At 46.3% G+C, this 144,179-nt stretch overlaps 1 protein-coding gene across 5 annotated transcripts in view; it reads right to left on the bottom strand.

The window, feature by feature from the left end:
• Positions 1-141,107: 141,107 nt before the first annotated feature.
• The window catches only part of LOC106562455 (insulin gene enhancer protein ISL-3), a 4,952-nt gene continuing 1,880 nt past the window's right edge, over positions 141,108-144,179 (bottom strand). For 2 of the 5 annotated variants that reach the window (XM_045689326.1, XM_045689330.1), the window contains 3 exons: positions 142,981-143,276; positions 142,160-142,327; positions 141,108-141,865 (listed from right to left, as the gene is read on the bottom strand). In XM_045689326.1, coding sequence (XP_045545282.1) covers positions 141,749-141,865; positions 142,160-142,327; positions 142,981-143,276 — 581 coding nt within the window. In that variant the 3' untranslated portion in view covers positions 141,108-141,748. The remainder of the gene's footprint in view (positions 141,866-142,159; positions 142,328-142,980; positions 143,277-144,179) is intronic. The other 3 variants (XM_045689328.1, XM_045689329.1, XM_045689327.1) reach the window with 3 other exon arrangements.

The following is a 144,179-nucleotide window of genomic DNA, read 5'->3' as shown; positions in this document are numbered from 1 at the left end:
GTCACACACCCCACAGCCCACACAGAGAGCTGACCAGACACACTAACATGTTACACACCTCACAGCCTCACACAGAGAGCTGACCAGACACACTAACATGTCACACACCCCACAGCCCACACAGAGAGCTGACCAGACACACTAACATGTTACACACCTCACAGCCCACACAGAGAGCTGACCAGACACACTAACATGTCACACACCCCACAGCCCACACAGAGATCTGACCAGACACACTAACATGTCACACAGCTCACAGCCCACACAGAGAGCTGACCAGACACACTAAGATGTTACACACCTCACAGCCCATACAGAGAGCTGACCAGACACACTAACATGTCACACACCTCACAGCCCACACAGAGAGCTGACCAGACACACTAACTTGTCACACACCCCACAGCCCACACAGAGAGCTGACCAGACACACTAACATGTTACACACCTCACAGCCCACACAGAGAGCTGACCAGACACACTAACATGTCACACACCTCACAGCCCACACAGAGAGCTGACCAGACACACTAACATGTCACACACCTCACAGCCCACACAGAGAGCTGACCAGACACACTAACATGTCACACACCTCACAGCCCACACAGAGAGCTGACCAGACACACTAACAAGTCACACACCTCACAGCCCACACAGAGAGCTGACCAGACACACTAACATGTTACACACCTCACAGCCCACACAGAGAGCTGACCAGACACACTAACATGTTACACACCTCATAGCCCACACAGAGAGCTGACCAGACACACTAACATGTCACACACCTCACAGCCCACACAGAGAGCTGACCAGACACACTAACATGTTGCACACTTCACAGCCCACACAGATAGCTGACCAGACACACTAACATGTTACACACCTCACAGCCCACACAGAGAGCTGACCAGACACACTAACATGTCACACACCTCACAGCCCACACAGTGAGCTGACCAGACACACTAACATGTTACACACCTCACAGCCCACACAGAGAGCTGACCAGACACACTAACAACTCACACACCTCCCAGCCCACACAGATAGCTGACCAGACACACTAACATGTTGCACACCTCACAGCCCACACAGAGAGCTGACCAGAAACACTAACATGTCGCACACCTCACAGCCCACACAGAGAGCTGACCAGACACACTAACATGTTACACACCTCACAGCCCACACAGAGAGCTGACCAGACACACTAACATGTCACACACCTCACAGCCCACACAGAGAGCTGACCAGACACACTAACATGTCGCACACCTCACAGCCCACACAGAGAGCTGACCAGACACACTGACATGTCGCACACCTCACAGCCCACACAGAGAGCTGACCAGACACACTAACATGTCGCACACCTCACAGCCCACACAGAGAGCTGACCAGACACACTAACATGTCAAACACCCCACAGCCCACACAGAGAGCTAACCAGACACACTAACATGTTACACACCTCACAGCCCACACAGAGAGCTGACCAGACACACTAACATGTTACACACCTCACAGCCCACACAGAGAGCTGACCAGACACACTAACATGTCACACACCCCACAGCCCACACAGAGAGCTGACCAGACACACTAACATGTTACACACCTCACAGCCCACACAGAGAGCTGACCAGACACACTAACATGTCACACACCTCACAGCCCACGCAGAGAGCTGACCAGACACACTAACATGTTACACACCTCACAGCCCACACAGAGAGCTGACCAGACACACTAACATGTCACACACCTCACAGCACACACAGTGAGCTGACCAGACACACTAACATGTTACACACCTCACAGCCCACACAGAGAGATGACCAGACACACTAACAACTCACACACCTCACAGCCCACACAGATAGCTGACCAGACACACTAACATGTTGCACACCTCACAGCCCACACAGAGAGCTGACCAGAAACACTAACATGTCACACACCTCACAGCCCACACAGAGAGCTGACCAGACACACTAACATGTTACACACCTCACAGCCCACACAGAGAGCTGACCAGACACATTAACATGTCACACAGCTCACAGCCCACACAGAGAGCTGACCAGACACACTAAGATGTTACACACCTCACAGCCCATACAGAGAGCTGACCAGACACACTAACATGTTACACACCTCACAGCCCACACAGAGAGCTGACCAGACACACTAACATGTTACACACCTCACAGCCCACACAGAGAGCTGACCAGACACAATTACATTTCACACACCTCACAGCCCACACAGAGAGCTGACCAGACACACTAACATGTTACACACCTCACAGCCCACACAGAGAGCTGACCAGACACACTAACATGTCACACACCTCACATCCCACACAGAGAGCTGACCAGACACACTAACATGTTGCACACTTCACAGCCCACACAGATAGCTGACCAGACACACTAACATGTTACACACCTCACAGCCCACACAGAGAGCTGACCAGACACACTAACATGTCACAGACCTCACAGCCCACACAGTGAGCTGACCAGACACACTAACATGTTACACACCTCACAGCCCACACAGAGAGCTGACCAGACACACTAACAACTCACACACCTCACAGCCCACACAGATAGCTGACCAGACACACTAACATGTTGCACACCTCACAGCCCACACAGAGAGCTGACCAGAAACACTAACATGTCGCACACCTCACAGCCCACACAGAGAGCTGACCAGACACACTAACATGTTACACACCTCACAGCCCACACAGAGAGCTGACCAGACACACTAACATGTCACACACCTCACAGCACACACAGTGAGCTGACCAGACACACTAACATGTTACACACCTCACAGCCCACACAGAGAGATGACCAGACACACTAACAACTCACACACCTCACAGCCCACACAGATAGCTGACCAGACACACTAACATGTTGCACACCTCACAGCCCACACAGAGAGCTGACCAGAAACACTAACATGTCACACACCTCACAGCCCACACAGAGAGCTGACCAGACACACTAACATGTTACACACCTCACAGCCCACACAGAGAGCTGACCAGACACATTAACATGTCACACAGCTCACAGCCCACACAGAGAGCTGACCAGACACACTAAGATGTTACACACCTCACAGCCCATACAGAGAGCTGACCAGACACACTAACATGTTACACACCTCACAGCCCACACAGAGAGCTGACCAGACACACTAACATGTTACACACCTCACAGCCCACACAGAGAGCTGACCAGACACACTAACATGTCACACACCTCACAGCCCACACAGAGAGCTGACCAGACACACTAACATGTTACACACCTCACAGCCCACACAGAGAGCTGACCAGACACACTAACATGTCACACACCTCACATCCCACACAGAGAGCTGACCAGACACACTAACATGTTGCACACTTCACAGCCCACACAGATAGCTGACCAGACACACTAACATGTTACACACCTCACAGCCCACACAGAGAGCTGACCAGACACACTAACATGTCACAGACCTCACAGCCCACACAGTGAGCTGACCAGACACACTAACATGTTACACACCTCACAGCCCACACAGAGAGCTGACCAGACACACTAACAACTCACACACCTCACAGCCCACACAGATAGCTGACCAGACACACTAACATGTTGCACACCTCACAGCCCACACAGAGAGCTGACCAGAAACACTAACATGTCGCACACCTCACAGCCCACACAGAGAGCTGACCAGACACACTAACATGTTACACACCTCACAGCCCACACAGAGAGCTGACCAGACACACTAACATGTCACACACCTCACAGCCCACACAGAGAGCTGACCAGACACACTAACATGTTACACACCTCACAGCCCACACAGAGAGCTGACCAGACACACTAACATGTTACACACCTCACAGCCCACACAGTGAGCTGACCAGACACACTAACATGTTACACACCTCACAGCCCACACAGAGAGCTGACCAGACACACTAACATGTTACACACCTCACAGCCCACACAGAGAGCTGACCAGACACACTAACATGTCACAGACCTCACAGCCCACACAGTGAGCTGACCAGACACACTAACATGTTACACACCTCACAGCCCACACAGATAGCTGACCAGACACACTAACATGTTACACACCTCACAGCCCACACAGAGAGCTGACCAGACACACTAACATGTCACAGACCTCACAGCCCACACAGTGAGCTGACCAGACACACTAACATGTTACACACCTCACAGCCCACACAGAGAGCTGACCAGACACACTAACAACTCACACACCTCACAGCCCACACAGATAGCTGACCAGACACACTAACATGTTGCACACCTCACAGCCCACACAGAGAGCTGACCAGAAACACTAACATGTCGCACACCTCACAGCCCACACAGAGAGCTGACCAGACACACTAACATGTTACACACCTCACAGCCCACACAGAGAGCTGACCAGACACACTAACATGTCACACACCTCACAGCCCACACAGAGAGCTGACCAGACACACTAACATGTTACACACCTCACAGCCCACACAGAGAGCTGACCAGACACACTAACATGTTACACACCTCACAGCCCACACAGTGAGCTGACCAGACACACTAACATGTTACACACCTCACAGCCCACACAGAGAGCTGACCAGACACACTAACAACTCACACACCTCCCAGCCCACACAGATAGCTGACCAGACACACTAACATGTTGCACACCTCACAGCCCACACAGAGAGCTGACCAGAAACACTAACATGTCGCACACCTCACAGCCCACACAGAGAGCTGACCAGACACACTAACATGTTACACACCTCACAGCCCACACAGAGAGCTGACCAGACACACTAACATGTCACACACCTCACAGCACACACAGTGAGCTGACCAGACACACTAACATGTTACACACCTCACAGCCCACACAGAGAGATGACCAGACACACTAACAACTCACACACCTCACAGCCCACACAGATAGCTGACCAGACACACTAACATGTTGCACACCTCACAGCCCACACAGAGAGCTGACCAGAAACACTAACATGTCACACACCTCACAGCCCACACAGAGAGCTGACCAGACACACTAACATGTTACACACCTCACAGCCCACACAGAGAGCTGACCAGACACATTAACATGTCACACAGCTCACAGCCCACACAGAGAGCTGACCAGACACACTAAGATGTTACACACCTCACAGCCCATACAGAGAGCTGACCAGACACACTAACATGTTACACACCTCACAGCCCACACAGAGAGCTGACCAGACACACTAACATGTTACACACCTCACAGCCCACACAGAGAGCTGACCAGACACACTAACATGTCACACACCTCACAGCCCACACAGAGAGCTGACCAGACACACTAACATGTTACACACCTCACAGCCCACACAGAGAGCTGACCAGACACACTAACATGTCACACACCTCACATCCCACACAGAGAGCTGACCAGACACACTAACATGTTGCACACTTCACAGCCCACACAGATAGCTGACCAGACACACTAACATGTTACACACCTCACAGCCCACACAGAGAGCTGACCAGACACACTAACATGTCACAGACCTCACAGCCCACACAGTGAGCTGACCAGACACACTAACATGTTACACACCTCACAGCCCACACAGAGAGCTGACCAGACACACTAACAACTCACACACCTCACAGCCCACACAGATAGCTGACCAGACACACTAACATGTTGCACACCTCACAGCCCACACAGAGAGCTGACCAGAAACACTAACATGTCGCACACCTCACAGCCCACACAGAGAGCTGACCAGACACACTAACATGTTACACACCTCACAGCCCACACAGAGAGCTGACCAGACACACTAACATGTCACACACCTCACAGCCCACACAGAGAGCTGACCAGACACACTAACATGTTACACACCTCACAGCCCACACAGAGAGCTGACCAGACACACTAACATGTTACACACCTCACAGCCCACACAGTGAGCTGACCAGACACACTAACATGTTACACACCTCACAGCCCACACAGAGAGCTGACCAGACACACTAACAACTCACACACCTCCCAGCCCACACAGATAGCTGACCAGACACACTAACATGTTGCACACCTCACAGCCCACACAGAGAGCTGACCAGAAACACTAACATGTCGCACACCTCACAGCCCACACAGAGAGCTGACCAGACACACTAACATGTTACACACCTCACAGCCCACACAGAGAGCTGACCAGACACACTAACATGTCACACACCTCACAGCCCACACAGAGAGCTGACCAGACACAGTAACATGTCGCACACCCCACAGCCCACACAGAGAGCTGACCAGACACACTAACATGTCACACACCCCACAGCCCACACAGAGAGCTGACCAGACACACTAACATGTTACACACCTCACAGCCCACACAGAGAGCTGACCAGACACACTAACATGTTACACACCTCACAGCCCACACAGAGAGCTGACCAGACACACTAACATGTGACACACCCCACAGCCCACACAGAGAGCTGACCAGACACACTAACATGTTACACACCTCACAGCCCACACAGAGAGCTGACCAGACACACTAACATGTCACACACCTCACAGCCCACACAGAGAGCTGACCAGACACACTAACATGTTACACACCTCACAGCCCACACAGAGAGCTGACCAGACACACTAACATGTCACACACCTCACAGCACACACAGTGAGCTGACCAGACACACTAACATGTTACACACCTCACAGCCCACACAGAGAGCTGACCAGACACACTAACAACTCACACACCTCACAGCCCACACAGATAGCTGACCAGACACACTAACATGTTGCACACCTCACAGCCCACACAGAGAGCTGACCAGAAACACTAACATGTCACACACCTCACAGCCCCCACAGAGAGCTGACCAGACACACTAACATGTTACACACCTCACAGCCCACACAGAGAGCTGACCAGACACACTAACATGTCACACACCTCACAGCCCACACAGAGAGCTGACCAGACACACTAACATGTCACACACCTCACAGCCCACACAGATAGCTGAACAGACACACTAACATGTTGCACACCTCACAGCCCACACAGAGAGCTGACCAGAAACACTAACATGTCACACACCTCACAGCCCCCACAGAGAGCTGACCAGACACACTAACATGTTACACACCTCACAGCCCACACAGAGAGCTGACCAGACACACTAACATGTCACACACCTCACAGCCCACACAGAGAGCTGACCAGACACACTAACATGTCACACACCTCACAGCCCACACAGAGAGCTGACCAGACACACTAACATGTCGCACACCTCACAGCCCACACAGAGAGCTGACCAGACACACTAACATGTCGCACACCTCACAGCCCACACAGAGAGCTGACCAGACACACTAACATGTCGCACACCTCACAGCCCACACAGAGAGCTGACCAGAAACACTAACATGTCGCACACCTCACAGCCCACACAGAGAGCTGACCAGACACACTAACATGTTACACACCTCACAGCCCACACAGAGAGCTGACCAGACACACTAACATGTCACACACCTCACAGCACACACAGTGAGCTGACCAGACACACTAACATGTTACACACCTCACAGCCCACACAGAGAGATGACCAGACACACTAACAACTCACACACCTCACAGCCCACACAGATAGCTGACCAGACACACTAACATGTTGCACACCTCACAGCCCACACAGAGAGCTGACCAGAAACACTAACATGTCACACACCTCACAGCCCACACAGAGAGCTGACCAGACACACTAACATGTTACACACCTCACAGCCCACACAGAGAGCTGACCAGACACATTAACATGTCACACAGCTCACAGCCCACACAGAGAGCTGACCAGACACACTAAGATGTTACACACCTCACAGCCCATACAGAGAGCTGACCAGACACACTAACATGTTACACACCTCACAGCCCACACAGAGAGCTGACCAGACACACTAACATGTTACACACCTCACAGCCCACACAGAGAGCTGACCAGACACACTAACATGTCACACACCTCACAGCCCACACAGAGAGCTGACCAGACACACTAACATGTTACACACCTCACAGCCCACACAGAGAGCTGACCAGACACACTAACATGTCACACACCTCACATCCCACACAGAGAGCTGACCAGACACACTAACATGTTGCACACTTCACAGCCCACACAGATAGCTGACCAGACACACTAACATGTTACACACCTCACAGCCCACACAGAGAGCTGACCAGACACACTAACATGTCACAGACCTCACAGCCCACACAGTGAGCTGACCAGACACACTAACATGTTACACACCTCACAGCCCACACAGAGAGCTGACCAGACACACTAACAACTCACACACCTCACAGCCCACACAGATAGCTGACCAGACACACTAACATGTTGCACACCTCACAGCCCACACAGAGAGCTGACCAGAAACACTAACATGTCGCACACCTCACAGCCCACACAGAGAGCTGACCAGACACACTAACATGTTACACACCTCACAGCCCACACAGAGAGCTGACCAGACACACTAACATGTCACACACCTCACAGCCCACACAGAGAGCTGACCAGACACACTAACATGTTACACACCTCACAGCCCACACAGAGAGCTGACCAGACACACTAACATGTTACACACCTCACAGCCCACACAGTGAGCTGACCAGACACACTAACATGTTACACACCTCACAGCCCACACAGAGAGCTGACCAGACACACTAACATGTTACACACCTCACAGCCCACACAGAGAGCTGACCAGACACACTAACATGTCACAGACCTCACAGCCCACACAGTGAGCTGACCAGACACACTAACATGTTACACACCTCACAGCCCACACAGATAGCTGACCAGACACACTAACATGTTACACACCTCACAGCCCACACAGAGAGCTGACCAGACACACTAACATGTCACAGACCTCACAGCCCACACAGTGAGCTGACCAGACACACTAACATGTTACACACCTCACAGCCCACACAGAGAGCTGACCAGACACACTAACAACTCACACACCTCACAGCCCACACAGATAGCTGACCAGACACACTAACATGTTGCACACCTCACAGCCCACACAGAGAGCTGACCAGAAACACTAACATGTCGCACACCTCACAGCCCACACAGAGAGCTGACCAGACACACTAACATGTTACACACCTCACAGCCCACACAGAGAGCTGACCAGACACACTAACATGTCACACACCTCACAGCCCACACAGAGAGCTGACCAGACACACTAACATGTTACACACCTCACAGCCCACACAGAGAGCTGACCAGACACACTAACATGTTACACACCTCACAGCCCACACAGTGAGCTGACCAGACACACTAACATGTTACACACCTCACAGCCCACACAGAGAGCTGACCAGACACACTAACAACTCACACACCTCCCAGCCCACACAGATAGCTGACCAGACACACTAACATGTTGCACACCTCACAGCCCACACAGAGAGCTGACCAGAAACACTAACATGTCGCACACCTCACAGCCCACACAGAGAGCTGACCAGACACACTAACATGTTACACACCTCACAGCCCACACAGAGAGCTGACCAGACACACTAACATGTCACACACCTCACAGCACACACAGTGAGCTGACCAGACACACTAACATGTTACACACCTCACAGCCCACACAGAGAGATGACCAGACACACTAACAACTCACACACCTCACAGCCCACACAGATAGCTGACCAGACACACTAACATGTTGCACACCTCACAGCCCACACAGAGAGCTGACCAGAAACACTAACATGTCACACACCTCACAGCCCACACAGAGAGCTGACCAGACACACTAACATGTTACACACCTCACAGCCCACACAGAGAGCTGACCAGACACATTAACATGTCACACAGCTCACAGCCCACACAGAGAGCTGACCAGACACACTAAGATGTTACACACCTCACAGCCCATACAGAGAGCTGACCAGACACACTAACATGTTACACACCTCACAGCCCACACAGAGAGCTGACCAGACACACTAACATGTTACACACCTCACAGCCCACACAGAGAGCTGACCAGACACACTAACATGTCACACACCTCACAGCCCACACAGAGAGCTGACCAGACACACTAACATGTTACACACCTCACAGCCCACACAGAGAGCTGACCAGACACACTAACATGTCACACACCTCACATCCCACACAGAGAGCTGACCAGACACACTAACATGTTGCACACTTCACAGCCCACACAGATAGCTGACCAGACACACTAACATGTTACACACCTCACAGCCCACACAGAGAGCTGACCAGACACACTAACATGTCACAGACCTCACAGCCCACACAGTGAGCTGACCAGACACACTAACATGTTACACACCTCACAGCCCACACAGAGAGCTGACCAGACACACTAACAACTCACACACCTCACAGCCCACACAGATAGCTGACCAGACACACTAACATGTTGCACACCTCACAGCCCACACAGAGAGCTGACCAGAAACACTAACATGTCGCACACCTCACAGCCCACACAGAGAGCTGACCAGACACACTAACATGTTACACACCTCACAGCCCACACAGAGAGCTGACCAGACACACTAACATGTCACACACCTCACAGCCCACACAGAGAGCTGACCAGACACACTAACATGTTACACACCTCACAGCCCACACAGAGAGCTGACCAGACACACTAACATGTTACACACCTCACAGCCCACACAGTGAGCTGACCAGACACACTAACATGTTACACACCTCACAGCCCACACAGAGAGCTGACCAGACACACTAACAACTCACACACCTCCCAGCCCACACAGATAGCTGACCAGACACACTAACATGTTGCACACCTCACAGCCCACACAGAGAGCTGACCAGAAACACTAACATGTCGCACACCTCACAGCCCACACAGAGAGCTGACCAGACACACTAACATGTTACACACCTCACAGCCCACACAGAGAGCTGACCAGACACACTAACATGTCACACACCTCACAGCCCACACAGAGAGCTGACCAGACACAGTAACATGTCGCACACCCCACAGCCCACACAGAGAGCTGACCAGACACACTAACATGTCACACACCCCACAGCCCACACAGAGAGCTGACCAGACACACTAACATGTTACACACCTCACAGCCCACACAGAGAGCTGACCAGACACACTAACATGTTACACACCTCACAGCCCACACAGAGAGCTGACCAGACACACTAACATGTGACACACCCCACAGCCCACACAGAGAGCTGACCAGACACACTAACATGTTACACACCTCACAGCCCACACAGAGAGCTGACCAGACACACTAACATGTCACACACCTCACAGCCCACACAGAGAGCTGACCAGACACACTAACATGTTACACACCTCACAGCCCACACAGAGAGCTGACCAGACACACTAACATGTCACACACCTCACAGCACACACAGTGAGCTGACCAGACACACTAACATGTTACACACCTCACAGCCCACACAGAGAGCTGACCAGACACACTAACAACTCACACACCTCACAGCCCACACAGATAGCTGACCAGACACACTAACATGTTGCACACCTCACAGCCCACACAGAGAGCTGACCAGAAACACTAACATGTCACACACCTCACAGCCCCCACAGAGAGCTGACCAGACACACTAACATGTTACACACCTCACAGCCCACACAGAGAGCTGACCAGACACACTAACATGTCACACACCTCACAGCCCACACAGAGAGCTGACCAGACACACTAACATGTCACACACCTCACAGCCCACACAGATAGCTGAACAGACACACTAACATGTTGCACACCTCACAGCCCACACAGAGAGCTGACCAGAAACACTAACATGTCACACACCTCACAGCCCCCACAGAGAGCTGACCAGACACACTAACATGTTACACACCTCACAGCCCACACAGAGAGCTGACCAGACACACTAACATGTCACACACCTCACAGCCCACACAGAGAGCTGACCAGACACACTAACATGTCACACACCTCACAGCCCACACAGAGAGCTGACCAGACACACTAACATGTCGCACACCTCACAGCCCACACAGAGAGCTGACCAGACACACTAACATGTCGCACACCTCACAGCCCACACAGAGAGCTGACCAGACACACTAACATGTCGCACACCTCACAGCCCACACAGAGAGCTGACCAGACACACTAACATGTTACACACCTCACAGCCCACACAGAGAGCTGACCAGACACACTAACATGTTACACACCTCACAGCCCACACAGAGAGCTGACCAGACACACTAACATGTCACACACCTCACAGCCCACACAGAGAGCTGACCAGACACACTAACATGTTACACACCTCACAGCCCACACAGAGAGCTGACCAGACACTCTAACATGTCACACACCTCACAGCACACACCGAGATCTGACCAGACACACTAACATGTCACACACTTCACAGCCCACACAGAGAGCTGACCAGACACACTAACATGTTACACACCTCACAGCCCACACAGAGAGCTGAATAGACACACTAACATGTCACACACCTCACAGCCCACACAGAGAGCTGACCAGACACACTAAGATGTTACACACCTCACAGCCCATACAGAGAGCTGACCAGACACACTAACATGTTACACACCTCACAGCCCACACAGAGAGCTGACCAGACACACTAACATGTTACACACCTCACAGCCCACACAGAGAGCTGACCAGACACACTAACATGTCACACACCTCACAGCCCACACAGAGAGCTGACCAGACACACTAACATGTCACACACCTCACAGCCCACACAGAGAGCTGACCAGACACACTAACATGTCACACACCTCACAGCCCACACAGAGAGCTGACCAGACACACTAACATGTCGCACACCTCACAGCCCACACAGAGAGCTGACCAGACACACTAACATGTCGCACACCTCACAGCCCACACAGAGAGCTGACCAGACACACTAACATGTCGCACACCTCACAGCCCACACAGAGAGCTGACCAGACACACTAACATGTTACACACCTCACAGCCCACACAGAGAGCTGACCAGACACACTAACATGTTACACACCTCACAGCCCACACAGAGAGCTGACCAGACACACTAACATGTCACACACCTCACAGCCCACACAGAGAGCTGACCAGACACACTAACATGTTACACACCTCACAGCCCACACAGAGAGCTGACCAGACACACTAACATGTCACACACCTCACAGCACACACCGAGATCTGACCAGACACACTAACATGTCACACACTTCACAGCCCACACAGAGAGCTGACCAGACACACTAACATGTTACACACCTCACAGCCCACACAGAGAGCTGACCAGACACACTAACATGTCACACACCTCACAGCCCACACAGAGAGCTGACCAGACACACTAAGATGTTACACACCTCACAGCCCATACAGAGAGCTGACCAGACACACTAACATGTTACACACCTCACAGCCCACACAGAGAGCTGACCAGACACACTAACATGTTACACACCTCACAGCCCACACAGAGAGCTGACCAGACACACTAACATGTCACACACCTCACAGCCCACACAGAGAGCTGACCAGACACACTAACATGTCACACACCTCACAGCCCACACAGAGAGCTGACCAGACACACTAACATGTCACACACCTCACATCCCACACAGAGAGCTGACCAGACACACTAACATGTTGCACACTTCACAGCCCACACAGATAGCTGACCAGACACACTAACATGTTACACACCTCACAGCCCACACAGAGAGCTGACCAGACACACTAACATGTCACACACCTCACAGCCCACACAGTGAGCTGACCAGACACACTAACATGTTACACACCTCACAGCCCACACAGAGAGCTGACCAGACACACTAACAACTCACACACCTCACAGCCCACACAGATAGCTGACCAGACACACTAACATGTTGCACACCTCACAGCCCACACAGAGAGCTGACCAGAAACACTAACATGTCGCACACCTCACAGCCCACACAGAGAGCTGACCAGACACACTAACATGTTACACACCTCACAGCCCACACAGAGAGCTGACCAGACACACTAACATGTCACACACCTCACAGCCCACACAGAGAGCTGACCAGACACAGTAACATGTCGCACACCCCACAGCCCACACAGAGAGCTGACCAGACACACTAACATGTCACACACCCCACAGCCCACACAGAGAGCTGACCAGACACACTAACATGTTACACACCTCACAGCCCACACAGAGAGCTGACCAGACACACTAACATGTTACACACCTCACAGCCCACACAGAGAGCTGACCAGACACACTAACATGTCACACACCCCACAGCCCACACAGAGAGCTGACCAGACACACTAACATGTTACACACCTCACAGCCCACACAGAGAGCTGACCAGACACACTAACATGTCACACACCTCACAGCCCACACAGAGAGCTGACCAGACACACTAACATGTTACACACCTCACAGCCCACACAGAGAGCTGACCAGACACACTAACATGTCACACACCTCACAGCACACACAGTGAGCTGACCAGACACACTAACATGTTACACACCTCACAGCCCACACAGAGAGCTGACCAGACACACTAACAACTCACACACCTCACAGCCCACACAGATAGCTGACCAGACACACTAACATGTTGCACACCTCACAGCCCACACAGAGAGCTGACCAGACACACTAACATGTTGCACACCTCACAGCCCACACAGAGAGCTGACCAGAAACACTAACATGTCACACACCTCACAGCCCCCACAGAGAGCTGACCAGACACACTAACATGTTACACACCTCACAGCCCACACAGAGAGCTGACCAGACACACTAACATGTCACACACCTCACAGCCCACACAGAGAGCTGACCAGACACACTAACATGTCACACTCCTCACATCCCACACAGAGAGCTGACCAGACACACTAACATGTCGCACACCTCACAGCCCACACAGAGAGCTGACCAGACACACTAACATGTCGCACACCTCACAGCCCACACAGAGAGCTGACCAGACACACTAACATGTCGCACACCTCACAGCCCACACAGAGAGCTGACCAGACACACTAACATGTTACACACCTCACAGCCCACACAGAGAGCTGACCAGACACACTAACATGTTACACACCTCACAGCCCACACAGAGAGCTGACCAGACACACTAACATGTCACACACCTCACAGCCCACACAGAGAGCTGACCAGACACACTAACATGTCACACACCTCACAGCCCACACAGAGAGCTGACCAGACACACTAACATGTCACACACCTCACATCCCACACAGAGAGCTGACCAGACACACTAACATGTTGCACACTTCACAGCCCACACAGATAGCTGACCAGACACACTAACATGTTACACACCTCACAGCCCACACAGAGAGCTGACCAGACACACTAACATGTCACACACCTCACAGCCCACACAGTGAGCTGACCAGACACACTAACATGTTACACACCTCACAGCCCACACAGAGAGCTGACCAGACACACTAACAACTCACACACCTCACAGCCCACACAGATAGCTGACCAGACACACTAACATGTTGCACACCTCACAGCCCACACAGAGAGCTGACCAGAAACACTAACATGTCGCACACCTCACAGCCCACACAGAGAGCTGACCAGACACACTAACATGTTACACACCTCACAGCCCACACAGAGAGCTGACCAGACACACTAACATGTCACACACCTCACAGCCCACACAGAGAGCTGACCAGACACAGTAACATGTCGCACACCCCACAGCCCACACAGAGAGCTGACCAGACACACTAACATGTCACACACCCCACAGCCCACACAGAGAGCTGACCAGACACACTAACATGTTACACACCTCACAGCCCACACAGAGAGCTGACCAGACACACTAACATGTTACACACCTCACAGCCCACACAGAGAGCTGACCAGACACACTAACATGTCACACACCCCACAGCCCACACAGAGAGCTGACCAGACACACTAACATGTTACACACCTCACAGCCCACACAGAGAGCTGACCAGACACACTAACATGTCACACACCTCACAGCCCACACAGAGAGCTGACCAGACACACTAACATGTTACACACCTCACAGCCCACACAGAGAGCTGACCAGACACACTAACATGTCACACACCTCACAGCACACACAGTGAGCTGACCAGACACACTAACATGTTACACACCTCACAGCCCACACAGAGAGCTGACCAGACACACTAACAACTCACACACCTCACAGCCCACACAGATAGCTGACCAGACACACTAACATGTTGCACACCTCACAGCCCACACAGAGAGCTGACCAGAAACACTAACATGTCACACACCTCACAGCCCCCACAGAGAGCTGACCAGACACACTAACATGTTACACACCTCACAGCCCACACAGAGAGCTGACCAGACACACTAACATGTCACACACCTCACAGCCCACACAGAGAGCTGACCAGACACACTAACATGTCACACACCTCACAGCCCACACAGAGAGCTGACCAGACACACTAACATGTCGCACACCTCACAGCCCACACAGAGAGTTGACCAGACACACTAACATGTCGCACACCTCACAGCCCACACAGAGAGCTGACCAGACACACTAACATGTCGCACACCTCACAGCCCACACAGAGAGCTGACCAGACACACTAACATGTTACACACCTCACAGCCCACACAGAGAGCTGACCAGACACACTAACATGTCACACACCTCACAGCCCACACAGAGAGCTGACCAGACACACTAACATGTTACACACCTCACAGCCCACACAGAGAGCTGACCAGACACACTAACATGTCACACACCTCACAGCACACACCGAGATCTGACCAGACACACTAACATGTCACACACTTCACAGCCCACACAGAGAGCTGACCAGACACACTAACATGTTACACACCTCACAGCCCACACAGAGAGCTGACCAGACACACTAACATGTCACACACCTCACAGCCCACACAGAGAGCTGACCAGACACACTAAGATGTTACACACCTCACAGCCCATACAGAGAGCTGACCAGACACACTAACATGTTACACACCTCACAGCCCACACAGAGAGCTGACCAGACACACTAACATGTTACACACCTCACAGCCCACACAGAGAGCTGACCAGACACACTAACATGTCACACACCTCACAGCCCACACAGAGAGCTGACCAGACACACTAACATGTCACACACCTCACAGCCCACACAGAGAGCTGACCAGACACACTAACATGTCACACACCTCACATCCCACACAGAGAGCTGACCAGACACACTAACATGTTGCATACTTCACAGCCCACACAGATAGCTGACCAGACACACTAACATGTTACACACCTCACAGCCCACACAGAGAGCTGACCAGACACACTAACATGTCACACACCTCACAGCCCACACAGTGAGCTGACCAGACACACTAACATGTTACACACCTCACAGCCCACACAGAGAGCTGACCAGACACACTAACAACTCACACACCTCACAGCCCACACAGATAGCTGACCAGACACACTAACATGTTGCACACCTCACAGCCCACACAGAGAGCTGACCAGACACACTAACATGTTGCACACCTCACAGCCCACACAGAGAGCTGACCAGAAACACTAACATGTCACACACCTCACAGCCCCCACAGAGAGCTGACCAGACACACTAACATGTTACACACCTCACAGCCCACACAGAGAGCTGACCAGACACACTAACATGTCACACACCTCACAGCCCACACAGAGAGCTGACCAGACACACTAACATGTCACACTCCTCACATCCCACACAGAGAGCTGACCAGACACACTAACATGTCGCACACCTCACAGCCCACACAGAGAGCTGACCAGACACACTAACATGTCGCACACCTCACAGCCCACACAGAGAGCTGACCAGACACACTAACATGTCGCACACCTCACAGCCCACACAGAGAGCTGACCAGACACACTAACATGTTACACACCTCACAGCCCACACAGAGAGCTGACCAGACACACTAACATGTTACACACCTCACAGCCCACACAGAGAGCTGACCAGACACACTAACATGTCACACACCTCACAGCCCACACAGAGAGCTGACCAGACACACTAACATGTCACACACCTCACAGCCCACACAGAGAGCTGACCAGACACACTAACATGTCACACACCTCACATCCCACACAGAGAGCTGACCAGACACACTAACATGTTGCACACTTCACAGCCCACACAGATAGCTGACCAGACACACTAACATGTTACACACCTCACAGCCCACACAGAGAGCTGACCAGACACACTAACATGTCACACACCTCACAGCCCACACAGTGAGCTGACCAGACACACTAACATGTTACACACCTCACAGCCCACACAGAGAGCTGACCAGACACACTAACAACTCACACACCTCACAGCCCACACAGATAGCTGACCAGACACACTAACATGTTGCACACCTCACAGCCCACACAGAGAGCTGACCAGAAACACTAACATGTCGCACACCTCACAGCCCACACAGAGAGCTGACCAGACACACTAACATGTTACACACCTCACAGCCCACACAGAGAGCTGACCAGACACACTAACATGTCACACACCTCACAGCCCACACAGAGAGCTGACCAGACACAGTAACATGTCGCACACCCCACAGCCCACACAGAGAGCTGACCAGACACACTAACATGTCACACACCCCACAGCCCACACAGAGAGCTGACCAGACACACTAACATGTTACACACCTCACAGCCCACACAGAGAGCTGACCAGACACACTAACATGTTACACACCTCACAGCCCACACAGAGAGCTGACCAGACACACTAACATGTCACACACCCCACAGCCCACACAGAGAGCTGACCAGACACACTAACATGTTACACACCTCACAGCCCACACAGAGAGCTGACCAGACACACTAACATGTCACACACCTCACAGCCCACACAGAGAGCTGACCAGACACACTAACATGTTACACACCTCACAGCCCACACAGAGAGCTGACCAGACACACTAACATGTCACACACCTCACAGCACACACAGTGAGCTGACCAGACACACTAACATGTTACACACCTCACAGCCCACACAGAGAGCTGACCAGACACACTAACAACTCACACACCTCACAGCCCACACAGATAGCTGACCAGACACACTAACATGTTGCACACCTCACAGCCCACACAGAGAGCTGACCAGAAACACTAACATGTCACACACCTCACAGCCCCCACAGAGAGCTGACCAGACACACTAACATGTTACACACCTCACAGCCCACACAGAGAGCTGACCAGACACACTAACATGTCACACACCTCACAGCCCACACAGAGAGCTGACCAGACACACTAACATGTCACACACCTCACAGCCCACACAGAGAGCTGACCAGACACACTAACATGTCGCACACCTCACAGCCCACACAGAGAGTTGACCAGACACACTAACATGTCGCACACCTCACAGCCCACACAGAGAGCTGACCAGACACACTAACATGTCGCACACCTCACAGCCCACACAGAGAGCTGACCAGACACACTAACATGTTACACACCTCACAGCCCACACAGAGAGCTGACCAGACACACTAACATGTCACACACCTCACAGCCCACACAGAGAGCTGACCAGACACACTAACATGTTACACACCTCACAGCCCACACAGAGAGCTGACCAGACACACTAACATGTCACACACCTCACAGCACACACCGAGATCTGACCAGACACACTAACATGTCACACACTTCACAGCCCACACAGAGAGCTGACCAGACACACTAACATGTTACACACCTCACAGCCCACACAGAGAGCTGACCAGACACACTAACATGTCACACACCTCACAGCCCACACAGAGAGCTGACCAGACACACTAAGATGTTACACACCTCACAGCCCATACAGAGAGCTGACCAGACACACTAACATGTTACACACCTCACAGCCCACACAGAGAGCTGACCAGACACACTAACATGTTACACACCTCACAGCCCACACAGAGAGCTGACCAGACACACTAACATGTCACACACCTCACAGCCCACACAGAGAGCTGACCAGACACACTAACATGTCACACACCTCACAGCCCACACAGAGAGCTGACCAGACACACTAACATGTCACACACCTCACATCCCACACAGAGAGCTGACCAGACACACTAACATGTTGCATACTTCACAGCCCACACAGATAGCTGACCAGACACACTAACATGTTACACACCTCACAGCCCACACAGAGAGCTGACCAGACACACTAACATGTCACACACCTCACAGCCCACACAGTGAGCTGACCAGACACACTAACATGTTACACACCTCACAGCCCACACAGAGAGCTGACCAGACACACTAACAACTCACACACCTCACAGCCCACACAGATAGCTGACCAGACACACTAACATGTTGCACACCTCACAGCCCACACAGAGAGCTGACCAGAAACACTAACATGTCGCACACCTCACAGCCCACACAGAGAGCTGACCAGACACACTAACATGTCACACACTTCACAGCCCACACAGAGAGCTGACCAGACACACTAACATGTTACACACCTCACAGCCCACACAGAGAGCTGACCAGACACACTAACATGTCACACACCTCACAGCCCACACAGAGAGCTGACCAGACACACTAAGATGTTACACACCTCACAGCCCATACAGAGAGCTGACCAGACACACTAACATGTTACACACCTCACAGCCCACACAGAGAGCTGACCAGACACACTAACATGTCACACACCTCACAGCCCACACAGAGAGCTGACCAGACACACTAACATGTCACACACCTCACAGCCCACACAGAGAGCTGACCAGACACACTAACATGTCACACACCTCACAGCCCACACAGAGAGCTGACCAGACACACTAACATGTCACACACCTCACATCCCACACAGAGAGCTGACCAGACACACTAACATGTTGCATACTTCACAGCCCACACAGATAGCTGACCAGACACACTAACATGTTACACACCTCACAGCCCACACAGAGAGCTGACCAGACACACTAACATGTCACACACCTCACAGCCCACACAGTGAGCTGACCAGACACACTAACATGTTACACACCTCACAGCCCACACAGAGAGCTGACCAGACACACTAACAACTCACACACCTCACAGCCCACACAGATAGCTGACCAGACACACTAACATGTTGCACACCTCACAGCCCACACAGAGAGCTGACCAGAAACACTAACATGTCGCACACCTCACAGCCCACACAGAGAGCTGACCAGACACACTAACATGTTACACACCTCACAGCCCACACAGAGAGCTGACCAGACACACTAACATGTCACACACCTCACAGCCCACACAGAGAGCTGACCAGACACAGTAACATGTCGCACACCCCACAGCCCACACAGAGAGCTGACCAGACACACTAACATGTCACACACCCCACAGCCCACACAGAGAGCTGACCAGACACACTAACATGTTACACACCTCACAGCCCACACAGAGAGCTGACCAGACACACTAACATGTTACACACCTCACAGCCCACACAGAGAGCTGACCAGACACACTAACATGTCACACACCCCACAGCCCACACAGAGAGCTGACCAGACACACTAACATGTTACACACCTCACAGCCCACACAGAGAGCTGACCAGACACACTAACATGTCACACACCTCACAGCCCACACAGAGAGCTGACCAGACACACTAACATGTTACACACCTCACAGCCCACACAGAGAGCTGACCAGACACACTAACATGTCACACACCTCACAGCACACACAGTGAGCTGACGAGACACACTAACATGTTACACACCTCACAGCCCACACAGAGAGCTGACCAGACACACTAACAACTCACACACCTCACAGCCCACACAGATAGCTGACCAGACACACTAACATGTTGCACACCTCACAGCCCACACAGAGAGCTGACCAGAAACACTAACATGTCACACACCTCACAGCCCCCACAGAGAGCTGACCAGACACACTAACATGTTACACACCTCACAGCCCACACAGAGAGCTGACCAGACACACTAACATGTCACACACCTCACAGCCCACACAGAGAGCTGACCAGACACACTAACATGTCACACACCTCACATCCCACACAGAGAGCTGACCAGACACACTAACATGTTACACACCTCACAGCCCACACAGAGAGCTGACCAGACACACTAACATGTCACACACCTCACAGCCCACACAGAGAGCTGACCAGACACACTAAGATGTTACACACCTCACAGCCCATACAGAGAGCTGACCAGACACACTAACATGTTACACACCTCACAGCCCACACAGAGAGCTGACCAGACACACTAACATGTCACACACCTCACAGCACACACAGTGAGCTGACGAGACACACTAACATGTTACACACCTCACAGCCCACACAGAGAGCTGACCAGACACACTAACAACTCACACACCTCACAGCCCACACAGATAGCTGACCAGACACACTAACATGTTGCACACCTCACAGCCCACACAGAGAGCTGACCAGAAACACTAACATGTCACACACCTCACAGCCCCCACAGAGAGCTGACCAGACACACTAACATGTTACACACCTCACAGCCCACACAGAGAGCTGACCAGACACACTAACATGTCACACACCTCACAGCCCACACAGAGAGCTGACCAGACACACTAACATGTCACACACCTCACATCCCACACAGAGAGCTGACCAGACACACTAACATGTTACACACCTCACAGCCCACACAGAGAGCTGACCAGACACACTAACATGTCACACACCTCACAGCCCACACAGAGAGCTGACCAGACACACTAAGATGTTACACACCTCACAGCCCATACAGAGAGCTGACCAGACACACTAACATGTTACACACCTCACAGCCCACACAGAGAGCTGACCAGACACACTAACATGTTACACACCTCACAGCCCACACAGAGAGCTGACCAGACACACTAACATGTCACACACCTCACAGCCCACACAGAGAGCTGACCAGACACACTAACATGTCACACACCTCACAGCCCACACAGAGAGCTGACCAGACACACTAACATGTCACACACCTCACATCCCACACAGAGAGCTGACCAGACACACTAACATGTTGCATACTTCACAGCCCACACAGATAGCTGACCAGACACACTAACATGTTACACACCTCACAGCCCACACAGAGAGCTGACCAGACACACTAACATGTCACACACCTCACAGCCCACACAGTGAGCTGACCAGACACACTAACATGTTACACACCTCACAGCCCACACAGAGAGCTGACCAGACACACTAACAACTCACACACCTCACAGCCCACACAGATAGCTGACCAGACACACTAACATGTTGCACACCTCACAGCCCACACAGAGAGCTGACCAGAAACACTAACATGTCGCACACCTCACAGCCCACACAGAGAGCTGACCAGACACACTAACATGTTACACACCTCACAGCCCACACAGAGAGCTGACCAGACACACTAACATGTCACACACCTCACAGCCCACACAGAGAGCTGACCAGACACAGTAACATGTCGCACACCCCACAGCCCACACAGAGAGCTGACCAGACACACTAACATGTCACACACCCCACAGCCCACACAGAGAGCTGACCAGACACACTAACATGTTACACACCTCACAGCCCACACAGAGAGCTGACCAGACACACTAACATGTTACACACCTCACAGCCCACACAGAGAGCTGACCAGACACACTAACATGTCACACACCCCACAGCCCACACAGAGAGCTGACCAGACACACTAACATGTTACACACCTCACAGCCCACACAGAGAGCTGACCAGACACACTAACATGTCACACACCTCACAGCCCACACAGAGAGCTGACCAGACACACTAACATGTTACACACCTCACAGCCCACACAGAGAGCTGACCAGACACACTAACATGTCACACACCTCACAGCACACACAGTGAGCTGACCAGACACACTAACATGTTACACACCTCACAGCCCACACAGAGAGCTGACCAGACACACTAACAACTCACACACCTCACAGCCCACACAGATAGCTGACCAGACACACTAACATGTTGCACACCTCACAGCCCACACAGAGAGCTGACCAGAAACACTAACATGTCACACACCTCACAGCCCCCACAGAGAGCTGACCAGACACACTAACATGTTACACACCTCACAGCCCACACAGAGAGCTGACCAGACACACTAACATGTCACACACCTCACAGCCCACACAGAGAGCTGACCAGACACACTAACATGTCACACACCTCACATCCCACACAGAGAGCTGACCAGACACACTAACATGTTACACACCTCACAGCCCACACAGAGAGCTGACCAGACACACTAACATGTTACACACCTCACAGCCCACACAGAGAGCTGACCAGACACACTAACATGTCACACTCCTCACAGCACACACCGAGATCTGACCAGACACACTAACATGTCACACACTTCACAGCCCACACAGAGAGCTGACCAGACACACTAACATGTTACACACCTCACAGCCCACACAGAGAGCTGACCAGACACACTAACATGTCACACACCTCACAGCCCACACAGAGAGCTGACCAGACACACTAACATGTCACACACCTCACAGCCCACACAGAGAGCTGACCAGACACACTAACATGTCACACACCTCACAGCCCACACACAGAGCTGACCAGACACAATAACATGTCACACACCTCACATCCCACACAGAGAGCTGACCAGACACACTAACATGTTGCACACTTCACAGCCCACACAGATAGCTGACCAGACACACTAAATGTTACACACCTCACAGCCCACACAGAGAGCTGACCAGACACACTAACATGTCACACACCTCACAGCCCACACAGTGAGCTGACCAGACACACTAACATGTTACACACCTCACAGCCCACACAGAGAGCTGACCAGACACACTAACAACTCACACACCTCACAGCCCACACAGATAGCTGACCAGACACACTAACATGTTGCACACCTCACAGCCCACACAGAGATCTGACCAGAAACACTAACATGTCGCACACCTCACAGCCCACACAGAGAGCTGACCAGACACACTAACATGTTACACACCTCACAGCCCACACAGAGAGCTGACCAGACACACTAACATGTCACACACCTCACAGCCCACACAGAGAGCTGACCAGACACACTAAGATGTTACACACCTCACAGCCCACACAGAGAGCTGACCAGACACACTAAGATGTCGCACACCTCACAGCCCACACAGAGAGCTGACCAGACACACTAACATGTCGCACACCTCACAGCCCACACAGAGAGCTGACCAGACACACTAACATGTTACACACCTCACAGCCCACACAGAGAGCTGACCAGACACACTAACATGTTACACACCTCACAGCCCATACAGAGAGCTGACCAGACACACTAACATGTCACACACCTCACAGCCCACACAGAGAGCTGACCAGACACACTAAGATGTTACACACCTCACAGCCCACACAGAGAGCTGACCAGACACACTAACATGTCGCACACCTCACAGCCCACACAGAGAGCTGACCAGACACACTAACATGTCGCACACCTCACAGCCCACACAGAGAGCTGACCAGACACACTAACATGTTACACACCTCACAGCCCACACAGAGAGCTGACCAGACACACTAACATGTCACACACCTCACAGCCCACACAGAGAGCTGACCAGACACACTAAGATGTTACACACCTCACAGCCCACACAGAGAGCTGACCAGACACACTAACATGTCGCACACCTCACAGCCCACACAGAGCTGACCAGACACACTAACATGTTACACACCTCACAGCCCACACAGAGAGCTGACCAGACACACTAACATGTTACACACCTCACAGCCCACACAGAGAGCTGACCAGACACACTAACATGTTACACACCTCACAGCCCACACAGAGCTGACCAGACACACTAACATGTTACACACCTCACAGCCCACACAGAGAGCTGACCAGACACACTAACATGTCGCACACCTCACAGCCCACACAGAGAGCTGACCAGACACACTAACATGTTACACACCTCACAGCCCACACAGAGAGCTGACCAGACACACTAACATGTTACACACCTCACAGCCCACACAGAGCTGACCAGACACACTAACATGTTACACACCTCACAGCCCACACAGAGCTGACCAGACACACTAACATGTTACACACCTCACAGCCCACACAGAGAGCTGACCAGACACACTAACATGTTACACACCTCACAGCCCACACAGAGCTGACCAGACACACTAACATGTTACACACCTCACAGCCCACACAGAGAGCTGACCAGACACACTAACATGTCGCACACCTCACAGCCCACACAGAGAGCTGACCAGACACACTAACATGTTACACACCTCACAGCCCACACAGAGAGCTGACCAGACACACTAACATGTAGATGTTGTTGCTTTTTTCTTGTCTTTCAGTGATGGCATCCATTATTTAGACAATTACAGTGGTAACGTGGCTGTTATCTGAGGCATTACCCCAGTATGACATCATCAAATCTTAGATGAAATACAGTCGGCTGAAACATTTCTGGCTTCTCTACTATAGTGCTACTTTAAGGATGAATCTGTCGAATACATTACATATTACATATTTCCACCAGCTGGTGGGGCTGTTGAGACTTTTCCTTTTCTTAACGTTTCCTCTGACATTCCTTTTGTTTTCTGGTTAGTATCACAACGCTGTGACAGCTCCTGGTGAGAGAATTATCACTGCCCATTGCCCTGGTCATCCTGCACAGACCAGTGATTGATGACAGAGGGTAAACACTCACTGTGTGTAGCTGAAAGGTGAGGGACAGACTGTCTAAAGGTGCCATTGTGTGTGTGCGTGCTGCATGCATGCGTATATGAACAGGGAGGAAGGACCTTCCCCCGTGACTTGCTCTGTCTCTGTGACTCAGAGTTTAGCAGAGTTCCCCAGCTAGCCTCAGTAGTTTAGCAGAGTTCCCCAGCCAGTAGTTTAGCAGTACCCCAGCTAGCCTCAGTAGTTTGCAGAGTTCCCCAGCCAGCCTCAGTAGTTTAGCAGTTCCCCAGCTAGCCTCAGTAGTTTAGCAGAGTTCCCCAGCTAGCCTCAGTAGTTTAGCAGTTCCCCAGCTAGCCTCAGTAGTTTAGCAGAGTTCCCCAGCCAGCCTCAGTAGTTTAGCAGAGTTCCCCAGCCAGCCTCAATAGTTTAGCAGAGTTCCCCAGCCAGTCTCAGTAGTTTAGCAGAGTTCCCCAGCCAGCCTCAGTAGTTTAGCAGAGTTCCCCAGCCAGCCTCAGTAGTTTAGCAGAGTTCCCCAGCCAGCCTCAGTAGTTTAGCAGAGTTACCCAGCCAGCCTCAGTAGTTTAGCAGAGTTCCCCAGCCAGCCTCAGTAGTTTAGCAGAGTTCCCCAGCCAGCCTCAGTAGTTTAGCAGAGTTCCCCAGCCAGCCACAGTAGTTTAGCAGAGTTCCCCAGCCAGCCTCAGTAGTTTAGCAGAGTTCCCCAGCCAGCCTCAGTAGTTTAGCAGAGTTCCCCAGCCAGCCTCAGTAGTTTAGCAGAGTTCCCCAGCCAGCCTCAGTAGTTTAGCAGAGTTACCCAGCCAGCCTCAGTAGTTTAGCAGAGTTCCCCAGCCAGCCTCAGTAGTTTAGCAGAGTTCCCCAGCCAGCCTCAGTAGTTTAGCAGAGTTCCCCAGCCAGCCACAGTAGTTTAGCAGAGTTCCCCAGCCAGCCTCAGTAGTTTAGCAGAGTTCCCCAGCCAGCCTCAGTAGTTTAGCAGAGTTCCCCAGCCAGCCACAGTAGTTTAGCAGAGTTACCCAGCCAGCCTCAGTAGTTTAGCAGTACCCCAGCTAGCCTCAGTAGTTTAGCAGAATTCCCCAGCCAGCCTCAGTAGTTTAGCAGAGTTCCCCAGCCAGCCTCAGTAGTTTAGCAGAGTTCCCCAGCCAGCCTCAGTAGTTTAGCAGAGTTCCCCAGCCAGCCTCAGTAGTTTATATGTGACAGGCTGTCTTTGATCGTATGCAGATCATACCTCAGAGCTGTGCAGAGTATACATTTTTTCTTCACATTGCACCCTATTCCCTATAAAGTGCTCTACTTTTGACCAGGGCCCAGGTCAAACGTAGTGCACTTTATAGAGAATAGGGTGCCATTTGGGACTGAGATCGCTACATCACTAGTTTTATTACCCTGATAAAACTTAACACAGCCATTCATATCAATGCTATTGGTCATCAGTGTATATATATGTACTGTATATGTGATGAACGCTGGGCAGAGGCTTCTACTCTGTCTACCTTGGCCGGGTTGGACCCCAGTCTCTCACATGCAATGCTGTAGGTGTTTATATTTCTTAGTGCTGGGTAGGCCTGCTGACAGACCAGCAGTACTGTAGTAGTGTGGCTCTGGGTTTCCACTGGAACTGTTACACTAATGAGGAATTCACATTCTGCATTGGCATTTTTTAGATATATGAAATGAAGTCTAAAACATTGTTGTAAATGTGTGCTTCATTAAAGTGTGTTAACCTATATCTAATGCCCATTGAACATTCTTCAACAATGCAATTGTGGCTATAAGCTCTTCATTACAATGTATAAACTCTTCATGAGAATTAGTATGGAAATACTTGATATGCATTTTAGTCACTCAGACAACCATGTACATCAGCCGTCTCTGGCATAGCAGACATGACATAGCAGACCTGACATAGCAGACATGACATAGCAGACCTGGCATAGCAGACCTGACAGAGCAGACCTGACATAGGAGACATGGCATAGCAGCCCTGACATAGCAGGCCTGACATAGAAGACCTGTCATAGCAGACCTGGCATAGCAGACCAGACATAGCAGACCTGAAATAGCAGACCTGGCATACTGTAGCAGACCTGATATTGCAGACCTGACATAGCAAACCTGGCATAGCAGACCTGAAATGGCAGACCTGACATAGCAGCCCTGACATAGCAGACCTGGCATACTGTAGCAGACCTGGCAATGCAGACCTGACATAGCAGACCTGAAATAGCAGATCTGGCATACTGTAGCAGACCTGGCATTGCAGACCTGACATAGCATACCTGACATAGCAGACCTGAAATAGCAGACCTGGCATACTGTAGCAGACCTGGCATTGCAGACCTGACATAGCAGACCTGGCATAGCAGACCTGGCATAGCAGACCTGGCAAAACAGCCCTGAAATAGCAGACCTGACATAGCAGACCTGGCATAGCAGCCCTGACATAGCAGACCTGGCATACCAGACCTGGCATAGCAGCCCTGAAATAGCAGACCTGGCATAGCAGCCCTGAAGTAGCAGACCTGGCATAGCAGCCCTGAAATAGCAGACCTGGCATAACAGCCCTGAAATAGCAGACCTGACATAGCAGACCTGGCATACCAGACCTGGCATAGCAGCCCTGAAGTAGCAGACCTGGCATAGCAGCCCTGACATAGCAGACCTGGCATACCAGACCTGGCATAGCAGCCCTGAAATAGCAGACCTGGCATAGCAGCCCTGAAGTAGTAGACCTGGCATAGCAGCCCTGAAATAGCAGACCTGGCATAACAGCCCTGAAATAGCAGACCTGACATAGCAGACCTGGCATAGCAGCCCTGAAGTAGCAGACCTGGCATAGCAGCCCTGACATAGCAGACCTGGCACACCAGACCTGGCATAGCAGCCCTGAAATAGCAGACCTGGCATAGCAGCCCTGAAATAGCAGACCTGGCATAGCAACCCTGAAATAGAAGACCTGGCATAGCAACCCTGAAATAGCAGAGCTGGCATAGCAACCCTGAAATAGCAGAGCTGGCATAGCAACCCTGAAATAGCAGACCTGGCATACCAGACCTGGCATAGCAGCCCTGAAGTAGCAGACCTGGCATAGCAGCCCTGACATAGCAGACCTGGCATACCAGACCTGGCATAGCAGCCCTGAAGTAGCAGACCTGGCATAGCAGCCCTGAAGTAGCAGACCTGGCATAGCAGCCCTGAAATAGCAGACCTGGCATAGCAACCCTGAAATAGCAGACCTGGCATAGCAGCCCTGAAGTAGCAGACCTGACATAGCAGTGTAGCTCCTTCCACACTTTGTTTATGCAGTAGGCTCAGGCAGGCCAGACGGAGGTAGGTATCCCCATTACAGTGGTGTGTGTTGTGCTATGCAGTGATAGGTATCAGTGGTTTTGTGCTATGCAGTGGTGTGCATGATTATCGACCGGCCTGGTGGTGCTGTGCTGTGGTGTGTCGTGCAGGATAATGGCCGTGGCAGCGTGGCTCTGTTGACTGCTCTGCGGTCAGATCATCAGCTCAGCGCTGCAGGGAGGAGGCTTGTGGTTAGACTGCAGACACACAGATACAAAGAGAGTAGGCCAGGCCATGTAAGAGGAGCAGCTGCTGGAATAGGATGCCCTATTGCTTTGTCTCTCTCTATATATCTATATCTCCTTCTGTCTGTCTGTCTGTCTGTCTGTCTGTCTGTCTGTCTGTCTGTCTGTCTGTCTGTCTGTCTGTCTGTCTGTCTGTCTGTCTGTCTGTCTGTCTGTCTGTCTGTCTGTCTGTCACACACACACGCACACACACACAAAACACACACACACACACACACACACACACACACACACACACACACACACACACACACACACACACACACACACACACACACAACATGCAACCACACATGCATCCCAGCCGAGTGCCTGGAGCTAATGCAGCGGTCTGATAAATGGTGGAATCAGCCTGAGGGGAAGCGGGGAGTACTGCGTGCAGCCTGGCATAGCGCTCTGATTCAGCCCTGCTGCTGACGATACTCACATGGTTTCATCAATTCTGTATGGGCTTCAACACACAACACAAACACTATCTGGCTGAGGTTTGCCACAAGCACACCCACAGTTTCACATGCACCTTTCAGTATATTTGGCAATGTGGTGATATTTTGACACCATTCTAATAGTTTTGGGACATCATCAAATATATTGATTTATATGATGTTTGATTGCAATAGAAACATACTGGCCATTGATCTTGGTCCAAGTGAAATAGTGAGATTGTGTTTACTTGTTGGTTTCAGGTACACCAGTGGTTATAAATATATGAGTGTGAAGATGAATTGAATTCACTATGATCTCCAATGATCGATCGATCGATCATTGGAGATCATAGTGAATTCAATTCATCTTCACACTCATATATTTATTTATCTATCTATCTATCTATCTATCTATCTATCTATCTATCTATCTATCTATCTATCTATCTATCTATCGTGAGGATTGGGATGAGACAGTTCATATATGATTTTATTTGAATAACAGTCAAACCTCTGTAACCAATAGATGAAAAGCCTAATTAGCTATATTCAAGCGTTTGTTCCGGCCCGCTTTGATTTATCCCAGCTCATACATTATAAGTACCAGAGGCTCCCATCTCATGTCTTGGTATAACTCCATTAGCATAATTTGTGTCTAACCGTGAAAGAGATTGGATTGACAGTTTGTATAATTGAGAGAATTTCATGTCATTGCCTTTGCTTGGTTTTCTATGGTAGGCAAGTACAATGGTTATTGAAACCACAAGAGTAGTTAGTTAAATTAGTTTCTTGAGTTTCAGAAAATGGCTATTGAAATGACAAGTTCGATTAGTTAGCTTGTCAGTTATGATAAGGTCATTTCCATGTGAAAGGACTCATGAGCACCAACATGTGAAGCTCATGGGAGCATGTCAAATTGGATGTCAAATGAAAGCTAAGAGTCTATATTTTTTAGAAATTAAGGCATAGGTATATCCATTTTCCAATCTAAAAATTAGGATGGAAAACAGTTACTGTATATTTACTTTTGGAGACATTTTTCTGCGTTCTGTAAGTTTAAGAAACATCGCTTTGTGCCTTGAAATTCCAAAAACACACACATCTTTAAGATATTTTCTAAATGATTTCCCTCATGAGGATGGAGGATGATTTAAGTTCGGAGAAGTAACAAGTAAAGATCGACCTATCAATTAGTTGTAATGTTTTAACTGATATCAATTTTGTTTATTTCTTTAAGTGGTTAAACTGGAATTACGTTACCAAATTGTTATCGGAATTTCCGAAAAATCAGTAACGGAATTTCTGCAATTGAATTGGCTACAATGGGAAATCATAGTAGTCACAAACTACAGTTTGGTTCACAAGTTTGAACAGCACAGTACACTACAGCACAGTAGAGCACAGTAAAGAAAAGTACTGTATAGTTTAGTACTGTAGAGTAGAGTTGAGTATACTATAATGTACTGTATTGTACTGTATTGAACAATACTGTCCTGTACTCTACTGTACTCTACTGAACTCTACTGAGCCCTACTGTCCTGTACTTTGATGTCCAAATTTGTGAAACATAGACGTCTATGATTGGTTCAACTTTGTTTGGCGACAGAACACATTAAAAATATAGCCAGTGTGTAGAATAATATCCAAATATGCAAAGGAGGATATTGGATATTTATACCTTTGTGTACCTATTTAGGATACATAACCATGAAGAGAACGACATTCATAACCATAATTATGCATTTCTGTGTAGTACAGATACGGGACCCATGATGAAGTTCTCCCATCTCATCAGTATTCTCAATGAGCAACACAATATCACAGATCATCCATCTATATGTGTGTCCCAAATCCTATTTCCTATATAGTGCACTCCTTTTGACCAAAGCCCCAGGGAATAGGGTTCCATTGGGGATGCAGACTATGTGTATGTGTTGGTCAGAGTTGATGAGAAGTGCACATGGAGATCAGAGATGTGTCTGTCTGATGCATTCCCTCACACAGAGTGGTCATTTCTCACGCCTAAGAACATATAGCCTGTGTCCCAAATGACACCCTATTTCCTATATAGCACACTACTTCCCATAGTGTACTGGTCAAAAGAAGTGCACTATACATGTATAGGGAATAGAGTGCCATTTGTGACGCAACCATAGCCTCTTGGCTAAAGATCTCTTCCACATCACAATACAGTCCTGCTTCATTGTTCTATCTTACTGTCACAGCCTGCCTATAGAACCAGCAGGCCCCATCCTTCCTCAGCCACCAGGCTCATCCATTACCTGATGAGTGTAGAGCGCTACAGGCCTCTCCACTGTTAACCAGGTCTAATCCGGCTGGGTGCTGTCTGACATCTATCACTAGTTGACTTGGAGCTTTACCATGGAGCTTTAATCCTTATTACCACTCCCCTCTCTGGTGAAATAAATCACACACGCACACACACATCTGGGCAGCAGGGCTGGGGCAGCTCTCTCGCTCTCTCTGTTACACACACTCACGCACGCACGCACGCACACACTCCTCAGGGACCAGGCTGAGAGTGGTGCACTCTGCTGTAACTGTAGCTGTACCTCTAACCTCAACCTGTCCCCTTTTATATCGAGTGCAATGGCTGTTTGATTGCCAGAGGTTTAGGCCCTGGAGCAACAATGGAAGGAAACGTCATCATTTAAACTGTTATGATCTCTTACTGTGTTCTATTGCTGCATTATTATCATAGCCTCAGTCCATTGCTGTAGCCTAGGCACTTTCTTTGATATCACTTTCAATAGAAGGAGGCTAAGATCATTTGTATGGTATTTAAGTCATTTGGTGTTTGTGTGAGTGTGAAGGAGACAAACTGAATCCCAGACAAATTTTTATCAGCCTCATCGATCTGGTTCTCTCTCCTCCTCCCCTCCTCCCCTAACGTCCCTCCTCCTCCCACCTCCTTCCCCTCCTCATCCCCCCTCCATCTTCTTCATCCCTCTCCTCCATCCCCCCCCCCCCTCCTCCCAGACTTGACCTTCAGCGTGGGAGGTATCACAGAGCCATGTGACCTCCGCACTGTGCCGCTGCACTCTCCACACACACACAGAGGGGGAAGGAGGCATGAGGAGAAAGTCACGGTTCCTGTTCTCTCTGTTTGTCGTCAGCACCTTCTCAGGCTGTTGAGGTTTCTCCCTCTCTCTCCAAACTCAGCTGAGCGCTGCCATAGGCCTGTGTGGTGTGTGTGTGTGTGTGTGTGTGTGTGTGTGTGTGTGTGTGTGTGTGTGTGTGTGTGTGTGTGTGTGTGTGTGTGTGTGTGTGTGTGTGTGTGTGAGGAAGGGGTTCTGCTGTGTGTGGAGCTGCAGGCAGGCAGGGGCCTGTATTGATGTCTGCTAGCTGCCTCCCCTGGGCAGGGCTCTGTGGGATAGTGTGTCAGTAGGACAAAGGGTTGGCGCCACCCGTCCTGCTCTATGCGCCACTAACTACAATTAATTACAAACCAATCGAATTTGTTGCAGCCAATTGGTAAACTAATTGGTCATTTCAGCTGGACATCTAGCCGTGGCGATCGCCGGGGTCCTGGGCCAGCCGAGTTCTTTCTCTGAGGGACTTTTGTTCTCTCTGTGACTGTCTGTGGATCTGCCTGAACAAAATAAATGTATTTTATAGCCCGCGGAGGCAGCGGAGTTGGAGAAAGACGTGAACCAGTTACTCACACACACACACACACACACACACACACACACACACACACACACACACACACACACACACACACACACACACACACACACACACACACACACACACACACACACACACACCTATACACACACATACACACACTCCTCCAGCTGCTTGTCCTGTTTGTCTCTTCTGGACAGAGGGGTGGACAGGGGATACAGAGGGTTCGGGTTACGACTATACCCCTCCTAGAGGCACACCCTGGGCTCTGGGTCTTTCCAGACATTCCCCTCAAATAGGGCCATTAGCTGGGAGCGAAGCCTTGTTCTCCCGGCCCATTCAGGGCTATGCTCTGCCTTTCAGACTTTCTGGAGGACTGGTAATGTGTCAGGTAGGTGGTGGGGGGGATGCAGGAGGGAGGCAGACAGGATAACAAGCTTATTTTATATAGTACCAAGACAGGATTTATTTTCTTCAAAAACCTCCCTTATGGCTGTTTATTTCTCTTTCTCAGTTGGTCAATGCTAGGATAGTGGGTTTGATTTCTGTATATGTTATATTGTGTAATGTCCTTGGTTTTGCATACACTGAATAACTCTCAAAGGGCAATTTCAGTCAGCCAGATGTCAATGTGTCTACTTGTCAGTCTTTCTGAGAGGACGTGGATGAAAGGGAAAGGAAGTCATGTGGAGGTGATAGGGTTTCTGAGAAGCATCAATCTCCCAATTAGTCCTGAAATAACCTGACTGGGTCTGGAACAGCAGAGACAGGGGAGAGAGAGGGGTTAGAAGGGTGAGAAGGAAGACAGGGAGGAGGGGGGTCGGTGCTCAGCTCACTGAGCCTGTCAGTAGTGGAACCAGAGAGGTCGGGAAGAGTGTGGCGGAGAGGGAGAGAGAGAGAGAACGAGAGAGAGAGATGGAAAGAGAGACACCTTCCTCTTGACAGCTCTACCTCCATTTGACTGAAATATTATCATACTGTGAATGGCTTAGTCTATGCTTCTTGGTAAAACAGCAGTCCAGCATTTCTTAGGAATGCTGGTTGTGTTTCACAAGAAACTGTTACAGTACTGGGATTTCAAACTTGTTTGGACTTATTCCAGTTAAGACGAACAGAGTTTGAACACAGATGCCCAGGATAGGTTGGTTTCCCTGGCTCATTGTGACCAATGTATACCAGTCCCAATGTCAAGAACCCTAAAACTGAAAAACAACTGGCATCATAAACAGAGTGGGTCAATGGGCTGAGCTGTAATTCAAGGTAATCCACCAGTTTATTGGCTCTAACAGAATGACCAGTACACCCATAAATTGATTAAGGCATAAAAGTGCAGGGCTTTTACGCAGGACCACAATTTGTGCTTTTAGCTCAGACTGTACATTGATTGGTTTACTATTTGCTTGCATACATATGTTACATACGTGGCACATGGCTTTGTTTCCCATAAGGGTAATAACTCAGTTTACTGGATGGAGAAATATATTTTACATGAACTAGTTGGTAGTATTACACTGGGGAGGTAGTAATGGTCAACTTCAGTCATCATCAGGGGAGGTAGTAATGGTGAACTTCAGTCATCATCAGGGGAGGTAGTAATGGTGAACTTCAGTCATCATCAGGGGAGGTAGTAATGGTGAACTTCAGTCATCATCAGGGGAGGTAGTAATGGTGAACTTCAGTCATCATCAGGGGAGGTAGTAATGGTGAACTTCAGTCATCATCAGGGGAGGTAGTAATGGTGAACTTCAGTCATCATCAGGGGAGGTAGTAATGGTGAACTTCAGTCATCATCATCGTAATGAAACAGCCTTAGAAAAAATGTATCCAACTAGGACCATAAAGGGTTATTTGGCTTGGCCCTGTGTCGAAAAACCATTCATGGTTCTAGGTAGAACATTTTCAACCAACAAAAAACAGTTTTAGAACTTTTTTGTTGTTGGATGAACAAGGTTCCATGTAGAACCCTTGTCCTTGTTGGAGAACTCTTTTAGAACCCTTTTTTCTAAGAGTGATATCCAGTACAGTTCTTATTCAGTTTTCTGTGAGGTAAAGTTGCAGTATTTTAGAGTTAGATTTCCCGTAACTGATCTGCCATGAGACAATGTGACTTAGAGGTTTCACCTATTACATTAACACTGCTGATCCATGCAGGATAAACAGAAAGGCTAACCAGATTACAAGCACATTCCCTTCTCAAATACCCAGTCTACATTGCCAGGATCCTAGGCCCCCATTGGACTAAAACTAGAGGATCAATCGCTGCCCGAAAATCATTTGTTTAATTCGATTTGTGTGGATTTTCTCTCCTTAAGCACGGAATCAGTGGAAAGAAAAATACAAGTGTAAAAAGTGTGGTTAGAGTCTGCTGAAACGTTGGTTCAATATGTACATTATTCTGCAACCCGACACCACAGGAAATAGATATTGATCATGATGACCATTTAGTCACTGTGGAAGCTAGTGGAGTGAGTGGGGGCCGGGCTGGACTCAGACAGTGTCAGGGCCAAAGAAGAAGAACAAGAAGAACAAGAACAAGAAGCACAAGAAGAAAAAGAAGTAGAAGAAGAAGAAGAAGAAGAAGAAGAAGAAGAAGAAGTAGAAGAAGAAGAAGAAGAAGAAGTAGAAGAAGAAGAAGAAGTAGAAGAAGAAGAAGAAGTAGAAGAAGAACAAGAAGTAGAAGAAGAAGTAGAAGAAGAAGTAGAAGAAGAGGAAGAAGTAGAAGAAGAAGTAGAAGAAGAAGAAGAAGAAGAAGAAGTAGAAGAAGAAGAAGAAGTAGAAGAAGAAGAAGAAGTAGAAGAAGAAGAAGAAGAAGTAGAAGAAGAAGAAGAAGAAGTAGAAGAAGAACAAGAAGTAGAAGAAGAAGTAGAAGAAGAAGTAGAAGAAGAGGAAGAAGTAGAAGAAGAAGTAGAAGAAGAGGAAGTGTTATGTGATGTATGTGTGATCCAGAAGAGCTGGTAGAAATGCACTTCAACCACTGCTGTGAAGTCTGGTTGTGCTGTTACTCACTTAGAGCTATTTGTGTCCTCCCTCTCTCTTTCTTTGGCGTTTGCATTATTCAATCCCAGAAAACTCTCTTTCCGAGGCTAGGGTCACAGCTTGGCTCTCTGCTAGCTTCCGTTAGCATCAGTGTTTTATCAGGCTGGCTGTACTGTACCTGCCATGTTGAAAAATTAATCAGTAACCAGTCATGCATGTGAGATGGAGTCAGAACAGTCTACATTCTAATGGGTCATGTGGGTGTGTTGGGCTCACCTCTCCTCCTCCTCTTGGCTGATGTCGTACTTCTGCCTGAAGTAGATACATCTCAATAAATATTCCTTCCTGCTCCATATCCATAGGAGGACTTTCTTAACAACTGAGCCCTTTCTATGCTTTGAGCTATGCCTTGAAAGTAACACATTATTCTACACACCAATACAGTGTATTTAATAGTTGAAAATATGAATGCCTATCTGATTTAGACAGATTGCACTACTAACCTTGTGGTGAACCAAACTGTACCCCTAAAACAAGACAAAAGCTATGGTGTCGAATCGTTCTGGTTCTTAGTCCCCAACAATGATGTCACCAGTCAGTGAATTATTTATATGGAAATGTAGAGTTTTTATCAGCCTCCTCATCTGAGGAATTCCATCACCATTGATTGGTTGACCAGACTAGCAGGACGTACAGTACAGGATATTCAGTGTAGTGGAGGGTAAATGCTGTTTACTCACCTTTTTTATTTTGTAAGAAAAGGCATTGAAAGTATAGCGTCGCTGGTCACTACATCAATGAGGATGTAAGACAGTGAATCTAAGAAGATTCAACATATCTATTGTTTTTAATCAGTCTGCTATTTTGGGTTGTGGAGGGTGTCAGTCTGAAATATGAAATCCTCCCTTTGACAAACAACACTGGAGCCAAGCAACACTGAACACCCAACCTATAGCTGGAGTTGGGGTTAGGCTAACAATAGCCCAACAGCCTTGAGAAGAATAAAGGCTGCAATTTAGCCTAATGAGGAAAATGAGAGAGAGATCGTTCCTTAATCACCGTGGCTGTTGTGTTTCTGTTCGTCTTTAACAAGTAGTCTAAACAGCCGGATAATTCTCTGATCCACCCAACAAGGCGTCTGGACCACTCCAAGACCAACGCCCAGGCCTCCTTTTGATCTGCCTTGAGATAGCAGCATTCCCCATATGCCATTAAAACGCCATTCATCTCAATATGTTAGGCAGGTCTTCATACAGCAGCCCACGTGTTGTTGATCTTTATTTAACCCTGCAGATGCTCCTCATACCCCACAATGCTGCTAATATTACACTACCAAGGAGGAAGCTAAAGTGTCAAACCCTTACTGTTATTGGTGTTGATTGAGATGTTTGATTTGATTGGTGATCTCCTATTCTGCTACTGTCCATCAGCAATCCTCTAATCCTACAAGGCCTGTGTGTAAAATAATGATTCCTAAACTGACTATATATGCAAGATATATGACACGCTCAGAATCAAAGGGAGGCTTTATATGAGTATGTCCAAAATAAGCCCTCAGACAAGTCAAACGGAGAGGAGAGGAGAGGAGAGGAGAGGAGAGGAGAGGAGAGGAGAGGAGAGGAAAGGAAAGGAAAGGAGAGGAGAGGAGAGGAGAGGAGAGGAAAGGAGAGGAGAGGAGAGGAGAGGAGAGGAGAGGAGAGGAGAGGAGAGGAGAGGAGAGGAGAGGAGAGGAGAGGAGAGGAGAGGAGAGGAGAGGAGAGGAGAGGAGAGGAGAGGAGAGGAGAGGAGAGGAGAGGAGAGGCTTATATGACTGAGTGGGAGCAGGTGGACTGGAGGATTTGTTGTGACTGCAGCAGAGAAAGAGAGAGGGAAAGAGAGACAGAGAAATGCATGGAGAAAGATATGGAGAGCGAGAGGTAGAGGGAAAGAGAAAGAGAGCGGAAGATGGATGGAGGGAGAGAGAGAGAAATAGAGAATGAGAGAGAGAGAGAGGAAGAGAGAAAGCAGGCATGGAGAGAGCCTGGAGTGTGCTGGGCCTGGCCCCAGTGGAGCCATCGATCAAGGCAGGCCTTACATCAGAGACAGGAAACCTGAGCCATGGCTGCCTGCATGTTTCATCATCCCCACATCCCTCTTTTCCATCTCTTTTTTCTCTATCTCTATCTATCCCTCTCTCTCTATCTCTCTCCCTCTCTCTCTCTCTCTCTCTCTCTCTCTCTCTCTCTCTCTCTCTCTCTCTCTCTCTCTCTCTCTCTCTCTCTCTCTCTCTCTCTCTCTCTCTCTCTCTCTCTCTCTCTCTCTCTCTCTCTCTCTCTCTATCTATCCCTCTCTATATCTATCCCTCTCTCTCTATATATCTCTATCTATCTCTCTCTCTCTATCTCTCTCTCTATTTCTCTCTCTCTCTCTATTTCTCTCTCTCTATCTATCCCTCTCTCTCTCTCTCTTGTTCTCTCTCTCTCTATTTCTCTCTCTCTCTATTTCTCTCTCTATCTCGCTCTCTCCCCATCTCTCTCTCCCCCCTCTGCAATGGCAGTTGGCAGGCCCCACAGCCCCCCAGCAAAATCCAAAGCATGTACTCCCTCCAGGCAGGCAGCTACCGGGGCCGGGGTAGTGGGGAACCAGGGTTTGCTGTCATCCTAACAGAGCTGCTGTCAATTTATCATCCAGCTCAGGCCTCAGTGTGTACAGCTCTAAGTGCACACAGCCATCTATTCACAGACTCTCATTCTTTATGTGTAAGTCTCTGTGTGACAGTGAGAGTGACTGCCTGGCTGGCTGCTCAGGCTATTGTTTTGAAGGGGGCCGTGTATATGTGTAGCAAGGTCAGAGCAGTACGGCTGGAGGGTAAAGGGGTTAGATTGAATTTGTTTAGGCTTCAGGTGAGGCCCCAGTGGGACCCAACACCCCTTGCTCCCCCCTCCACTCACTTCTCCCCTCTTCCCCTCCACTCCTCCATCGCTCAGCAGACTGAGTGCTCGGCTCTATGGGGTCCAGACAGCTCTCCAGCACTGAGGACATTTCAGGTCTGCTGAGCACAAACTTGAACGTTGTGAAAATTCTGTGCAACTTCCAGCGGCGTTTACTTTGAACACTGAGGCTGTACCCGCTTTAAGTTGCAATTTTAACAGTGGCCAAACAGGCTACTGTTGCTATTTGATCATAATGTAGGCCTACCAGAGTGGCCTACCATCAAAAACAATGGAGGAAATGCATCCATAACATTTTAACATGGAAATAGCTGTTCTATCATTCATCCTACAGTAGCAGACAGTGTGTGGTGTTCAATGTAGGCCTACATTCCATGAGACTTTTGGAAAAAAACATGCAGGGCTTGACATCAACCTGTTTATCCACTTGTCATTCAGACAAGGATGTGACTGAAAATGTTGTTGTGTTTGATGCAAGAAACCACTTTACAAAATAACATGCATCATTATTCCCATACCATTAGTACAGAGAATCAGACAAATTATGCTACACTCTGCCTATTGGCTACTTAGCTTATTCAAGCCTGTCTCAAAATACAACACTGGCCCTTTAAGACAAAAAAAAGCTCTTTACCTGACTTGCTTTTCAAAGATGTCTAGAAATGTACACATTTTGTGCTCCTGTAGGAAGCAATCACTCCCCTATAGCTGACTACAAATTATCTATAACTGGGCTAATAACTCACTAACTAGCCAAGGATATGAACAAAATGTGCAAACATGGCTACATGCAGCTCTTGCTTGGATCTCAAAACAAGCGCATCTCCTCAAGACCACTCATGCTGTAAAGACAGTCCAGTTCAAAGTAAATTGCACAGATCCATATATGGCAATGGTTTATTTGCGTATGGGCCTACTGCAGCTCTGATTGGATATGCCGCACCCGTCTGTGTAGAGTAGGGGCTGAGTCTTGCACAAAATAATCATACTCCGATGCATTGTGCCTAAAACAAAATATTTTGCATAGTTTGTTTTGTTTCGGTATGTTGCATTGAAGATGGCTAATATTGCATTGATTCATCACAATTGCCACAGCAAAGGGAACAAAAACTCTAGAAAGTTGAGTAAAGATCGATCTTGTGCTTCTCTCAGAGGGCTGATATTTCTTCTGCGCTCTGCATGGCAGTCCTAGGGGAGCTGCATGGCAATATCTGGGCTACTGTGTGCCTGCGCACCGGCGCAGTTTAGAGGGAACATTGCTCCAGTTTCCCCTATGGAGTGCGGGACTGTTCTGGGGAGCATCTGCCGAAACGGGCTGTCCTGGCTGCTGTCTTACTGCTGCTGTTGAAGGGGCTGGTGTACATCCATACTGTTTTACTGCTGGGTGGAGGCTGGTGTACATCCATACTGTTTTACTGCTGGGTGGAGGCTGGTGTACATCCATACTGTTTTACTGCTGGGTGGAGGCTGGTGTTCATCCATACTGTTTTACTGCTGGGTGGAGGCTGGTGTACATCCATACTATTTTACTGCTGGGTGGAGGCTGGTGTACATCCATACTGTTTTACTGCTGGGTGGGGGCTGGTGTATATCTATACTGTTTTACTGCTGGGTGGAGGCTGGTGTACATCCATACTGTTTTACTGCTGGGTGGGGGCTGGTGTACATCCATACTGTTTTATTGCTGGGTGGAGGCTGGTGTACATCCATACTGTAATACTGCTGGGTGTGGGCTGGTGTACATCTATACTGTTTTACTGCTCGGTGGAGGCTGGTGTACATCTATACTGTTTTACTGCTGGGTGGAGGCTGGTGTACATCCATACTGTTTTACTGCTGGGTGGGGGCTGGTGTACATCTATACTGTTTTACTGCTGGGTGGAGGCTGGTGTACATCTATACTGTTTTACTGCTGGGTGGAGGCTGGTGTACATCTATACTGTTTTACTGCTGGGTGGAGGCTGGTGTACATCCATACTGTTTTACTGCTGCTGGGTGGGGGCTGGTGTACATCCATACTGTTTTACTGCTGCTGGGTGGGGGCTGGTGTACATCCATACTGTTTTACTGCTGCTGGGTGGAGGCTGGTGTATATCTATACTGTTTTACTGGTGAGTGGAGGCTGGTGTTCATCCATACTGTTTTACTGCTGGGTGGGGGCTGGTGTACATCTATACTGTTTTACTGCTGGGTGGAGGCTGGTGTACATCTATACTGTTTTACTGCTGGGTGGAGGCTGGTGTACATCTATACTGTTTTACTGCTGGGTGGAGGCTGGTGTTCATCCATACTGTTTTACTGCTGGGTGGGGGCTGGTGTACATCCATACTGTTTTACTGCTGGGTGGAGGCTGGTGTACATCCATACTGTTTTACTGCTGGGTGGAGGCTGGTGTACATCCATACTGTTTTACTGCTGGGTGGAGGCTGTTGTACATCCATACTGTTTTACTGCTGGGTGGGGGCTGGTGAACATCCATACTGTTTTACTGCTGGGTGGGGGCTGGTGTACATCCATACTGTTTTACTGCTGCTGGGTGGAGGCTGGTGTTCATCCATACTGTTTTACTGCTTTGTGGGGGCTGGTGTACATCCATGCTGTTTTACTGCTTTGTGGGGGCTGGTGTACATCCATGCTGTTTTACTGCTTTGTGGGGGCTGGTGTACATCCATACTGTTTTACTGCTGGTTGGGGGCTGGTGTTCATCCATACTGTTTTACTGCTGCTGGTTGGGGGCTTGTGTACATCCATACTGTTTTACTGCTGGGTGGGGGCTGGTGTACATCTATACTGTTTTACTGCTGGGTGGAGGCTGGTGTACATCCATACTGTTTTACTGCTGCTGGGTGGAGGCTGGTGTACATCTATACTGTTTTACTGCTGGGTGGAGGCTGGTGTACATCTATACTGTTTTACTGCTGGTTGGGGGCTTGTGTACATCCATACTGTTTTACTGCTGGGTGGGGGCTGGTGTACATCTGTACTGTTTTACTGCTGGGTGGAGGCTGGTGTACATCCATACTGTTTTACTGCTGCTGGGTGGAGGCTGGTGTACATCTATACTGTTTTACTGCTGAGTGGAGGCTGGTGTACATCTATACTGTTTTACTGCTGGGTGGAGGCTGGTGTTCATCCATACTGTTTTACTGCTGGGTGGGGGCTGGTGTACATCCATACTGTTTTACTGCTGGGTGGAGGCTGGTGTACATCCATACTGTTTTACTGCTGGGTGGAGGCTGGTGTACATCCATACTGTTTTACTGCTGGGTGGAGGCTGGTGTACATCTATACTGTTTTACTGCTGGGTGGGGGCTGGTGTACATCCATACTGTTTTACTGCTGCTGGTTGGGGGCTTGTGTACATCCATACTGTTTTACTGCTGGGTGGGGGCTGGTGTACATCTATACTGTTTTACTGCTGGGTGGAGGCTGGTGTACATCCATACTGTTTTACTGCTGGGTGGGGGCTGGTGTACATCCATACTGTTTTACTGCTGGTTGGGGGCTTGTGTACATCCATACTGTTTTACTGCTGCTGGGTGGAGGCTGGTGTTCATCCATACTGTTTTACTGCTTTGTGGGGGCTGGTGTACATCCATACTGTTTTACTGCTGGGTGGGGGCTGGTGTACATCCATACTGTTTTACTGCTGGGTGGAGGCTGGTGTACATCCATACTGTTTTACTGCTGGGTGGAGGCTGGTGTACATCCATACTGTTTTACTGCTGGGTGGGGGCTGGTGTACATCCATACTGTTTTACTGCTGCTGGGTGGAGGCTGGTGTACATCCATACTGTTTTACTGCTGGGTGGAGGCTGGTGTACATCCATACTGTTTTACTGCTGCTGGGTGGAGGCTGGTGTTCATCCATACTGTATTACTGCTGGGTGGAGGCTGGTGTTCATCCATACTGTTTTACTGCTGGGTGGAGGCTGGTGTACATCCATACTGTTTTACTGCTGGTTGGGGGCTGGTGTTCATCCATACTGTTTTACTGCTGGGTGGAGGCTGGTGTACATCCATACTGTTTTACTGCTGGTTGGGGCAGCCATGATGGCCTTAAAGCTCTCATATGCTCCATCTACGTATATACTCTGGGACCGTAACATACAGATTTTGTTTTAGGCAGTTCCTTTCCCAACGTTTTACAGTACTTCATATTGTTTGCCAGTTTCTAAGTGTTTTCTCAGCCTCTCTGATATAAATAGTGTAGCAGACTTATGGTATTTTTTTCCTCTGTTTATTTTGGTTAGTGTAAAAATGCAACGTGTCTGTATGGAGAGTGCTGTATAGGGCTGGGGCTGTGTTGAAGCTGTGGTTCTGATGGATGTCCAGACTGAATGCAATGTTCCAGATGAGGGACTGTAGACTGACTGGAGACTCTAGCCTTGTACTGGTCTGGACCTAGTAAACACAGTAAAGAGGAGAAGGAGACTCCAGCCCTGTACTGGTCTGGACCTAGTAAACACAGTAAAGAGGAGAAGGAGACTCCAGCCCTGTACTGGTCTGGACCTAGTAAACACAGTAAAGAGGACTCTGTACTGGTCTGGACCTAGTAAACACAGTAAAGAGGAGAAGGAGACTCCAGCCCTGTACTGGTCTGGACCTAGTAAACACAGTAAAGAGGAGAAGGAGACTCCAGCCCTGTACTGGTCTGGACCTAGTAAACACAGTAAAGAGGACTCTGTACTGGTCTGGACCTAGTAAACACAGTAAAGAGGAGAAGGAGACTCCAGCCCTGTACTGGTCTGGACCTAGTAAACACAGTAAAGAGGACTCTGTACTGGTCTGGACCTAGTAAACACAGTAAAGAGGAGAAGGAAATTCCAGCCCTGTACTGGTCTGGACCTAGTAAACACAGTAAAGAGGACTCTGTACTGGTCTGGACCTAGTAAACACAGTAAAGAGGAGAAGGAGACTCCAGCCCTGTACTGGTCTGGACCTAGTAAACACAGTAAAGAGGAGAAGGAGACTCCAGCCCTGTACTGGTCTGGACCTAGTAAACACAGTAAAGAGGAGAAGGAGACTCCAGCCCTGTACTGGTCTGGACCTAGTAAACACAATAAAGAGGACTCTGTACTGGTCTGGACCTAGTAAACACAGTAAAGAGGACTCTGTACTGGTCTGGACCTAGTAAACACAGTAAAGAGGAGAAGGAGACTCCAGCCCTGTACTGGTCTGGACCTAGTAAACACAGTAAAGAGGGGAAGGAGACTCCAGCCCTGGCCCTGTAGTAAACACAATATAGAGGAGAAGGAGACTCCAGCCCTGTACTGGTCTGGACCTAGTAAACACAGTAAAGAGGACTCTGTACTGGTCTGGACCTAGTAAACACAGTAAAGAGGACTCTGTACTGGTCTGGACCTAGTAAACACAGTAAAGAGGAGAAGGAGACTCCAGCCCTGTACTGGTCTGGACCTAGTAAACACAGTAAAGAGGAGAAGAAGACTCCAGCCCTGTACTGGTCTGGACCTAGTAAACACAGTAAAGAGGAGAAGGAGACTCCAGCCCTGTACTGGTCTGGACCTAGTAAACACAGTAAAGAGGAGAAGGAGACTCCAGCCCTGTACTGGTCTGGACCTAGTAAACACAGTAAAGAGGAGAAGGAGACTCCAGCCCTGTACTGGTCTGGACCTAGTAAACACAGTAAAGAGGAGAAGGAGACTCCAGCCCTGTACTGGTCTGGACCTAGTAAACACAGTAAAGAGGAGAAGGAGACTCCAGCCCTGTACTGGTCTGGACCTAGTAAACACAGTAAAGAAGACTCTGTACTGGTCTGGACCTAGTAAACACAGTAAAGAGGAGAAGGAAATTCCAGCCCTGTACTGGTCTGGACCTAGTAAACACAGTAAAGAGGACTCTGTACTGGTCTGGACCTAGTAAACACAGTAAAGAGGAGAAGGAGACTCCAGCCCTGTACTGGTCTGGACCTAGTAAACACAGTAAAGAGGAGAAGGAGACTCCAGCCCTGTACTGGTCTGGACCTAGTAAACACAGTAAAGAGGACTCTGTACTGGTCTGGACCTAGTAAACACAGTAAAGAGGACTCTGTACTGGTCTGGACCTAGTAAACACAGTAAAGAGGAGAAGGAGACTCCAGCCCTGTACTGGTCTGGACCTAGTAAACACAGTAAAGAGGAGAAGGAGACTCCAGCCCTGTACTGGTCTGGACCTAGTAAACACAGTAAAGAGGAGAAGGAGACTCCAGCCCTGTACTGGTCTGGACCTAGTAAACACAGTAAAGAGGAGAAGGAGACTCTAGCCCTGTACTGGTCTGGACCTAGTAAACACAGTAAAGAGGAGAAGGAGACTCCAGCCCTGTACTGGTCTGGACCTAGTAAACACAGTAAAGAGGAGAAGGAGACTCCAGCCCTGTACTGGTCTGGACCTAGTAAACACAGTAAAGAGGACTCTGTACTGGTCTGGACCTAGTAAACACAGTAAAGAGGAGAAGGAAATTCCAGCCCTGTACTGGTCTGGACCTAGTAAACACAGTAAAGAGGACTCTGTACTGGTCTGGACCTAGTAAACACAGTAAAGAGGAGAAGGAGACTCCAGCCCTGTACTGGTCTGGACCTAGTAAACACAGTAAAGAGGAGAAGGAGACTCCAGCCCTGTACTGGTCTGGACCTAGTAAACACAGTAAAGAGGAGAAGGAGACTCCAGCCCTGTACTGGTCTGGACCTAGTAAACACAGTAAAGAGGACTCTGTACTGGTCTGGACCTAGTAAACACAGTAAAGAGGACTCTGTACTGGTCTGGACCTAGTAAACACAGTAAAGAGGAGAAGGAGACTCCAGCCCTGTACTGGTCTGGACCTAGTAAACACAGTAAAGAGGAGAAGAAGACTCCAGCCCTGTACTGGTCTGGACCTAGTAAACACAGTAAAGAGGAGAAGGAGACTCCAGCCCTGTACTGGTCTGGACCTAGTAAACACAGTAAAGAGGGGAAGGAGACTCCAGCCCTGGCCCTGTAGTAAACACAATATAGAGGAGAAGGAGACTCCAGCCCTGTACTGGTCTGGACCTAGTAAACACAGTAAAGAGGACTCTGTACTGGTCTGGACCTAGTAAACACAGTAAAGAGGACTCTGTACTGGTCTGGACCTAGTAAACACAGTAAAGAGGAGAAGGAGACTCCAGCCCTGTACTGGTCTGGACCTAGTAAACACAGTAAAGAGGAGAAGAAGACTCCAGCCCTGTACTGGTCTGGACCTAGTAAACACAGTAAAGAGGAGAAGGAGACTCCAGCCCTGTACTGGTCTGGACCTAGTAAACACAGTAAAGAGGAGAAGGAGACTCCAGCCCTGTACTGGTCTGGACCTAGTAAACACAGTAAAGAGGAGAAGGAGACTCCAGCCCTGTACTGGTCTGGACCTAGTAAACACAGTAAAGAGGAGAAGGAGACTCCAGCCCTGTACTGGTCTGGACCTAGTAAACACAGTAAAGAGGACTCTGTACTGGTCTGGACCTAGTAAACACACTAAAGAGGAGAAGGAAATTCCAGCCCTGTACTGGTCTGGACCTAGTAAACACAGTAAAGAGGACTCTGTACTGGTCTGGACCTAGTAAACACAGTAAAGAGGAGAAGGAGACTCCAGCCCTGTACTGGTCTGGACCTAGTAAACACAGTAAAGAGGAGAAGGAGACTCCAGCCCTGTACTGGTCTGGACCTAGTAAACACAGTAAAGAGGACTCTGTACTGGTCTGGACCTAGTAAACACAGTAAAGAGGACTCTGTACTGGTCTGGACCTAGTAAACACAGTAAAGAGGAGAAGGAGACTCCAGCCCTGTACTGGTCTGGACCTAGTAAACACAGTAAAGAGGAGAAGGAGACTCCAGCCCTGTACTGGTCTGGACCTAGTAAACACAGTAAAGAGGAGAAGGAGACTCCAGCCCTGTACTGGTCTGGACCTAGTAAACACAGTAAAGAGGAGAAGGAGACTCTAGCCCTGTCCTGGTCTGGACCTAGTAAACACAGTAAAGAGGAGAAGGAGACTCCAGCCCTGTACTGGTCTGGACCTAGTAAACACAGTAAAGAGGAGAAGGAGACTCCAGCCCTGTACTGGTCTGGACCTAGTAAACACAGTAAAGAGGAGAAGGAGACTCCAGCCCTGTACTGGTCTGGACCTAGTAAACACAGTAAAGAGGAGAAGGAGACTCCAGCCCTGTACTGGTCTGGACCTAGTAAACACAGTAAAGAGGGGAAGGAGACTCCAGCCCTGGCCTTGTAGTAAACACAATATAGAGGAGAAGGAGACTCCAGTCCTGGCCCTGTAGTAAACACAGTGCAGAGGAGAAGGAGACTCCAGCCCCGACCCTGTAGTAAACACAGTATAGAGGAGAAGGAGACTCCAGCCCCGACCCTGTATTAAACACAGTGCAGAGGAGAAGGAGACTCCAGTCCTGGCCCTGTAGTAAACACAGTATAGAGGAGAAGGAGACTCCAGCCCTGGCCTTGTAGTAAACACAGTATAGAGGAGAAGGAGACTCCAGCCCTGGCCTTGTAGTAAACACAGTATAGAGGAGAAGGAGACTCCAGCCCTGGCCCTGTAGTAAACACAGTATAGAGGAGAAGGAGACTCCAGCCCTGGCCCTGTAGTAAACACAGTATAGAGGAGAAGGACACTCCAGCCCTGGCCCTGTAGTAAACACAGTATAGAGGAGAAGGAGACTCCAGCCCTGGCCCTGTAGTAAACACAGTAAAGAGGAGAAGGAGACTCCAGCCCTGGCCCTGTAGTAAACACAGTGCAGAGGAGAAGGAGACTCCAGCCCCGACCCTGTAGTAAACACAGTGCAGAGGAGAAGGAGACTCCAGCCCTGGCCCTGTAGTAAACACAGTATAGAGTAGAAGGAGACTCCAGCCCCGACCCTGTAGTAAACACAGTGCAGAGGAGAAGGAGACTCCAGCCCTGGCCCTGTAGTAAACACAGTGCAGAGGAGAAGGAGACTCCAGCCCTGGCCCTGTAGTAAACACAGTATAGAGTAGAAGGAGACTCCAGCCCCGACCCTGTAGTAAACACAGTGCAGAGGAGAAGGAGACTCCAGCCCTGGCCCTGTAGTAAACACAGTATAGAGGAGAAGGAGACTCCAGCCCCGACCCTGTAGTAAACACAGTGCAGAGGAGAAGGAGACTCCAGCCCTGGCCCTGTAGTAAACACAGTGCAGAGTAGAAGGAGACTCCAGCCCTGGCCCTGTATTAAACACAGTGCAGAGGAGAAGGAGACTCCAGCCCCGACCCTGTAGTAAACACAGTATAGAGGAGAAGGAGACTCCAGCCCTGGCCTTGTAGTAAACACAGTATAGAGGAGAAGGAGACTCCAGCCCTGGCCTTGTAGTAAACACAGTATAGAGGAGAAGGAGACTCCAGCCCTGGCCCTGTAGTAAACACAGTATAGAGGAGAAGGAGACTCCAGCCCTGGCCTTGTAGTAAACACAGTGCAGAGGAGAAGGAGACTCCAGCCCTGGCCCTGTAGTAAACACAGTATAGAGTAGAAGGAGACTCCAGCCCCGACCCTGTAGTAAACACAGTGCAGAGGAGAAGGAGACTCCAGCCCCGACCCTGTAGTAAACACAGTGCAGAGGAGAAGGAGACTCCAGCCCTGGCCTTGTAGTAAACACAGTGCAGAGGAGAAGGAGACTCCAGCCCCGACCCTGTAGTAAACACAGTGCGGAGGAGAAGGAGACTCCAGCCCCGACCCTGTAGTAAACACAGTGCAGAGGAGAAGGAGACTCCAGCCCCGACCCTGTAGTAAACACAGTGCAGAGGAGAAGGAGACTCCAGCCCCAACCCTGTAGTAAACACAGTGCAGAGGAGAAGGAGACTCCAGCCCCGACCCTGTAGTAAACACAGTGCAGAGGAGAAGGAGACTCCAGCCCTGGCCCTGCAGTAAACACGGTGCAGAGGAGAAGGAGACTCCAGCCCCGACCCTGTAGTAAACACAGTGCAGAGGAGAAGGAGACTCCAGCCCCGACCCTGTAGTAAACACAGTGCAGAGGAAAAGGAGACTCCAGCCCCGACTCTGTAGGAAACAAAGTATAGTGAATAAGGAGTAGGGGGAGTGAGGGTATATTACTGTATCAATGGGATAAACTTTAGACGTAGGTGATTAAATGGCAGCGTCATTATGGTAGGGTATTATTTATTATATTATGTTTAGTTCTGTACACTTCTTGCTGAATTTGGAGTAAAGTTCCTTGGTCAGCTGTCTGGGCTATCAAACATGGCCCTTCTAACCCACTTTCCCCACTCTTCTCATGGCACGCCATGGAAGGCAGTTTTTGTCATGTATTTATTGACACAGCTAATATTGCAGCGTATCACAGGCCTCACTCTTCTCCCCAGTTACTGGGGCTCCACTACCTGACACTCCATGTCTCCTCAGCCTCTGTACCCTCCAACCAGTCTCTGTGAATGAGCTCTGTGTTCTCCAGCCCAGTCAATTAGAAGCTAGTCGACAGCTCCAGGTCGGGGAGTTCCCTCATGCTTTCACGCCTATAGTAGGACCTCTCCTCTTGCTTCTCTCTCTCTCTCGCTCTCTCTCTCTCTCTCTCTCTCTCTCTCTCTCTCGCTCTCTCTCTCGCTCCTGCTGCTGAGACCTGTGTAGGCTCCGTGGGGCCTCTCCTCTCCTGCTGCTGAGGCCTGTGTGGGGCCTCTCCTGCTTCTGTGGCCTGTGTAGGGCCAGTGGGCCCTCTCCTCTCCTGCTGCTGAGACCTGTGTAGGGCCAGTGGGGCCTCTCCTCTCCTGCTTCTGCGGCCGGTGTAGGGCCAGTGGGGCCTCTCGTCTCCTGCTGCTGAGGCCTGTGTAGGGCCAGTGGGGCCTCTTCTCTCCTGCGGCCTGTGTAGGGCCAGTGGGGCCTCTCCTCTCCTGCTGCTGAGGCCTGTGTAGGGCCAGTGGGGCCTCTCCTCTCCTGCTTCTGCGGCCTGTGTAGGGCCAGTGGGGCCTCTCCTCTCCTGCTCCTGAGGCCTGTGTAGGGCCAGTGGGGGCTCTCCTCTCCTGCTTCTGCGGCCTGTGTAGGGCCAGTGGGACCTCTCCTCTCCTGCTGCTGAGGCCTGTGTAGGGCCAGTGGGGCCTCTCCTCTCCTGCTTCTGCAGCCTGTGTAGGGCCAGTGGGGCCTCTCCTCTCCTGCTGCTGAGGCCTGTGTAGGGCCAGTGGGGCCTCTCCTCTCCTGCTTCTGCAGCCTGTGTAGGGCCAGTGGGGCCTCTCCTCTCCTGCTTCTGCAGCCTGTGTAGGGCCAGTGGGGCCTCTCCTCTCCTGCTGCTGAGGCCTGTGTAGGGCCAGTGAAACATACTCCTCACTTTTACAGTGTGAGGCCTGTAGACACCCTGTTATCCCTTTGTTCCACCTTTGACAGGTCGTCATTTTAAATAAGAATCTCTTGATTGACTTACCTGTATAAATAAATGGTAGATAAAATAAATTGGCAGCTCTCCTACAGTGCTGGCTGGCTCTGCCATGGGCCTGTCAACAGATGGTAGGAAAACCATTACAAGAGGGGTGAAACCTCTCTCTTTCTCTCTCTCTCTCTCTCTACCCCCAAGCTCCTTTGCTCAATACGTTGGACACGGCAAAAGCCCTCTGGTTGTTAGGTTCTGAACAGCTGTAACACATGTCAGAGGAGTGGGCTGCCTGCACCACAATATAACTATTTCTCCCCTTAGAAAGCCATGGATATGAAACTCACCGCTCCATACACTTGGATTCAGGACGTGTTTGACATGACAGGAGATTGTATGAATTATTTGCTCTGTAACCAGCCAAAGGCCTGACAACCTAGTTTTGGAGAGTTAAAATATTTATATGAAGTGAGCCAGGCAGGCAGCACAGAAGGGTGCTGTTGCCATCCTGTGAGTGTATCTGTTCGGTGGTATCAGACCAGACCACAAACCCAGAGATCATTACCCAGCCTGCCCCGCTCTCCCCTGCTATCAGCTCTGGGGTGTCTGCTACGGTTATGTCACATGTCAGGAAGACTTTGATCACACCAGGAAGGAAAGTCTCTATGTACAAATGGAAAGAGATAGGCCATCTCATCCTGGCCTGGCCTGTGGTATCTCAGATCGTCTGTCTGAGAGGATGTATTCCATTTGTCAGACTAATATCATCATCGGCGAATAGCATTACTTGTTGGTGTTAGAGTTTCAGAAGGTAGTAGAGCGTTACCCACAGCCAGAGGTAGAACATCTGAGAGTGGCGTGGCTATCACCACAAACTCTCTTCATACAAAACAGAGACACAAAGATCCATACGCCGCTCAGAGGTGGTCCTCGCCACATATTTATGCGGATATTCCGCTAATTTCTGTCATTAGGGTAATGATTTAATTCAGAGTATGTTTTCTGTCATTAGGGTAATGTTTTAATTCAGAGTATGTTTTCTGTCATTAGGGTAATGTTTTAATTCAGAGTATGTTTTCTGTCATTAGGGTAATGATTTAATTCAGAGTATGTTTTCTGTCATTAGGGTAATGTTTTAATTCAGAGTATGTTTTCTGTCATTAGGGTAATGTTTTAATTCAGAGTATGTTTTCTGTCATTAGGGTAATGTTTTAATTCAGAGTATGTTTTCTGTCATTAGGGTAATGTTTTAATTCAGAGTATGTTTTCTGTCATTAGGGTAATGTTTTAATTCAGAGTATGTTTTCTGTCATTAGGGTAATGATTTAATTCAGAGTATGTTTTCTGTCATTAGGGTAATGTTTTAATTCAGAGTATGTTTTCTGTCATTAGGGTAATGTTTTTTATTGAGCTGAGTAATCATATTCAGTGCATTCGAGAAAGTATTCAGACCCCTTCCCCTTTTGCACATTTTGTTACGTTACAGCCTTATTCTAAAATGAATTAAATACAAAAAACCTTCATCAATCTACACACAATACTCCATAATGGCAAAGCGAAAACAGGTCTTTATACATTTTTGTTAATTTATTACAAATAAAAAACAGAAATACCTTATTTACATAAGTATTCAGACCCTTTGCTATGAGACTTGAAATTGAGCTCAGGTGCATCCTGTTTCCATTGATCATCTTTGAGATCTTTCTATAACTTGATTGGATTCCACTTGTGGTAAATTCAATTGATTGGACATGATTTGGAAGAAGTTTGGAACCACCAAAACTCTTCCTAGAGCTGGCCTCCTCAGGGAGGTGACCAAGAACCCGATGGTCACTCTGACAGAGCTCCAGAGTTCCTCTGTGGAGATGAGAGAACCTTCCAGAAGGACAACCATCTCTGCAGCACTCCACCAATCAGGCTTTTATGGTAGAGTGGCCAGACGGAAGCCACTCCTCAGTAAAAGGCACACGACAGCCCGTTTGGAGTTTGCCAAAAGCACCTAAAGGACTCTCAGACCATGAAAAACTAGATTCAACAAGATTCTCTGGTCTGATGAACCCAAGATTGAACTATTTGGCCTGAATGCCAAGCATCACGTCTGTGATAAACTTGGCACCATCCCTACGGAAAAGCATGGTGGTGGCAGCATCAAGCTGTGGGGATGTTTTTCAGCGGCAGGGACTGGGAGACTAGTCAGAATCGAAGGAAAGATGACAGAGCAAAGTACAGAGAGATCATTGATGAAAACCTGCTCCAGAGCGCTCAGGACCTCAGACTGGGCTGAAGGTTCACCTTCCAACAGGACAACGACCCTAAGCACACAGCCAAGACAACGTAGGAGTGGCTTCGGGACAAGTCTCTGTATGTTCTTGAGTGGCCCAGCTAGAGCCCGGATTTGAACCTGATCGAACATCTCTGGAGAGACCTGAAAATAGCTGTGCAGCCATGCTCCCCATCCAACCTGACAGAGCTTGAGAGGATCTGCAGAGAAGAATGGGAGAACTCCCCAAATACAGGTGTGTCAAGCTTGTAACGTCATACCCAAGTAGATTTGGGGCTGTAATCGCTGCCAAAGGTGCTTCAACAAAGTACTGAGTTAAAGGGTCTAATATTTCAGTTTTTATTTTTAATACATTTGCAAAGATTTCTAAAACCTGTTTATGCTTTGTCATTATGTGTTTTGTTGTGTAGACTGATGTGACCAAAAAAACGATTTAATACATTTTAGAATAAGGCTAGAAGGCTACAAGTAAAACAGTGGTATATTGGAGGAAAATGCAAGTAAACACAGTCTACCCACTTTTTTCTTTTGCCCAATAGTTCATCCACATTTTGCAGAAAAATGCACTGAAAGAATAGGAAGTGTTACTTTTTTCACCACGACAGGCAATCAGAGTTTACCCACCTCTTCAGTCTTTTTGCCCAAAATTCAAAAAAACAGTTTTTGCTTTGTCATTATGGGGCATCGTGTGTAGATTGATGAGGTCAATTTCTTTAATCAGTTTTAGAATAAGGCTGTAACGTAACAAAATGTGGAAAAAGTCAAGGGGTCTGAATACTTTCCAAATGCGTTGTAGATATTAAAGTGATTGATGATCTAAGTATGTGTAACGCCCTGGCTATCGAGAGGGGTTTTTTGTTCTTTATTTTGGTTAGGCCAGGGTGTTACATTGGGTGGGCGTTCTATGTTCTGTTTCTATGTGTTTATATTTCTTTGTTTTGGGCCGTGTGTGGCTCACAAATCAGGCACAGCTGAAGTTCGTTGCTGTTGATTGGGAGTCACACATAAGTGCATGTTTTTCCGTTGGGGTTTTGTGGGTAATTGTTTCTGTTTAGTGTGTTTCACCTGACAGGACTGTGTTGGCTGTCAGTTCCTTGTTTTGTTTGAATAGTGTTACGGCAATAATTAAATATGTTGAACACTAACTCCGCTGCATTTTGGTCTTCTTCCGACGACAGCCCTTACAGAATTACCCACCAAACCAGGACCAAGCAGCGGAGGAGGAAGGAGCAACAGGAGAACAGCTTGATGGACTCGTGGACATGGGAACAGATACTGGACGGAGAGGGACCATGGACTCAGGCTGGGGAGTATCGCCTCCCGCAGTGGGAGATTGAAGCGGCGAGAGCGGAGAGGCGATATTATGAGGAGAGAGAGCACAACGAGCACGAGAGGCAGCCCCAATAAAAAAAAAATTGGGGGGGGGGCACACGGGACAGTCGGCGGAGCCGAGGTCGGAACCAGAGCCAGTCAGGTTGACATTGGAGGTGAGCGAGGGGTACGAGGCAGAGACTGTGAAGGAGTTAATGGGGAAATTAAAGGAGAGAGAGATGAGAGAGCTGCTAGTTTGGTGCGTAAGGCACGGCATTCGCCCTACGGAGCGTGTCGTGGAAATGATGTCACCTGAGGCAGCTCTCCATACTCGTCCTGAGGTGCGTGCTGGTTGTCTGCGGAAGACTGTGCCTGCGCCCAGAAACAGGCCTCCTGCATGTCTTCCCAGCCCTGCTAGTCCTGTGCCTACGCCCAGAACCAGGCCTCCTGCATGTCTTCCTATCCTGGTCAAGCCCGTGCCTCCTCCACGGACCAGTCCTCCAGTGGGTCTCCCTATCCTGGTCAAGCCCGTGCCTCCTCCATGGACCAGTCCTCCAGTGGGTCTCCCTATCCTGGTCAAGCCTGTGCCTCCTCCAAGGACCAGTCCTCCGGTGGATCCCTCCACCCTGGTCTCTCCTGTGCCGCCTCCTCAGTGCCACCTGCTCAGACCAGGCCTCCAGTGGGTCTCCCCAGCCTGGTGAGTCCAGGGCCTGCGCCCAGAGCCAGGCCTCCTTCATGTCTCCCCAGCCTGGTGAATCCTGAGCCGGATCTGCCAGAGTGGCCCGCCGTGCCGGATCTGCCAGAGTGGCCCGCCGTGCCGGATCTGCCAGAGTGGCCCGCCTGTCCTCCGGCCCAGCCAGAGTGGCCCGCCTGTCCTCCGGCCCAGCCAGAGTGGCCCGCCTGTCCTCCGGCCCAGCCAGAGTGGCCCGCCTGCCCGGCGCAGCAAGCGCCGCCCGCCAGCCGGGCGAAGCCAGGGTCGCCCACCAGACCTTCGGCGCGGCCAGGTGCGCCACCTAAGAGGGCGATGCCAAGGGTGGGGCAGAGGCTACGTCCCGCACCTGAGCCGCCGCCGTAAGAGGGCCCACCCAGACCCTCCCCTTCAGTGTCAGGTTTTGCGGCCGGAGTCCGCACCTTGGGGGGGGGTACTGTAACGCCCTGGCCATAGAGAGGGGTTTTTTGTTCTTTATTTTGGTTAGGCCAGGGTGTTACATTGGGTTCTATGTTCTATGTTCTGTTTCTATGTGTTTGTATTTCTTTGTTTTGGGCCGTGTGTGGCTCACAAATCAGGCACAGCTGAAGTTCGTTGCTGTTGATTGGGAGTCACACATAAGTGCATGTTTTTCCGTTGGGGTTTTGTGGGTAATTGTTTCTGTTTAGTGTGTTTCACCTGACAGGACTGTGTTGGCTGTCAGTTCCTTGTTTTGTTTGAATAGTGTTACGGCAATAATTAAATATGTTGAACACTAACTCCGCTACATTTTGGTCTTCTTCCGACGACAGCCCTTACAGTATGGCGGTTGTATTTGTATTAATTGTTGAAATCAATAGGTTTTATAATGGTAATACAGTAGGCTCAGTCAGTCATGTACACTCCACTATATACACTCCACTCTATACAGTACAGTATGTTTCCTCTGCAGTGTCTCAGGCCTACAGCACATTTGTTTTTTATTATTATCTCTGGTTGTAGTGGTTAATACTGGGTATTATACAATTGAAATGTTTTTTATTTATGTATTTACAACCCATAAATACTGTTAGTGATAACTAAGTTTTGTTCTCCTTTTATTTTACTCAGTGAATCTACCTTGGCCCTTCCCTTATCTATTTGACAGCAGGCAGAAATAACTGACCATTTTTTTAAATTTTATACATGTGTTTATTATTGGATTTTAAAACATACAATCCACTTGCAGTGAAGCCGCTCAACATTTACATTACATTGAGTCATTTAACAGCACTCCCATCCAGAGAGACCCACAGGAGCAACTAGGGTCAAGTGCCCCGCTCAAGGGCACATCGATAGATCCCTCACACGGTCGACTCGGGGCCCCGAACCAGTGACCTCTCGGACACTGGTCCAACGCTCCCAACCGCCAGGCTCTTGCCCCCCCCCCAACCATCTGTGACCCCCCCCACAGTCCCCACCTCAACCGCCCCTCAACCATCCAACACAATCTCCCCGAAAACCTCTCCCTTCATTCCCCAAACCCATCCCATTACCACCCCCTCAGTGCCACCATCCCAGTCCAGCCCAATCGAACAGCTACCAATAAAAATGTAACAATTAAAAAAAAGACAAGCACAAAGGAAAACAACAATGTAAAACAAAAGACAACATGTTTGTGCGTGTGTGTGAGTTTGAATCGGTGTGTGTGTGTGTGTGTGTGTGTCTGTGTGTGTGTGTGTGTGTGTGTGTGAGTTTGAATCGGTGTGTGTGTGTGTGTGTCTGTGTGTCTGTGTGTGTGTGTGTGTGTGTGTGTGTGTGTGTGTGTGTGTGTGTGTGTGTGTGTGTCTCAGGCAGACAGACATTGGATGTAACAACCTTCCTTTTTAGTGTCCTTTTAGTTGTTGGTATTTATTTGTTGGCCGTCATTTTACCCCTCACTCAGCTGCTTCACTCCCACTCATCTCCCGTTCCACATGCCAACCCTCGGTTTCCCTCATCCCATCCCACCTATCTCTGCTGGCCACCCTCTTCGGATGTTTACCCTAGCCTGTGATGTTTAACATTTTTGAATTTATCTAATTACGAGTACTTTTCTTAAGAGTATTAATATATTAGCGATTGACTGACCAGGTCTTTCCAATTCTCCCAACAATGCTATTTCTAGGGTCAATTTTAGAATCATTGTATGCTTTTTCAGCCATTCCTGAACCTGAGACCAGAACTGTAGTGGATAAGACATTTAAATGAGTATGTAACTATGTTAAATATGTAAACATGACCTGAAAGTGTGGTAATTTATATAATCATAATAAATGCCATTTGATTTACGGTCATTTGTGTTTACTCTTCTAGAGGAAAAGGAGACCACCAGGCTACAAATCAGCATGAGGAACATTTATCTGAGACGGGACAGAGAGGACAGGGTTAGACAATGCACATCATCACACATACTGGGGATTACACGGATGGGTAAGGCAGAGAGAGAGAGACGCAGGACAGAGAGAGAGATGAGAAATAGAAGGGTGCAGAGAGAAGAGAAAAGAAGAGAAAGAGAAAACAGAGCGGGAGAGAGAAAGAGAGAGGACCCAACAGGGGGAGATAAACAGTGATGGAGAATCAAATCTGGTTAAAAATGTCAGATGCCCTTGGCCAGTTGCAGGCTAGCAGCAGCTGACAGCAGTGATCATCATTAGGTCAGAGAGACACACACAGAGAGAGAGAGAGAGAGAGGCAGCACTCTGTTTAATAACATTAGCCATGAACCATGATGGCCAAATAGTGTAGAGCAGACAGCTTTGTCCCAAGGTGTCAGAGAACAACACACCCTACACTTTTTCACTGTCGACCACCATCTCATCTTCATATCTGTTGGTTATCTTGTTCACCCAGTTTATCGTTGTTTGTAACCTTTCGCCTGTGATGCATGATATACAGGAGCCATATTATTGTGCTGATGTTATGACAGTTGAGTTGAGTTACTTAACATGTTGGCACACAGATCTCACATTGGAATGGAGACTTGAGGCAGACTGTCTCCATTCCAGAGCAGTGACATTGGAAAGCACCTATAGAGAACCGCTATCACCAATTTAGTGGTCGCAACTTTGAAGAGTTTTTCACCACACACGCAAGAAGATATTTATGTGATATACTGTATATGTAAAAAGATCAAATGAAAGATGAGCTCATCACACTCGGAATGGTTCTGGTTCACTCACGCAAGCTACCATCACTTACTGTCATAGCAACAGGAAATGACGTCAAAGCAAGCCACAACAACGCACACTGGTTGGCCGGTTCACCTATTACTCAGATAGACTCAGATCGTCTGAGGCGTCATTGGCTTTTATGACTCCTTCAGAGGTCTTCCTCCCTACATTGTTTCACTGTTAGAATAACAAGATCTCTGTCAAACATAAACACAAAGGTACTGCCACTGTGTTAATGACTGTAGCTCTCTGACTCAGTCCTCTGAGGTTGACCTTTCTCTCTCTCTTTCTCTCTCTCTCTCTCTCTCTCTCTCTCTCTCTCTCTCTCTCTCTCTCTCTCTCTCTCTCTCTCTCTCTTTATTTCTCCCTCTATCTCTCTCTCTTCCTCTCTCTCCATCTCTCTTTTTTTTCTCCCTCTCATGCTTGTTTCTTACCCTCAGGGATCAGAGGGAGCACACAGAGTTTGTGACCGTGGTGGGAAAACTTATTTATAGAGTTGTTTTATTCGTCAGCTCTCAGAGCAGCAGAGCAGGGCTATGACCCACGGCTGGAGCTAGGACCCACGGCTGGAGCTAGGACCCACGGCTGGAGCTAGGACCCACGGCTGGAGCTAGGACCCACGGCTGGAGCTAGGAACCACGGCTGGAGCTAGGACCCACGGCTGGAGCTAGGACCCACGGCTGGAGCTAGGACCCACGGCTGGAGCTAGGGCCGCTGGATTCCTCCCCATATGTCAGACAATTTATTGACGCTGTAGGCTAATGCCTTGGATAACTGGCATGCCAAATGTATTTGCATGCTCTGTCTGTCAAATAATGTAAATTCTATTCTATTCCATTATTTTATATTCTATTCTAACTGACAGTCCAATACTGGTCAGTTTATAACCCTTATAACATGTATGTTATCTCTCCTCGTCATCCTGCAATAAGAGATTGTCCCCTAGCCCTGGTTGATAAACATGCAGTGTATCTGACAACAGTTGGTGGTATATGTCTCACCTCTGACCCCCTGCCCTCTCCTCTCTGGAACACTTTCTTCAGGCTAATCTCTAATGCCTCACAGGCTCCACTCTAATTCATTACTTCCATCTTCTTCTCTCAACCTGGACACATAAACAAGATGCACCGCTGACCCCCACAACATTGCCCCCCCATCACTACGCCTGCCATGTCCTCCTCAACACCTCCTGCATAGCCTCCCCAATCCAGACCATCACAACATCCCCCCATTGTCCTCCTCATTGACCCTCACTGCTACTGTGGCAATGCTGGCCTGACGTTTGAAGCTCCTCAATACTATTGTATCCTCAGTTTCTACAGAGCAAGGGGCCAGCATGGTAACAATAGCTGTAGGTCAGAATAGTGTAGCGCTATGAGTTATGGTGACTAGGGTTGAAAAAATATGGCAACTTTCCCAAGATTCCCAGGTTTTCCAGAACTCCTGGTTGGAGGATTCTGGATTTCCTGGTTTTTCCCTCCTGATTCCTGGATCTTCCAACAGGGATTTTGGAGAAAACCTGGGAATTTGTGGAAAGTTATCAGATTGTTGCAACCCTAATGGTGACAATATTTGTGTTGGTCTTTATTGCAACAGTGGAAATGCTGATGTGATATTTGAAGTACCTCCTCAATGCTATTGTGTCCTAATTGATATAGACTCTATAGTGTTGAAGCATGGTGAACAATATCTGCAGGTCAGAGGATTGTAGAGCTCTGTGAGTTATGGTGACATTGAGAGAACTCCAGTCTATTAAGCCAAAGCAGGAGCTGTGATGGAGGTCTTTGCAAAGTGAACTTGAATAAAGATGACGGACTGCAGTGGTTTGGGAACAGGGAAATGTATGTTGCATAGTGCAAGGCCTAGGCTCCGGTAATGGCTACAGTAAAAAGTGACCGGAATATGATATAAAGCAGGGGAATTTATTCTACCAATGTAAAGTAGAAGGGTTATGTATTTGGGTGTATATTACCTTGTGTTACCCTGGGTTGAGTGATCTTATCTGATGTCAGTGCGGTACCATGTCATTCTCTTATTCGCTCATTTACAGCATTTTAACATGATTTGCTAAATAGTCATCATTACACAATTGTTAAACACAGGTGTCAAGGAATATGGCCAGGAGCCTTATATTGTTGAAACTATTTACAGCAAGCAGACATGGGAAGTCTATGGCTGACGTGACATCACTACAAATGGGACATGATTCATTATATTGAGGTCCTGTAGGTATCTTTTAACCACCAGTTTTATTCATCTTGTTTTATCTACCGTAGATGTTAAAACGGCCAGCTTCAGTCAGCTCATTCTAGCCATCCCTTCTGGTTGTTCTAGTCGGGCAGCTTAGTCTCCCATTCAGAGGACCCCCACTTTTGTTAGTGTCTTATTGGTCAAGGTCATGCCAAATACTTATTACCACATCTCCTTCAGCCTATCAGTGGCCTTGATTCCCGGGACTTCAGTTTCAGTTAGTCTATGACCGCAGCACGCTGTGTGGTCAGAAACGTGCTTTCCCCATCCTGATGGGCTCCCAAGCGGCGCAGCGGTCTGAGGCACTGCATCTCAGTGCTAGAGGCATCACTACAGACCCTGGTTCAATTCCAGGCTGTTTTACAACCGGCCATGATTAGGAGTCCCATAGGGTGGCGCACAAATGGCCCAACAACAACCCTACCCCTATTTTAGATAACATCTGTGTTAGTTATATATAATATATGTTATAGTTGGCTCATTTCATATCAGAGGGTGTTAGCTAACGAAGCATAGCAAGGTGATATATTCTGGGCACATATTCCTGGTTGATGGTGTAGCTATTGGCTGTTGCTTACTTGATTCTCTCACACAATTTGTTATGTGGTATTTCATTCACAGTCCTGCCAGCAGCCTTCAGAGAACATTCCATAACTCTTAGGGAGTGAGAGATTTTTAATTAAAATGAAGACCGCTGGCTAAAGCGTAACATTATAGACGTCACAAATAGATACCGTCCCAAATGCCACCCTATTCCCTATATAGTGCACTACTTTTGACCAGGCCCCATTTGGTTTTGGTGAAAAGTAGTGCACTATACAGGGAATAGGGTGCCATTTGGGACATATACATAGTTTCCCCCTTAAAATGGAGCCCATCAACGCCTGCAGGACTCAGATTGCAGCCGATTCCTGCTTTTTGAAGAACTCGTTAATCACAACTAGTCCTTAATTTAATGATCAACACCTATAGATTGATGCTGTCCAGAGGCTGCAGGATGTGGAGAAACCAGGGATTTCAATCGCTTCTAGGTTGTCATCTGTCCCGTTTCTGCATTATACAGTATATTGATATAACTAGGACCCACACATTTGCCATATTGGATTTTTTTATTGGTTACCTTTGAACCGAACCTGTTCTAAATAATTACCACTGACCTCTATATGTGAAGAACACAGGTCCTGTGTATATATGTGTGTGTGTGTGTGTGTGTGTGTGTGTGTGTGTGTGTGTGTGTGTGTGTGTGTGTGTGTGTGTGTGTGTGTGTGTGTGTGTGTGTGTGTGTGTGTGTGTGTGCGTGTGTGTGTGTGTGTGTGACAATAGTTTGTGTGTGTGTGCTTTTAGTCAAGGCCTGGGAGGTGTACCGTTTGTACCTTAGGTCACTGTTTTTGAGTGTACTGGGAGGCTTGATATAGTGTGTGTGGGGGGGATGTTGCCCCCTGGGCTGTTTGGACGGGTGGGAGTGTCAAGGTGATGTTCATAAATCCCTCCTGGTAGGGCTAGAGCCTAATTGAAAAGGCTGGAGTTGGAGTGGGACCCCTGAACTGTGTCCCCAGGCCCCTCCCGACTGCCCCCTGGATATTCTGTCACAGCTCTGTGAAGAACAGTGTCAGGATTAAACAACAGTGTCAGGGTTAAAGAACAGTGTCAGGGTTAAAGAACAGTCAGGATTAAAGAACAGTGTCAGGGTTAAAGAACAGTCAGGATTAAAGAACAGTGTCAGGGTTAAAGAACAGTCAGGATTAAAGAACAGTGTCAGGGTTAAAGAACAGTCAGGATTAAAGAACAGTGTCAGGGTTAAAGAACAGTCAGGATTAAAGAACAGTGTAAGGATTAAAGAACAGTCAGGATTAAAGAACAGTGTCAGGATTAAAGAACAGTGTCAGGATTAAAGAACAGTCAGGATTAAAGAACAGTGTCAGGATTAAAGAACAGTGTCAGGGTTAAAGAACAGTGTCAGGGTTAAAGAACAGTCAGGATTAAAGAACAGTGTCAGGATTAAAGAACCATGTCAGGATTAAAGAACAGTGTCAGGGTTAAAGAACAGTCAGGATTAAAGAACAGTGTCAGGGTTAAAGAACAGTCAGGATTAAAGAACAGTGTCAGGGTTAAAGAACAGTCAGGATTAAAGAACAGTGTAAGGATTAAAGAACAGTCAGGATTAAAGAACAGTGTCAGGATTAAAGAACAGTGTCAGGATTAAAGAACAGTCAGGATTAAAGAACAGTGTCAGGATTAAAGAACAGTGTCAGGGTTAAAGAACAGTCAGGATTAAAGAACAGTGTCAGGGTTAAAGAACAGTCAGGATTAAAGAACAGTGTCAGGATTAAAGAACAGTCAGGATTAAAGAACAGTCAGGATGAAAGAACAGTGTCAGGATTAAAGAACCTTGTCAGGATTAAAGAACAGTCAGGATTAAAGAACAGTGTCAGGATTAAAGAACAGTGTCAGGATTAAAGAACAGTCAGGATTAAAGAACAGTGTCAGGATTAAAGAACAGTGTCAGGGTTAAAGAACAGTGTCAGAATTAAAGAACCGTGTCAGGATTAAAGAACAGTAAGGATTAAAGAACAGTGTCAGGATTAAAGAACAGTCAGGATTAAAGAACAGTGTCAGGATTAAAGAACAGTGTCAGGGTTAAAGAACAGTGTCAGAATTAAAGAACAGTGTCAGGATTAAAGAACAGTGTCAGGATTAAAGAACAGTGTCAGGATTAAAGAACCGTGTCAGGATTAAAGAACAGTAAGGATTAAAGAACAGTGTCAGGATTAAAGAACAGTCAGGATTAAAGAACAGTGTCAGGATTAAAGAACAGTGTCAGGGTTAAAGAACAGTGTCAGAATTAAAGAACAGTGTCAGGATTAAAGAACAGTGTCAGGATTAAAGAACAGTGTCAGGATTAAAGAACCATGTCAGGATTAAAGAACAGTCAGGATTAAAGAACTGTGTCAGGATTAAAGAACCGTGTCAGGATTAAAGAACAGTCAGGATTAAAGAACAGTGTCAGGATTAAAGAACAGTGTCAGGGTTAAAGAACAGTCAGGTTTAAAGAACAGTCAGGATTAAAGAACAGTCAGGATTAAAGAACAGTGTCAGGATTAAAGAACAGTGTCAGGATTAAAGAACAGTCAGGATTAAAGAACAGTCAGGATTAAAGAACAGTCAGGATTAAAGAACAGAACAAGATTAAGGCAACCCCCGAACCTCTCTGATTCAGCGGTTAAATACGGAAGACATATTTTTGTTGAATGCATTCAGTTTTGCAACTGATTATGTATCCCCTTTCCTTGTATTAATCTTCTCCTTAACTGTGTTTAAGAGGTTGGCATAACAACTATGTAGTGTTTACGTTAAACAGATCTTCCCATCCTGTGTTGTTTTGGACTTTTAACATCTCAAAGGAATCATAAGCATGAATGCGGCATGCTTACCTCTCACAGAGTAACCATATCCTCCGTACTCTTCACATTGTACTCACAGATGACACATAGCTGGCTTTTGAAGGGGAACAGTAAGCCGAGTGCCCACTCGGCAAGAAAGGACTGAATCTGTCATTTCACACCCAGAAGGAAATCCACACTGTGTGGCCATTGTGCCAGAGTCAGCCAGACAATAGGTAGGAGGTTGTTAAACATATCATTTTGACATGTACACAGCTTATGACAGGGACAGTTTTACTGCTGCTGCCGGAGGTAATGTGATGGGAGAGAGATGTCTGATGTTACAGTACTTTTACCCTCTGAGGAGCAGGACCTGATGGGGATATTGTCCTCTCCCTCTCTTTCTCTCATTCTCTTTCTTTTTCTAATTATCTTGCTCTCTCTCTTTTCCATGCTCTCTTTTTTATATCTCACACTCCATTTTATTCTCGCTCTCTCTCTCTCTCTCTCTCTCTCTCTCTCTCTCTTCTCTCTCTCTCTACCTCTCTCTCTACCTCTACCTCTCTCCTTCTCTCTTATCCCTCCTCACTCTCTCTACCTCCTCCTTATCTCTCTCTCTCTACCTCTCTCTCTCTACCTCTCTCTCTCTCTCTCTCTACCTCTACCTCTCTCTCTCTCTCTTATCCCTCCTCACTCTCTCTACCTCCTCCTTATCTCTCTCCCTCTCTTTCTCTCTCTCTCCTTCTCTTTATCTCTCTGCCCCAGGTGTGCCTCTCTGTATCCCCATTTCAGGAAGGCAGCTGTCGATCAACATCCCCTCCTCTCACGTCTCCTCCCCTCCCCCTGCTAACTCTAAGCCTGACATAACGGCACTTTTTGCTTTGTCACTATGTCACCCTTCTGCTTCAAGTGAGATGATTCCTCCCTCTTTTCCTCCCACTCCTCCTCTCTTCTCACCATGGCACTCAGTTGTTTGACCATTCAGAGGTGTGAAGTCCTGATGTCTACCTTGGGACAGACCTGGAACAGAGCAGAGCAGCTGTGGTAGTGTTGTGGTGGTGGTGGTGGTGCAGAGCAGCTGTGGTAGCGTTGTGGTGGTGCAGAGCAGCTGTGGTAGTGTTGTGGTGGTGGTGCAGAGCAGAGCAGCTGTGGTAGTGTTGTGGTGGTGGTGGAACAGAGCAGCTGTGGTAGTGTTGTGGTGGTGGTGCAGAGCAGCTGTGGTAGTGTTGTGGTGGTGGTGGTGCAGAGCAGAGCAGCTGTGGTAGTGTTGTGGTGGTGCAGAGCAGAGCAGCTGTGGTAGTGTTGTGGTGGTGGTGGAACAGAGCAGAGCAGCTGTGGTAGTGTTGTGGTGGTGGTGGTGGTGGTGCAGAGCAGCTGTGGTAGTGTTGTGGTGGTAGTGGTGCAGAGCAGAGCAGCTGTGGTAGTGTTGTGGTGGTGGTGGTGCAGAGCAGAGCAGCTGTGGTAGTGTTGTGGTGGTGGTGGTGCAGAGCAGAGCAGCTGTGGTAGTGTTGTGGTGGTGGTGGTGCAGAGCAGAGCAGCTGTGGTAGTGTTGTGGTGGTGGTGGTGCAGAGCAGAGCAGCTGTGGTAGTGTTGTGGTGGTGCAGAGCAGAGCAGCTGTGGTAGTGTTGTGGTGGTGGTGGTGCAGAGCAGAGCAGCTGTGGTAGTGTTGTGGTGGTGCAGAGCAGAGCAGCTGTGGTAGTGTTGTGGTGGTGGTGGAACAGAGCAGAGCAGCTGTGGTAGTGTTGTGGTGGTGGTGGTGGTGGTGCAGAGCAGCTGTGGTAGTGTTGTGGTGGTGGTGGTGCAGAGCAGAGCAGCTGTGGTAGTGTTGTGGTGGTGGTGGTGCAGAGCAGAGCAGCTGTGGTAGTGTTGTGGTGGTGGTGGTGGTGCAGAGCAGAGCAGCTGTGGTAGTGTTGTGGTGGTGGTGGTGGTGCAGAGCAGAGCAGCTGTGGTAGTGTTGTGGTGGTGGTGGTGGTGCAGAGCAGAGCAGCTGTGGTAGTGTTGTGGTGGTGCAGAGCAGAGCAGCTGTGGTAGTGTTGTGGTGGTGCAGAGCAGAGCAGCTGTGGTAGTGTTGTGGTGGTGGTGGTGGTGCAGAGCAGAGCAGCTGTGGTAGTGTTGTGGTGGTGCAGAGCAGAGCAGCTGTGGTAGTGTTGTGGTGGTGGTGGTGGTGCAGAGCAGAGCAGCTGTGGTAGTGTTGTGGTGGTGGTGGTGGTGCAGAGCAGAGCAGCTGTGGTAGTGTTGTGGTGGTGCAGAGAAGAGCAGCTGTGGTAGTGTTGTGGTGGTGGTGGTGCAGAGCAGAGCAGCTGTGATAGTGTTGTGGTGGTGCAGAGCAGAGCAGCTGTGGTAGTGTTGTGGTGGTGCAGAGCAGAGCAGCTGTGGTAGTGTTGTGTGGTGGTGGTGGTGCAGAGCAGAGCAGCTGTGGTAGTGTTGTGGTGGTGGTGGAGCAGAGCAGAGCAGCTGTGGTAGTGTTGTGGTGGTGGTGGTGCAGAGCAGAGCAGCTGTGGTAGTGTTGTGGTGGAGCAGAGCAGAGCAGCTGTGGTAGTGTTGTGGTGGTGGTGGAGCAGAGCAGCTGTGGTAGTGTTGTGGTGGTGGTGGTGGAGCAGAGCAGAGCAGCTGTGGTAGTGTTGTGGTGGTGGTGGAGCAGAGCAGAGCAGCTGTGGTAGTGTTGTGGTGGTGGTGGTGCAGAGCAGAGCAGCAGTTGGGTTGGCTTTAGTGGTCGGGGGGACATAGTGCCTGACGGCTATTTGGACGGCTGGTTGGACGACTGGGTGTCTTGGAGGTGTAACAGAAACAATCCCATTAAGGGGTGGATCGCCTTTCACACAGATTACTGAGCATCTGTTAGTCCTACTGGAGGGCCAGGGGCAAGGTCCCCACAGGGCCGGTCATGGCTCCCCCTGTTTCCCTCCACTCCCAAGGGACACATAGAGAGGGCTGGTCAGGGACCCCTGGAGCTGCTGACAGAAAATGGACAGACTGTAATATTTGATCAGAGACCATGACAAGCAGATTATAATGTTTTGAGACAAGTCCAGTTTATTCAATTTTACAGTACATTTTGGATGAATAATCAATTATACAGAGATATTTATTCTTCCATTTTTCCTCACCAGGTCTGTAATAATGACAACAAGGACAACACAAGACTATAGTGCATGTCAGAGAGTGTAACCTGATCTTTACTGTACTGTATATCTTCCTTATTAACACATAGTGTATAAATAAAAACCAAGAGGTCCTCCCCTCCACAGTCTGTCCAGTAATGGATTGTCCTCTGGATGACAGGATCAGTGGATCATTAGTTTTCAGCATATCTTTGACACATGTACATTTTCTCACCAGGGGTCATGTCTATCTTGTCACCCAAAAATATCAACAGCTCTCTGAGAGCTTCGGCCATAGACTATAGTGGGGAAGGAATAGAACTGACCCGTTCAAGTGTTACACACGGATCCCATCTGTGTTCAGAGTGCCGCATACACAAACACACGCACACAGGTACAAACCAGTGAGTGACGTAAAGGAGCAGCAGAGATGGCACGGAGATGACACGGAGGGGACACGGAGAGGACACGGAGGGGACACGGAGATGACACGGAGATGACACGGAGAGGACACGGAGATGACACGGAGAGGACACGGAGAGGACACGGAGAGGACACGGAGAGGACACGGAGAGGACACGGAGAGGACACGGAGAGGACACGGAGGGGACACGGAGATGACACGGAGAGGACACAGAGAGGACACGGAGGGGACACGGAGGGGACACGGAGATGACACGGAGATGACACGGAGGGGACACGGAGAGGACACGGAGGGGACACGGCGATGACACGGAGAGGACACGGAGATGACACGGAGGGGACACGGAGGGGACACGGAGAGGACACGGAGAGGACACGGAGAGGACACGGAGAGGACACGGAGAGGACACGGAGATGACACGGAGATGACACGGAGGGGACACGGAGGGGACACGGAGAGGACACGGAGATGACACGGAGAGGACACGGAGATGACACGGAGATGACACGGAGGGGACACGGAGGGGACACGGAGAGGACACGGAGATGACACGGAGAGGACACGGAGATGACACGGAGATGACACGGAGGGGACACGGAGGGGACACGGAGAGGACACGGAGAGGACACGGAGAGGACACGGAGGGGACACGGAGATGACACGGAGATGACACGGAGAGGACATGGACACAGTGCTATCAAAAGAGGGTTAACTGAGTAAGTGTAAATGGTAAATGACGGATGCACATCACATCACACAAAGCATTGCCACCTGCTGTTCTAATGGGATAATGCTAACGACACACTACTACTATCTAATACCAAAAAGGGTTCTGTGGCTGTCCCCATAGGAGAACTGGTTTTGGTTCCAGGTAGGACTCTTTTAGGATTCCATGTAGAACCTTCTGTGGTAAGGGAGGGTTCTACATGGAACCCCAAATAATTCTACCTGGATCCAAAATGGGTTCTTCAAATGGTTCTCCTATGGGGACAGTCAAATAACCCTTTTTGGTATTAGATAGTGGTAATGTGTCGTTAGCATTATCCCATTGGAACAGCAGGTGGCAATTCTTTGTGTGATGTGATGTGCATCCGTCAGGCTGAGGTGCGGAGGTGGGAGGACAGACAGTGTCAAAGGGCTGCAGTCTCTAATTAGGTGTGGCAGGACAGTGTGTGTTTCTTCCTATAGGCTCAGTGTTATTGTGTTATTGTGTTCTTCTCTCTGTGGGGCTGGGGCTCTGTGTGTGTCTCTGTCTGTGTGTGATGTCGCCTCTCCTTCTCCCTGGGTGAAAGGTGAGAACTCTGAGAAAGCATTCTGGTCTGCTAGAGAGACCTGACTTGTTCTGCATGCTTGACTTGGGCAGGGAGGGAGAGGAGAGGGGGGAGTCAGAAGGGGGAAGGATAGGGTGAGAGAGGGAGAAAGGAAAGCAGGGGGCAGGGGGGAGAAACAGCGAGAGTACAAGGACGACAGAGAGACATGACAGCGAGTGGAAGGAGGTAGGAAGAAAGGATAACGAGATAGGGAAAGAAATAAACAGCGGGATTGAGGAAAGGAGAAGCACAGATAAACAGAGAGAGAGGAAGAGACAGAGGGACAGAGGGAGACAGAGAGACAGAGGGAGAGAGATAGAGGGACAGGGAGATACAGATAAACAGAGAGAAAGGGGAAGAGACAGAGGGACAGAGGGATAGGGAGAACAGATAAACAGAGAGAAAGGGGAAGAGACAGAGGGACAGAGGGAGACAGAGAGACAGAGGGAGAGAGATAGAGGGACAGGGAGATACAGATAAACAGAGAGAAAGGGGAAGAGACAGAGGGACAGAGGGAGACAGAGAGACAGAGGGAGAGAGATAGAGGGACAGGGAGATACAGATAAACAGAGAGAAAGGGGAAGAGACAGAGGGACAGAGATAGAGGGATAGGGAGATACAGATAAACAGAGAGAAAGGGGAAGAGACAGAGGGACAGAGGGAGACAGAGAGACAGAGGGAGAGAGATAGAGGGACAGGGAGATACAGATAAACAGAGAGAAAGGGGAAGAGACAGAGGGACAGAGGGAGACAGAGAGACAGAGGGAGAGAGATAGAGGGACAGGGAGATACAGATAAACAGAGAGAAAGGGGAAGAGACAGAGGGACAGAGGGAGACAGAGAGACAGAGGGAGAGAGATAGAGGGACAGGGAGATACAGATAGACAGAGGGAGAGAGGGAAGAGAGATAGAGGGAAGAGACAGAGAAAGAGAAGAGAGTTAGAGAGAGAGAGGAGACAGAGAGAGAGAGAGAGAGAGAGAGAGCGAGAGAGAGAGAAGAGAGAGATAGAGAGAGAGAAGGGACAGATAGACAGAGGGAAGAGACAGATAGAGAGAGGGAAGAGACAGATAGAGAGAGGGAAGAGACAGATTGATAGAGAGAAGAGACATAGACAGAGACAGTTAGAGAGAAGAGACAGATAGAGAGAAGAGACAGAGAGATAGAGAGATAGAGGGAAGAGAGATAGAGAGAGGGAAGAGACAGATAGAGAGAGGGAAGAGACAGATAAAGAGGGAAGAGACAGATAAAGAGGGAAGAGAGATAGAAAGGGAAGAGACAGATAGACAGAGACAGAGAGAGAGAAGAGACAGATAGAGAGAGGGAAGAGACAGATAGAGAGAGGGAAGAGACAGATAAAGAGGGAAGAGACAGATAAAGAGGGAAGAGAGATAGAAAGGGAAGAGACAGATAGACAGAGACAGAGAGAGAGAAGAGACAGATATAGAGAGAGAAGATACAGAGAGAAGAGACAGATAGAGAGAGGGAAGAGACAGCTTGATAGAGAGAAGAGACAGATAGACAGAGGGAGAGACAGATGGACAGAGGGAGAGGGAGAGACAGATAGACAGAGGGAGAGAGAAGAAGAGAGGGCTGTAGCCAGTGTCTGGTCTGGTCTGGCGTAGTAGTAGTAGTAGTAGTATCTGTTTCAGAGGTGCATCCTCTCATGTCACTGGATACAAGAGGAGTGAGCAGAGAAGAGATGAGAACTAAGATAAGAACATCTCCACCTGTAAACATCTTCAGTCTCCACCCCTTACTGATACCCACCACCCACTCTCCACACAGATACTGATCTCAGCTTGAGAATTAAAAGATATTCATACAACATTATCAACAGGAACACTGCATTCGGAAAGTATTCAAACCCCTTGAATTTTTCCACATTTTGTTAGGTTACAGCCTTATTCTAAAATTAATTAATTGATTTTCCATCATCAACCTACTCAACACTACCCCATATTGGCAAAGCAAAAACAAGTTTTTAGAAAATGCTGCTAATTTATAAAAATAAATGAAATATCACATTTACATAAGTATTCAGACCCTTTACTCAGTACTTTGTTGAAGCACCGTTGGCAGCAATTACAGCATCATACCCAAGAAGACTCAAGGCTGTAATCGCTGCCAAAGGCGCTTCAACAAAGTACTGAGTAAAGGGTCTGAATACTTATGTAAATGTAATATTTCATTTATTTATTTTTTTATAATTTGGCTTGGCACACCTGTATTCTTCTCTGCAGATCCTCTCAAGCACTGTCAAGTTGGATGGGGAGCATTGCTGCACAGCTATTTTCAGACCTCTCCAGAAATGTTCGATTGGGTTCAAGTCCAGGCTCTGGCTGGGCCACTCAAGGACATTAAGAGACTTGTCCCGAAGCCACTCCTGTGTTGTCTTGGCTGTGTGATTAGGGTCATTGTCCTGTTGGAAGGTGAACCTTCGCCGCAGTCTGAGGTCCTGAGCTCAATGGAGCAGGTTTTCATCAAGGATCTCTTTGTACTTTGCGCCGTTCCTCTTTCCCTCAATCCTGACTAGTCTCCCAGTCCCTGCCGCTGATAAACATCCCCACAGCATGATGCTGCCACCACCATGCTTCACTGTAGGGATGGTGCCAGTTTTTCTCCAGATGTGACACCTGGCATTCAGTCTTTAGGTGCCTTTTGGCAAGCTCAAAGCGGGCTGTCATGTGCCTTTTACTGAGGAGTGGCTTCCATCTGGCCACTCTACCATAAAGGCCTGATTGGTGGAGTGCTGCAGAGATGGTTGTCCTTCTGGAAGGTTCTCCCATCTTCACAGAGGAACTCTAGAGCTCTGTCAGAGTGACCATTGGGTTCTTGGTCACCTCCCTGACCAAGGCCCTTCTCCCCGATTGCTCAGTTTGGCCGGGCGGCCAGCTCTATAAAGAGTCTTGGTGGTTCCAAACTTCCATTTAAGAATGATGGAGGCCACTGTGTTCTTGGGGACGTTCAATGCTGCACAAATGTTGATACCCTTACCCAGATCTGTGCCTCGACACAATCCTTTCTCGGAGCTCTACGGACAATTCCTTCGACCTCGTGGCTTTGTTTTTGCTCTGACATGCACTTTCAACTATGGGATTTTACATAGACAGGTGTGTGCCTTTCCAAATCATGTCCAATCAATTGAATTTACCACAAGTGGACTCCAATCAAGTTGTAGAAACATCTCAACGATGATCAATGGAAACAGGATGCACCTGAGCTCAATTTCGTTTCTCATAGCAAAGGGTCTGAATACTTAGAAGGTATTTCAGTTTTCTATTTTTAATACATTTGCAAAATGTTCTAAAAATCTGTTTACGCTTTGTCATTATGGGGTATTTTGTGTAGATTGATGAGGATTACATTTTTTCCCCCACATTTTAGAATAAGGCTGTAACCTGACAAAATGTGGAAAAGTTAAGACGTCTGAATACATTACGAAGGCGCTGGGTTAGTGAAAGTTGTCATCAAATGAGCAGTAGATGTATTGACAGATTGCTTTGTGTGACATATCTTAAAAATCAGAGAAAGAGAAACGGAATACTCACATTCCTTTCGCTCCTTCCTCAAATGAACTCAGCTGACACAGTTGTCCGTTTTTCTCCCTGAGCATCCACTCACACGATGAGCAGTCGGGAGAGGGAGGGGAAAGAGGACACAAAAAGTGGAGGGCTTTATAAATAGCAAGCCGCTGGAGTGGAGACAGGAGAGCAAAACAAGTTGCTGAACGCTTCATGGCTGCTGTCTTCAAAACAACGCAGATGCGCTTTCATTTATGGCCACTCTCTGGGATGGGAGAAGAAAGCTCAGGATCGATCCGAGGCCCTTTCTTTCACCTGTTAAGAGCTTTCCTCATAATTGGCTGCTACCGCCGCGGTTGGGGTTGCGTCCCAAATGGCATCCTATTCCCTATATAGGATTAATGCCATTTGGGACGCAGACTACAACTGCTGCCAAAACTCCTGGCGGCAGCTGCATCCTCCGACAACGCACACCAGTATGTTAAAGTATGTGTAAACCATGGCTATGTTTCTTCCCCTCAGGCTATTGATTTTAAATGAAGTATCGAAGAAAATCTATAGTAATCAACAAATAGAAGGCAACGAGCTGTAGTGTCATATCCAGGGGCTGGGCTTAATCAATTTGGCTGCCTGTCACAACATGTAAGGGTGGAGGGAAGGGGAAAAAATGAAGTTGGGAACCTGGATGGAATGGAAAGTGAGTTGTGGGATGGAATGAATCGTTTGTCATTGGAAGAGAGGTAGAGAGAGAGACAGAGAGAGAGAGAGAGCGACAGAGAGAGGGACAAAGAGAGAGAGAGAGAGCGAAAGCAACGGAGTATGGAGGTACGGGATAGAGATGACAGGCATGTCCGATCCACACCCCTCCCTTCATATACATGTTCATCCCCCTTTCCTGGCGTCTCCTCTCTGCCTCTCTCCCTCCTCTCCTCACTCCTCCTCTTTCTCCTCTCCTCTCTCTTCCCTCCTCTTTCTCTCACCCTGTGACGGAGCAGTCACCTTCGGTTGGGTCTTCTGGTGTAAAAACATTACAGTATCCCCAGGCTGTGTATCATGTTACCGTCAACCGAGGCCCAATCCAAAGAAACCTGTCCAAAATGCTTAATGAATGTCCTAGTGAACTGTGAAACAGGTAGTCTACCTGCCACTACCTGTCAGCACCTAGCCATCTGTCTCTGCCACAGCTCTCCTTACATACTGCATACCTGAACGTTGAGCCAACGTTGGGGCCACAACGTCGCCCAGGCAGACATAGATTTAACGAACCGAAACAGAATGATTATTTTGGATTGAATTGAATGTGTTGATGTGATGATGGTGGTGTTGTCAGGCAGATTTCCTACTCTTTGTGTTTTGGTCCAGTTGAATGAGTCATTTACTGGAGGTGTTATCATACTGTAGGTTCTCTGATCATATCAGTCCTTTCAATTAGATGTTCTGTATTAGCTTGATGACATCATTTGATGTACAGGGCTTTTATACAGACCAATAAATACATAGAGTGGTCTGTTCTACAGTTTTTATTCATATTTATTTTTACCTTTATTTAACTAGGCAAGTCAGTTAAGAACAAATTCTTATTTATAATGACGGCCTGCCAAAAGGCCTAACATCACTGTACAGTAGCTAAGTGCCCCAGTTATCTTCTGTATATAAAGTGGTACCGTAATAACAATAAGACATGTCAATACTGGAGAAAATATCAAGTTTAGAAAAGGGTCTGCACACTGACCTGACAAAGGTTGAATTAATGTCCTGTGATTTAAAGATGTGATTAGAGCACCTGAGTGTGCTGGTGTCACATCCCACTTAGCACTTTCCTCTCCACTCAGCCACAGACTGCCTGGTCCAAGTGTCCCCTGCTCCTGCTGTGAAAGTTGGTCTGAATAAAGCTTTACACCCCATCACCTTCACTTATTAGGTGTTTACCCGTGACTTTGTCCCTGCTAGCAGCAGCACTCTAGTGTTCATCAGAAAATGGCTCTCAGGTTGAATAGTCTAATAAAGGGACTGACACACAGTGTTTGTGTGTGTGTGTGTGTGTGTGTGTGTGTGTGTGTGTGTGTGTGTGTGTGTGTGTGTGTGTGTGTGTGTGTGTGTGTGTGTGTGTGTGTGTGTGTGTGTGTGTGTGTGTGCGTGCGCGTGTGCGTGTGCGTGTGTGCGTGTGTGTGTCAGCCAGTGGTGAGAGAGTGACAACACAAGGGGCATTCTGTTCCCTGCCATTCACAGACACAACCACCACAACCCCATGCAGGCCTGCTGCTGTTAAAAGGAAAAAGCTTTTAGAGGTTGTAAATGGCCATGGCGATGGGGGGAGGTGTGTGTGTGTGTGTGTGTGTGTGTGTGTGTGTGTGTGTGTGTGTGTGTGTGTGTGTGTGTGTGTGTGTGTGTGTGTGTGTGTGTGTGTGTGTGTGTGTGTGTGTGTGTGGCTGGGGGTTAGGGAGTCCAGGCTGGTGAACACCACTAGGGTGAGATTAGCCATTTTATTGAGGCACATAACCTGTCAAATGCTTTCTCACAGCATGGACAGACCCATGATTACCAGAGACCAGTGAGGTTAAATACTGTGCTGTGTTTGTTTCCTTCTGAAAGGTGACCCTTTTTCTTCACTCTTGAATCTGCTCTGTGTGTTTTTTCCGTAAATGTACTCCCTCCGTTTGAGTTTATTATTATTTTTACAGGGACAGTGCACATTAATCAACGTTTCAGTAAAAGTGCCGGTTTTAGCCAGCCGGCTAATTTTCAACCGCAGTCCCTGGGCAGGTTATTGAAAACAATTACAATACAGACAACCAATGAGCAGTGAGCACATGCAGAGCAACATAGGACAAGCAGCACGTAGCATGCAGTTCTACCACTCCTTTCTTTAAAAAAATCTTGTATTCAAAGATTCAGTCGTTTTTCATGGCTCCATCTAATTCCAGATCACTCAATTGAAGACAAACACAGGATGACCTGTTCAGATGTGCTGTGTTTCTGGTTCATGAATGCATGTGCTCACTACTCACACAGGCTGCCATTAAACTAGATATATGAGTTCTGTCACTTTCTGGTAAGCAGCATTAAATAATGTACAGAAATTCCTCAGCGAGCTCTTTTTATGACACAAGCTGTCTGCATCCATCTTCAGTAGAGTTGAATGGAGAGACAGCTAACTGATGAATTGATTATTAGTTCAGGCTTTGAAGCCTTCGCTGTGTTTTCCCCGCTGCGACTGATTACTCATATTTATAACCCCGGCCCATTTAACTGGGCCTGCTGTTAGGGCTGCTGTAACCGCAATATATGGCTCAGCAATTGGTCCTTGTTTAACCTTGGTGATTGTAAAGCTGTCATGCAGGAATAATGTAATATTCACCTTGATGAAGGATGCCAAATATGGGTCATACAGGTTCGACTGAAACAGAGAGGAATTGGAAACTGGAGTTTGGTTCTGTGTCTGCAGGAGATTAGTAGAGACTAGAGATAATATACTTAGGATATTACTTGCTGGTCCCGGAGCTGTCGGTCGGTGTGTGACTGACTGCTTCTGAACTCCCAATGAGAATACACAGGGCAAGAACCTCTCAATTCTTTCTTTTCCACATCCTCTCCATGTTAGTATGACTTCCTTAGGGGACTTCCTGTATGTAATATGTGATTTACTGTTAGCAGGAACAGCTTTGTTGTATTGTGTGAATTGTTATTTTGTGCAAGGATGCTCCTCTCCCTCTCTGCCCACCCCCACTCTCTCTTTCTCACCCCCCTTACCCCCTTCTCTCCCGCCCTCTCCTTCTCCTTCCCTATAAATTATTCCATCCCTCCATCTTTTGAATCCGTTTTGCAAGTGGAAAAAATATCTGACCCCTATCCACTTACTGCAGGACAATACGTTCATATTGTTGACTTTGTCCTGATGTAATATTGTTTTCTCTGTTTGTGCAAAGCGCATAATTCTCAATTAGTGTAATTTCTGTGTGTGTGTGACAAGGATGCACTAACGTTGCCATAATCAGAGCTGGAGAGAGAGAGAGCCTTGAGCCTTATAGTTTATTTGATTATAGCTGTATCTGCTGAACACACTGGATGCTAATGGCTTTCTCCCATTACTACAACGGCTAGCCTGCCTAGCTACAGCCTTTCCTAGCATGACTGTCTGTGTTCAGCAGGTCACATCAAGTACACCTAGAATTTGATTGCGAGCATGTCTCAATTTGGCCTTCCTGTATAGCTAAAAACAAATGGATCTCACTGCATCATGGACCACAATAAGTAACTATTTTCCAGGAATATGAATATTTTTCCTTAATAGTGTCCATCTTATCTTCATCATTTTTGATGGATTTATGGCACAGGGTCTTCCCCTAATAATTGTTCCTGAAGGACTAATAACTAGCTTAGTTTTAGGCCATGTCTCCACTCTCCCTGTGTCCAGCTGTGTCCATGCCTATTAGTCCGTACCTGGCCCTCTAGTCCTAGCATGGTGTGGTGTGGTGTGATTGACAGGTGAAGGCTCTCACCTGTCATTGGCTGGCAGGGTTGTAGTGGGATCTCTGGCGCCAGTCCAGTCTAAACAGGTCTTCACCCTACTGTGTCTGTCTCAACAGGTCTGCTGCTTCTCTACGCTCAGCACGTCCCGGCACAGCCACACACACTGAGGAACTAGTCATCCATCACTCACTCTGACTCACACACAGATACAGACTGATATACACACACACACGCACGCAAAACACCAGTCTCAACGTCAACAGTAAAGAGGTGACTCCGGGATGCTGGCCTTCTAGGCAGAGTTCCTCTGTCCAGTTTCTGTGTTATTTTGCCCATCTTAATCTTTTCTTTTTATTGGCAAGTCTGAAATATGGCTTTTTCTTTGCAACTCTGCCTAGATGGCCAGCATCCTGGAGTCGCTTCTTCACTGTTGATGTTGAGACTGGTGTTTTGTGGGTACTATTTAATGAAGCTATCTGTTTCTCAAACTAGACACTGGTTAGAGCCAGTTTGCACTGTTCTATGAAGGGAGTAGTACACAGCGTTGTATGAGATCTTCAGTTTCTTGGCAATTTCTCGCATGGAATAGACTTAATTTCTCAGAACAAGAATAGACTGACGAGTTTCAGAAGAAAGTTATTTGTTTCTGGCCAGTTTGAGCAAATGCTGATGCTCCAGATACTCAACTAGTCTTAAGAAGGCCAGTTTTATTGCTTCTTTAATCAGGACAACAGTTTTCAGCTGTGCTAACATAATAGCAAAAGGTTTTTCTAATGATCAATTAGCTAATCCAAGTTGATAATTTTAAAAGGCTAACACAACATGCCATTGGAACACAGCAGTGATGGTTGCTGATAATGGGCCTCTGTACGCCTAAGACGATATTCCATAAAAAATCTGCCGTTTCCAGCTACAATAGTAATTTACAACATTAACAATGTCTAAACTGTATTTCTGATCAATTTTATGTTATTTTAATGGACAAAAAATGTGCTTGTCTTTCAAAAACAAGGAAATGTATAAGTGACCCCAGACTTTTGAACGATAGTGTACATACACACACATATATGCACACATACGAGCACACTCACACATTATGAGGCTTGGGGTATCAGTTCTCATGTCTCTCTCTATATCACAGTGTGAGTGATAGGAGGGAGGGAAGGAGGCAGGACTGGGCTGTGTGTGAGTGATGCAGGAGCCAGACCATCTGTTTGGCTGGGTCAGAGTGTGCTGATATCCCCTCTGTCTTGAACAGCACACACACACGCACGCACGCACGCACACACACACACACACACACACACACACACACACACACACACACACACACACACACACACACACAGCACTGCAGCCCTGCTGCAGATGTTTCAGTTGCTTTTAGGTCAGTGTTGTTTTGGGTTCCATTCCTCTGTTTAGAGCTGAGGGATTAACATGGTGGTTCACTGAGGGACATCTGAAGAAGTGTTAGTTTGGACTGATGCTGAGGGTCACTCTTGTTAAGCTGTCTCCCATGTGGTGTGATCTGATCACATTTACAAGCAGTTAATGATGCACTGTTCAAAGAGATTTATAATTTGGCTATTTTTAGTATGAGACTGTGTTCTTATCTGACATCTGTTGAGCACTTTTGAACTTGTTTATCTTTTGATATCTTATTTATATCATACTGAGCCACATCACCTTCATTGTTCTGCAATCACAGTACATTTCATGACTTTCAACTGTTTGGAAATGTTTTGCAGTAATCTTCACCTCCCAAGACCTCTAACATTCCACATAATATAAGCCATTTAGTAGACACTTTTGTCCAATGTGACTTAGAGTCACACGTGCATAATTTGTTTTTGTACGGGTGGTCCCAGGAATTGAACCCACTATCCAGGCATTGAAAGTGCCATGCACTACCAACTGAGCTACAGAGGTCCACATACCTTCCAGGACCTTTTGAACTTGGATTCAATATGTAGTAAAAGTTTTTGATTTATTTATATGTTTCTTCTGTCGTACTGAGCCACAACCACTTCGTAGTTCCCCCTGATTCAATGTCATGACTTTCAACTGTTTGGAATTGTCTTCACCTTCTAGGACCTCTAACATTCCAGATAAATGTTTTTCCTTCCAGGACCTCTAACATTCCAGATAGCATTGTTGTGTTTTTCGTTTCAAGCAAGTCTCAACCCTAGCATGGTTCATACAAAGATTGTTAATCTGCGTGTCATGCTAGTGTTTGAAAACAGTACATGGAAGGATGAATGTTGGCTTGTCTCCTTCAGTCATCTCTGTTCATGATTTACTTGGAATTATTGAAAAATGTTTTTCACGTTTGACTGATTGTCCGTTGTTTCCTTGTGCCTGCTATAGCCATGACTCACTGTGACTGACTGGTGCGAAGGAGACCTGTAGGTGCTGTGAGTCTGCTCTCTCTCTTCTCTACTTCTGGACTCTGTTGTCTCCAGTTTATCTCCAGTCAGCTGGCAGAGGAAGTCTTGTCTGGTTTGGCTGGATCTGATTCAGAAGTCTTATCTAAGTGTCAGGGCTGGGTAGCTGGGTAGTGACAGACAGACAGCTTCAGCCTAGCTCTGGCCTGCCTCAGACCACCCCACACATCTAACCAATGGCAATGACCATAGGAGTTGGCTATGCAGCAGGAACAGATCTGGGACCATGCTACCCCACATTATTATGGAGAATTTAAAGTTGTCTGTTGTATTAACTTAGCCTAAGGCCTGACAGACAAATAATAATAATACAAAATATAAATATTTAGATGTTTCCTGTTGATAGAAAACCTCCATGTCTGTTTAAAAATGTCCCTTTGTCTTTTTTTTAACTCACTGTCTATCACTAATGAGGAACCCCTGGAACCTCTTGTTCAAATACAAACTCAAAAGGTTGTTATTCTTCACTAAGAAGTGTAATACGCCACACTTACTACACATGTTTGGAGGTGGGGCCTAAGTAGAGCTGTGAATGAAACACTATTGACTTACTGGTGGAGAGAGCTGTGCTGCGACCGCCATTACTGGAGGGTCATTCCAGGTTGGATAACCATTGGAGCACTGGCGAAACCAGGAAACCAGAGACAGGTCAAATAAACAAGCATGTCAGCCATAGCATGGCCCTCTGACCTCTCCTGTCCCATCTGTTTTCATATCTACCCAAGGCCTAATGCTGAGAACAAGTGACACTTCTTGTTTGTAAGTTGTGGGTCTCCATTTCTGTGTTATCATTCCCTCTGTCTCCTTTTCTCTCTCTCTCTCTCTCTCTCTCTCTCTCTCTCTCTCTCTCTCTCTCTCTCTCTCTCTCTGTCACTTTTCTGACCCACTGTTTCCCTTCCACTAATCTAGATGACCAGAGTATCTTGGAGAATAGGAAGAAAAAATAATTCAGAAACCATCATTTAACCTGTGTTGATCCTGGATCATCATTTAACCTGTGTTGATCCTGGATCATCATTTAACCTGTACTGATCCTGGATCATTATTCAGCCTAGACAGCTAATTGTATAAAATAAATAAATAGCATAGATCTGTGTCTGGACAGTGGACACCGCCTATCGTTCATGTCCATGGTTTTCAGCCCTGTCACCAGTTACATCCCATTACTCCACTACTCCCCTCTCACTCTAATCAATAAGATGTAGATGGATCAGTAGCAGCTGCCATGGAGGTTCTATAGAGGTGAATATACAGTCCTTCTACTGGCCAGCCCGCTGTAACTCTGCTGCTAACCTGTAGGCCTGGGAATTACCAGACACATCACACATGTTGGGGGGCGGAGGGATAGAAAGTTAATGGTGTCAATCATTGATAACTGGGCGGAGCCAGGGGCTGTTAATGGTTTTCCCCAGAGAGGGGAGGGGACAAGGGGAGGAGATGGAGGGAGAAAGCAGGGGAATAATGGGGGTGTTGTAATAGGAGGGGAGGGGACAGGAGAAGGAGGAGAGGGACAGAGGGATGAGGGGAGGGAAGAGGGGGACAGAGGGAGAGAGGAGGGGGACAGGAGAAGGAGGAGAGGGACAGAGGGATGAGGGGAGGGAAGAGGGGGACAGAGGGAGAGAGGAGGGGGACAGGGGAAGGAGGAGTGGGACAGAGGGATGAGGGGAGGGAGGAGGGGACTGAGGGAGGGAGGAGGGGGACAGAGGGAGGAGGGGGAGGGGTGTGTAACAGGAGAGGTGGTGTTCAGGGAGGAAGCAGTAAGTGTGCAAGCTGTCATGCTGTAGGAGAGTGTGCTCCAGTGAGCTGCATCTGCTGGCGGACACAGAGGCCATGCCTTGGGGTTCAGGGTTAGAGGTCACGGGGCTAGTCATCCCTCTGTAGGGCGAAGGGATCAGATATCCATCCTCACTAACTCAATAGAATAGAAGAGACAACTCACAGCGTTACACCACTGACTCCATTCACTATACTACTGACTCTATAGAATGAGATGTAGTGATTATACTAGACCTTTATGGAGCTTTGTGTTTTGTTATGTTAGTTTTTACCAAATTAATGTCAAGTAACGCTGTGGTCATTTCCATGGCTTAGTTTGGGTTCTGCCACACTGCAATAACAGCATTGAGCGCAGTGTCCCACCTTTTTATTCAATAAACTTCCTTATACTAGAGACAGACACAGAGCTTTAGTGAGTGTGTTTCTAAAGGCTTGATCTTCTCATCTCCTTCACTTCTTGAAACCTTGTTTCGGTCTCTGAGCTGCCACCATCTTAGCTCCTCATCTTAGTTCAGTGGGATAGGGGAGGTCCAGAGAGGTCCAGAGGGGCGGGGCAGCCCTGTGAACCAGACAAGGGAGCACTTCCTGTTCTAATCCCCAGTCAGATGTAAATAAACTCAACCTGGTTCAATGCTGGAAGCCCCTCTACAGCAGTCTGTCCTGGAGGTCAGGACCACGTCCTCCTTTGACCTAACCACCATCTCTCATGTCATGAAGCCACCCTACCTGACGTTTGTTTTCCCTTACTGCACTATCTGATCCAGTGTCCACTTTCTGTCTTTCACCTCTTAAAGGCAGGGGGATAAAACCCTGCAGCGCCTCTCTCTCACACAGACACGACACACTCCCCCTGATATCCCCACCCAAAAAAGTCTGGCGACGTCTGTGACCCCTCTGCGCTTCTCCCTCTGTGACCACTAATGGTTTAGTTTGTGTCAGATCACATTTCAATTTTCCCCCTCAAATTTTCAGGACAAATTTCCCTGTTGCACGACTTTAACCAGTCATGAGCTCACATGTTTATGTTTCGATGCAGAGAGTTTGCCACTGGCTCTCAAATAAAACATAGCTGAGATGGACTGTGTTTATGGTACAGCGGGGGCTGTCAGAAACACTCGGCCAGCAGATCTGTCCAGTACCGTGGGTATTTGGGGTAAGTGGGGGTAGGTATGGGTGGGTATTTGGGGTATTTGCAGTCTCATTTGACAGTTGTCAAGGCCTGGCTCCTGGGTCCCTGGTGTGGCTGATTGGTGACTGGCATATGGCTTAAAAACAACAATCTTTGTTTTAAGTGAGAAGTAGGCATTGGTCTGAAGCCAAAAAAGATAGGAAATTCACATGAGCACCACAATGCCTAATCCACCCATGCTCTACCAAGGTTTTTCAGCACAAAGCTTTGCCCTACTACAGTAGCTATGCTGGTCTATTGTTGCTTAGCAATCAAACCTTCTGAAACAGTCTAATTCATACTCTTCAGAGGAATAATGGATTTTTCCTGCTATCTAAATAATAATACATATATACACACACACATATATACAGTACCAGTCAAAAGTTTTAGAACCCCTACTCATTCAATGTTTTTTTTTTGTGACTATTTTCTACATTGTAGAATAATAGTGAAGACATCAAAACTATGAAATAACACATATGAAATCATGTAGTAGCCTGTAAAGAGTGCGCTGAGGTTCGGAAAGCAAGTCCAGGGAGTGAGTGTCTTAATAAATAAACGTAACATAATCCAAAACAAGAAAACACAAACAACGCACAGACAAGTTACAGAAACAATTACGCCTGGGGAAGGAACCAAATGGAGTGACATATAAAGGGCAGGTAATCAAGGAGGTGATGGAGTCCAGGTGAGTGTCATAATGCGCTGTTGCGCATAACGATGGTGACATGTGTGCGCCATAACGAGCAGCCTGGTGACCTAGAGGCCAGAGAGGGAGCACACCTGACATAAACAAAAAAAGTGTTAAACAACTCAACAAAAAAATGTATATTTGATATTCTTCAAAGTAGCCACCCTTTGCCTTGATGACAGCTTTGCACACTCTTGGCATTCTCTCAACCAGCTTCATGAGGAATGCTTTTCCAACAGTCTTGAAGGAGTTCCCACATATGCTGTGCACTTGTTGGCTGCTTTTCCTTCACTCTGCGGTCCAACTCATCCCAAACCATCTCAATTGGGTTGAGGTTGGGTGATTGTGGAGGCCAGGTCATCCGATGTAACAGAATGTGGAAAAATTGGCCGGGTTTAGATTTTAGATTAAACATAGCTAACTGTTTCTTCGCATGTCAACTAATTTTATCAGCTACAGTTTGTGGGATTCTGATCTTGTTTGAGGAAATGTAGACTAGCATGTGTGGAAGATGGCGCAAGAGGGGAGGGCTGCCGTCTTATCGGCTCTTAACCAACCATGCTATTTTGTTTGTCTTTTTCGGTTTGTTCTTAACTTGTTTTGTACATAATGTTGCTGCTACTGTCTCTTATGACCGAAAAGAGCTTCTGGACATCAGAACTGGGATTACTCACCTCAAGTTGGACGAGGAGTTTTTCTTTAATGAGTCGCACGCGAGAGAAATACGCCCGACCAGGCCCAGATCCCCGTGATTCGCTGGAAAAGGAAACGTACACTACCGTTCAAAAGTTTGGGGTCACCTAGAAATGTCCTTTTTTTAAAAGAAAAGCAAATTTTTTGGTCCATTAAAATAATATCAAATTGATCAGAAATACAGTGTAGGGCCTCCCAGGTGGTGCAGTGGTCTAAGGCACTGTATCGCAGTGCTAGCTGTGCCACCAGAGACTGGTGCGGCTGGCTTCCGGGTTGGATGCGCACTGTCTCTTCTAGGCAGAGTTGCAAAGGAAAAGACATATCTCAGACTGACCAATAAAAATAAAAGATTAAGATGGGCAAAAGAACACAGACACTGGACAGAGGAACTCTGCCTAGAAGGCCAGCATTTCGGAGTCGCCTCTTCACTGTTGACGTTGAGACTGGTGTTTAGTGGGTACTATTTAATGAAGCTGCCAGTTGATGACTTGTGAGGCGTCTGTTTCTCAAACTAGACACTCTAATGTACTTGTCCTCTTGCTCAGTTGTCCACCGGGGCCTCCTATCAACATGTTAAATGTGCAACCATTTACATTACATTTACGTCATTTAGCAGACGCTCTTATCCAGAGCGACTTACAAATTGGTGCATTCACCTTATGATATCCAGTGGAACAACCACTTTACAATAGTACATCTATATCTTTTTTTTTTTGGGGGGGGGGGGGGGTGTAGAAGGATTACTTTATCCAGAGGAAAATAATTCTAGACCACCTTTACTCCACACACAGAGATGCGTACAATGCTCTTCCACGCCCTCCATTTGGCAAATCCGACCATAACTCTATCCTCCTGATTCCTGCTTACAAGCAAAAATTAAAGAAGGAAGCACCAGTGACTCGGGTCTATAAAAAAGGGATCAGATGAAGCAGATGCTAAACTACAGACGGTTTTGCTAGCACAGACTGGAACATGTTCCGGGATTCTTCCGATGGCATTGAGGAGCACACGACATCAGTCACTGGCTTTATCAATAAGTGCATCGAGGACGTCATCTCCCCACAGTGACTGTACGTACATACCCCAACCAGAAGCCATGGATTACAGGCAACATTCACACTGAGCTAAAGGTTAGAGCTGCCGCTTTCAAGAAGCGGGACTTTAACCCGGAAGCTTATAAGAAATCACGCTATGCCCTCCGACGAACCATCAAACAGGCAAAGCGTCAATACAGGAATAAGATCGAATCGCACTACACTGGCTCCGACGCTCGTCGGATGTGGCAGGGCTTGCAAATTATTACAGACTACAAAGGGAAGAGCTGCCCAGTGACACAAGCCTACCAGACAAGCTAAATAACTTATATGCTCGCTGCAAGGCAAGTAAGACTGAAACATGCATGAGAGCATCAGCTGTTCCGGACGACTGTGTGATCACGCTCTCCGTAGCCGATGTGAGTAAGACCTTTAAACAGGTCAACATTCACAAGGCCACTGGGCCAGACGGATTACCAGGAAGTGTACTCCAAGCATGCGCTGACCAACTGGCAAGTGTCTTCACTGACATTTTCAACCTCTGTAATACTGACATGTTTAAAGAAGACCACCATAGTGCCTGTGCCCAAGAACACCAAGGTATCCTGCCTAAATGACTACCGACCCGTAGCACTCACGTTTGTAGCCATGAAATGCTTTGAAAGGCTGGTCATGGCTCACATCAACACCATTATCCCAGAAACCCTAGACCCACTCCAATTTGCATACCGCACCAGCAGATACACAGATGATGCAATCTCTATTGCACTCCACACTGCCCTTTCCCACCTGGACAAAAGGAACACCTATGTGAGAATACTATTCATTGACTACAGCTCAGCGTTCAACACCATAGTGCCCTCAAAGCTCATCACTAGACTAAGGACCCTGGCACTAAACACCTTCCTCTGCAACTGGATCCTGGACTTCCTGACGGGCCACCCCCAGGTGGTAAGGGTAGGTAACAACACATCTGCTATGCTGATCCTCAACACGGGGGCCTCTCAGGGGTGCGTGCTCGGTCCCCTCCTATACTCCCTGTTCACTCATGACTGCACGGCCAGGCACTACTCCAACACCATCATTAATTTCACTGATGACACAACAGTGGTAGGCCTGATCACAGACAACAATGAGACAGCCTATAGGGAGGAGGTCAGAGACCTGACCGTGTGGTGCAAGGACAACAACCTCTCCCTCAACGTGATCAAGACAAAGGAGATGATTGTGGACTACAGGAAAAGGAGGACTGAGCATGCCCCCATTCTCATCGTTGGGGCTGTAGTGGAGCAGGTTGAGAGCTTCAAGTTCCTTGGTGTCCACATCCCCAACAAACTAATATGGTCCAAGCACACCAAGACAGTCGTGAAGAGGGCACGACAAAACCTATTCCCCCTCAGGAGACTGAAAAGATTTGGCATGGGTCCTCAGATCCTCAAAAGGTATTACAGCTGCACCATCGAGATCATCCTGACGGGTTGCATCACTACCTGATATGGCAACTGCTCGGCCTCCGACTGCAAGTCACTACAGAGGGTAGCGCGTAAGGTCCAGTACATCACCGGGCCAAACTTCCTGCCATCCAGGACATCTATACCAGGCAGTGTCAGAGGAAGCCCCTAAACATTGTCAAAGACTCCAGCCACCTTAGTCATAGACGGTTCTCTCTGCTAATGCACGGCAAGCGGTACCAAAGCGCCAAGTCTAGGTCGAAGAGGCTTCTAAACAGCTTCTACCCCCAAGACATAAGACTCCTGAACAGCTAATCAAATGGCTACCCAGACTATTTGCATCCCCCCCACCCCACCCATGCTGCTGCTACTCTCTGTTATTATCTATGCATAGCCACTTTAATAACTCTACCTACATGTACATAATTACCTCAATTACCTTGACACCGGTGACCCCGCACATTCACATTGACACATTGTCTCTGAACCAGTAACCCCTGTATTTAGCCCCACTATTGTTATTTACTGCTGCTCTTTAATTATTTGTTATTCTTATCTCTTACTTTTTTGGGAGGTATTTTCTTAAAACTGCATTGTTGGTTAAGGGCTTGTAAGTAAGCGTTTTACTGTAAGGTCTACACCTGTTGTATTTGGCGCATGTGACAAATACAATGTGATTTGATTTAATTTGATTTGATTTAGCTAGTAGTGTTTGTGCTGAAACTGACATCTGGCTGCACACATAGCTATCTAGCCAGTTTGACTGTATCATGCCAGAGTAACTAGATGAGCAATGCCCATTGCATGTATTATAAGTTAACAGCATGGCAGTTAAAGTTTAGTGTGGACTATGCCCTTTACTTCCTTCGCTAGCTATGCTTTATGGAAGAATGTAGCTAGCTAGGATATATTGTCAATATTGATTGGTACAGTCTTTTTGGCTTGTAGCTAATTGGCTATAATAGCAGCCAACGATGTTCACTACCTTATTTATTTGTGCTCTGATTTAGTTTACACTGACTTCACCATATAAAAAACCCTCCTCAGCAAAACATACCTAACTTTATTTGCTGATGGCTTGATTCTCATCTAACTGGTGCTAGCTAGCTACAGCTGCTAGCATGCTACTAGCTAGCTGCTTCTGTTGCGCAGCAACCAATTTGTTCGTCCCATTTTAGAACTGGTATATGGTTCTCGGTAATAGCCAGACGGTTCATGAGGAGAGGTTGATTTGCTCATTTTCATCGATTGATGTCATATTGGCTTACATATGATGGTAGGGAGCTTCAACCAATGCCTATCAGTGGAGGCTACTCAGAGGAGGAAGGGGAGAACCATCCTTCTCAGTGAATTTCAGAAAAATAAAAATAGTGAACCATTACAAAGTTATCCTTTTAACATAAAACTATACTTAACATATAATATATGTCACCAAATAATTTATTAAAACACTGTTTTGCAAAGCAGGTCTACAGTAGCCTCAACAGCACTCTGTAGAGTAGCACCATGGTGTAGCCGGAGTACAGCTAATTTCAATACAAAACCTAGGAGGCTCATGGCACCGCCTTCCATAGACTTACACAGTAATTATGACAACTTCCGGAGAACGTCCTCCAACCTATCAGAGCTCTTGCAGCATGAACTGATATGTTGTCCAACCGCTCAAAGGATCAAAGAATGAATCTAATACTGAAAGAAAAAGCTACAGCTAGCTAGCACTGCACTGCATAAAATGTGGTGATTTTTTCACTTTCACTTTCACCTACTTAGCTAGCGAATGCAGCAGTGTAGTTTAGCCTACTCAAACACCCGGATCAAACAGAAAGGGACGCTATGTTACCTAGCTGGCTATGGCTATCCAACACTGGAACTCTTCCAAGCCAAGGTAAGCTTTTGGTTTTATTCATTTATTGCTAATGGGGCCCGCCGGTGTAACTGCTAAACTGCCTGCTAACTGTACACTGTACTGCATGATTGTAGCAGGTTTACTAACACGTAAGTTCTAGTAGCTATGTTGACTTGACGTTAGCTAATATGGTGACAATGATGTAGGCTGAGTGTAGCGGTTAGCGGTTATAATATAAAGGTTTGGCTTGGAAAGGTTTCTTCACCTGGTCACAAACAGCTGATGTGATGTGCACTGAAGTCCACAAGTGAAGGGAAAAGGTGAGAGGAGGAGAGCATGTAGATGTGAGAAGGAATTATCCAATGATCAAAGGGATCATGTGGTTTGTATTTGGCCGCTATGAAATTGAACTGTGTTTGTGTGTGATCAGGGTTGTATTAATTCCGCCAATTCCGTTGAAAAATGTTTTTTAAACGTAAGCAAATGGAACCAAACAGGTATAAACATACTTGAATTTGTCCAATAGAATCTCTGGTTTGCAACTGTTGGACTAATGATTACACATACATCAGCTACTGTAGATGCAGGCAAGATTGTGCAAGGTGGTATTGAATGTGTCAATGTCTGTTACCTTGATTACTAAAATTTCTCTCCATCTGGTAGCAAACTCATGATGGGTATCGGTAACATTTTTGTATCATATAGTAGCCTAACCCTATTGATGTTCCATTGAGCTGGGGGAATGGAATATGAATGACAGTGATTCAATGTGCTGTATTAGAAATAAGGCCATGCTCATAAAAAAAAATAATCGTAAACTGCACCGGCCGCCACTAATGCCTATGCTATAATAGTGCATACTCATTGGTAGTACCTGCATTGGTAGAAACCCAAAGTAACACTAGTAATCTTTCAGCATCACAATGGAGTGGACCTCGAATGACTAATTAGGTGTCTTTGCCTTTAAAAATACATTGTTTACTGTGACTGTTTTGTCTGATCGACGAGAACCATGTCAGACTAGTGAACTGCACTGACTTCAACCTGAACAACATCTCTCTTCAGACATCCCCACACCATCTCTCTCCTCAGACATCCCCACACCACCTCTCTCCTCAGACATCTCCACACCATCTCTCTCCTCAGACATCTCCACACCATCTCTCTCCTCAGACATCTCCACACCATCTCTCTCCTTAGACATCCCCACACATCTCTCTCGTTAGACATCCCCACACCACCTCTCTCCTCAGACATCCCCACATCATCTCTCTCCTCAGACATCCCCACATCATCTCTCTCCTCAGACATCCCCACACCATCTCTCTCCTCAGACATCCCCACATCATCTCTCTCCTCAGACATCCCCACACCATCTCTCTCCTCAGACATCCCCACACCATCTCTCTCCTCAGACATCCCCACATCATCTCTCTCCTCAGACATCTCCACATCATCTCTCTCCTCAGACATCCCCACACCACCTCTCTCCTCAGACATCTCCACACCATCTCTCTCCTCAGACATCCCCACATCATCTCTCTCCTCAGACATCCCCACACCACCTCTCTCCTCAGACATCCCCACACCACCTCTCTCCTCAGACATCCCCACACCACCTCTCTCCTCAGACATCCCCACACCATCTCTCTCCTCAGACATCCCCACACCATCTCTCTCCTCAGACATCCCCACACCACCTCTCTCCTCAGACATCCCCACACCACCTCTCTCCTCAGACATCCCCACACCATCTCTCTCCTCAGACATCCCCACATCATCTCTCTCCTCAGACATCCCCACACCACCTCTCTCCTCAGACATCCCCACACCACTTCTCTCCTCAGACAACCCCACATCATCTCTCTCCTCAGACATCCCCACACCACCTCTCTCCTCAGACATCCCCACACCACCTCTCTCCTCAGACATCCCCACACCACCTCTCTCCTCAGACATCCCTGAACCACCTCTCTCCTCAGACATCCCTGAACCACCTCTCCCCTCAGACATTCCCTAACACCTCTCTCCTCAGACATGCCCGAATCACCTCTCTCCTCAGACATGCCCGAATCACCTCTCTCCTCAGACATGCCCAAATCACCTCTCTCAGACATCCCTGAACCACCTCTCTCCTTAGACATCCCTGAACCACCTCTCTCCTCAGACATCCCTGAACCACCTCTCTTCTCAGACATCCACTAGATGGCTCTGCTAAGGAAGCAGCCAGGGAGCCACTGATTCAGAATCTGAGCTGTTCCTTCCCTCTAGAACAGCTCCTGTGGTTCACTGACACTCTACGCTGTTAAGATTAGAGGTGAAGAAAACAGGGGGATTCAGACAATGTGTAGTCATTCCTCTGCCGTGTGCTGTCAGCGGAATAACTCCCTGCCTCTGTGGCGCTGAGAAAGAACTGCTTTTGTTCCTTTGTGTGTGGAGAGGGTCCTTGTTTCCCACTGCTGTTTAGAGGAGCTGTCAGAGAGTGAGAGAGGGGGTGTATGACTATGTTATATGGGTCTGTCTGGATGAATCAGAGAGAGGGGCTATGTCGTAGTAGATGAGTCGTCCCAGTGTTGGAGATCCTGTCTCCATGTCGGGTACTCACAGTAAACCCTCCTTCATCCTGTCAAGGTGGGACTAAGAGAGGGGGAAAGGAGGAAACTGAGGAAATATCGTCTTTACTGGACGTCTTGCTTTTTGATTAATTACATTGCTAATGCATACAAAGCAGTATTTTGACGAACGAGTTGGGATTCATAAAATGCATTTAAGACCTGTATTGTTGATTGTATGGAGTTTGCATTCCTATGGTGCACACACACACACAGAGCCCCGCCTCCCACGCCCTCAAACCCGTTAACCTGTCAGCCACATTTGCGTTTAAATGTGGCTTGTCACCGTAAACTGTAAACATATTTTCTTCATTTTGGAGCTGTGTTTATCACCCTGGCTAATTGACAGCAGCATTTGTAATAAAAATGATTCTGGATCTACCAGAAGGTTTTGTTAGTGCTGCATGAGAAAACACTGCAGGGTGTTTACCATGGCTTCACTAGGTATTTATTTAGGTCTCTTGAAGTGCATACTACAGCATGTGATTTTCCATTTTCCATCATATTTCCATCGTAAATTACATTTTAAAAAATTTACTGAAAAATGAACAATTTGAGGAACTGGCCATTTCAAGATTTGGTTTTGGTTTTGAAATTGTGTGAGGTAGATTAGAGCTCCACTACCTCCATGACAGACACATCGACACATCAACCTGCCGACTTGCAGGAACAAACAGCCCAACACCAGACAGTCCCACTCAGTACAGACTGCAATACATCTCACTGTCCAATCAATAGTGTCTGTTAGAATGTTGTTACAGCACCCATCAACAAACCAGACTGAACATCTCTGGTGGGGAGGATAAAGGTAGAAATGTATAGTGCTGGAGACAGCAGGATGGTCCTGCACAGTATTCATATGAACATGGGCTGAGAGGACATTTCTCTCACTCATTTAACGGAGTTTAACTTTAGAGTGAAGTGATATCTGATTTATTTTGTGTTGCGGGTCAGCTCTGTCAAATCAGTTATTTAATCTCTCCAATTTTGAGCAACAAATAAAAGTGTGTGTGTGTGCGCTGGTGTGCCTGCCTGTGTGCTCTCACTCCCGTGTGTTGTAGCAGGCTGTCAGGCCTTAAGGCACAGAGTTCACCGCGGGCCACCCTGGGCCACCCTGGGCCACCCTGCACCACTCCTAGTCCTTCTAATGAACTCCCAGACAGTTGTTCCCCATCTGTTGCCCCAGGTCCCCCTCCCTCCCTCTCCTCTCCTCCCTTTTCTTCCCCATCTCTCCCCCCTCTTCTCCCCCCAGCCGGTCAGCTAATTAGAGTATGGGGTGGCAGTGGAGGGGAGGGGAGGGGAGGGGTGGGAGGAGTAGAAGGCCAAGGAGGGGGGAGTACAAAGACCCATCTGGCCTGCCCACTACTACACCACTCCTCCCAGTCCCCTGTCCTTTCTGCCCATTAACCTTCGCTTAGCCTTTTGATTAGCGTGTGGAACACAGGCCACAAAGGATGATAATTGGATACAACTCCCTGGCTGTCCTGTCATTCAGGTTTGGGCCAGGGTTGTGCCTTCCCTCCTCTCTAACCCTCCCCTCTTGTTTGTCTGCAGCCTGGCTATATGGTTGAATGAGCTTTCATCCCAAATGGCACCCTATTCGCTATATAGTGCACTACATATATAGGGAATAGGGAATAGGGTGCCATTTGGGATGCAATTAATAAATGAGCCTCTGATCTGATCTAGTCACTGGTCAGTCAGTCAGTCTGACCCTGGAGGAAGAACAAGCCAGGAAGAACAGATAGAAGGTTAGAATTTCCACGGTCCTGTATTTGCAGTATATTTGGTCAACTATCAGGAATTTAAAATGGCTTCTCTTTGTTCTTGTCTCTGAATAGGAATCTGTCAATTAAACGAGTGAGAGAAATGTCCTCTCAGCCCATGTTCATATGAATACTGTGCAGGACCATCCTGCTGTCTCCAACACTATACATTTCTACCTTTATCCTCCCCACCAGAGATTTTCAGTCTGGTTTGTTGATGGGTGCTGTAACAACATTCTAACAGACACTATTGATTGGACAGTGAGATGTATTGCAGTCTGTACTGAGTGGGACTGTCTGGTGTTGGGCTGTTTGTTCCTGCAAGTCGGCAGGTTGATGTGTCGATGTGTCTGTCATGGAGGTAGTGGAGCTCTAATCTACCTCACACAGCAGGTAAAACAGAGGACAGAATATACATTCTATTCAATAGACGTTGGCTGTAACCTGATCATTTTTCCTCATGCCAGTCCGACATATTTCTGGCTACCTCATCACTTGGCAAAAAGAAGAAACCTGCACACTGCTCTTGCTAGTATCACTGCTTTTAAAAAGCTTTAGGTATCAGCCTCAAGGCCTTCGTCAAGCTGGGGAAGAACTTGAGGCCGATACGTAAAGCTTAATAAAGAGCAGTGATACTAGCGAGAGCAGTGTGCAGGTTTCTTCTTTTTTCTCATGTTATTCAACTGTTACTGTGCACCTGCAACAAAGACAGCTCAGATGTTCAAGTGGCTTTTGAATTTGTACCTCGTCACTAGGAAAATCCTTCTTGTGGCTTGTCAGTGATTGACAGAGAAGGAGCTTACATGCAATTGAGGGGAAAGCTTCCTCTGTTCCTAGTTGAAATGTGATCAGGCTTGCAGGCCTAGAGAACAAAAGCACCCACACTGGAAGACTGGCATAGTGTCTGGTAGAAGTTGGCATGGTGAGGAAGTTGGTGAACATCTGTGAACTTTTAGAACCGTTTGAGACAAACCATCTCCATCATCATACCATCCCCAAAACGCACATACATAATAAACCCACATACACAACCACACAGACACAACCACACATACACAACCACACAGACACAACCACACAGACACAACCACACAGACACAACCCCACAGACACAACCACACAGACACAGACACAACCACACAGACACAACCACACATACACAACCACACAGACACAACCACACAGACACAACCACACAGACACAACCCCACAGACACAACCACACAGACACAGACACAACCACACAGACACAACCACACAGACACAACCACACAGACACAGACACAACCACACAGATACAACCACACAGACATAATCACACAGACACAGACATAACCACACAGACACAACCACACAGACACAACCACATCCCTGTGCCTCTGTAAACTGCTGTCTCTTCAAACAGAGAATCTTTAACCTAAAGGAATCTGTGGAAGTAGGTAAATATGTAAACATCACTTACCTGACTGCCGACTACCACAGACAGAGAAAGATACAGTAGGCTGTTCATTTAGCTAAACTATTACCACTCAGTCAGTCAGTTAAGATGTTTGGTGTTCATTTTAAGATACACAAATTAAACTTTCAAGTCCCACTACAAGCACAGTTTGTCAGTTCTCATAATTCCAGGTGTGTTTACAGTTGACCTCACTTGTTGTCTGTCAAAATGCCTTAAAATGAAATATGTGGGTTTAGAAATGTTTTATCTAAACAACAGCATGAATTAATGTAATACATTAAAATATCTCCAAAATTAAAACAATGCATAATTAGGCTATTTGAGATCAAGATCAATCATTTGCTGATAAGAGGGCAGATCTTATGAATATTGATCATTTGAAACCTTGAAAGAAGGAGAACCTCTCTCTCTCTCAGTCAAATGATTTAGTAAGCGGAAGGATGATGAATAAATTATGTGTTTTTAAACACTCTTGTGGAGTGTTTTCAATCGGAAGTTAATTCCTGCCCTTCAAAGGGTGTTCAATGGGCTAAGTGTCTCAACCATGTCAATGGCTAGCTGGCCTTTTGATGAGATGGACTCTTTTCTCTCTCTCTCTCTCTCTCTCTCTCTCTCTCTCTCTCTCTCTCTCTCTCTCTCTATCTATCTATCTATCTCTCTATCTATCTATCTATCTATCTATCCTCTATCTATCTACTCTCTCTCTCTCTCTCTCTCTCTCTCTCTCTCTCTCTCTCTCTCTCTCTCTCTCTCTCTCTCTCTCTATGCCTCTCTCTATGCCTCTCTCTATGCCTCTCTCTCTCTATGCCTCTCTCTCTCCCCTCTCTCTCTATGCCTCTCTCTCTCTCTCTCTCTATGCCTCTCTCTCTATGCCTCTCTCTATGCCTCTCTCTTGCTCTCTCCCTCTCTGTCTCTGTCTCTCTCTGTCTGTCCGTCTCCTGTATGAGGACAGACCTCCCTCTCTGTCTCTCTGTCTGTCCGTCTCCTGTATGAGGACAGACCTCCCTCTCTGTCTCTCTGTCTGTCCGTCTCCTGTATGAGGACAGACCTCCCTCTCTGTCTCTCTGTCTGTCCGTCTCCTGTATGAGGACAGACCTCCCTGCCTCTGGTAGAATGGAGACGGGGGTGGTGGTGCTAGCTCACCCTGACTACTGGGGGGGTGAGGGGTGAGGTTGCACTTTTGAGATTTAGCAGGAATGTTTTGGGGGATCGCTCTGTTTCGGATTTCACCTCAGCTCTCTTCTGGAGGTGGGAGGGATAGGTACAGGGCGGGGGGAGGGATGGGGGCAGGGCACGGGGAGGAGGTGGGAGGGATGCGGACAGGGCAGGGGGAGGAGGTGGGAGGGGTGGGGGCAGGGCACGGGGAGGAGGTGGGAGGGGTGGGGACAGGGCAGGGGGAGGGATGGGGGCAGGCAGGGGGAGGAGGTGGGAGGGGTGGGGGCAGGACACTGGGAGGAGGTGGGGGAAATCTTTCCTCTGTGAAAATAATTTGATACTCTGACTTGGCTGGCTGTTCTTGACTGTGTCTTGTTCCGCCCGTCACAGAACAATGCAGATGGAGTAATATTTCAGGTCGGAGGGGAACACTGATTCTGCAGGCAGGTAGCTGCTACTTCTTCTAACCTTCCCCTCCCCTACTCCATCCATCCCTCCCTCCCTCCCCTGCTCCTCCTCCCTTCTCCAGTCCCACACATTCCTCATGGCTCCAGTAAACCCTCCATTCTTTACACACAGTAAAGCACTGCGATACACTGCTACCCATTAGAAGCCTGTTTTCTCTGCCTCCATCATAACCTGTTTTTCATCACTACAGAGAACACAGGCCGTGTCCAAATACCCATACTAGCGTACTACATACTTAAACTGTATACTATGTACTCATCGTCGCATACTATTTAGCACGTACCGTTTAGTCAAATGTATGCAGTGTGCCACGGCTGCAATGCAGTAGCGGCTCCTGACTGGCTGAGTAGGTGGATTTTTCCAAATTCAACAGACATGCATTGCATTAATCAGCCTGATAATACCTCATTTCCAATTGAAATACATGTCTCTAAACTCTGAATAGAATATGAATGGAGTTATAGGCCTACTCAGGCTGGTTATAGGTAGACTATCACAAACAACCTATACCATAGCCCATATAGTCTGTCTATCCTATTTAAAAAGGAACTGAATATTTGGAAGGTGATCCGAATGTTTTGTATACTCAGTGTATATAAATTAAATCAAATAGCCTAATACACACACCAAAACTGTTCAAATGCTCAAATCAAAAGGCTATTGCACAGAAAAACATGGACAGTCAGGTTCATCGCAAATTCAGAACCACTGGACAGCAACAAAATAAATTAAAGTACTGATCATTGGGAACGAGATCAGAATGACTGCTAAGACTTGATCCATAAATGAAATAGGTAGCCACGCCTACAAAACTAAAACAATCCATATGTTCAAATCAGAAGGCCTGGTGAACATGACATCATTAACACAGCCACATCCTGAGTCCCCGGTGCAGAAACTCAGAAATCAGAAGGCCTGATGAACATGACATCATTAACACAGCCACATCCTGAGTCCCCGGTGTAGAAACTCAGAAATCAGAAGGCCTGGTGAACATGACATCATTAACACAGCCACATCCTGAGTCCCCGGTGCAGAAACTCAGAAATCAGAAGGCCTGATGAACATGACATCATTAACACAGCCACATCCTGAGTCCCCGGTGCAGAAACTCAGAAATCAGAAGGCCTGGTGAACATGACATCATTAACACAGCCACATCCTGAGTCCCCGGTGTAGAAACTCAGAAATCAGAAGGCCTGGTGAACATGACATCATTAACACAGCCACATCCTGAGTCCCCGGTGCAGAAACTCAGAAATCAGAAGGCCTGATGAACATGACATCATTAACACAGCCACATCCTGAGTCCCCGGTGCAGAAACTCAGAAATCAGAAGGCCTGGTGAACATGACATCATTAACACAGCCACATCCTGAGTCCCCGGTGCAGAAACTCAGAAATCAGAAGGCCTGGTGAACATGACATCATTAACACAGCCACATCCTGAGTCCCCGGTACAGAAACTCAGAAATCAGAAGGCCTGGTGAACATGACATCATTAACACAGCCACATCCTGAGTCCCCGGTGCAGAAACTCAGAAATCAGAAGGCCTGATGAACATGACATCATTAACACAGCCACATCCTGAGTCCCCGGTGCAGAAACTCAGAAATCAGAAGGCCTGATGAACATGACATCATTAACACATCCACATCCTGAGTCCCCGGTGCAGAAACTCAGAAATCAGAAGATGGTTTAGTATTTAGTTTAAAAGCTCTGACAAAGGCCAAGAGAACAATAAACACTTTTCAATGAGAAAACAGAAATTACATTTTTTAAAGACTTCTGTTTTAAAAGATGTAGCCTACGATGCGATACTCGTGATCATTTTAAGGAGAACAAAAACTAGTTATCCTACATTTGAACACCATCACAGGACTTTTGCTATTCGGCATCTTCCCAATTAAGTAGCCTAGTTTTGTTGTTTGGCTACTAGAAGAGAACTAGGGCCTATCACCCCCAGCCCACCTCTTCCAATGCATTATGGAAAAGTGTTCATCTAATTGTGCTAGATGAAGAGCTGAAATGAGTATAACGTCCTGGCATTAAAACCATACTTGATTTAAAAAATTCACATACTATGAACATAGAATATGTTCATAGTATGTGGGAAGTAAGGGTGCTGAGGGACGTAAGGGTGCCGCGGGAAGTAAGGGTGCTGAGGGTTCTGCATAATAATAAAAAAATCAATCATGTATTTATTTTTTTCTCCTCAAAATTTGTGCACTGGGCCTTTACTAATCCTCTATTAGCCAATCGTTATAGCCGTCTGTAGTGCAGCTATCCCCAAACATCTTCCCACAGCTATGACTATAAAACATTCTATTTTCGCGTATTGAGAATGTGTCATGCGTGATTTTCCACTATTTGTTGATTTCGGTAGCACGTCCACATGTGTAAATGATCAGCTGTTGTCGAAGTTGAAATTAGTATGACATCTGGGTTTTTTAAGTATACTTTAATTTCGCATACTATTAAACTTTATTTTTTTGCATACTCAAATGGCCTAACTTTTAGGACGCAAGTATGGGTATTCGGACACAGCTAGTCTATCTATTGTAGTATTGTGGCAATTACACTCAGTTATCAAACATAGCTTTCTTTGCAGTTCATTACATTCTCTTTTCAAAGCATTTAAACCAAATTAATAGTTTTTCTCTGTTGTTTATAAAGAAGTAAATATTTCACATTCACTTGTTTTTCCCTCTGTCCTGCTCTGATGTACCGACTGTCCATTAGTTCTATTCATCACTAGAGAAGCTTCTTGTTTGTAAGTTGTGTCTGTCGCCATGTCTGTGTTATCAGTCTCTCTCTCTCTCTCTCTCTCTCTCTCTCTCTCTTTCTTTCTTTCTCTCTCTCTCTCTCTCTCTCTCTCTCTATCTCTCTCTCTCTTTCTCCCCCCATCTCTCTCTCTTTCTCTCTGTAAGTCTGAACTACCATTTCCACCACTAAAAGCTTCTAATGGACTGGAATGGCCACTCCAGCCCTCATTATCATTAGCTAAGTTTCCTTTCTGCCCATTAATGTAGAAAAGCTATGTATATTTATAATGCTTTTACAGGGCTAGAGAGACGATCGATATCATAATCTACCACTGTTGGAGGAATATGAAGTCAAGTTCTGCATTAGGGAGAAAATAACGGTTTGAAACTGCAAAACAAGGAAGTCTGTTTGATCAGGGTGTGGTTTTGCTTATAGAATGTAGATGTGTCTGTGTGCTGATACAGGTAGATGGGATAACGAGTTACTTTTCCTCTTCATGTTCTATAAAGGTTCTGATTGAGAGAAGATATTTCTTTCATTTCATTCACTCCTTCAGCCTATTGTTTGACTTTCACCACATTGTTAGACAAATGGCTCGTTCCACAAATAAATAGCCTTTTTTATTTTTATTTTTATTTCACCTTTACTTAACCAGGTAGGCTAGTTGAGAACAAGTTCTCATTTGCAACTGCGACCTGGCCAAGATAAAGCGTAGCAATTCGACACATACAACAACACAGAGTTACACATGGAATAAACAAAACATACAGTCAATAATACAGTATAAAAAAAAGAAAAAAAAGCGTATATATACAGTGAGTGCAAATGAGGTAAGATAAGGGAGATAAGGCAATAAATAGGCCATGGTGGCAAAGTAATTACAATATAGCAGTTAAACACTGGAGTGGTAGATGTGCAGAAGATGAATGTGCAAGTAGAGATACTGGGGTGCAAAGGAGCAAGATAAATAAATAAATATAGTAAGGGGATTAGGTAGATAGATGGGCTGTTTACAGATGGGCTATGTACAGGTGCAGTGATCTGTGAGCTGCTCTGACAGCTGGTGCTTAAAGCTAGTGAGGGAGATATGAGTCTCCAGCTTCAGAGATTTTTGCAATTCGTTCCAGTCATTGGCCTTTCATGTCCTTGTGACATTATGTGTGTACATTTTGATAAAACACTCAAGTTAACAGTTGGATCACATACAGTACATATACACTAAAACTAAACAAATCCATGTTAAACATTTGAATAGTAATGTTTTTATAATTAAAAAAAATTTGTCCCACGTCATGTTTCTCTGACTTCTAGGAATATTTGAACCCACTTAACCTCCAGATGTATCCAGGTTTTCTCCATCATTGTAAAGCCCTAGTTATTCTGTTGCTTTGACACTCATTTCTGAACATTATTATTTATTTCATGTGATTTGTGATTTTTTAACATTTGTCCCTCTTGTTTTAATATATTAATACCATTCCTTAAAAAATATATTCTAAAGAAACATAGAACATCTAATAGTCAAATCATAGTGTAAAAGCAGGTGTGCTGGTTGTACTCTTTTTGGCCATTTTCTGGTGTTTTCTGTGCCGAACATAACACGCTAACTCTGTTATCTATAGTTAGATGTTTAGATTTTTAGATTTATTGTTGAGCCCATCTCTGTTGCATATAAAAAGCTCCCATTCCCCCGTAACAAGCGGAGTTATGGTGGATTGAAGATTAAATGTTATGGTCAAATCTGTTACTATAATTGGCACCTTTTATAGTATTTTATTTGTTTTTTTACTTCTAGAGATGGGAAAACATGTTTGTTATGAAGTTGAACATGTGCTATTTATGACAGAATGCTATTATTATGTTAATGTTAACATTAGATGACCAACATGACCAAATTACACTACCCAAAAGGCACTCTATTTGTGGAACGACCCAAATGTTAACTTGATGATTAGTCTTATTGTGATGATTAGCATGTTTATTAGGGCATGACTGCAGTGCTCATGGTCACAGATTAATGCTCCATGACAAGACCCTTCCTGAACAGGTTGTCCATATTGGTACCAGCATAGCAGAGAGAAGGAGAGCAGAGCAGGCTGATGAAGGTGGTCTGGCGGTAGAGACTGACCAGGCTGAGGGGGCTTCCCCAGCACCTCTGCTTCCTGTGGCTGAGTGGCTGAATGACTGAATGGAGGGGCGGGTTGGTGCTGGGACTGGGACGAGGGCTGGGGGTCAGCTGGGGGTCAGCTGGGTTTATGAGCCATCCCTCTTCTTATCAGTGGTGTTGAGAAGCCTGAGCTGCAGGAGGGCAGTGAGGGCAGTGAGGGCTCCCAGCATCTCAACTGCTGTCCATATCGGCTCTAAACTGAACCTGTGATAACCCTGTCAATGCTGACCTCCCTCCCAGGCCAGGGAGCTGTAAACCCAGGGCCCTGATGCTGGTCCACAGTATCACTCCTCTACCTCTCTGGGTCATCTTGTACCAGTCTGCCAGTCAGTATCACTCCTCTACCTCTCTGGGTCATCTTGTACCAGTCTGCCAGTCAGGATCACTCCTCTACCTCTCTGGATCATCTTGTACCAGTCTGCCAGTCAGGATCACTCCTCTACCTCTCTGGATCATCTTGTACCAGTCTGCCAGTCAGGATCACTCCTCTACCTCTCTGGGTCATCTTGTACCAGTCTGCCAGTCAGGATCACTCCTCTACCTCTCTGGATCATATTGTACCAGTCTGCCAGTCAGGATCACTCCTCTACCTCTCTGGATCATCTTGTACCAGTCTGCCAGTCAGGATCACTCCTCTACCTCTCTGGATCATCTTGTACCAGTCTGCCAGTCAGGATCACTCCTCTACCTCTCTGGGTCATCTTGTACCAGTCTGCCAGTCAGGATCACTACCTCTCTGGATCATATTGTACCAGTCTGCCAGTCAGGATCACTCCTCTACCTCTCTGGATCATCTTGTACCAGTCTGCCAGTCAGGATCACTCCTCTACCTCTCTGGATCATCTTGTACCAGTCTGCCAGTCAGGATCACTTCTCTACCTCTCTGGATCATCTTGTACCAGTCTGCCAGTCAGGATCACTCCTCTACCTCTCTGGATCATCTTGTACCAGTCTGCCAGTCAGGATCACTTCTCTACCTCTCTGGGTCATCTTGTACCAGTCTGCCAGTCAGGATCACTCCTCTACCTCTCTGGATCATCTTGTACCAGTCTGCCAGTCAGGATCACTCCTCTACCTCTCTGGATCATCTTATACCAGTCTGCCAGTCAGGATCACTCCTCTACCTCTCTGGGTCATCTTGTACCAGTCTGCCAGTCAGGATCACTACCTCTCTGGATCATATTGTACCAGTCTGCCAGTCAGGATCACTCCTCTACCTCTCTGGATCATCTTGTACCAGTCTGCCAGTCAGTATCACTCCTCTACCTCTCTGGGTCATCTTGTACCAGTCTGCCAGTCAGGATCACTCCTCTACCGCTCTGGATCATCTTGTACCAGTCTGCCAGTCAGGATCACTCCTCTACCTCTCTGGGTCATCTTGTACCAGTCTGCCAGTCAGTATCACTCCTCTACCTCTCTGGATCATCTTGTACCAGTCTGCCAGTCAGGATCACTCCTCTACCTCTCTGGGTCATCTTGTACCAGTCTGCCAGTCAGTATCACTCCTCTACCTCTCTGGATCTGTCCAGCTCTGAACTTCAGCCAGAGACGTACAGTAACTTCAGCTTAAGTTAATCTCCTTCCAGTTCCAGTATCGACCGCCACCTCTTAAAAGAGTCCAGTGATTAACTAATAAGACTACAGAGGGGAAGGCGAGACATCCTCCTCTTTTGAAGCATCCTCGTCCCTGAGGCTTGATTTTCATCTTATTATCATTCCATTAATGAGAGAATTATTTTCTAACTGAAAACATTTGATTTTAGTATGTCCGCGATGCCTGGCTTTGCGACACTCTCCCGAAAGCTTCGGTAGACACAGGGGTTTGGGAGAAAATAGAATGGAATCGAATATTGTCCTCTTTGTCCAATCTTGTTTACAAACCTGTTCATTTTACACCAACAGACAAACAAACAAAGAAACCATCACCCAGACATGTATCAATCAATCAAATGTATTTCTACAGCTCGTTTTACGTTCAGTACTATACCTTCTAGTGTCCCAGTGAAGGTCAAGTGTCTGCTGTTGGAGAAGAAAATGCTTTTGTTACACATAAATAACCAGCTCCTGACTGTTTAGGAATATGTACAGCCATTCTCTGAGACACTGACCCCTCAAATCCCCAATAACACAACATTAGCAATATGTTATCTCTCTCTCTCTCAGCTTTTTTCTCTCTCTCTTTATGCACCCTCCCCATCTCTCCCAGAGGCCTGGAATGATTGATTTTTATTTTGGTAATGTTACTCCCTCTCAGAGTTTCCTTGAACAAAGCGGGCAGCAGATTGGCCACGCTAAGTGTTGCTGTAATTCATGTGATGCAGGGGAGGAGAGATTATGAGAAGCCCGTGATAGATTATGTTTGGAATTACAAAGAAGTGATATACGACAGTGTTAGTTAGTTCGACAAATCTAACTCTGCAAGGTTCCAAAAGGGTTCTTCAGCTGTCCCCATAGGAGAACCCTTTTAGGTTCCAGGTAGGATCCTTTTGGGTTCCATGTAGAACCCTCTGTGGAAATGGTTCTACATGGAACCCAAAATGTTCTACCTTGACCCAAAAGAGTTCTACCTGGAACCGAAAAGGGTTCTTCAAAGGGTTCTCTTATGGGGTATGGTGTGTTTTTTCATCACTGCTAAATGTATGAACATTATTGAAATATTACTGAAATGTCAAGAAATGCTAACAATGAAGAAACCTGTTTATACAGTACACAATATCTGGATATGAAATTGAAATAGAAGTCTTTATCAGTATCTATTTGAGTAATGATACATGACAATGCTGCAATAGTTTTGTTCAGTTGAAGTACAGTTTGTACAGTTCAAGTGTGTTCTCTCCACAGTAATCCCCTGGAGACACACTGCTAATGGGGTAGATTTCCAGGCTGTCACTTGCTTCCTTTAAATTATCGTGTGTGCACGGTGTGCGCACCCGGGTGTGTGTGCACGGTGTGCGTATCAATCACTGCGGGTCGGTTTTGTCTCTATGGGGGACTAATGATCCCAGTATGTCTGCTCTGAGTGGCCCTCTGCAGCTACATTCTCTTATTATTGGCTTAGAGGAGAGACATTTTGGGCTCCCGAGTGGCGCAGCGGTCTAAGGTACTGCATCTCAGTGCAAGGGGCAACACTACAGTCCCTGGTTCAAATCCAGGCTGAATCACATCCGGCCCTGATTGGGAGTCCCATAGGGCGGTGCACAATTGGCCCAGTGTTGTCTGGGGTAGGCCGTCATTATAAATAAGAATTTGTTCTTAACTGACTTGCCTAGTTAAATAAAGTAATAATAATAATAAAAATAATAATATACACTACCGTTCAAAAGTTTGGAGTCAGACGCCTCACAAGTCCTCAACTGGCAGCTTCATTAAATCGTACCCCGAAAACACCAGTCTCAACATCAACAGTGAAGAGGCAACTCCGGGATGCTGGCCTTCTAGGCAGAGTTGACTGGCCAATAAAAAGAAAAGTTTAAGATGGGCATAAGAACCCAGACACTGGACAGAGAAACTCTGCCTAGAAGGCCAGTATCCCGGAGTCGCCTCTTCACTGTTGACGTTGAGACTGGTATTTTGCAGGTACTATTTAATGAAGCTGCCAGTTGAGGACTGGTGAGGCGTCTGTTTCTCAAACTAGACACTCTAATGTACTTGTCCTCTTGCACAGTTGTGCACCGGGGCCTCCCACTTTTTCTATTCTGGTTAGGGACAGTTTGCACTGTTCTGTGAAGGGAGTAGTACACAGCGTTGTATGAGATCTTCAGTTTCTTGGCAATTTCTCGCATGGAATAGACTTCATTTCTCAGAACAAGAATAGACTGACGAGTTTCAGAAGAAAGTCTTTGTTTCTGGCCATTTTGATCCTGTAATCGAACCCACGAATGCTGATGCTCCAGATACTCAACTAGTCTAAAGGCCAGTTTTATTGCTTCTTTAATCAGGACAACAGTTTTCAGCTGTGCTAACATAATTGCAAAAGGGTTTTCTAATGATCAATTAGCCTTTTAAAATGATAAACTTGGATTAGCTAACACAACATGCCACTGGAACACAGGAGTGATGGTTGCTGATAATGGGCCTCGGTACGCCTATGTAGATATTCCATAAGAAGTCTGCCGTTTCCAGCTACAACAGTCATTTACAACATTAACAATGTCTACAGTGTATTTATGATCAGTTTGATGTTATGCATGGATGCGTGTGCGTGTGTGTTTGTGCAGATCCATTGTAACTCCAGTAGGTGCTGCTGGAGTGCAGTAGAACATGTAGAAGTGGAGGTGTGTGTGTGATTCTGGTCCTTAGAATCTGGGCTCAGCACCAGCCTGCTGTCAGCATATACAAGCCCAATACTCACAACCCCTCCAGAGACTCAACAAGACAAAGCTACGCACACACACACAAACACACACTCTGCTAGCCCCTTGACTGATTCACACACATACATAGCTCTTGTCTGATCAGTGAAGGACAGAGCAACAACTCTCAGAATGAGAGAGAGAACTCGTCTTTTATATGAGAGAAATGCGGGGTCTGATACCTCACACTGTTGTTGGTAGACACTACTACAGTCAGGATCATATTAACAAGTTCTTTAAACACCAGGAGTAAATAAACAGGACTAAACAGGCTTAGGGAGTTTTGTAAACAACACTACTCCTCACACAGTGATTTGTCACAGACCCTTCTTTCCCCCGTAGTTCTGAGTAGAAACGTAATAGAAAATGCTTCATTGTTATACAGCAGCTATTACTTTGTACTTTCTCACAAATTGGAATTATATGACAGGGGAAATGACAGGGGAAATGATAGGGGAAGGTGAAAGGCAGATATGCTGTCCTAGTGAAAAGTGACTAAGACTGCAGAGGGACATAGTGTGATGATGGCATCAGGGTTCCGTTGGCACAGATTGTAATTTAATTCTCTGAGAGTATTAGAGGACATGTTGCATGAAATAACTTGGCAGGTTACTCAGATATTTGCTTGGCTATATGAGTAATCATTTCCTGTTTATTGTTTTGGCAGGATTTATACCAAAGGAGCAATCAGCCACAAGATAAGGATCCGTTTTTGTCTAAAAGTATTTGTTTACTACGGAGACTATGTGAGAGGTTTCTTTCAGGTCATGTTTAAGAGTCCAACATGAGCCCTGGTTTGGCCCTGGGTGTACCCTGTCATATCTCTATACAGTAATATTAACCCTTTATATCCTGGTCCTGCAATCCGCTGGTCCAGCAGCAGCCGCTGACAAGGTTCATCTATTTAGAGTAGGTGGGGAGATTACACAGTTTATTATCCGCATCTCCTCTTCTCTCTCCCCCTTCCTCAGTCCCCGTCCACCAGGCAGCATAGGCCAGCTCCCAGCTCCCTCCGAAACCTAATCCCATGTCTACAAGATAAGGCTGTATTATGGGAGAGAGAGATTAACAATATGCCCGTTGTTTGTTGCCCCGTGCAGTCTGGCAGGCGGGCGGGCACAGGCAGTGCAGGCGGAGCGGGCACTAAAGCAAAGAGTCAGGTTGTTAGGAGGCCAGAGATGTTGGATATGAACTCTGACAGGGAGAGAGAGAGGGGGTTAGAGAGAGGTAGGGGGAGAGCGACATAGGGGGAGAGAGAGAGAGTAAGGGAGAGAGGGGGGGAGGAGGAGAGAGGGGGAGGAATGCACAATGCAGCCGGCTGAGATAGTCCCGACCCCAGATGAAACTCTGCTGCATACTTCCCCAGTAACAGGAGAATGGAGAAGGCATGTCACCCACCAAACCACTGACATGGCCTGTCAGCATGGATGGGCGGAGAAGAGGAGGGGGAGAGGGAGGCTGTCACACAAACACACACACACCAGTAGTATTATGCGCAGGTTAATCACTGGCAATTATAGGGAGGAGGAGCAATCAAAAGGCAGTGATGTAGATGAAGGCCCTGCCTGGGTGGAAGACAGGGCTGTGTCATCATAAACCACTTGTGTCTCAACCCGTTTGTTCCTGAAACATTGAACAGTGAATGTTATAATCCCTGGGGACTGGGAGGGGCTGATGTGTAGTTACTGACTGGTACACTGTTGTGGTATTATGAGCTGGTGTTGATGGGGACAATAAACAGATGGACCTTTTAGCAGCAGCTTTTTAAAAGGGATGTCTGTGTGGTCCAGACTAATAAGGTGTATTAGTAATAATAATTCATCTGGTTCCATGATTGCTAATCACAAAACATACCAATGAGATTCTCCTCCTCCATATCTTTCTTAACTCTGATTAAGCAGATAATCCTATTCAAATGTAGCATGTCTTATTTTAATAACCAGTTTAAACACATATCTGTTGGTGATAAGAAATGAAATCCAACCGAAATAAATTCAAACAACAAACTAACTTGCGTGTTCTATTTCTAAACTGTCGTTTTGAATCCAGGTTCATTGAGCAGCGGCCCAGGCCCTCTATAACATCCTATAGTCTTTGAAATACCCTCTGGGGGTTTTATGTGCCTAGATGTTCTGTGTGATATTCCAATTTGCAGCTGATGAATATGTATGACGTTAGGCAGCACGTGCAGTCCCGGTGCCGCTGTGCGTCTAGCCAACACGTTTAGCAGTTCTGTTCTGTCCCAGACCATTTGTATTAGGTTGCTGACAGTCGACAGCTGTTTTGCCTTTAATAAGATTAGAGTAAAGAAATTAGTAGTGGTCTCTTTAATCTGCCATTTAACAGTGGAGGCCACCTGGGGTTCTCTGCCTGCCTTGTCCTCTACACTCTGAATGGCTAATGAGAGAGAGAGGAGGAGAGGAGAGACGCTTGGCTTTAACCCTAGAGAGAGGGCCCAGCACACAGCCATAGCACTTCTCTCTCCACTGCACATTCCCCCTTAACCTCACTGCTCCACAGCCACACACTTGTAGGTTACACACATGCAGAAAGCTTATACTATAAGTGTTCATGCTCAGATGGATTGAAATTGATTCTCTGAGATGATGATGAATTTGATGGAGTTGATAGTGAATGATCAGCAGAGTGTCTATGTGCACACAATGACTTCTCCATTGTGTATTGTACTACTGGCTCTTTATTGACAACAGCTAAACGGGCCTTTTTTCTGGGCATATCATTCAGGCAGCCTGGGGGCTGGAGGTGGGGCTGTCGCTGGACCCCTGCCCTCTCCTCCTTCCCTCTCACCCCTCTCCACTCCAGTCCACTCCACTCCCCAGCTCAACAGATTGTTGCATCTGATCGGAGGAATATGTCATATTGTCTTCCTCTATTGGCTGTATGCCTCTCTGAGATCCCAGCGATCAGTTATGACATTTCCACTGTAGAGACATTTACCTTCCTGAAAGCTGAAGCAGATATATTTTCACAATATTCACATCTCCTCGATCTGTAGCTACCAGGAGTGCTGTGTATACAGTGCCTCACCAGACTAACGTTATAAACTGCATGTGGTTTTATGATGTTTATGCCCGATGAGGATTTGGTTGAAAACAAGGAGCAGATGGGGAAAGTTAGTGTCGATATGGAAATGTTTATGTCAAGAATTAAACATGGTTTTACTTTGAAAAATGCATTATATGAGTCAGATCGGTTTGTTTCGTTCCTTGTGAAATATACTCTGAGAATATCCGCCCATGTTGGATTCTAGATGGGAGTATGTAGCTAGGATGAACAGGGCCAGACATTTTCCTGACAACGTGATCTGACCAGGAAAAAACTAGGGCAGGAGTTCTCCCTGCTCAAGTCACTTGGTCATTGAAACTAGCGATGATGGACCATGGTTATTTACACTGTTGTACAGATCTTTGCTGAACCAGGTGCTACAGTGGGAAGTTTACTGAGGTCATTGATTATCATGTTTCCCTGCAAAAGATCACATCAAATCAAATTGTATTTGTTACATGCGCTGGATACAACAGGTGTAGACCTTACAGTGAAATGCTTACTTACAAGCCCTTAACCAACAATGCTTTAAGAAGTTAAGATTTTTTTTAAATAAGTGTTAACTAAAAAAATAGATAAGTAGAAAATAGAAAAGAATAATAACTAATAATAAATAGCAGCAGTAAAATATCAAGCGAGTCTATATACAGGTGGTACCGGTACAGAGTCAATGTGCGGGGGCACCAGTTAGTCGAGGTAATTGAGGTAATATGTACATGTAGGTAGAGTTAAAGTGACTATGCATAGATAGTAAACTGAGAGTAGCAGCAGCGTAAAGAGGGGTGTGGGTAGCCCTTTGATTAGCTGTTTAGGAGTCTTATGGTTTAGGGGTGGAAGCTGTTAAGAATCCTTTTGGACCTCGACTTGGCACTCCGGTACCGCTTGCCGTGCGGTAGCAAAGAGAACAGTCTATTTGCTATTTTGGTGTTTATTAGGATCCCCATTAGCTGTTGTAAAAGCAGCAGCTACTCTTCCTGGGGTCCACACAAAACATCTCATAATACAGAATGACACCGCCTGGTATAGAGGTCCTGGATGGCAGGAAACTTGGCCCCAGTGATGTACAGGCCGTACGCACTACGTTCTGTAGTGCCTTGCGGTCGGAGGCCGAGCAGTTGCCATACCAGGTAGTGATGCAACCAGTCAGGATGCTCTTGATGGTGCAGCTATAGAACCTTTGACGGATCTGAGGACCCATGCCAAATCTTTTCAGGAACTTGAAGCTCTCAACCTGTTCCACTACAGTCCCATCGATGAGAATGGGGGAGTGCTCAGTCCTCCTTTTCCTGTAGTCCACAATCATCTCCTTTGTCTTGATCACGTTGAGGGAGAGGTTGTTGTCCTGGCACCACACGTCCAGGTCTCTGACCTCCTCCTTCATCTCTGTGAATGTGCCCTGGAGTGTAATGGACTGTGCTGCTTTCTGCTCTGTGCTACAGGACCTGTACAGGACAGGTCATTGAGTGGATGATCGATGGTTTTCTGTTGGGAACCCAAAATTGCCTGCTTGTCTCTCTTATCTCTCTTCTCTGAGTATTGGTCAGCCGGTCACAGATTAGATTGGTGGATGACAAGGTGGAATCTGACAAGACAAGTGAGTGGGACACTTCCTACACACACACACACACATATACATACAAATACACTTACACACACACACACACACACACAGAAACACACACACAGAAACACACACACAGAAACACACACACACACACACACACACACACACACACACACACACACACACACACACACACACACACACACACACACACACACACACACACACACACACACACACACACACACACACACACTCATCCCGCCACTCTGTTTCTCTCTTTGTCCATAGGAATGCGTCAAACCACTCTGGTAATACCATAAAGCTCAGTGAAAGGGAAAACATTCCACAAACGTCAGACCTGTTGATTATAAAAACGACAAGAGAAACCCATTATTGTATATTTTAACAAAGTGTCAATATTTGTGTGTCAGCTGTCAGGCTTCAGCTGTAGGAACTAGGAAGGCTCTATTACAGGTGTCCAGCTGTATAGTCACACACACACACACACACACACACACACACACACACACACACACACACACATGCACACACTGTTACTCAGCAGGATCACATTTAGATGAGTGCTGATTCTACTCACTGTGTATTATTTCTTATGACTAATGGTACTGTGTCAAGTGGAAAATGGACATTAAGTTTTAAAGGTGATTCCTTGTGAAAATAATATTACAATTTGATCCACATTTTGTTTATTAATACAATTACGAGAAACCAACATCTCATCATGATTTCACCGTTTTGAGAAAGGCGCTTGACAGATTACAAAAAGTCTTTAGCTAATTGAAACAATATCCAAAATGACATTCATTGGCCAATAGAACAAGACACACTTTGGCTGTTGGTGTAATTCAGAAGACCGATTGTGGAATTACAAATGTATTCATGTGCATTTTGTCCTCTTTAGTATTTATTAAATGATTTAATTTGAGTGTACTGTATGTCAGTTTCATTTTGAATGTATATCAATGAGTATTACTGTATGACTGTAGAGTATAATCCCCCCCTCTCCATAGCTGTGTGACCTGCCTCAGTGGGAGCATGTTTAGCCTACAGTGGAGTCTCCTGAGCCTGGCAATTTTTTAATTGAAAAGTTATGTTCTCTTGGCATGAATAATTCAATACAGAGCTACTGGAATTAGAACAGCATGGAGGTGACAATTCATCCGCTAGTATGCACGATCTATAGCAGGGGTATTCATCCGCTAGTATGCACGATCTATAGCAGGGGTATTCATCCGCTAGTATGCACGATCTATAGCAGGGGTATTCATCCGCTAGTATGCACGATCTATAGCAGGGGTATTCATCCGCTAGTATGCACGATCTATAGCAGGGGTATTCATCCGCTAGTATGCACTATCTATAGCAGGGGTATTCATCCGCTAGTATGCACGATCTATAGCAGGGGTATTCATCCGCTAGTATGCACGATCTATAGCAGGGGTATTCATCCGCTAGTATGCACGATCTATAGCAGGGGTATTCATCCGCTAGTATGCACTATCTATAGCAGGGGTATTCATCCGCTAGTATGCACTATCTATAGCAGGGGTATTCATCCGCTAGTATGCACGATCTATAGCGATCTATGTATTCAACTCTTACCCTACGAGGTCCGGAGCCTGTTGGCTTTCTGTTCTACCTGATCATTAATTGCAAACATAAGGTTTCCCAGGTCTAAATCAGTCCCTGATTAGAGGGGAACAATGAAAAATGCAGTGGGACTGGCTTTGAGGTCCAGAGTTGAGTTTGAGGGTGCTATACTGTACAGAGCTTCCTAGTTTGTTACTGTACAGAAGAGACTACAGAGCTTCACAGTGTGAGAACTACATGAAAGATGTCTTTTCTATCAACGTTTTTGGATCGTATTGTTTGTAATACATGCATGTTAACTAAAGGTGTGTGTTGTTGTTTAAACGTGTTGGAATAACTGTCAATTTGCAATATTATGAAATTCTCAGATGGTTTTTATGTAAATGTAAATGTTTTTCTTTGCATTGACATCTGCCACGTAATGCTTTGTCCTTATCTGTTCATCTAAAGGAAATACAATAAAGCTGAATGTGTTAGTGTATTGTGTAAACTGAACCATACAGACTAAACTAAATAACTCAGTCTAGTATACTGTCATTCAGTCAAACATACAACATATGGAAAATATTATATGCAGAGTTGACATTGTTTCGCTGCTAGTCGGTTCAAATTTTGAGTGGCACATGCAGTAATATTATACAGCAAAGCCAGGTGTCATAACCAACTCAATTGCTGTTATGAAATGTTAGTAAATCCAGATTATGTTCAGATACACACACAGTCTCTCGCTCTCTTTCTCTCTCTCTTTCTGTGCCAAAGTTATTGTTGTCCTGCTGTGGGTCTAAATGGTTCACAGCCAGATGATGACAGTTGAAGGTCCTTGGTAGTTAGCCTCTCAGCGGTTATCTGAACAGGCTAACACACACACACACACACACACACACACACACACACACACACACACACACACACACACACACACACACACACACTAACAGGGGGGATGCAGGGTACCCTTACACCCTGAGAAATACCTCTGAGGCTTCTCACCCTCCTGGTTCTGGCACAGCACCAGAACTAATCTGTCACGGGGAGTTTTAACCACTAACTTTAGCCCTGAGCTAATGAATAATAAAACAACGTGCTATTATTCATGTTACAATGTTACAAGACGATTCTCACCTACACCAATCAACTCCAGGAGTGAGAAAAATACTGTTAGAATTAGCTACTCCTCTCTTATTTTGCCTATTTGGACTGTTTAATTATGTTGTCAGCTTTTTGTGTTGCTGTTAGCAGTCCTAAGAACATATAGACAAATTGTTCCTGTTATTGAGCTGAGACGATAAATTGAAAAGTACAAATTGCTTCACTGTGGAATGCAAAAATATTTCAAAGCCAAAGTAATGCAACAACATTCTGGAGTTTTCCCTGCAAATTATCTTACTGACTTGTTTGTGTTTATCATAGACACATCTCAATATTCTCTCCCCATAGTGACAGACGTAAAAGCACTGTCCAACAAACCTGGGTTCAAATACTATTTGAAATGATTTTGCTTGCCTGGCTTAATGGACCATCTGGTATTCCAGGCAGACTAGGGTATACTTAAAATAGTTCAAATAATTTTTGAACCCAGGTCTGCTGGTCTGTACCCAAGTCTGAACTGACCAGGTCTGCTGACCAGGCAGGGTTCTCCCTGTAGCCTGGTGATGAAACGGATCTCCTCCATGTTAACGTGAGCCAAACATTTGTATTTCAGACTGCGTCTGTGTGTTAGCTAGCAGTGAAGTGCTGTGCTGGCCCTCTGCCTACTGGGGAAAAACCTACCATGGCCAGTGTTCTGGAATTACATCTGACTAGGGTTCCAGCCAGGTCTCCATGGCTGAGCAGTATTTAGGACATTTAGCTTGAGTCCCAAATGGCACCCTACATAGGCCCTGGTCAAAAGTGCACTATATTTTCTCTATTTTTTTTTTATTTCACCTTTTTTTAACCAGGTAGGCAAGTTGAGAACAAGTTCTCATTTACAATTGCGACCTGGCCAAGATAAAGCAAAGCAGTTCGACACATACAACAACACAGAGTTACACATGGAGTAAAACAAACATACAGTCAATAATACAGTAGAAAAATAAGTCTATATACAATGTGAGCAAATGAGGTGAGATAAGGGAGGTAAAGGCAAAAAAGGCCATGGTGGCGAAGTAAATACAATATAGCAAGTAAAACACTGGAATGGTAGATTTGTAGTGGAAGATAGTGCAAAGTAGAAATATAAATAATGGGGTGCAAAGGAGCAAAATAAATAAATAAATAAATACAGTAGGGGAAGAGGTAGTTGTTTGTGCTAAATTATAGATGGGCTATGTACAGGTGCAGTGATCTGTGAGCTGCTCTGACAGTTGGTGCTTAAAGCTAGTGAGGGAGATAAGTGTTTCCAGTTTCAGAGATTTTTGCAGTTCGTTCCAGTCATTGGCAGCAGAGAACTGGAAGGAGAGACGGCCAAAGGAGGAATTGGCTTTGGGGGTGACTAGAGAGATATACCTGCTGGAGCGCGTGCTACAGGTGGGTGCTGCTATGGTGACCAGTGAGCTGAGATAAGGGGGGACTTTACCTAGCAGGGTCTTGTAGATGACCTGGAGCCAGTGGGTTTGGCGACGAGTATGAAGCGAGGGCCAGCCAACGAGAGCGCACAGGTCGCAGTGGTGGGTAGTATATGCGGCTTTGGTGACAAAACGGTTGTCACTGTGATAGACTGCATCCAGTTTATTGAGTAGGGTATTGGAGGCTATTTTGTAAATGACATCACCGAAGTCGAGGATCGGTAGGATGGTCAGTTTTACGAGGGCATGTTTGGCAGCATGAGTGAAGGATGCTTTGTTGCGAAATAGGAAGCTAATTCTAGATTTAACTTTGGATTGGAGATGTTTGATGTGAGTCTGGACGGAGAGCTTACAGTCTAACCAGACACCTAGGTATTTGTAGTTGTCCACGTATTCTAAGTCAGAACCGTCCAGAGTAGTGATGCTGGACGGGCGGGCAGGTGCGGGCAGCGATCGGTTGAAGAGCATGCATTTAGTTTTACTTGTATTTAAGAGCAGTTGGAGGCCACGGAAGGAGAGTTGTATATAGGGAATAGGGTGCCATCTGGGACGCATCCTAAGATGTTGTTGATACTCTGGGGTTTCAAGCAGATACATCATTCATATGAATAACTTGTTAATAGATAAGGTTTAATATTTATGAAGTGCTTTTAATTGAGCCCACTTTTCACTGCTGTGTTGCTGGCAGAGAAAGAGGCAGGCAGGGCTAGCAGGGGAAGGGGTCTTTAGTTGTAGCCGGTGTTGATGTAAGTGATCAGGGTTGGCCTGGCTCCCTGGGTGTTCTGCCATTATTGGATATCACTGTGTTTCGATAAATAGTGGCTCGACCGGGAGGATTGACTTGTAAGGTACTGCAGAAATGTATGTGTCGTACCTGCCCTAACAAGATTGACTACTGTATACTCCCTACTTGAAACACCACGTACATACACATACTGTAATTCCTATACTCTTCACTCCCCTCTCTCTCTCTTACTCTTTCTGTCTCTCTCTCTCTCTCTCTCTCTCTCTCTCTCTCTCTCACACACACACACACACACACACACACACACACACACACACACACACACACACACACACACACACACACACACACACACACACACACACACACACACACACACACACACAGTGCTAATTGTCATCTACCACCAACCACTGCTCTGGCTACCTCCCAGCCATTTTGCTGTATTTTGGCCGTTGCATCTCTCAGTTCTAAAAATATCATAGTTTAAATTATAGGTGGATTTTTTGTAAATTTTTTACAGGATGTATTTCACCTGATGAGTTCAGGATTTGTAGCTATACACCCTACACATTTCTGTTGCCATCTTAAAGGCTTTTATGTGATCAGTAGAGAGCAAAACCTTCAGAGCAAGCTATAAATATGACAACAGAATCACTCTAAATATGAAGCTCTTGGAAAGATGCCCCGAAGAAAATATCCTTTGATGTTAACTTGGAAGCAATTTGGCCTTTTGGCCTCTCATCTCGGTCTGATCCATACAGTATGTTATTGGGCAATGCTCCATTCAATGTTACTATGTACACTGCTGGTGGATGCAAGATTACAAGTCATTGAGTGGTCAGTGCAGTGGCCAAACTAGCTGTCAGATTGATATCAAGGAAACACATCATCAGGCTTGCTCTCATATTTTATAGGGTTAGGTGTTAGTGTTAGGGTTAGGGGTTAGGGTTAGGGGTTAGGGGTTAGGGTTTAGGGGTTGGGGTTAGGGTTAGGTTAGGGTATGGTTAAGGTTAAGGTTAAGGGTAAGGGTAAGGGTTAGGGTTAGGGGTTAGGGTTAGGGTTAGGGTTTAGGGTTAGGGGTTAGGGTAAGGGTAAGGGTTAGGTGTTAGGGTTAGGGTTAGGGTTGGGTTAGGATAAGGGTTAGGGGTTAGGTTAGGGTTAGGTTAGGGTTAGGGTTAGGTTAGGGTTAGGGTTAGGTTAGGGTTAGGTTAGGGTTAGGTTAGGGTTAGGGTTAGGTTAGGGGTTAGGGTTACGTTAGGGTTAGGTTAGGGTTAGGATCGGGTTAGGGTTAGGTTAGGGGTTAGGGTTAGGGTTAGGGGTTAGGGTTAGGGTTAGGTTAGGGTTAGGGGTAGGTTAGGTTAGGGTTAGGCCATCTGGTCAGTACTGATAGGAGGAGAGTCTAGCTGGACAGAGATGTGAGGAAAAACAGATGATGACCCTAATGTTAAGGACCATACTGTGGTTTCTTCTCATTGTCCCAGGCCAGTACACACACACAGGCCCTGTCACTGAGAACCCCTAGCAGAAAATAACCAGATTAAAATACTTGAGGGCCATAAGGTCTTTGCGCTTTTTGACAGCACTTTTGACCTCATTTGGTGTTCCTCATATGAACATGTTATAAAAATGAGACACTTTTACACTGTGGCACTGGCTACTATCCCTTATAACATTGAGCCTCCTCAGTCAGCCAGACAAATTACACTCAAAAAGTATCTGTTGAGTTGCAGTGAAACCATAGAGGAGGATAATGTCATAACAGCAGCTTTAGTTCAAGTGACAGGTGACCTGTTGAGTGCTGCTTGGGAGAAGAGAAGGAGGAGACATAGAAATGTTCATAATTACCAGTATGTGAAAGTGGCCTGTCTTGACTGACAATCGTAACAAAGAGAGGGAGCGTGAGAGAGGAGGGGGTCAAGGGGGAGAGGGGGCAGGCAGGGGGAGGTTTAGAGTTATAAACAATACTCTCAGAACAGTTAGAATACTGGTGTGTTCTAAAGAACCTAAAGTAAATGTTGGGATTGTGACAGACTGGGAGGTCCCGTCTGAGAGGTGATTGATTGACAGCTCTCTCCCCCTGGACATCACTGAACTGTAGCTGGGAGGGCAGGGCTGTGTCCATCCTTAGGGCAGACAGACATACCTGAGACTAGACAGACAAGGTGAGACAGATCCTTGATCCCCCTGATCCTTCTGGCCCCTCCCCTCGGAGCTCCTCCCTTCAGGCTGACCGGTCACCCAACGACACAGGCAGAGTCGACATGGCGACAGACAGAGTAATAGCCCAATTACCAGTGATTTGTTACGGAGTGGGCGGAGAGAGAATACTCCCTGGACCAGTCATTGGCAGACAAATTAGCGATATCACAATAATACATCGCTGGACGGCCGTGGTGGGCTACTGGGTTTCAGCCCTTAAAGGTGGAGGTATCGAGTGTCGCTGAGACTATTGTGGCTACAACTACAGGGAATTCTATTGTGACTTTTGTATGGAGGAGGAGGGATTCATTTTAGCTTTTCACTCCAGTCAGTGCTTTGTTTCTCATCCCTTCACCCACTTTCAAATGTATTGTGTTTAGTTCAAAGTTTAAAATATACTGAACAATGCACATGCAACAATTTCAATGATTTTACTGAATTACAGTTCATATAAGGAAATCAGTCAATTAACATAAATTCATTAGGCTCTAATCTATGGATTTCACATGACTGGGCATGGGTGCAGCCATGGGTGGGCCTGGGCCCACCCACCTGGGAGCCAGGCCCAGCCAATCAGAATACGTTTTTCACCACAAAAGGGCTTTATTTCAGACAGAAATACTCCTCAGTTTCATCAGCTGTCCGGGTGGCTTGTCTCAAACAATCCCGCAGGCGAAGAAGCCAGATGTGGATGTCCTGGGCTGGTGTGGTTAGATGTGGTATGCGGTTGTGAGGTCGGTTGGACATGTTGGAGGCGGCTTATGGTAGAGAAATGAACATTCAATTCTCTGGTAACAGCTCTGGTGGATATTTCTGCAGTCAGTATGCCAATTGCACCTTCCCTCAAAACTTGAGACATCTGTGGCATTGTGTTGTGTGACAAAACTGCATATTTTAGAGTGGCCTTTTATTGTCCCCAGCACAAGGTGCACCTGTGTAATGATCATGCTGTTTAATGAGCTTCTTGATATGCCACACCTCAGGTGGATGGATTATCTTGGCAAAGGAGAAATGCTCACTAACAAGGATGTCAACACATTTCCGCACAAAACTTGACAAAAATAAGCTTTTTGTGTGTATGGAAAATGTTTGGGATATTTTATTTCAGCTCATGAAACATGGCACCAATACTTTACATGTTACGTTTATATTTTGATACAGTATACATTAAAACAGCAGAAGTTTGTTTTATGAAAATTAGTTTAATTAAAATGTTAAATAAATATATTTATATTTAGGTGGTTGAAGCCCTAACGCACCATATTCTAACACAGTTGGCAGCTCTCCTTCCAAACGCTAAGTAGTACTACTTAACATGCTCTGGCACTGTGCCTCAGTACACTAACTGTCTGGAGCGAGGGGTTGAATGCCCACCACTTCCCCACAGCTATATCATGTTCTGATTCATCATTCTTCCCAGGCTCTCTCCTCTCAGAGTGGGTCTGTCTGTCTGGCATCTAGCGAATGGTTTTTTATTGGGCCAATGAAATGTGCGAGCTGCTGGGTTTCCAATCCTGGACAGACGCGGTGGTGGACGGAAAGGATGGAAGGCTTCCATTTCAGTAATGCAGTCGTTTCCTCTGGTTTGTAGACAACGGCTGGTCGCTGGATGATTGCTGCTGTCCAAGCCATCAGTCCTTTCTGGGGTGGTGAATGTGGTTGCATCCCAAATGGCACCCTATTCCCTATTATGACAGGGTCCATGAGCCTCTGGTCAAAAGTAGTGCACTATATAGGGAATAGGGTGCAATTTGGGAAACGTCCTGTGATGGTGATCTATAGGGTACACAGACAACAGGAAGAGGTTGACCTGCATTCTCAACCACTCACCATAAAGTCTCACTTCCATTACCGACTGGGCATCTGTGTTTCAGTGTCTTTGAGAAAGACAGACAGAATCTGACTCCATGTTATAGGGATGCTTTGAAGTAATAGTTGTAGTATCTGTGGATGTGGTCAATCTGATGGAGGCTCTGTCTTTGCACAGTATCCGCAGTATCTTAAGGAGCCAGACCAAAGCTACTCAGATACATCAAACCAATTATTAACAGTGGCCGTAGAATCAAACGACCATTTTGCATGTTTTTTCTTCATACTAACCACGTAATCTCATTTCACAAGTTATGTAATAACAACATCTATGCATGGTGCCAAAAACTTGTTGAAGTGTTTTTTCAGACATTCTTGCCTGTGTCTTCTGAATGCTCTGTGCATACTGCTTACCTCAGCGCCCACTCCAGCTGACGTGTGTTGTAATGACATTACAATGCGTTCCAAATGGCACCCTCTTCCTTTTATAGTGCACTACTTTGACATGGGCTCATGCCATTTGAGACGCACTCACTGAGTCATTCCACAGGCCCACCACAACCCCTCCACTCCACTCCACTCCACCACACAGTAGCCAGAGAACCAGGTAACTGTTTATGGTGAGGAACACATGATACCCAGTTTATCTATGCAAGTTATTTAGCAGCGTTCAATAGTGAGGGATGTTGGTTGGGATTCTGTTGGCATACTGCTGGCTGGAAGGGTTTTGTGATGATTCTGTTTGAGTTCTTGTGAAATGTCTAAATGTCTGTGCTAAAAACGTATATATTGTGTTACCCCTTTTTCTCCCCAATTGGTAGTTACAGTCTTGTCCCATTGCTGCAACTCCCCTACGGACTCGGGAGAGGCGAATGTCGAGAACCATGCGTCCCCCGAAACACGATCCTGCCAAGCCGCACTGATTCTTGATACACTGCTCGCCTAACCCGGAAGCCAGCCGCACCAATGTGTCGGAGGAAACACTGTCCAGCTTGCAGGTGCTCGGCCCGCCACAAGGAGTCACTATAGCACGATGGGACAAGGAAATGCCGGCCAAACCCTCCCCTAACCCGGACGACGCTGGGCCAATAGTGCGCCGCCTCATGGGTCTCCCAGTCACGGCCTGCTATAACACAGCCTGGGATCGAAACCGGGTCTGTCGTGACGCCTCAAGCACTGCAATGCAGTGCCTTAGACCGCTGTGCCACTCGGGATGCCCCCTTGGTGTCTTTTCTAATTGAAATTATAACTTACACAGCAGCAGCTTTTAATGCATCAATATTTCACATAGCATCCCCCTATTCTTTACCTTTATTATACAGGCCAGGTGTTTTTGACAGGTATGAACTTACTTGGATTTCCCCCCTAACTCAACAAAGACACACTTGGCTTCAGCGCTGTCTCTGATGAGGACATCAAGTACTGACCTCTGACCTTTCAGAGCCCTAATGGCGTCCATTTAGTGCCATCTGACAGCCCTGACCCGGCAGTGTCCGGGAGACGCATTGATTTCAGTAGGAAGCTGTGGAAACTTAGTGTCCGTCTGGCTCAGATTCAGAAGGAGGATGGAGGGGAATTGGCTGCAGTTACAATGGTAGTAGCCATGCCCAGATATCTCAGTACAACATTAAGCCTTGACCAGGCAACCTCTCACACAATCAGGCCCTTACATTGTGGAGGTATTGGCATACACCTTCCCATCCTGTGCTTAGCGTGCCCCAGAGTTAGGGATACCCGCGTGTCGCATTTATGACAGGAAGTTTAGACTCACCACCCGAGGGGAATCTAGTCCAATTTAGAAATGAAAATGTTTGCTGACTCCTTAAAATATTACAAAATTGTTTGGGATTTAACTTGGTACAAACATATACAGTACACACACACACACCAACTTGCTTCAGCTCTTCAAGATCAGACAGATTGATGTTTGTTTGTTTGTGTACCTGCCTGTCCTGTCTGTCTCAGCCAGACAACACCGACATTTATTGGGTTTAACTGACTGTGGACCGACCAAGACTAATTACATAATGAGTTTATTAGAGGTAATTATGTTGAATCAAGTATTCAGTATTACGTTGCGTCCCCCTTTCATCCAGTAAGGAACAAGGAGGTATTTTCAGGATATAGCTCTGCTCTCCAGCTCACCAGACGTCTGGAGTGTGTAATCGCTCCATTTTAAAACTCTTTTAGCTCTGGAGCCAAAGACTGCATGTCTTTTTTAATCACATTGGGAGTCATTTGGGAGTTATCAGGAAGACCAGCTCTTTCACACATTGATATATGCAGTAATAGTAGGATTCCATTAAGGCTGTGAAGGTTGTCTGCTGACTCCTGGCTCTAACTCTTGTCCATAGACTCCCGTTCCTTAGTACTCTGGTGTAACAAGGATGACATTAGTTAGTTTAACAATCAGAAAAAAACAAGCTTAAACCCTCATCCAAAGAAAGATCCCTTCAGCTCATCAGCTTTGTGAAACCTCCACCATGTTGTGTGTGTGTGTGTGTGTGTGTGTGTGTGTGTGTGTGTGTGTGTGTGTGTGTGTGTGTGTGTGTGTGTGTGTGTGTGTGTGTGTGTGTGTGTGTGTGTGTGTGCGTGTTTAAATGGTTCAACTGTATAATGACATGTGCAGGAATGTACAGTGAGGGAAAAAAGTATATCATCCTTGCTGATTTTGTACATTTGCCCACTGACAAAGAAATGATCAGTCTATAATTTTAATGGTAGGTTAATTTGAACAGTGAGAGACAGAATAACAACAAAAAAATCCAGAAAAACGCATGGCAAAAATGTTAGAAATTGATTTGCATTTTAATGAGGGAAATAAGTATTTGACCCCTCTGCAAAACATGACTTAGTACTTGGTGGCAAAACCCTTGTTGGCAATCACAGAGGTCAGACGTTTCTTGTAGTTGGCCACCAGGTTTGCACACATCTCTGGAGGGATTTTGTCCCACTCCTCTTTGCAGATCTTCTCCAAGTCATTAAGGTTTTCGAGGCTGACGTTTAGCAACTCGAACCTTCAGCTCCCTCCACAGATTTTCTATGGGATTTATGTCTGGAGACTGCCTAGGCCACTCAAGGACCTTAATGTGCTTCTTCTTGAGCCACTCCTTTGTTGCCTTGGCCTTGTGTTTTGGGTCATTGTCATGCTGGAATACCCATCCATGACCCATTTTCAATGCCCTGGCTGAGGGAAGGAGGTTCTCACCCAAGATTTGACGGTACATGGCCCCGTCCATCGTCCCTTTGATGCTGTGAAGATGTCCTGTCCCCTTAGCAGAAAAACACCCCCAAAGCATAATGTTTCCACCTCCATGTTTGACAGTGGGGATGGTGTTCTTGGGGTCATAGGCAGCATTCCTCCTCCTCCAAACACGGCGAGTTGAGTTGATGCCAAAGAGCTCCATTTTGGTCTCATCTGGCCACAACACTTTCACCCAGTTGTCCTCTGAATCATTCAGATGTTCATTGGCAAACTTCAGACGGGCATGTATATGTGCTTTTTTGAGCAGGGGGACCTTGCGGGTGCTGCAGGATTTCAGTCCTTCACGGTGTAGTGTGTTACCAATTGTTTTCTTGGTGACTATGGTCCCAGCTGCCTTGAGATCATTGACAAGATCCTCCTGTGTAGTTCTGGGCTGATTCCTCACCGTTCTCATGATCATTGCAACTCCACGAGGTGAGATCTTGCATGGAGCCCCAGGCCAAGGGAGATTGACAGTTCTTTTGTGTTTCTTCCATTTGCGAATAATCGCACCAACTGTTGTCATCTTCTCACCAAGCTGCTTGGCGATGGTCTTGTAGCCCATTCCAGCCTTGTGTAGGTCTACAATCATGTCCCTGACATCCTTGGAGAGCTCTTTGGTCTAGGCCATGGTGTAGAGTTTGGAATCTGATTGATTGATTGCTTCTGTGGACAGGTGTCTTTTATACAGGTAACAAGCTGAGATTAGGAGCACTCCCTTTAAGAGTGTGCTCCTAATCTCAGCTCGTTACCTGTATAAAAGACACCTGGGAGCCAGAAATCTTTCTGATTGAGAGGGGGTCAAATACTTATTTCCCTCATTAAAATGCAAATCAATTTATAACATTTTTGACATGCATTTTTCTGGATTTTTTGTTGTTGTTATTCTGTCTCTCACTGTTCAAATAAACCTAGCATTAAAATTATAGACTGATCATTTCTTTGTCAGTGGGCAAACGTACAAAATCAGCAGGGGATCAAATACTTTTTTCCCTCACTGTACAGAGCCTTGTCCAGACCCCAGCTTAGTCCTACCATAATACCCATACCATTAGAACTGCTTCCCAAATGGCACCCTATTCGCTAACTAGTCACTACTTTTGACCAGAGCTTTATGGAACCTTGTCATTGGTAGTGCACTATATAGGGAATAGGGTGTCATTTGGGATGCAACCTTTAGCTGTCAAAGTCACATTCCTATGGGATTTAGAGTATTCCTACCAGCTTCTGTTTTTGCACCACTAGAAAACAGAGAGTTTGGTGGGGGTGAATTAAGTCCTCTGTGTAACAGAAGGCACACATCTTTCAAAATGGCCAAAGGAGTAACAGGTCTGAGTATTCAATCAGGTGAACACATTGATTTGTTCTACACACTACGATCTAGGATTTTTTTTGAATGAATGAATGAACTAATTGATTATAAAAAGCCCTGGTCTTCCCTACCCTAACATCATCATACAGCCGAATACAGGCTGTATCACAACCAGCTGTGATTGGGAGTCCCATGGGGTGGTGCACAGCGTTGTCCGGGTTAGGGTTTGGCTGGGGTAGGCCGTCATTGGAAATACATATTTGTTCCTAACTGACTTGCCTAGTTAAATAAATGTAACATTTTTAAAAAGCCATACCAACCCACAGCTGTATTGGTATGGGAAGAGACAGGCCTAGTTAGTGGGTATAGCTGGCACCCACAGACAGCAGACTTCCTGGTAAACCACTTGACAACAACATGGCTCTGGTTTCTAAATCCACCAGTCTGGCTCAGATAATATTTCCCCAATTTATAAAATCTTCAGGTTGTCATAGAGGTTGTCAGCTAATTCCCCTCAGTTTAGACCCTTTTCCTTCCCTCCTGGTATATTCAATCAGAAATATTGATGTAATCTGTATTTGTTCTGATTTACATTTATTTATTGGTTTTATGACAATCTCAAAGCTACACTCTTAAAGCATATAGGATGTATCCTACAAGCACTAGAAATAACTATACAATGTCCTACTATCATGCATTCCATTCCCAATACTCAAGCAGTAGACACACGGCACCATTGCTTTGCAGCCCAAACTTGATTTTTCAGTGTTCTCATTGTTGCTCCTGCAGGGCTACCATTAGGAAAAGACGTTTCCTCGCCGAGCATGACCTCTGACCTGGGCTAATCTGTCATGGACAGACAGGTCAGGGAAGGCTCAAGGCTCAGAGCAAACCTGAACAGTCACATAGCTGCTGGACTGGACATACACCCACAATGGCCACTGGAGCCATAGTCTCTCACAAATCATCTCTGCTGCAAACCTGGGTTCAAATACTTTTAGCATTGGCTGTAGCCTGGCTGGAGTGCCAGATGGGTGGGGTATGCACTTTTGCGAATATTCCATTGGTTCTATTTTGCCAGGTAAGCTCAATCAAACACAGATAAAGAATTTGAAATGATTTCAACTAGTATTTGAACACACTCTTCTCATCTGGGACATTGCAGGATGGGGGGACAACATGGCGGCACTAAATAAGGAACAAACAAACAGCGAGAAGGAAGGAAGCTAAAGCCGAGCCATGCCGTTTTTCATACCTTGATGTGTACTGTAATTACAGCTGAACTGACCTCCTGTGGTTATACACCACACACACACACACAATGCTAACCCTAACCCTATTCGAACCAGCTGGGGGTAAAATACTGTTTTATTTACATTTTAATAATGTACTTCCTTCATGTCAGTGGTATAATCACCTTGTGGTTCATATTATCTAACATCCAATACTGCAGCAAGCAGCAAATAAGCGCCACAGGCTGCAGAGGTTGAACCCCCTCTCCTTTTCTCTGACAATCTGATGAAAATCTCCTATGGCTCTGCCATGCCCCAGATCATGTGGGGAATCTTCAGGTGTTTTAGGACTGTTCCTCAGGTGGGCTCAGCCTGTGTGTCCCAGCCCAGTAAGTCCCCACCTAAGTGGGGTTCTTAACATGCACTGAAGGGAGATATTATCAGTCACATACTGCTCTGGTTCGGACTGCGCTTTTTTTCTCTTTTCAATGTTTTATTGTTGTTTTTAATGACTGTGTGCGCGGTTTGGTCTGTAACAAGCCTCTGATACAGGCAGAGTTGGATCAAAAGCCATGAAACAAAATTACAATTCAGGTTTATTTATGCCAAGGAAAACATGTTTTGAAAGATCTTCTTTGTCAAGTTGGGGGGTAGTGGATAGGTCAGGATTGTTTTAGTGTTGTTGCTGTGTTTAGTAATGAGTCAGTTTGTAGATGCCCCAACACACTCACAGTCGCACTTTTGCGCGCGCGAGCACACACACACACACACACACACACACACACACACACACACACACACACACACACACACACACACACACACACAGAGATTATGTTCAGATACACACACAGTCTCTCGCTCTCTTTCTCTCTCTCTTTCTGTGCCAAAGTTATTGTTGTCCTGCTGTGGGTCTAAATGGTTCACAGCCAGATGATGACAGTTGAAGGTCCTTGGTAGTTAGCCTCTCAGCGGTTATCTGAACAGGCTAACACACACACACACACACACACACACACACACACACACACACTTGATTTGATCTGTGTTGCTCCCGACTCTCTGCTGCTCTGTCACACTGACATGTTTAACAAATAGTGTCTGGGCTGGGGGCAGGACATACTATTATGTCAGGGTGGGGGGCAGCAAGTTGGTGTCTATCTCAAGAAGCTATGATATAGTAAATCATGTTCAGGAAGTGTCAGGGTGGGGGGCAGCAAGTTGGTGTCTATCTCAAGAAGCTATGATATAGTAAATCATGTTCAGGAAGTGTCAGAGTGGGGGGCAGCAAGTTGTTGTCTATCTCAAGAAGCTATGATATAGTAAATCATGTTCAGGAAGTGACAACCTAAATCATATTAGGTTAGTGTCTTCAGAATTCACATACTGACTTCAAATTACTTTTATGTTCTAGCCAGTTCACATCTATGTTCATATTCAATGATTATGTGATGAGACATACATAGAGGTGAGAATTAATTGTACATGTAAATGAGACAATCATCTTTACATCTTAATTCTTCCCAATGGATCTCCAGTGCACTGCATACAGGCAGACATCAAGCCTGGCTGCTGCAGGATGTTCAGAGGATGGGGTCTTTCTCCTCATTCATCAACCAAAGCAACAAAAGGTGCCTCTGTAAATATTTCAGCTGGCTTGATACCTTGGTCGTGTCCCACAGCAGGCAGTCTGTTGCCTCTCAGAGAGACCCATTGTGTTCAGTGAGGGTGGTGAGGAGAGGCCTGCTTTGTGCCGTGTGCTGCCCTGATAACTCAGTGTGTGTGTGTGTGTGTGTGTGTGTGTGTGTGTGTGTGTGTGTGTGTGTGTGTGTGTGTGTGTGTGTGTGTGTGTGTGTGTGTGTGTGTGTGTGTGTGTGTGTGTGTGTGTGTGTGTGTGTGTGTGTGTGTGTGTGCCCTTTAAGGAGGCAGCAGTGCTTGCATGCATAGCGTACAGCAGCGGACTGACTAGGTTTGCATCCCAAATGGTCTCTGGTCAAAAATAGTGCACTATGTAGGGAATAGGATATCATTTGTGACACAGACTGGAGGATTAAAGCCCTGGTTGGTTCCCTGTCCTGTGTCTAACTGGCTGCCATGCATGCTCCAACACCTTGGCACAGGGGACACAGTGTGCCACAGTTGGCCTGTTCACTATCTCTGTTCCCCAGGCTACTTAAGTCAGCCATGTCCCTTGATACCATCACACCACCATCAGTGGAGTGGGTCTTCAGGGAGGTTTCCAATAAGAGTAATGTCTTCCCTCGCGTCCGTCGTGCCGCCCGCGACCATTCAACAATTTACAGGGAGATTACAGATTCTAATAAAAATGTTGTAGTCTTAATTAAAGGATCTGCTCCTGATTTTATGACAGTCCCCCCCCCTCTGTTGCTATCTCTCCAATCTAATTATACTGATATACCTAGCTGGCCATTGTTCAGCTCATTTGCATATTATATTTGATAATTAAATGAGGAGGCTGGTGATTAAATTAGAGGGAATGACAGATGATTCAGCTCCCGGTCCGTAAGGAAAAATGAACAGAATGACCAGGCTGGGAATTAGAGCTAGTTAATTTTCATGCATATTCATTTTGTTACCCGGCTGGTTGCACTCTTGCTAATTTGAAATAGGCTCTGCGCTGCTGTGAAGTTGTGAGTCTGCTCTTTACTCGCTACTGCAGATCACAAGCTGCTGTGCTGTGTTCCTTCCTGCTTGGCATGCTCTTCAGACCCTGTCACAGATATATGTCTGTCTAAAATGGCACCCTATTCCCAATATAGTGCAGTACTTATGACCAGGACCGATAGGGCTCTGGTCAAATGTAGTGCACAATAAAGGAATCAGGGTGCCATTTTGGACACACCGAGAGAGAGCTGTGAAGGCTATGTCAGGTGAAAGAAAACACTTGGTGAATTGAAACAAGTTTTGAAAGTGTAGCTTCATCACTGAGGCAACACATTTACAGACAGAATGATAAGACAGATTGTAGCAGTGTTGGGAAATTCATTTCTGAGCACTTCTAGTGTAAACACAGACTACTCCTAGCTGGAGTCTGTTACATCTAGAACTGTTGCTGCTGCCATGGCTTTATTGATGCCTGCCTGGTCTAGAAAACAAATGAAGCTGTCTTAAACACAAACACAAATCTTTTTTTATCAAAGATGTTATAATTTTTTTAAAGTAAAACATGGTTTTAAGTGTCTATTTTCATGACAATTACATTTCCACATTCCAATTATACAAATGTTCAAATTCTGCAAATTAGCATTTTAATTGTTAAGAGCCATGTTGAGAAAAATATTTTCTTTTTACACAACATTTGTAAGCGTCCCTCTTATGTTATTAATCCTAAAGACATGTCCTCCTGGACAATGTAGAACAAGGCTCCCTGGAATGTTTCCACGCTGGATCCAGGTTCCAAGGCGTCCATACAGGCAGGATAAATGTTTAGAGGGGATATTGGGAGCAGCTTTAGCCTTTCACATGGTAATGTAAGCACTGGCGGCAGAAGAAAGCTGTCCTGACCCGGGGGGCACGCCGTGACACAGCCCCCTGATTCACCGCCCCCAGCCTGGAGCTTTGTTTATGTGTGTGCACAAGAAATAATGCAGAGCATAAAACAGGAGAACTTTGAAGGGGACCCACTACCCTGGATGATAAATGTTGCCTGCTCTAAGGGTATAAATAATCCATCCAATAGCACAAAAGTCATTTCAGGAGTGACTTATACATCGTCATTTGTACAATAACATTGGGGCATGTTTCCGCTCTCTCCACTGGGAACCTATCAGACTAGGGGTTGAATCATCCTCCTGGAGTTCTACACTTCTAACTTCTGAAGACGACAGTTTGTAGTGAAGATATACTGTTTTTATTGATGTTTTTTTTTGCGATGTTTAAAATAAAATGCTTCATTTGCTACCATTTTTATTAACTCCATTGGGCTACTGTAATTCAGTTATTGCTAGTTGATTATTTTATTATCATTATAGGTAAGCGGCGTAGCTTTTATGTCTTTATGTTTCTGTTGGACAAACGGATAGTTTTTCTTTTTTTAAATGGTTGTAATGTAATGCAGTGATCTCTCCAGCAGTATGAAAGTGGTGGAGAATTCAAAAAATCAGACGTTTGCTGTAGCATAGATGTTTAAAATAAACACTTATAGATGTATAAAGTGGTGATTAAATATATTTATCTTTAGTTTAAAAAAATGCTAAAACATTTAATGTGAGTTTGTGCTCTGTTTCTTTCAAGTTTCACTGCTGACAAACACAGTTAACCAGATATGGATATTTAAATCAGTTTATAAGATCTTGTTGTTCTTGGATTCCCTATTCATTGCCTTGCGAAATCTGTTCTCTTCCTACCCCAGTATACATCAATGCACAGACTGTCGTCTCATTGTCTGAACAGAGACAGTTTTAGGAGGCAGCGGAATTTACACAGCCTTAGTTTGCTCTCATCTCACTATCTGTCAGTAGGTGGTAGGAGCTGTTAAGTGAAGTCCTTACATCAGTCACTTCCTCAGGAGGGCTCTCTCTCTCTTGGTCTCGCTTGGTCTCTCTTTCTCTCGCTCCCCCCTCTCTCTCTCTCGCTTGGTCTCTCTCTCTCTCTCAGTCTCTCTCTCTCTCTCTCTCTCTCTCTCTCTCGCTCATGGTCTCTCTCTTTTTCTCGCTCTCTCTCGCTCTTGGTCTCTCTCTCTCTCTCTTGGTCTCTCTCTAGCTCTCTCTCTTTCTCCTGGTCTTTCACTCTCTTGGTCTCTCTCTCTCTCTTGGTCTCTCTCTCTTCATCTCTCTGATCTCTCAGATATGGCCTCGGCTCTTATCAGTAACTTGACCGTGCCCACTTCCAGACTTCCAGCTAACGCAAATGTTTGCAGAGAAGATGGAGATCTGCTCTGTTGTTGTGTGTTTTGGGGGGGTTGAGATGAAACTCTGAGATTTGTGGAGCAGTAACACAGACACACACGCATGCACGCACACACACACTCAAGTCTCAAAGTAAAGGATGGCCAAGGTGTATAGACTAGCAAGGTAACAGGAACTGTAGCAATGTGTGTGTACTGATATCTCTTTTCCTCTCTCACTCACTGAGTGCTTATGTAAGGAGAGAGTACAGTGTATACCAGCTAAGCCCCCTGAGTAATTAGTGTTGTGTTCTCCATTAGGTACCCTGACCTCTGTAGCAAGAACATTTGTGACTCACCACCTGGATTCAGTCTTATGTAGCAAAATATGAAATGGTGTTTTTTACATTGGATAAGAGTAGTGACTCAGAGCTACAAAACTGTATATCATACACTGCATTTGAGGAACAATGGGAAAGTAATTCTGCTTTGAAAGTTGATCAACTTGTAAACTCACTTTTTAGAAAATCGCTCTTGGAGTGCACACTTGATGCTCTGGCTGATGATTTGTTTACCTCTGTATAACATGAAAACAGCCTAACTAGCTCTGCTGGCAACAATTTCATTACGATTTTTTGCAGACGTTTACTGACACCGGCCGTATTCTACAGGTGTTGTACACACGTCACATAACATTAGCTAACGAGCCAGCCAGCTAACGTTAGCTAGTTAAACAACAATGAACAACATTAGACTCTAACTAGAAAAGCAAACAGTTCTGGGAAACTAATACTAACGTCCGCTAGGGAGCCAGCCAGCTAACGTTAGCTAGCTAGCTAACAGTACACTTTAGCTTAAGACATATAGTTAGCTAGCTAGGTAAACAATGAACCTAGCTAGGTAAACTACGTTTTTAAAACCACACATGTAATGTTAGCTAACGAGCCAGCCAGCTAACATTAGCTAGTTAAACAACAATGAACAAAGTGCCAACAATGCCTAACATTAGGCTCTAACTAGAAAAGCAAACAGCTCTGGGAAACGAATAATAGGGAGGGAGCCAGCCAGCTAACGTTAGCTAGCTAGCTAACAGTACACTTTAGGTTGAAATGAAACCACTTTCTGTCAAAATTAGAAATGTGTAATATCTGAAAATGTAGCTAGCTAACGCTAGACTATTTTACCTGTATACATCAAAATGCATCATGGACGGATCTCCCTATCAGGAATGCCATACCACGGTTTCCCTTAATTTGAAGATGTAATCCAGAGACAGGTGTTTTCTCCATCTCTTTAGCTATCATACTCTAATTCCACTGATTTCAAAACTTGATCTTCCAGAAAATGGAGAGCAACACTTATGCAGCTCCACCACACAATACATTTTTTTTTAAAGCTGTGTTTTCCCTCAAATAGACAGACACTTTCAACATGGCAGACCAATCGAAACTCCTCTCTCGGCATGTCAAGCCCACTCATTATCTCAGCCAATCATGGCTAGTGGGAAGGTTGTTGCTTTTTCTGTGGCTTAACCAACAAGGCTCCTAATTTAACAATTGTATATGCATTTACAGATGGCATACAAGTTTGTTATTAAGGTGCATGAAAGTTCACATGTTCAAGAAGGCATTTCTGCCAAAAAAAACGCATTTTGATTAACAAATATTTTTTATGTTCAAACAGCTCTCCTGTGAAGTCGTGACTTGCGACATACGCCTAGTTTCCTGAATCGGGTCACATTTAGGTAGTTCAGTGTTACCTGAGTTCATGTTTAGGTAGGCCTATTTCACATTTTAGCTTGTCATCCGTTTTTCTCTCCTTTAATTGTTTATGTCCTGCTCCTCCGTACCGTCCGTTCTTTTTCACTTTCTTTGCTTTTCCATTCACTTGTAAAGCTAATCCAAATGTACATCTTCAGTCTGACGTCCTTAACGTCACGGTTCAGTCATTGTAACGTTACAGATTTAAAAACCAACTGTCCGACTAAAGGGCCACTGTTGACCGTCTTGAACTACCTAGTCTTGGGCTGTGTTTGTGTTTCACAAAGTTAAGTTTACGTACCCTTTGTTTTCCCAGAATAACTTCTTTAAGACTTATGTAATGGGATGCCGTAAAAGCGCAGCAGCCCTGTCTGAGAGAAACACCCACCAGTTGTACTTCAGAAAGGGCAGATCTGTCAGGGCTAGGTCGCTTTTTACGGTGTCTCCCTGTAATTGAGGGCTGATTTATCGGTTCGAACGCTTGTCATTACTTTTATTACCTTGAGGGTCTAGGTCTGGGTAGCTAGATACCTCTGTGAATGAGGTAGGATCCAGTTCAGTGCCAAAGGCCTGTGGGTGAGGAGGAACAATGAGAGCAAAGTCATGTTTCTCCCCCGGCTGTGTAGTTACTGGACTGGGGGGAAGCAGCTTTGAAAGGGCCACAGTTTTTGACACAACCCACTGGCCCTGGCACTGGCTGGCGAGTCTTGTTTTATGTCTTCTCTGCAGGGCACACACAAGTACACACTTACATACACAAACACACACACACACTTGAAGAAGGACAATTTGTTTGGCTGTTTGATGCTCCTCTAGACACAGGCTGGTAGAGGATTATATGTGATGGCTCAGTGATTAGAGGTAGTGGTGGTACGGCTACAGTAGTGTGCATTTGGTTCCAGGCTTTTGCTTTAACACAGACATCAGTTGTGCTAAAGTCCCGCTAACTTCTGAATGCTTACATTATGAGGCTGTCTGCCTGCATGCGGTCCCATGGTCCCTCAGGGAAGATGGTTATTCGGTATTGCTTTATGGATTATTACGTTACAGGTATATGTCCTGCTGAAAGATTCATTTCCCCGGGATTTCATTTTGGATTTATGAAACGCCTCTGTTGTCAGATTCTCTTTAAGCATCTTGGCAGAGAAGATAATCATTGATTCACTGTGAAGCTTCGCGATGCTCTTTCAAAAACAACCAAACGCTACTGTGAGGATAGCCAGATCACACATGCAGAGAGAGAGAGACAGAGAGAGAGAGAGAGACAGAGAGAGAGAGAGAGAGAGATAATGTGGAGTTGACATTTCCAGAGTGCCATTCATAATTTTTAGAATCAGATCTTGATCTTCTGTTTAGTTAGTGCTATCGGAACTTGGAATTTTCATATGACAGAAAAAATAATAACTTGATCAAAATAATAATCAAAATAATTTCATAATTAAATTCCAAATTAATGGATAAGATACATACCATGTGAAAATACATACATTATGTGAAAACTGTGGTACAAATACCTTCATAGTTCTCTGACTTGATGATGTGAACTTCAACTTCAAGTGACATGACGTGAACTTCCCATCTATTTGTTCTAGCTTTGCCTTCAACATTTGTCTCAATTCCACCATTACGTGCATTCATCCTTATGAGAGAGAGATAGAGATCAGTGGTGTTGTTTTAAACCTCTTCCAAAGCATCTTAAGATAGCTCTTCATTTGATACTGCACTGTTTGGAGAGAGCCTTTGAACGCTGCTGTAGAACCTAGTCTAGAAGGGCTTCACCTTTCAGATGATAAAACAGTGAATTATTGGTTTGTTTATCACGCTCTTAAACCCTAAAGTGCATTATTAAACAGAGAACGCATTAAAAGGGTATTGTTAAAAGTATTTTTTAAATCTTGTAAATCCCTGTAATTTATGTCGTCATGGTCAAGAACCTTCACCCTGGCCTTCTGGTTCCAATTTAGGCCTTGCTGTCTGGGTCTGGGTTAGTCTGTACCTGGGACTAGGATGCTGCAGTCACTACACTTTGGAAGCTAGAGAAATACACCGGAGGTCATGTCAGTAAATTGTAGCTGGGAAAAAGTAATAGTGTAGTGCCTTTTTCCCAGACACAATTTACTGATCTGACCTCCACAGAGTTTCTCTATCTACCTTCCTTCCATACTGACCACAGCCTGCCCTGGCCCCGGCCCCAGCCTCTAGGGAGAGACAATAACGGTTCAGACCAGCAGACTAACTGTGTCCCAAATTGAGCCCTATTGCCTGTTTAGTGCACTAAGTTTGGCCAGGGTCTATGGGGCTCTATTCAGAAGTAGTGCACTATATAGGGTGTAGGGTGCCATTGGGACCGAAACCCAGAAGAGTCACCAGACCCCTTGGCTTTTTCTGCCTTTTGTGTTGATCCTTTCCTCCTCTCCTCTTCTCCTCCTCTCCTCCTCTCCTCTTCTCCTCCGCACATCCTCTCCTCCTCTCCTTAATCAAACAATCTGGGGAGTGATTGGATTTTAATATTGCTGGGCCCAGTCATAATGGTGTGATGGACGAATGGAGGGGATGGTCGGCAGGGCCCTGGTGGATTGGAGCAACATGTCAGCTGCTCAACCCCACCCAGGGTTGGTTCCATTAATGGTATTGCTTAATTTCTTAAAGTGGCGGTAACACCGTGGGAGCTGGGTCACCGTGGTTGGTAGAGCCAGACCCTGCAGACTCTGCTCTGCCCAGCTGTCTTGTCCTGGACTGGGCTATTACTGTAACAATGGAGGCAGGCCATCCCACGAATACAAGGTGATGAATTCAGCAGTCAGTGGTTTTGCAATATGAGTCAGAGTTGGATTCATTTGATACCATTTAAAAACCTCTCCTGAACTGACTTGAAATTGACCCCAACCCTGACATGAATAGGCGTACCAGAGCGTCTAACCTATCATTTTCCTTGATGCTTATCTTTGATGCAGTTGTTTTTTCCCTTCACTAAGTGACTCTTCCTCAATGCCTCATTGTCTCACAGCAATGACAGGTAAATATATGATGTATTTCACAACTAACTGCCTAATAACAGTTTGGTTCAGTGGAAAGGGATGTAGTATAGCTAACCCTTCACTGTGTTTTATAGGGAATAATTGTTGAGTGGGTGGCTTTGACCTTTATTTCTCCTCTTAATGGACGTTTGTGTGTTTTGTTTTTGCGCTAGATTTATGGTGGGTGGGGCTGGGTGATTTACGACGCTCTGACACTGTCGGCAGTGGGACCAGAGTGACTGACTGTACTCTGTGTGTGTTCCAGGGGATCCCATGCAGCCTGGCCACCAGCCCGGTGAGCTGTACACGCATATGCATGGATACACATACATGTACATAAACACACACACACCTATAAATGAATACACGCATACAGAAACACAGACAGACAGACAGACACACACACACAATATCTCTGTTGCCTCCCCTGTGCTCTGGTGACCTGATTCTTGGCTGATATAGGAGTTCAACCCTGTTCAGTTCTCTTATCTGTGCTTTCTGTAACAGCCCCCCACACGAACCAGGTCGTCTATAGTAGGATATAACACACACACACACGAGGTCATCTACAAAATCAAATCAAATCAAATGTATTTATATAGCCCTTCTTACATCAGCTGATATCTCAAAGTGCTGTCCAGAAACCCAGCCTAAAACCCCAAACAGCAAGCAATGCAGGTGTAGAAGCACGGTGGCTAGGAAAAACTCCCTAGAAAGGCCAAAACCTAGGAAGAAACCTAGAGAGGAACCAGGCTATGAGGGGTGGCCAGTCCTCTTCTGGCTGTGCCGGGTGGAGATTATAACAGCACATGGCCTAGATGTTCAAATGTTCATAAATGACCAGCATTGTCAAATAATAATAATCCTAGTAGTTGTCGAGGGTGCAACAAGTCAGTAACACAAGAGTAAGTGTCAGTTGGCTTTTTCATAGCCGATCTTTGAGAGTATCTCTATTGCTCCTGCTGTCTCTAGAGAGTTGAAAACAGCAGGTCTGGGACAGGTAGCACGTCCGGTGAATAGGTCAGGGTTCCAGCAGGTCTGGGACAACAGGTCTGGGACAGGTAGCACGTCTGACCAGTAGGATATCTGACCATTCCTGGAGTTATACATACTGTCAATTGAATATAGAGTTCAGAATATAGAAATATTTCTAATGATATAACCTATATAACTGCTGGGTGAGAAGAGAATGTGTTGGCTAGTGTTGTTTTATGTTTTTCTCATACCACACAAAGTAAATATTCAAACAAGAGCTACGGAATACTTACTGTGTTATTATGCCATTGACAATTATCCCTGTATGGCCCAGGCCTTCTTCTCCTTCTTCTCCTCCTCCTCCTCCTTCTCCTTCTCCTCCTTCTTCTCCTCCTCCTCTTCCTCCTCCTTCTCCTTCTTCTCCTTCTTCTCCTCCTCCTCCTCCTTCTCCTTCTCCTCCTTCTTCTCCTCCTCCTCTTCCTCCTCCTCCTTCTCCTTCTTCTCCTTCTCCTCCTCCTTCTCCTTCTCCTCCTCCTCCTCCTCCTCCTCCTCCTTCTTCTCCTCCTCCTCTTCCTCCTCCTCCTTCTCCTTCTTCTCCTTCTCCTCCTCCTTCTCCTTCTCCTCCTCCTTCTCCTTCTCCTCCTCCTCCTCCTCCTCCTCCTCCTCCTCCTTCTTCTTCTCCTCCTCCTCTTCCTCCTCCTCCTTCTCCTCCACCTTCTTCTCCTCCTCCTCCTCCTCCTCCTCCTCCTCCTCCTCCTTCTTCTCCTCCATGCTTTTAAGGTTGACAATATCTGAATATTTACTTCATGGTGTCACTTTCCCATAAAAGCAGCATCCATTCAGCCAGATCGATAGAACACAAGTACCCAGTATTACATTGGGATGTTGACACACACACACAGTGCTCTTTCATTATCTCTGTAACCTAAGATGATTACATTCTTGTCACTAGAAGTTAAATTGGCCATTACCCATCTAAGATGAATTGGTCCTTAAATGTCCTATTTAAGAGACCTGACAGGAAGTGCATGGGGGGGGGAGAAAAAGTGCAAATACTCAGTGCTGTTCATCATTTATTTGTTGACAGATGGAGTCAAAATAACATTTAGCTGTGGACATGTGTATCGAAAAATACCGAAAGACAAAAATGAGGATCCTTCAAAAAATACGTACAGTATTTTGACAAATCCATTGTAAGCAGGAACAATAATATTATCTACTGTATGTGATGTAGCTAGTGATAGTGAAAATTCCTCTGTAAAGGGGACATATTATTTGCGTAAACTCCTCCCTGCCTTTTCATAGTCGATTAAGGGTCAATAAGCCGTTCTCATTTCTCTGCATGGATCACATCAGTGGTAACTGCCATTGCTCATCATTTAACCTGACTATAACCCTTAGTTTTCATTGTTATTCCTCAATATACAATGTTGCATGCTACTCTCTCCTCCCAGCCCTCTTATTTGTCTCTTTTAAAACGCCCCATAGTCTCTATATTAAATCAAGCTGTCAGAGTGATTCCCTTGAGATGTTGGACTTGCAGCTTTTCCTTCCAGGTCAGTATGGCGGCTTCTCTTCCACACTCATGCCTTGGCATTCATCTTTTAACTGCAAATGTGTATAGGCTACTATTCAATTGAACCTTAAATGTATCTGTCATTCTTTTTTTATACAAACTTATTATGGTTTTATGACAGCACAAAATATGCATTATTAGTTTGTATTTGGCTCTTTTATTATGATAAGCTAAACCAATATAAATTATATTTGGAGCTAATTTGCTATTACACTAATTAGTGGAAGAATGATGCCAACCACCACCCATTCTCTGTGTGGAACATTGGTGAGTCAGGTCTGGGCCACTGTGACCGACCGCGCTATACAGTACTGCTCCATTCACTGCGCACGGCCACGGATGGGACTGGGACAACACGCTGGAATCTATCCAAACAGGACCTGCTATTCGATTTCACAAGTCCAACCAATTAGAGTGTTGCATCACACCTTGACTTATGTAAATTGTTTAGTGTATTCAATCATTCATGATGTGGTACAATGCCCTTCAGACGAGTCCAGTTGCACTGAGTGACCAGGTAGCAACTAAATGCCCTCTGTTATTTTTAGACCGAGACAGTTGGCAGGCAAGCAGTCCTTATTTTCTCAAACACATTAACGAGAGGAATCAATAAAATGTTAATTATATATATTATGCAAGTGTCCGATGAACTAAAGACGCAATCACAGATGCAAATGCAACGGTAGGCGATATGACTGAATAAATGGATTGAAATCATTCAGGTCATTCTTTACTCCTCTAAAACATAACTTCATTTTTCGGAATGGGATCAATTCATTGGTTGACAGGACTAGCTCAGAAAACGGGTTGTCATTCCACTATCACTTATATTATTGTAATGGGGAAATTCTAGAGTGTCTCTCTAGTTAGCATTAATACATGTCATTTATTTCCTGCGCTATCTCAGTGTGTGTGTGTGTGTGTGTGTGTGTGTGTGTGCGCGCGCGCGCTCAGAACGCTCCCGCGAGCGGGTGTTAATAGTGTTTGTTGTGGTTCTGGTTTAACGCAATGGCTTGACACGCCCCTTGAAAAGCTGATAAAAGATCAACAACAGATACTACATAGATGTTGCACTATCTTAGGTTTTTCGAACGTTCCAAACTTTTGCCATGAACTTTGCGTGCATGACTTTTCTTGAATGTTCTGTTTACACTGGCCAGTCGTTTTCATGGGATTTCGTAAATCATGATTTTATATTTTCTTTTGCAATTAGTGTTGCCAATAGTGATTAAATCATACAGGTCTTAACTGGCACGGTTATCAGCAAGCTCAACCGGAAACGTAATAAAATAAATGTAAATATGCAGTGGTCTTCTCCAGGCTGCCCTGTGCAAAGCATCAATTAAAGCGAATTCAGGTTGATGTTATAGGATTATGTCATGGCTGTCGTGTGGTATTTTTTTTGAAGTCTAATAAAAAATGATTTCATATTATTAAGTATTTTTATATTTTTATGTTGTAAGATATCAATAGATATGAGAAGTATAGGTTAATATCCATCTAAAATTCAACCAATTCGACAGGATATCATGCACTATTTTTTCTACGGTCTACTCTGAAATTCCTGCAATGAAATAGGTCAGATTGACTAAGGTTTGATAAAGTTCACATGTTAATTTGACCTATGATCTCGCTTAGATTTTTCGATTGTGTTTGAAATAGCCTACCAATTCCAACAAAATTACCATAGGCCTATCCTTTTCCCACACTATTTTGCCTACTCTTAATTCACAATCGAAATTAAATATTCCAGGCATTTTGAGTGTATAGGGTTGAAATGTATTTTACCTTAAAGTGAAGAATACAACTTTGTAAATGTTATGAATCTACAGCATAATAAATGTGTATCTAGGACATTTGTCTCTTGAAACTTTCCTCTCCAGGCTAGATGCACCAATATTGTTATTCCTCTGTCTAACTTCTGGTTATCTCCGGTTATCTCTAACAGGCAGCATTGTTTCCTGCAACGTCTCTAAAACAGCTCAATTACACATCTATTATCTACCCATTGTCATTCAAACTTCCGATTTAGATATAGGTTTTTGTTTTGTGTTTTCAGTTGTTTTCATTTCATTAGGAATGTTAATGTTTATGTATGTATGTATGTATGTATGTATGTATGTATGTATGTATGTATGTATGTATGTATGTATGTAGGTAGGTAGGTAGGTAGGTAGGTAGGTAGGTAGGTAGGTAGGTAGGTAGGTAGGTATTAAGTGTGTCCATATACAAGTATGATAATTTTATTACAGTGTATAAGCCCATGTGGGCTGGGAATCATGAAGATGCATGACACTATAATGAAATCAATCAATAAATCGTAGGCCTAGCCAATAGTTGAGTTGAATTAGGATAATGATGTTTAATACAAATTAAATAAAATCTACAAGATATAGAGTTCCATTCATGAGTCTATTTTGTGAAATAAGTTAAATAAGTTAGACCCACTTTTAAACTGAATTTATAGCCAACTACAAATGGGATAATTAATAATAGGCTATACATTTCGTCTTAGTCTACTGTATTTTTTTTGTTAATTGTTCCTATTATCTCAAATGATTTGATGAGTGCTAACTAATTGTGTCCAGGTAGCCTAGTCTTTACGTAGCCCGGTTAAAAACACACATAGGTACTTGGTCTGAGATGTCATTACTGAGACGTCTGACCCGTGCGTTATAACGCAATTGACTGAGTGGAATGAAAATAAACTGCGGCCAGATTAGGGTGGGTTTACGAGCTGGTCTCTCCCCTAAACTAGCTCTTTCCAAAGAGAGACGTGGGTTTGTTGTGGCTTCATTCAATGTATCGTTTGCAGATGATGCCAGGCGCAGATAAGAAGCCGCCGACCCTTGTTGGCTGTCTAGACTTGTGACTTAACCAGTGAAACTGGATTGATCACAACAAAAAATCGCCCCTAGAAAGTAAATGACCAGAAGCCAATCCACCTTAATTCCAATCTCCCAGCCTCAGAAAAACTATTATGTTCAGCATTAGGTAGGCTGCGCTAACCCTCAAATTGAGGGTGTCTTATTTACTTTTGAACAATTATTATTGTTCATTCCACATGCAAGTTTTAAGCTCCAATGTTTTTTAAAGTTAAAATGCTGAAATAGCCTGCGTAATAAAACCAACAAAATAACATGATAATAAGAAATTCCCCCAAATCAATAGGCCTATCAGATTAGCCTGATAATAGTCATAACATTCAACATGTATATGCAAATGCTTTCATCAATGGACCCTCAGTATTCGATCATTAACGTTTTAATCCATCATTTTGTATCGCAATTTTAATAGGCCTACTTTTCGCAGTGGTTTAAAGCCTAATGCAGGGATAAATAGGGAACTAAAACCGATTGTAAACTTATTAACCTTGTTAGCACAATTATTATTTTGATCAATTCAGAAATATATTGGTGTTTGATTTGTTGGATATAGGCCTACACCTCTGTGGTTTAGAAGCTCGGGGAACTGGGGGCCGATACGGTTTGCGTGAAGCATACTCGTTTTGGGAATACCTTTGGTGGAAGGTTTTGATGTCTATAGTTCAAATAACCACTGGTCAACTTGATTAACTGCACGTCACAGGCTGAGTGAGGGAACGGGGGAGTTTATGCAAAGACTGTACCTTAGACATTATAAAGATTTAACAGTTTTATTTTTGATCAGTTATTACTTCCTTTATGAATCGTTGTCCTGACAATAAATATCAATAACTTACTTTTGTTCGAGAGGCTCAAACAACCTGCCCTCTTCCTATTAAGATCAAATATTTAACAACAAGAATCTGTTTTATATAATCTTCGGAAATCATGCTCCTTTTTAAGACAAACACACGAGTCTATGGACTTGATAACGAAACAAATGTATCAAAAATCACATAAAGAAACCAAGACACGATATGGTCACAATGAATTGCAGAATGTCCATCTGGTTCGACATCAAATGGCTCCAATGTAATATGGAGGGAGGCTGTTTTGTAAATCCATCACGAGAATCTTCTATCTTCTTTCGGTTCATGCAACGAAGTTCGGCTTTTGTTTTGTCACTGATATCCTTAAAAATTCTGAACTGAGTCTTAAGAAGAAGGGCTTTCGTTCGCGTTGCTTTATAGTGCCGTTAGGTAATTGTTCAACATTTAGAATGTCACTTTCTCCTCCATGTCCGAAACGACTCCTCTGTCTTTAGGACGCTGTGATGAGCTGGTCACATGCAGGGGACCGGGGACCGGGGACCGGGGCGGGAACATGCTAGGCCTGGGACCGAGGCTGGTGGCCCGGTCTCACGTCTCCACGGGACTGGGTACCATGCTGTTCGGGGTGTCGGGTAAGTGCGATGACAGAGAAGTTACGTCGCTGCCGGAGGAGTTTCCCAATGAACCCGATTCCGAGAAAGACACCTGTAATGTGCAAAGACAGTGATGTCAAAATAAATCTGTTCTGGCTTTGTTTAGGCTACAAATGTTGCCACTTCTGATGTTGAAAATTGCCATTTAACGTTATTACTTATACAATTTAAATTGATGACATTAAAGTGAAGAAAAAAACTCAGAAATGGTCGTCATCTAAATGAATGTGTGTGTGTTTGCGCGCGTGCATGCGTGCGTTCGTGTGTGAGAGTTTGAATGCGTGTTCGTGTGTAATTACGCGTACCCACATGTGCATGCAAGTATAGAATGTCTACTCTCTCTTACCAGTTGTTGAAAGGCCGGCTGGTCCAGATCACTCTGCAGGGCGAACTCGCTGAGGGCCTTCCAGGGCGGCTGGTAGGTCTGCACCTCCACCGAGTTACCCTGCACCGTGTTGTCGTGCCTGATAGGGCTTCTGGCAACCAGAGGCGTACCTGTGAGCCCCTGTAGACTCTAATACGAGATTAGAATAGGAAATCCAAATTAAATCTACACTTTGGTAGAGGAAGAAAACCATCAAATTCCCAGATCAGAATGTCAGGATTTTGTTCTGTAGTCTTTGCTTTCCAATACAGGTCATGCACAATTGAATTCTTGATTAATTATTTATTGGCAGGTTGAATACAGAAAAACAATAATGAAAGAACAGCTAGTGGAAATGACCGGCCTCGGACCAAGGGTTATTCAAGTGTGGCACTGGTCAAATCATTCCAGAGAAACGAATTCTTTGCCTTTAAGAGGTAACCATTTGGCCACAAGTACTTCTTTGCTGACCAACCTGGACTCAAGGGTAGACGTAACATAGCAAACAAAAATCTTGGTGACTTATATTAGTATGATATGTACGTTTGGTATGGTATTCATTTGTGGATGTCTATCATCCATTTCGTATGAAATGTTACGAATTACAATTCGTATGATATGTTACTAATTGCAATTCTTATATCCCGGATTTTCGTTTACTATGTTATGTATAGTCTATGAGACCAGCCTGTGCTGACATACCTCAACTATCGCAAAAATGTAAGGATTCAACGATGAACCAAACATAAAGAAAAAGTAGTAGGCTAGTAGAAGTATAAAAAATGTTTCCGAGATTAACTTACGAAGATGCTTACAGTCTTATCACTGTGTTGCTGCTGCTGAAGTTGCTTCATGAGAATAGATCTCTTTTTGTCTTTGCATCTTTTATTCTGGAACCAAACTCGAATAACCCTTGGGCTGAGGCCGGTCATTTCCACCAGTTGTTCCTTCATTAGCGCATCTGGCCGCGGATTGGCGTTGTAGCAGGTCCGTAACGTGTGGAGCTGTTTCTCGTTCAAAACGGTTCGCACTCGTGTTGTCTTCTCTGACTGCTTGTGGACGTGGTTTCGGTGTGGTGCCCGTACTGTCACCGGCTCTGCTGAAGAGAGGCGGAATTATATTTAATAAAAAAGGAAATTAACTAAAGTTTGACTTATATTATTATTATTGTTAATGTTATTGTTATTATTGTTATTATTCATTATTATTCTAGGCTATGCAAATGCGTTTTTTTTCCCTGGAGCATGTTCCTTGCCATAGGTTATATAGACCGTTAGTTACTCTTATTCATCTAAAATATAACTTATTCAATTCTTGCCATGCGTATATATATATATACATATATGGAGTACGTGTGGATGGAGAGACTGTTATCGTATATATATATAAACGATAACAGTCTCTCCATCCACACGTACTCCATTTGATCTTGGTGTTCCCCCTAAAAATACATCGCCCATATTGAGCAACAATTATATCTAGGCCCCAATGACAATGTCATTCTAAAAGCATGTAATCTTTATTGCATTATAGTTCAATAGGCTACAGATTCCCATCCTCGCACTATGACACACTCCTTGTTTATGTCATGCATTAAGTTTTTGTTAAATTAAAAAGGAATAGTCAATTAGGCAACAGCAACTGTGTGTAGGTCTACTTGTTAACATTTCTATCTACTACAATTCTTTAATTAGCACATTAAGAGATTATCTGTAAAATCGTATTTATTGTTATCCAGATGATCCTGATAGGCCTAACGTCAAGGAGTAGGGATTAGCCTAACTGTTGAAGTTATTATAGCCTACTGTATTTGTATTATTGGGTCAACACTATTAAATAGTCATGTAAATATCAAATATCAAAATCCTTAAAAAATCCTACGTTACTTATGTTAAAAATCTATCAATTTTAAAAGCTTGGTATAAAAATTAAATCATATATCAGTGATTTTCCATGGAAAAGTTTAAAGGTCAGTCTGATATTGGTCGCCAATTGCCTAATA

This window comes from Salmo salar, chromosome ssa11 (genome assembly GCF_905237065.1).
Source record: "Salmo salar chromosome ssa11, Ssal_v3.1, whole genome shotgun sequence".
NCBI lineage: Eukaryota > Metazoa > Chordata > Actinopteri > Salmoniformes > Salmonidae > Salmo > Salmo salar.
This window is presented reverse-complemented; position numbering and strand designations above follow the sequence as displayed.